Genomic DNA, 144,179 nt, shown 5'->3' on the forward strand with positions numbered 1-144,179 from the left:
AGGTGAGGCTCAGACAGTTAAGTAACTTGCCCAAGGTCAAACAGCTGGTATGTGGCTATGGTGGCTAATACCAGCGGTCGCCAAGATTTCTGATTCTCTTCCCCTTCCCGGATATATGGAAAAATATATTCACCATCTCTCTTTGCAATCGGGCAGGGTCTTGTGGATAGGGTTGCCAATGGATTGTGACTTCAAGTGACAAGGTGCTCCTGCGCTGACACATTTTAGAGCTGGCATGCGGTGTTCAGTGCCCGATTCCTCTGCCACTTCAGTCACAGGAGCACGTGTTGAGATGGGGGTGCCAGGAGACTAAAGCAGCCTAGACTGCTGAGCCCCTACATGAAGGCAGCTGCCCTGCAGAGTCACTAGGGCTGGTACTGACTTGGAGAAAAGGTCAAATAAACGTTCAGTGTGTTAAGAAACGGAAAAAGTGGTGCTGTTTGTTATTGCAGCATAACCTAATCATTCCAAAAATGGAAGCAGAGTCTTGGATTTTATAAACAGCTTGGCCACTAATCAGCTAGATGACTTCAGAGACTGGTTACAATCTGGACCTCAGTTTCCCAGTCTGTAAAATGTTTGCTTGGGATCGGAAGAGCAACGTGGTTCATTCTGGTTTGCCATTCTATGAAATACTCTGTGGTTGCCTGAATTTGAGCCAGGTTTTTATGTGTGAGTGGAAAATAAGTCTCTGGTTTCCCTCTCACTGCATATGCCCTGGTCACTTGATGGTTTCCCTCTCACTGCATATGCCCCGGTCACTTGATACTAACTCAGCACTTCCTCCTCCTTTCCAAGGCTCCTGACTGGTGCCTGACACCACCCACATGGCCTCTCCTCTCTGCCACATCCTCAATCCAGAGCCATCTGTCGGGGTGTTCAATTTGGGGATGCTCCTGGAGGGGAATGAATAGCCAGCCTGCTCCGTGTCAGCCACAGCCTTGCTGCCCACTGCTGGTACCCATGACTGCACAGGCTTCTCCGAGCTCTTTTTCTAGGAAGGCAAAGGGTATTATTAAATATTCAAGAAGCCTGCAGTGAGGCAGTGGATGTGATAGACGGAATCTTCTTCTCAGTTGTCCTGAGAGGGCAGTTGCCGGCTCAGAGTCAGGCTGAGACAAAGGGAGAGGTGGTCTCAGCCGAAGATTCCCCAGGATCCTCTGGACCTGCCTCTGATGTGTCCACCCCACATCTGGCTCCAGAACATGAGGGCTTTTGTTCTTCATGCGGACAAAGTCCTCCACTGACCCATCCTCTAGGTAACATATCATCTCGTTCGAGTGACATGTGATTATGCATGGAACTATGGGCATCTGAGACGTACAGATACATACACAGTCCAAATAGAAAAATAATCTATATTTATACCACAAACTCTCCCAGTTTATAGTGTACAGTGATACCCACACCCTGTAACCTTTAGCCATGTACATACATGTAACCTGTTTTAACAGAGAGCCCACTTAATGCAATGTGGCTTTCAAAAAGCCCGTTTTAAATGGCTACTCAATGTGCACACGTAGATCGATAGCTAAACAGATAGAAATATTGATTTTTAGTTACATATGTAGCAATAATAAAACCTTGAATTTATATACCTTCTTTCTCCTGGGGAATTCACAGGACGTGTCAAGTCTCCCCTATGTGGATAGCACAAAAGTTTATCTGTAATATCGTGTGAAGTGGAATTAATATAAACACATAGAAAGCCCCCCATGGCGTCCTGGTTTATGTCACCTTGTACCTCATATACCTTGAACATCTGGATTCACATACCTTCCAAAATAAGGGAGACTTGAGGTCTATAAATCATAACAAGAAGATGTCATGTAAAACCATCCATGTGCCTGCTACAATATTATGTTCTAAATAATGTCATCTGGAGTTAAAAAAAATTGTATCTGCACATCCTGCAATATTTATCATTGCTGCATTTTCAGATCAGATGTGTTCACTGACATAGAACGTTGTTACATGGGTATCTAACTGTGTCAAACTCCCTTAAGCTATCTGCGATATTGTGATTTATAGGAAAAATATACGTTTGGTCATTCAGATGAGATATGAAATATGAGATATTTCTCACAGATATTTGGTCATCATCTACATTTCCTGGCTCACAGCTTCCCCAAACCCTTGGAATTTCCTGAGTGATAAGAGCAACAGGATAGTATTTGGTCTCTTGTCCGCAGTTCCTGAAATCACTTCAGAAAACGTGACTTTTGGATCCCATCCAAGTGTGGGAGCTGGTTGCCTGGAGAACAAACCAAGTGATTAGAGGGTTGGAACTTTTAGTCCCACCCCCTGATTTCTGGGGAGGGGAGAGGACCTTGAGGTTGAATCGATTGCCATTGGCCAATGATTTAATCAATCATGATTTTGTTATGAAGCCTCCATTAAGACCCAAAAAAGGGTTTGGAGAGCTTCCAGGCTGGTGAACAGATGGAGATATTGGGGGAGTGGTGCTCTTGAAGAGGGCATGGGAGCCGCATGTCCCTTCCCACATACCTCACTCTGTGCATCTTGGGCCGTTGATTCGTATCCTTTAATATCCTTTTACAATAAACTGGTAATCTAGTGAGTAAATGGGTTTTCCTGAGCTCTGTGAACAACACTGGCAAATTAATTGAACCTGAGGAGGGGATTGTGGGAACCTCTGATTTATTGCCAGTTGGTCAAAAGTACAGGTAACAACCTGGACTTGTGACTGGCGTCTGAAGGCTGTCTTGTGGGACTGAGCCCTTTACCTGCGACATCTGATGCCATCTTTGGGTAGATAATGTTAAAATTGAGTTGTATTCTCAGACACCCTATTGGTGTCAGAGAATCGCTTGTTGGTGTGGGGAAACCTAGACACACACACACACACAAACTCACACACACACGTTGGAATTGGGTTCAGGAACCGTATTTACTATCCACTTAAGATTTGTGCACTTGAGTGTGTATAAGTAAATACCTCAGTATAAAAAAGTAAGAAAACACGAAGTGGCCTCTTGAAATCCAGCATGCATTCTCATAAACTGGGGCCAGAGCGATGGAAGATATGTAGTGCATTGGCGTGTCTAAGAATTCTGTTGGTCCAGATAGCGGTGGGACACTGAGTCCTGATTCTGAAAGTCGTGTGATCATGGCCACTTAACCTCTCTGTGCCTGTTTCCTCATCTGCAAACAAAAATAGAACAAACCTTGAGAAGTGGTATAAAGGTTAAATGAGAAAATGAAGGTAAAGCACTTCACATGGTGTCTCCACAGAATCAACTCTCAGCAACAGTTGACTATTCCCATTATGATTGCAATGATCCCAACACCTTGTGCTGACACAGCCAGAGGCCACTCAGTGCAAAGCATCAACTCTGTCCCTCCCCAAGCATCTGCAAAAGTAAAAAGGATTAAATGTAATCAAAGACCTAATTAATGTCCTGGTTGTCCAACCCTCATCCACAACAGCCAGACAAATGAAGTTTGGTCTTCCAAATTCCCAGCTACTCATTGTGTTTTCTAACTTCCTCAGCAAACAATACAACCTCTTCCCAACACCAGCTCCCCTGCCTTAACATGCTGTCATACCTCTCCTTTTCTAGTTTCAAGACTACCTGCTGGTCCTGGTCCTGTCATCCAGCAATTCCTTTTATATACACCCCTGCAGTTATGTACCCCAGAAAAACTCACCTAGTCCACATGAGTGGTAGGTGTGTGTGGAGAATGAACAAAACATGGACTTTGTAGAAAGAAAGGCCTGGATACGGATCTTAGGCATGCCCCTCAGTGCAAGTTACCTGACCTCTCCGAGTCTTAGTTTCCTTATCTAGAAAATGGGACGACTGATCCCTACGTTAGAGGCTTGTGGTAAGAATGGAGTAAGAACACACATATCAAGTAAGTGCCTAACATTGTTGAAGAGATGAACGGATTAGTGTCAAGTAAGAAGGCGCTTGCTGCAAATTCCTTGCTTAGGGGAATGTTTGCAGTTCTGTTGGGCAAGATAACTCCTTATTAGCTGAAATAAAATCCTGTGCCTCCTTGAGAATTATCTTCTCTGAGCATTTTCATTGAGAGTGAGTCCTAGCTAGGGCTGGCGAGATTTGTACAATTCACACATACTTGTGAAATTCAGGAACATTATCTCTTACTGACAGACTATAATGACTGCAATAAACAGGGAAGCCACTGTTCTAATAAACAAGTAATTATAGTTGACCAAAAATGTGTAAACATGAGGCTAATTAGCAAATCCTCTCATAGCTGTTCCCAGTTTGTAGACATGTTTGGGAATGTGGCTAAGACCGGACACTCTGTGTTCTCATCCATAGGTATATGAATATGTGGGTAATAGCTGCCATTTTCTTGGTCAATCCTTTTTTCTTTTCCTTTTTTTTTCTGATAGAAAGTATTATATTTTTAAGTCAAGAAAATGGGGTCATTTTAGCATCTTGGTTACCAATGTAATCCCTTTAAACTCAGGTTTCCTAGTAACCGTGGGAGACTATAATTTATTACACAATCGCCTTTAGATATGGGGACACCGGCCTCATTACCTGGGTTCTTTCCAAACTTAGACACAGAGACTGTCAATCCTTGGGATTTGAGAATGATGGGTGATGGAAAGCTGAAAGGGAAGGTGGTTTAGATTAATAAACAGTCTCAAACTAACAAATGGTCTTTACTGAAGCAAGAAAGAGGCCACACAGGGGACAGTGACACAAATGGAGATTCCGTCCTGCTTGCAAGTAGAAGGGCCATAGCTTGGAGGCTTTATTCCAAAGTAGAGAGCATTTCCATTTATGCTTCCCTAGAGATGGGCTGCAAAATTATTTTCAATGAGGAGTAGCCACAATTAATTCCTTGGTCATGAGCAAAAAACCTGGATACCCTAACTATAAATATTTTTCTAAGAAATTCTCCTTTTTATTTTCTTTATTTTTTTAAATTGACATGGTAAGAAAAGGAAAGACAGGCATGATTTTCTACTAATCTCTTTCTTCTTTTATTCCTCTAGTAATTGTCCTCATAAGGATTACATTTTTTTCTTAGATCCTCTTTCTCTCATCTTTTCAAGGTCATAACTTTATCTAAGAGGTCTTCATGGATAATGAGGTAGGGAGAAGCAGTATTGCCCAGTAGTTAAGGATACTGACTTGTGGTTCAGAAAGACTTGGTTCTGATCCCTCAGTCAGGAGAATCAGAAATCTTGGTGACCACTGGTATTAGTCACCATAGCCACATACTAGCTGTTTGATCTTGGGCAAGTTACTTAACTGTCTGAGCCTCAGTTCCCTCTTCTATAAAATAAGAAAACAGTAGTATCTAACGCATAAGTTTGTTGTGCAGATCAAATGAGATAAAGTCTATAAAATTTTTGCCACAGTGTCTGGCCTATTGTAAGTGTTCAAGAAATGGTAGACCTCCAATCCACTCCCTACTCAGCAACCAGAGTGACCTTTTAAAAAATAGAAATCCATTACTTAAAATCCTTCAGTGGTGTCCCAAGTCACTTAGAATTAAATGCAGTCTCTTTCACCATTGTTACAGGACTCTACATGCTACGATTCTTGTCCTCCTCTCCGATTTCATTTTCCATCACCCCTCCCCGCATTCCCTAGTCTCCGGTCACACTGGCCTTCTCTCTGCTCCCCTAACACGTTACATCATTTCCACCTGAAGCTCTCTGCTTGCTGACTTCTCTGATTGGAATATTCTACCGCAGATCTTTACATCATTAGTTCCTTTTCACCTCTTTGGTCTAAATTCAGGAAGTCTTTCCTGCCCTCACCATCTATTTCTCTCCAGTCAATACACGTGCTAGTGCATCATTCCCTGTCACATTAACCTGTTTAGTTTCGTTATAGCACTTATCACCATATGAAATTGCCTGTTTTATTTATTTGCCTACTTATCTGTTTTCCACACTAGGATGTGGACATTGTGAGAGCAAAACCTTCATCTGTCTTGCTTCCTACTGAATTCCTGTCACCAGGAATGGTCCAGACTCCAGGAGTAAATGGGCAAATCTCTTCTCAGCACCTTTTCCATATCACTGTGTTGCCTCTTTCTGATATTGATTTGGAACTTGCTCTTTACTCACTCCTGTCTGGAGAAGAATATCAACTCAGAGCAGGGGAATGGCCAGCTCTGCTCATGTGACGGCTGATGGTGGGAGGGTGAGGTCCTGGCTCTGAGCTTTGTCTTCTAAGCTGGTATTCTCCGCAATGGAGCTCAAGAGGAGCTAGACAAAAAGGCATATCCCAACTGCCATACTAGACATACTAAGTTAGAATCTTTGGAAATGAGCGTCTACCCAGGAAATCTGCACTTTAAACAACCACCCAAGCTGATCTTTAAGGCACACTAAGGCTTGAGAGGAACTCTCCTAGGTCTTAAGTTCAGCCCACAAATTAAGCACACCAAAGTACTTCTTTTGCCTGGTGATCTCTCACATGTACACTTGCATTGTCCTGTGAATGATCAAACTCTTCATCTGAGGTCAGAGTAGAGTGCCTCGGGGCACAGAAACACAGACACAGTGACTGATGTTCTCAGTGCCCTATGTATGAGTTACCAATTGCTGTGTAACAAATTACTCCAAAACTTAATCTGTTTCTCACATTTGGGGACACTTTTCTGCTCACTAGAAACTCCTTGAGAGGAATAGGGTAAAGTGACATGAGTCAGGAGCAGAAATAGGAGAGGAAATTAAAATCCATTTCGAATTATTCCTTAATAGTGTCTCAGTGAAAGTTTGGATAAGGAGGCTGGGATATTGGTTAAGATGGGGTTGTAATATTGCTCTAGATTCTTACAGTCCACAACTGAAAGAGGTCTATAGCTTGCAGTAACAGTGACTATGTTGATGGTGGGGGTGGTCATAATTCATTTGGCAAATATGTACTGAGCACCTACTACGTGCCGTCACATGGGATCAAAATGGACCAAAACCAAACAACCAAAACTAAACAAAGCAAAAAACCCCTGCCCCACGGAGCTTAAATTCTAGAAGAGGAAATGGAAGGACATGATGCTAACATGTTACTCCCTGTTTGAAGCATTTCCTTCACCTGAGTTCTTAGTCATGAGAGATTTAGTCTCCTCCAAGTCCCCAGGTTCAATGAGAGATTCCCCAAACTTTATCGTTCCCAAGGCTTGAAGGTGACAATTGACTCAAAATGCTTACATGCAGAGAAATGGACTCTGGTTGAGAGGTAGATGTCTCTATATATGTGTTGGGAGTGAGGGTTGTGATAACATACGGAGGGCTTAAAACAACTACATTTATCTCACAGTTCCATAGGTCAGAAATCCAGGCACAGCTTAGTAGGGTCCTCTGGCTCAGGTTCTTTCATGAGGCTGCAAATAAGATGTCAGCCAAGCTCAAGGCTCAACTGGGGAAGGATTTGATTCCAAGCCCACTCATGTGATTGTTGGCAATCAGTTCCTCGTGGGCTGTTGGACTAAGGGCCTTGGTTCCTTGCTGGCCGTTGGCTGGAGGCCGTCTGTCCTCAGTTCCTTGCCACGTGGGCCTCTCCATAGTGCAGCTCACAACACAGCATCTGATTTCCATCAGAGTGAGCAGGTGAGAAGAGCCAGAGGGAGAATGAGAGCAAGATGGAAGTCACAGTCGTTTGTAACCTGATCTCTGCAGTGACATCCCATCACTTTGACTGTATTCTATTTATTAGAAACAAGTCACTAAGTCCAGCCCACACTCCAAAGGAGGCATTTATACAAGGGCATGAAGACCAGAAGGTGGGGAGCATTAGAACCCCTTTTAGAAGGTGCCTACCACACCTTAGCCTGAGTTTTGAACTATTTTTGACGTGGGACACAGTATGACAGACAGATAATAACTGTGTGGGAATTCTGTGTGGCACCCGGGAATTTAATTTAAAAGGCAGAGTTCCAGCATAAGAAGAGCATACACTTTGGGTTGAGAGAGGCCTCTGTTAGAATCTCAGCTTTGGTGTTCACCAACTGTATTTAACTTTAGACTTAATTTCACTGAGCCTCGATTTTCTCGTCCAAAAAATGTGGAAAATACCTACCACTTAAGGAGTTTTGAGGATCAAAAAAATCACTCGGGCAAGATGCTTGTTAAAATGAAGATTCTTGGGTTGCTCCCTAAGAAATTCATATTCAGTAGACTTGGAGTGGCACATAAGAATTGTTATTTTTAATAAGTACGTATGCAAATGTGTGTGGCTCAGTATATGGTAGCTATTAGTAATCTGCATGACAACAGTAATTCTGCAAGTATTCTTGAGGAACTATATGCTTAAACAGAGTCAACTGTGGGGCTTCCCTGGTGGCACAGTGGTTGAGAGTCCGCCTGCCGATGCAGGGGACACGGGTTCGTGCCCCGGTATCCGGTCTGGGAAGATCCCACATGCCGTGGAGCGGCTGGGCCCGTGAGCCATGGCTGCTGAGCCTGTGCATCCAGAGCCTGTGCTCCGCAACGGGAGAGACCACAACAGTGAGAGGCCCGCGTACCGCAAAAAAAAAAAAAAAGAGTCAACTGTGAATTAGTGGAAAGCAAACTGTATTGAGGATTAGAAGATGTATAAGTTCTGTAGCCCTTGTCTGACAATTACTTTGCTATGGAATCTTAGGCACAGAGTCACCTAATCTTTCTGGACTTCTCTTTTCCCCCCAGCCTCTGTAAAATGCCTTCTACCCTGAGTACTCTCTGTCTAGGAAAAGGAACAATAACTACTAGATGGGATCCGTTTAGGGCTCCCCTGGTTGGTGAAACAAGTGCAATGGCCTCCATGATAAGTCTTTTCTGAAACTCCGCGTCTCCTAGTATTTCTTCCTGAAGACGATTCTTTGGAGCCTCTGATTCTTCCACTCTTCTAATTCATATGACCCCAGCATCTCTATGTAATGAAATATATCTGAAAACAACCTCATTTAAAAGAATAAATCTGTTAAGGAGCTGAGAACTTTCTGGCGTGAAATGAAAAATATTGATTGCTTCTCACCTGTTAGCAGTGAAATCCCATCCAGTTAATTAACCTGCTCAGAGATAAAGTTTATTTCTGCCATTCACCTTCAGCTCCAAATCTTTAAAACCATTAAAACAAGTACCTGGGCAATGAATAAATCTTCTCCCAGAGTAGTTCAGCGCCTTCTGTAATCTGGTTTCAGCCTACCTTTCTGACCCTACTTCCAGCTACTTACCTTCAAGCACCTTCCACTCCAGACAAAAGGAAGAACTAAAGTATTCAGCACTCCCATTGCCAGAAATATACTTCCCTCCTCTGAATGCTACATATTAACTCAGTTCAAATGTCACTTCTTCTTATTTTATTTTATTTATTTTATGTTTTGGCTGCGTTGGGTCTTTGCTGCTGCGCGCAGGCTTTCTCTAGTTGCGGTGAGCGGGGGCTACTCTTCGTTGCGGTGCGCGGGCTTCTCATTGTGGTGGCTTCTCTTGTGGAGCACCGGCTCTAGGCGCGAGGGCTTCAGTAGTTGTGGCGTACAGGCTCAGTAGTTGTGGAGGACAGGCTTAGTTGCTCTGCGGCATGTGGGATCTTACTGGACCAGGGATCAAACCCGTGTCCCCTGCATTGGCAGGCAGGCAGACTCTTAACCACTGCACCACCGGGGAAGTCCCAAATGTCACTTCTTAGAAAAGGCTTTCCTGGAGCTCTGGCATCTCCACCTCCTCCCACATTTCCTAATTGCTGCCAAGGTGTAAGCATTAATTATCTCCTTATTCTAAACACTCCAAAACTTTTACTACCTTTGTAGCATTTATTATTTTATAACTTATATTATGATTGTGTACATATTTATAGTACTAGATCCTACAGGATGCAATTCCAACCAATTCGTTTTTGTGTTCCCCACATCTTCCAATACAACTCCTTGCCTATGATTGGGGTCTAGTAAATATTTTTTGAATGCTTAAATGGAGACCCATTGATCTCTGACTTTTATTCTTGGGGGCTCCCAACAACTGTTTGATCGTCAGGATAAGAGGAATCCAACTCAGTGAGGCGCTTTTCAAGATTTACATTATATTCAAAACAGAAATTTCAAGCTTTCCAGGTTTTCTGAAGACAGTCCTGTTGTTGCTTCCCATCCTTAGCAACTTTCTATTTCTAGAAATCTTTTTGCTCTCAGTGGAAGGGTTGGAAAAAAATAGTCTTCTTATGGATATCACCCCTTTCAGTGACTCTGAATACAAGCTTCATATGGCTTTTCTATCTCCTGCCCCAATTTGCTTGCATGACACACTTGGAACTAGTATTTTATTGGCATAAAACCCTGAAACTCAATTTTAGGTAAAGCAGATATTCAGTCATATATGAGAGCATTCACATGTGTGTGTCTAAGACGAAGAGGAGAAATACAGTAGCTTCACTGAAATAAAAAGGCCATTCATTCATTCAGTGTTCATTTCCTTGATCATCCACCAGACTTCAGGCGCTATATTATGTGCTGATGATTCAAATATAAATACTGATTCTTGCCTTCAAGGAGCTCTGAGTCATGTGAAGGGAGATGAATATATAATGAGATCATCATTATAGAGTGTAATTCACACAATTCCCTTGGCAAGCACAGGGTAATGTGGAGCACAGAGAATTTTCTTTGAGAGCAGATGGACTATTTTTAAGCAAAGAAAAAAGTTTGCAGCACAGTGGTCATACTCATATCAATAAAATACATATTATTTTGTAGTTATTAACAGCATCACCATCCTTTTCCAACCACTCACCTTGGGCCAGGTGTCAGCATCCATGGCGGGTGCTGAGGCATGATTCAAACAAGCAACCACCCTGGGTTAACCAAGACCCACACTTAAGTCCTTACTCCTTAGATCTTGTAGGAACGAATCATCGAAGGAGATGGCGGCAAAGGGGTAGTGACCTTATGATTCATAGGGCTGAACTTCATGCCAACGATATTCTGGAGCAGACATTTTTGCAGGCTACTCTGTCTATGGCTCCAACATTTTTAAAGGAGTGTAGATAACTCATTGGGATAGCTTATCCAAGTCTATGACCTTGGAGGTGTGTGTGTGTGTCGGGGGTGTTAGGGGAGCAGTTATGAGGAAAGGCAAGAAAGAAATCCTAAGTTTTAAATGGTCAGTCTACAGCTGGTCTACAGCTGCAAATACTGAGTATTTTGTACAGACCGCTTTAAATTTTCTTTTTCTTCACATTTAGGGACACTTTTCTATTCACTAGCAACTCACTGAGAAGGATGGAGTAGGATGACATGAGTCAGAAGTAGAAATAAGAGAGGAAATTAACATCTATTTCAAATTACCTCTTATCAGTGGCTCAGTGAAAGTCTCAAAGAGAGGGGAGGTTGGAGATGTTGGTTAAGATGAGCCTGTAATATTGCTCTGGATTCTTATGACTACAATTGAAAGAGGTCTATGGCTTGGAGTAATGATGACTTTGGTGATGGTGATCATAATCCATTCAAAAAATATGTATTAAGTACCTGCCACATGCTACCTCTGACCGAGGCACATAAGATTTAAATAGACAAAAAAAAAAAAAAAATCCCGTCCTTTGGAGCTTAAATTCTAGAAGAAACTGGCAAAAACGTGTTAGCATCCCTCTCCCTGTTAGAAATATTTTCTTCTCATGAGTTCCTAGTCATGAGGGACTTAGTCTTCATCAACTTCCAGCATCAGTGCAAGAGTCACAAAAATGTATCTCTTTCAAAGCTCGCAGACTGATATCTGCTTAAACTGTGTCTATGAGCAGGGAAACAGACTCCGGTTGAGACGTAGACGTCTCTGTGTATGTGCGTTGAGGGGGCCCGTGCAAGTGTACAGAGGGAAGAAATTCTACAGCGGTCCCGTCCACACGGAGACTCTCCAGCGGGGGGAAATGCACGAGTTCGTACACGAACGCTCCTCTCTACCCCGCTTGCCTTTCTCGCTCTTTCACCACTTTGCTCCCTCCTCCCTTCCTTCCTAAATCCCTCCTTCTCCTTCCTTCCCTCTCGCTTGATCCCTCCCCATCTCCTTGCCTCGAACAGTTTTTCCCTCCTCCTCTATAGCCCTCTCCCTCTCGCCTCTTTCCCTCAATCCCTCCCCGGCGTCTGCGTCAGGCCCCCACTTGCGTGACGCTCAGGGTCTGGGTGGGAGCTGTCCACTCGCCCGGGGTGCTGAATGCACGGCGGCGGCTGCGGCGGCGGAGGTAGCTGAGAGCCTTCTCTGCTCCAGGAACCCTGTTTCCAGACCTCGGACGGTCAGCCCACCGCCTGCCACCTCCCTTCCAGCACCACCCCTTTGGGAACTGAGCCGGGGTGTGTGTAGGGGGGCAGCAGTCGCGGCGGGCGGGTGCTGAGCAACGGCGGAAGACAACACCTGGCAGCAGCCTGGAATCTGATTTGCTTCCTCTCGCCTTTTATAAGAGATATATTTATATATGGTTTTGGGGGGTCGCGAGGACCAAGCCGGAGCCAAGTGCTGGCTGCCTCCCGCCTCGGCCACGCCGCTTCGGTTCCCCCTCCCCACCCTCAGCCGGCACCGCAAACAAGCCTCACCTCGCTGCTTCTAGGAAGAGAGGTAGCAACAGCGAGCCCAGCCAGCCAAAGGCGACGGAGAGGAGGGCGGGGCGGGGGGGAGAGAGCCGACCGAGGCCGCCCTGGGTAGGGGCCGCGGAGGCAGAGCTGCCCTGAAGACCCGACAGCCGCCCTCCTCCGCCCCCGCCCACCCAGCAGCACTCTGCTCTGATTATTTGAGAAGCGAATTATGCTTATTCCACTAGTGTGATTTCGTCTTCTCTTTCCCCTACTGCTGACTCCTGAGCCGCCCCCGCCCCTACGCCTGCCTCGCCTCCGGCTGCATGGCAGCGCTGCCCGGGCGCGGGGGCGCAGGGCCGGCCCCCCGGGAAGGGGGAGGAGGGGGAGGAGGATCATGAGGCCGGGAGTCTTGGCCGCGTCGGACGGCGAGCGGCAGCCAGAGGACGAGCCCGAGCAGCCCCCGCCCCGGAGACACCCGCACGCCGACAAGCGGTCGCCGCCGCAGCAGCATCGGCGGCCTCGGGCGGACCCGGAGCCAGAGAAGCAGGGCGACAGCGGCCCCGAGGAGGCCCCCGAGGAGAAGGCGAGGCCACCCACCCGCCCGGACCTGCCCTTATCCCGGCCCTTGCCCCTCGCCCAGAGGGACATTTGCTGGCGCCACGGGAAGGGGGCCGAGGATTTACAGACTGCCGCAGGGGCGGGCGGGGGGCTGAGACCATGTAATTACTCCTTCCTCTAGTCCCCTCCCACAAGCCCCTATTCTCTACCCCGTATCTCTACTCCGCTCTCTGCCTCCCACCCCCCAAGCACACACCCTTCTAGCCAGGATCTTAAAGCTCAGGAAGGAGGTAGCTCTGCAAGGGTTAAACGGCCTTTTCGGTTTTTCCCTTTCTTTCCCCGCCCCCCGCCCCCCGCCCTCCAGTCCCTGATTTTCCCACCTCTGTTCTCCTAATTGGCTTTCCCCTCTTCTGTGCAGCCCTTTGGCTGCAGAGGCAAAGCACAAGCCCCTTGCCCAGTTGCACCTGAATCCCTTCCCTACCCCCACCGCTGCTCTCTTAAAAGTAACTCTGGTGCTTCTGGGGGTCAATTGCCCCAGTTTTCTGCCCAGGAGAATTAAAAGTTCTCCCAACCTCCTCTCTTCCCCACCTTACCTCCCTCAGCCCCTCACCGCCAACCTCCCATTACACCTGAGGAAAACTACCTTTTCTCTCTAGCACATGCAGTCTTCAATTCTTCACTGAGCTAGCTTGCCCTAAGCCCAGCTTAGTCCACTCCAAATTTTATTGCTAACCTTCCCCACCCTTTTATGTGAAAGAAAAGATTTCCCACTGCCTAGGCATTTGAGAAAAACCCAATAAGCCTCTCCTGGGGAACTTTCTAACAATTAGACCTTGATCTCAAGGCCCTGACAGCCCACCCCCAACATTTTTTTTTCTACCCCCCCTGCCCCTACCAGTGCCACCAGGTCAAAAGCAAAAAGGAGATACTCTGAGCAAAGCTTAAGGTTGGGGTAGAGGTGGAGGGGCAAGAAAACTTTTGCTGTTGTTGGGCTTTCCAGGTAGAGTTCAGAGGCAGTGGCTCGCAGTCGTCAGTCCTGGGGGCAATTTATTTGCTACGTGGAAGGGAGGTAACAGGAGCCAGTGCGAACGAAGCCTCCCCCCATCACACAGACACACCGTGGACCCCCTCAAACGATCCCATCCTCTGCAAAGACTCCGCCTGCCCCTACCAGTCTCTCTGCTTCCACCGGGCACATGCTGATGCCCCAGAGCGGGCTGCCCTGGTGGTGGTGGTGGTACTGCTGTGCCTGGTACCGCTGTGGACTGTGCCTCCCAGCCCCCCAGATGCTGCGCCACCAGGGTCTCCTCAAGTGCCGCTGCCGTATGCTCTTCAATGACCTGAAGGTTCTCCTCCTGCGGCGCCCCCCTCCAGCGCCCCTGCCCATGCACGGCGAACCCCAGCCCCCCGGCGTGGCAGCCAACAACACCCTTCCGGCTCTGGGTGCCGGGGGGCGGGCAGGCTGGAGGGGGCCTCGAGAAGGCGTGGGCAGGGAGACCCCTCCCCTGCCACCTTCAGCGGAAGATGACTGCGGTGGCCCAGCCGCAGAGCCACCTGCCTTGCTGCTCAGCAGTGCCTCTTCAGATGACTTCTGTAAGGGGAAGGCTGAGGATCGCTACTCACTGGGCAGCAGCCTGGACAGTGGCATGAGAACCCCGCTCTGCCGCATCTGCTTCCAGGGGCCGGAACAGGTGAGACCCTTTTTCCCTTTCCCTGCTTCCTTCTGGGATCTCCAGGTCTGGCAGGTTGCTACTCGCCTACTTGCCCTGGGGCACCACTGTGCTGTTTCTAGTGTGAGGACTGTAAGTTTTAAGGGCTCCTCAATGATGTCTCATGTGGTTAAGTTTGCCCAAGAGGTGTCTGGTGCCTGGCGGAGCCTGTTTGGTGGCTCAGTTGTCCCCCATGTTTGCATTTTCCTTCCAGTGCTCAATTGGAATATGTTCAATTCCATCCAAAAATTCCATAAGCATCCTCAGAGTAGAAGATTCAGAAGTTGGAAGGGGTGAAGTGAAGAAACTTGGTGGTACATTCATGCTCGTTGCCGAGGTATCCTTGTATCTGATTTGTGGTTAGTGACATTTCCCCAGCCCATCTTCAGTTCCAGATTCAGACTTCTTCCCTCTCTGATGGTGTGTGGAGACCTTGTCCTCAGCAAGCCTATGCCTGTTCCTTCACTTTGATACTAACCCCTCCCATATTATACTGACATCCACAATCACTGAGGAGGAAATGGAGGGGATTGTAAGTTCATGAAGACTATACAGTTTGTTATAAGACTTCTTGGCAGACTCAAGTTTTCCTAGGTTGAAAGCAGGTAGGTAAGTAGGGTGAGAGTGAGTGTAAGGAATATGGAGAAGGAAGTAGGGAGTCTTGTCATAACTATTTCCCTTCTCAGCCCTGAAGCACACAAACTTAGAAAGTCCCTTAAACTCTCCCCATCCAGGATAGGAGATGCTTAGCACCTTATGGACCAGAGTCTTCCCAAGGCCGAGGGTTCTCCCTACCACATGCATTCAGATTTTCACAGACATACTCACCCCACCCCCTCTAGCTCCACTTTCAGTCTAGTTTCTGCAGTGCTGGAGAGTATGTGCACATTCTTCTAGAATCATGAATTGTGGCAACACTTTCCACAGAATCCCAGATCAGAAAGGTTCATCTGATCTAGTTAGTGATGCTGGTGAAAGAACATGCAGTCGCACCCCGGGCAGGGTTATGTGGTCACATCAGCCACTTCTTCACTAGTTTCCCGGAAGTGGGGTAAGACTGCTCGGTGCTCCTTGGACAAGTGATGGTGAAACAGGATGCCATGCTGGTGCTCCTGAGTGGCTCTGGTTCTTGTTGAAGGCTTTCTCTGTGAGAGTCAGGCTTCACTGACATTTTCATTCGTTTTGTCTTTGCCCAGAATGGGCAGGGCGCTTCAGGGACAGATGATGACTGGGGCCGTGGCCTGGGCATTATGAGAGGAGATGTTGATCTCAGTGTGAGTAAATGTCTCTGAGAGGCTGAGGGCTGGGTTCCTCCTTCTTGTGACTAGGATTGCCTGAAGTCCCAATTGGACTGCAGCCCAGAGCCAAGGACTCTTGTTAGGCAAGAAGGCCCAGGGTGCCTGCACTGTGCCCCTCTCCCAGTGCTGGCGATCCAGCACAGACACAAGGAGGAGTGGCGGGGCTGAGAACAAGAATTGTGCTTCACCTTAGGACGCTCCTGGTCAGCATCTGCCCCAATCAGAAGCCCCATCTTCTCAAAAAAAAAAAAAAAAAAAAAAAAAGGATTTGTTTAGCTTCCTAACTTCTTAAGCTATTTCTTTCTTCTTCCATGTGCCCTGGTTCAGCTCTGCATGTCACAGGGGCCACTGGGAGTGTGGCTTCTGGCAAGAACACCCTTGTCTCTAGAATACGGCAGGACTTGGAGCCTATTCTGGAGGATATTTACCTGTTGTGTGAACTTCTTCAGATTTCTTTATACCCTTGAGCCCCTTTTCCAACTTCTGTGATTTAGAGGAACCGTTTTCTGTTCCCCTCATTTGCTTATAAATGTGTTGAGAGGATCCGGCAGATAATGAGCCTGAAAATGACTTGAAAGTGATTAATATATAATGGCATGCATTTTGCTCATGGAAAAGCAGTATTTTGCTAAATAAAAAGGATTATTAGGAATATTGTGAAATACCCTCACGTGATACAGGGTCTGGTTGGAGGTTAGGAGCTTTCTTTTCTTGTTAGTTATTTTTACAATGTGTCATAAATAAAGCGTGGAATAAAGAAAAAAGCTAACACCAATAAAGGAATGGGCTCTGTTATTATGTGGGAGGGATAGGGGGCCACGCTGATACTCAGACTGGATCAAATCAAGCACTCCCCGCATATTATTATACTTTGGGGGTTTGCTTTATTTGCACAGCAGCCAGGAGATTTTAATGGAATTGTGCTATTAGTAATAAGAGTAAAATGTGTTAGATGTGAACACATTTTCCCACTTTTTGCTTGTGTTTCTTCACAGGATTTCCATGAGGAAGGGAGACAAAGAGGAGGAGGTGGGGAAAACTCTCTAGAGTAGGAAGAGAGGGAGAGAGACAGTCAGACACAGAAAGTGAAAAGCTGAGATTTCAGTATTTTGTTTTCTGTTCAAGGAGGGAGTGTCCAGCAATTGTCCACACGTGGCCCTGAATGGAGTGTAGACAGTCTGCAGTCCCAGTAGCTGAATGTCTTGGTCTTTTCTCTGCCCAGACAAAGGAATTGAACAGCTCCCCAGTCTTTTGCCACTGCTCCAGGGGCTAAAAGGCTGCCCAAACCGAAAATTTGGTGTCTTCCTGCCAATAACTTGAAATGTATGTGGTGAGGGGCAGGAAACTGAAGGATCCAGCTAGTTCCATATTTGTACATATCTATAAAGGACTTACTACTTATTCATTCACACATGCATTTATTTAGCAAATGTTTGTTGTGTACCTACAGCATGCCAGATGTTGTTTCAGACCCTGAGTATCCAGGAGTGAACAAAACAGATGAGGTCTCTGCTCTCTTGAACCTAAAGTTGTAGTGAAGATGCAGAAATAAACAAGTAAACTAGTAGACAAATAAAGTGATTTCAGATGGCGTTGAGTGCTGTGATGAAGACAAAAGGAGTTAGACAAGAATGAAAGGGAGGTCTTGGGAGCTACATTACACAGAGTGACCATGAAGAGCCTCCCTAAGGATGTACCATCTGAGCTGATACCTAAGTGATGAGAATGACCCAACGATGCATACATAGGTCTAGAGGAAGAGTTTTCCAGGTGGAGGAGACCCAAGTGTGAACAAGCTTGGCATGTTTGAGAAATAGAAAAGATAGGAGGAGGGAGAGGGATGGGGTGTGAACAAATGCCTTGAGGGCCAACTTGGCTCCAGGCTGGACAGCTGACTGACACTCTCCTTCCTTCAGCCAGTCACTCAGGTGGGACAGGGGTCAGTCGATCAAGGATCTGCGAGAGTGTGGGACAGGAGCCTGGTCGGCAACACTTCACTCTCCATTTCTGCTTGAAGCTCCACTAGTTCACGTCAAGGGACCATGTGCCGTGGTGGGCAAGCTAAGGTCTCCGAAGCCAGATGGCCCCAGTCTGAGGCCTGAACAATTTACACAACTTCTCTGTGCCTCAGTTTTCTCATTTGAAAACTGGGATAATAATGATAGTCCCCAAATTCATAAGGTTATTCTGAGCATCAGATCAGTCCACACAATTAGAGCCATGCTGTCACAGTGTTTGTTGTTGCTGTTATCTCAGAGGCAAGAGACAGTGCCCCTCCCACACACCTTGTTTAAAAGGAAAAAGTGTGCCCCAGCTCCCAGTCTGGCAGGAGGGCTGCTGTGACGTGGTCTGTCTGTGGTAGTAGATTGCTTCTTGCCCCCTCACAATGCTCTAGACAGGATGCTGTTCTTCTGTTTCCATCATCAAAAGTCTATATTAAGTGCCTACCTATGTGGGCTGCTCCGCTGAGCAGGGTCTGGAGACACAGGGCAGATGTGGCCCTGCCCCCTCAGGGAGTTTCACAATCTAACCCAGACATCACAGAGGCTTAGAGAGATCAAGGGCACACAGACAGTGAGTCGCAGGTGAATTACAGTAATATCGGGGACGAGAAAGAGATGCATGCTTAAAAGCGGCTAGTGTGTGGGGTGCCTATTCAGAGAGACAAGTGGATGAATTTGCTACCTTTTCCCCAATTAGTCAGAGAAGGTTTCTCTCCTGCTGCTGCAGACCAAGTGAGAAGAAATAGATTTAGGCTGAGTTTAGACAGCTGGAAGCGGAAGAGATGTGAGACACACGGATACCTTAACAAAGAGGTGAAACCACCTCCCAGGCTGGGTCAGCTGTGGAGCCCCTGGAGTGGGTACAGAGATGGAATCTACCATGGCAGTGTGGTGATGGGGCATCTGTTTTGGACCTAATGAAAAGGAGGAAATGAGTCTGTAAGAGATTAACAATCTTGGTCTGCCTCCCTTATGCTTCCTAGGGTTCATTTCCCTGAAGCTCTGAGTTCAGAAGGGGCAAGAGTATGTGGAATATTTTAGTCAGTGTTTTGGGATCTCAGAAAATAAAAGAAGGGCTTTGCAGGGCTGAAGGGAACCTGGAGACCCCAAGATGCAAGGAGAACCCTGGGAATGGAGATCAAGCAGAACATTTTAGGAGAGACCCAAATGGTATATTATTTTTCTTAGAAATATGGTTCAATTTTACATTTCTTTCTGTGATTAATTAACTAATATCTGTATCCACAAAGAATAGACCCATCCCTAACATTTATGGACCCCAGGGTAAGAGTATGGATGGAGGCCCACATATCATAGACCAAAATATTTAAAAGTAATAAATCCAGCTAACAAACTGTTAAACAAAGTGCATTTTATCCTTCTATCCTGACAAATATACCTTCAAAACAACCTGGAAGACAGATTTGAATTTAAAACTCTTCGAGTCCTCTGAATTCTGTACTAGCCAAATGAGGATATCTGGCCCTTGGTCAACAGGCCACTCTGATCTGATTCTCTTTCCACTGCTGGCTCCATCCTGCACCATAATAAGCCTTGGACACACATGTGTGGGCACACCCACTGGCTTGTCCAGGCTCTATCTATACCACCTCCAAAGAGCTTCCTCTTGCCCCTCTCCCTTTGATTCTGAAGAAAGAGAACCATGAAGGTTTTGGGAGCAGGCTCATGGCTGAATAGGCAGGCATTCCAGGGTTCCAGGTAACTGAAGCATGTTCTAGAAGGAGGATGTGTGTCCTTGACCCTGTAGGCGCCTCACCCCATGGGAAGCATGCAGCTGAAGAAGGGTCAGAGTGGAGCCTTCTATAGCAAGGGGCCCTCTTGCCTGGGTCTAAGGGAGGTACTGCGAAGGGACTGTAAGATCCCTGGAAGCAATGACTTGGTTGTGTTTGCTCATCAATCCAGTTCCTGGCACTTGCTTCACGTTCTATAATTATTTGTTGAATGAATGAGCCTTTAGAGTTCATCCAGTGGGCAGCCCCGCAGGTAGGGGAACTGGGGAGAAGAGACTGCAAGGGAGAAGCATATTCACTGGCATCAAATGCTGACCGTGTGTTGTGCGCAAGAAGGGGCAGACCTGTTCTGTGGAATCACAAAGGGCAGTGCCTTGGCCAGTGACGGAATCTCCAGGGAAGCCAACTTGGGTTTTGATATCAGAAAGAACCTTCTATCAAAGCTGTCCCAAGATAGTATAGGCCGCCTTAGAAAGAGGGCTCAAGTGGGCAACTGGAACTAGTGACCCTCAAGATCCCTTTTGAGCTTGAGACTTGGGGTTCGTTATGAGACTTCTTGGGGTCCAGAGAGATTTTTAATCTAAGCACAAAGAGATGGGTCTGCATCCCTTCCAATTCAAGGGGTCATCTAGTCCCAGAATATCTATTTCCCGTGTATATAATACATGGCGTGTATTACGCCATGGCATCTTCTGCAAAGATCACAAAGAATATTCTCTGTCCTGTGTTCATAGAAATCCTAAGTTGTTGGCAAGCATGTGATCGCTGCAATCCTGAATTTACACCATGCACATACAATAGGAGAGCAAGCATTTCATGAATGGCAGGGAACAGATACCATCATGGACCTAGAATGCAAAACCATCCCAGGAAAGGGGAAGCACACTTGCCACACCTTCCCCAAAGTCATGAGTGAGCTGTTTTCATTTTCCCATCTGAGATTTTTTTTTCCCACTGTAGTTTTTCAGTTGCTACATCTGCCAGTCCTGGTCCTACTTAAACTGGAAGGTCCAAGGACCACTTCCTTAGGGTTCTCACCAGTGCTCTAATACTTATTGGGAGATGATGTAAGGATGTTCAAACCTCACCATTGGGTCCCTGGCTATTTTCCATATTTAGCTATCTATTCTTTACATGCACGTGCATACATGTGAGTAAAGTGTTGAGTGAAGCTCTCTGTCATTCACAGACAGAATTAGGGACTGGAGGAGGGGAGACATCTGGTGTCTTGACAGTGGTGGAGTGATTCTCACCTCAACTGTCTGTAGATCCTCTGCACGGTGTTCACTTTGGAGTAATCCTTCTTCACTTGCCAGACTGCATCTGTTTGTGGTGGTTGGCTAATTTATTGGGTGTGGCTTCTAGCTGAGGCCTCCATACAGAGAATTACTTAATAAAGCCAGTAGAGCAGGAGTGAAATAAGCATTTCAAAAGAGCCTGGAAGAAGAAAGGAGAGATACTGGGAATCAATCTCTCTCTCTCTCTCTCTCTGCTCTTTTTTCCAGCTGGTACGTTGGAGAAGCCCAGTTGTGGCTTGTGAGTTGGGAGAGGCGGGTAGGTTTGACGGGGAGGGGATACTCAAAGGAGTGTGGGAATGAGCTAGCTGCTTCTTGTTTGATGAGAAGGAAGCCAAGTTGGAAGTGAGCCCGGATGTGAAGGAGCTGGCAAGTGAATACTGTGCGGGCTGAACTGTATACCATCCCCCCTCAAGAAGTATCGTATGTAAGATAGAGTCACTTAGACTCTGTGAGTATTACATATAGTACACATTTGATACCTCCCTCTGTGTATGTTAAAAGCAAAAATGGGACGCACATGGGAATGACCGACGCATGACAAGATAGGTGAAATTGAATAAGTTATAATTTGAGTTCTAGGTAGATGCAAACTGTCCGCAAAGAAGGGGATCTGTGAATAGAAGCTCTGTCCAACTCTGTGATCCAAGCCCACAAAGGGGACACACAAGCCCCAGTCTGGCACCCAGAGCAATTCTCATTGCTCTGATGAGAATATCTCCAGGGCCTGTGCTCAGAGGTGTTACTCTGGATGTGGTTGAAGAGAATCAACATCAATTTCTCCAGAAGAAGCCTCTTGAAACCACCCCGGTGGCTAGCATAGGGCTCTGCATACAGTAGGAATTCAGTACTTGTTGATCCTTTCCCCTCCATCCTGGTACATGTTCATTCCAGACTGATAGAGTTATCTTTGGTTCCTAGTGTACACGTAGTAGAAGGCATATTTGCTTGTGTGTACATGGGCACATATGTGTATGTATGTGTCTATATAAATTAAAATGCCAAGCAAGGGGGATATGGACAATCCCTTGAGATACTTCTCACCCCATCCAACCTCCTTTTCTGATTCTATAACGACAAATAGCAACGATTCTTGTTCTAGTAATCACAGTGATCATCATCCTGGCTTGCGACCACTTGACCAGGAGCAGATCTTTTCTCGTACAATTTCAGAAGGATGGGAAGCACATGGGATTTCAAGTCAGAAAGACATGGATTTAAGTCACAATTTGGGCCCTTCCCAGCTGGGTGATCCTGTGTGACTTATTTAACCTCCCTGCACCTAGGTTTCATTGTTTATAAAACAGGAATAAAATACTGAGCTTGAACACTTGTCATAAGGAGTGGGCAGGATTAAAGTTCTAGGCACACAGCAGCTGTTCATTAAATGGGAACAACATTTGTCCCATTCTGTTCGTGTAACTCAGAGACCTGGAGTGGGGCCCCCAGATTACACTGCTGCCTTTTCTACCACACTGTCTCACGACAACCTTAAAAAATCAGATACTCTGATTAAGGCTGTGCTTTGACCACAGTAGACGCCAGCTGTTTTGTGTCTGACCCTCAGGGATGCACGTTTAGATCCAGTGTCTCTGTTTGGCTGACTTTCTGTCTTCCATTGCCTGACTCTGCTGGACCTCTGTCCTCTCCTGCCTGTGTCCCTCACTCCTAACATATTTGTCTTTACCATCTCCATCACCACCATGTCCCTGACAGATCTTTGTTAAGCAACACTGTCTGCTTGGCAGGAACTGTGCAGAAAGACACTTTTCTGGACTCTGAGTCCCTAGAGGCCAGGAGCAGACCATGCACATGGAGGAGCATGTTGAGGAAGTGGCAGCGGAAAAACCTGCTCAACGTGTGACAGCGAGGTGTTTGCATTCAGGGTCATGCCTAGACTAGTGTTTCTGGAAGCTGGCATAGGATGGATACCCCAGACAGACACGACGTTAAATAACATAGATCCTCAAGTGAGAATGTTGTTCTCTTCTCATTTTGCTCTCATGCCTTATGATTATGTCCATGAGAAAATCTCATTGAAGAGATGATACGTCTTTAACACCCTTCTAACACTTGTCATTCTCCTCTGCAAACAAAGAGAGAAGGCACCAGGCTCAGAGCCTTTGGACATACAGCAATATCTAGCTAGAATCTGTTAATCTTGTTTTGCTTGCATTTGTTTGTGTCTATTCTTTTTTATTAACAGACTTTATTTTTTAAAGCAATTTAATGTTCAAAGAAACACTGAGTGAGTTCCCATATACTCACCCTCACCCCTCCTCCCTACTTCCCCCACCATCAACATCCTGCATCAGAGTGGTGCTTTTTTTCCAATTGATGAACCAACGCTGACACATTGTTATTACCTAAAGTCCATAATTTGCACTGCAGTTCACTCATGGTGTTGTACATTCTAAGGACTTTGACAAAAGCATGATGACATGTATCTACCATTATAGTATCACACAGAATAGTTTCACTGCCTGAAAAATCCCCTGTGCTCCACCCATTCATCCCTCTGCCCCCACCCCTGAACACCTGCAATATAGTCTGGCCTTTTCCAGAATGTCATATCGTTGAAATCATGCAGTATGTAGCCTTTCTAGATTGGCTTCTTTCATTTATTGGTATGCATTTACGGTTACGTCTTTTCATGGCTTGATAGCACATTCCTTTTTAGTGCTGAATAATATTCTATTGTATTAGCACAACTTGTCTCTTCTTTTTATGGTTAATGATACCGGTTTTTCACTTATGGTAGTGGCAAAAAGTCTCCTTTAGAAATAAATTTACTGAAGTAAAAATATGAGACATTTACAGAAAAATGTTACGTACGAAGAAAACAATAGTATGAATATGTCGAACAGTGTAAGCGACTGAAGTTTGGATAACACTGACCTGGGCTGCACACATTACAATAGTTCTGAGACATCTGTGGGCACCAAGAAGTGCGTCAGGAAGGGGAAAATGCAGAGGTGGTGCCCTGGAATCTGCATTTCTAACCATTAGCTTTGACAATTCCGAAGTAGGTGACTACTTCACAGTAATATTGTTTATTAGGGAGCAGTTTGAGGAGGAAGCCAAATAGGAAGGAGAAATGCTTCCACCAGACCTGAGGTTCCCACACATATAAGAAACAGAGGTGTGGGCACTGGTAGAGGAGAGGGCGGTAGTTGGGTGGGCACAGGACCATGTGACTGAGAAGGAAGGGACATGTGTCACTCAGGGCAGAGGCAGGAAGGGATGCCTCTTGCATCCCCCTCCATCCCTGCCTCCGTGATCTGAGAGCTACAAGTTTCACATGGGGCAGCCACAAGATGGAAAAGTCTAACCACCGTGGGAGCGTGACATGACGGAGCGATGCAGACTTTGACTGTGTTAAGACATTGCCCAGCTAATGTTAATTTCCCTGATGAATACAACCATCAATTCCCTCTCCTGAATTATGTTCAGAGGGCGATCTTGAGCAAAGTCCAAGCAGGGGCCTCTCTGGGGAAGCCCCAGAGTCCCAGAGTAAGGCAACAGATGGTGCACAGCCCGCTTCCTCACAGCTCACTGAATACCAACAATGAAGTGCTTCAGCTCTGGAATGGCACATCACACTCGCCTACAACTTGGCTGGATCTAGAAACATGGCTCTGCCTAACGGCAGCAGTGGTGGAGAGTGTCATCCTCCTAGGTACCTGGAAAGAGAGGAAATCCAGATGTGGGTGAGCTCTAGAAGTCTCCCCCTCCACAGTATTAGTACCTCCCTCTTAGGGTTGCTGTGGGATTTCAATGAGATGACACATGCCAAACATTTAGAACACTGCTGACCCACAGAAAGCATGCAATAAACAGTAGTAGTTATTGTTATTATATAAGGAAGAGGTTGTACTCAGGAATATCCAAGCCCCTTCTAATTCTGTTGTCCTCTTTTATGCCGTATCAGGTGGAGGTGCTGTACCTGGGGTTTGTATAAATCCAGTTTCTCTTTCCACCAGAAGAAATCTCCCTAGAAGAACGCCCTTAGCACTAGGCCTTAAAGACTGAACCAGGGAAAGAATTTGGAAAATAGGACATGAAGGCTTTTCCAGACATAGGAACAATGGAAGCAAAAAATCAGAGATGTTTTTGGAGAAAATTAGCATGGTGGATAAGAATATGGGGCTTTCAGAGCCAAGCAGAACTGTGTTCAAATCCCAGTGTTGCTGTGCAGTAGATGTGTGACCTTGAGCAAGTCACTTACAGACTCGAAATCTTAATTTCTTCCACTGTAGAATGGGAATGCTAATAATAGTACTTGTCTTAGAGGTACTATTGTGAGGCTCAAATGATATAATGCATGCAAAACTCTTGGCAAAGAATAGAGTACAAACACACAATAAATTCTCAAAGATGCAGTGAACATTAGCTCTTGATGTTATCTGATCTACCAACTCTCAATGGTCTTCTCCAAACTTTCTTTGAGAACCTCTGCCTTGATGTGTGTATGATTGTGGGCTGCTGACCTCAGGAGGAGCTTCCAAAATATCACAGGGGTAGATGAAACTAAATATACCTAAGCATTGCCAGTATAGTAAATAAAAATTATCTCACAGATACACATACAATTTTTCAGATGTATGTGGAAGGCATCGTGATGAGCAAAATCAAAAGCATCCTTCACTTTAGTGCAGCTTCTTGTCAATAAATATATTCTCAATGAGCAGATACTCAAAGTACAACTACAGTCATTTGAGAGTTTGTGAAACTCTTTTAGCATTAAAAGGGATCCAAATTAAGGGACATTCTACAAAACAACCAGCCAAAATGTCAAGGTCGTGAAAGATGAAGAATGAAGGGGGAACTTTCCTAGATTGGAGGTGTCCGAAGAGATATGATAACGAAATACAATGCGTGATTTGGATTGGCTTCTGGACCAGAGAAAGGGCATTAGTGAGACAGTTGGTGACGTTCGAATAAGGTGCATAGATTACTTAATAGTATTGTATCAATGCTAAGTTCCTGGTTTTGGTCATTGTATTGTGGTTCTATAAGATGTTAACATTTGGAAAAGAAAGGTGAAGGGTTTATGGGAAGCTATGTTTATAAGTTTTTTTAATGAATCTTAAATTATTTCAAAATGAAAAGTTAAAAACTAAAAATAATTTAAATGGGGGGTAGTTTCTCATACTTGGAAAAAAAAGAATACAGAAAAAAGAAAAAAAGTATAGAAAAAAGAGCATGGGTTTGGTGGTTAGAAAAATTGGGTTAGAATCCAGGCTCTAGCACTTAGCAGCTAAAAGCAACTTTGGGAAAATCAATTCAATCCCCTGAGATTCAAGGTTTTCTTTCTGCAACATGGAGCCAATAAAAGAAATGCATCATAGAATTATTGTGAGAATTTGAGGAGACAACACCTGCCATAGTACATGAAGGGGACTCCCGAAAAACATTCATTCTCTTTCTGGTCTCTCTTTAGCCCTCTGTCTGAAGAGGATGATAAATATTCCTCACACATTTCCCTGGGTATAAGTACTGTGTGCTAAGTGCTCTGAGATTGACAGGGTGACACCTGAGCAGTGAAAAGTATTGAGTGGGCAGGAATGTTTTCCCAGTACGGGATCTTAAGCATATAAACAGAGTTCATAATCATCAGCATAAATAGCATTGACCATTATGCAGAGTTCTTTAACACTGCTTAACCTGACAACCCAAAAGGAGCATTTTGGCATACTGAGTGAGTGTGGGTTGTATATCTGATTCCTCCTGTGGCAATGCCTCAAGGAGCCACAGACTTAAGCCTCCATGAAGCAGTGTGCTACGTTAGAAAGAAAGCTTTCTAGTGCTGAGGCTCTGAGTTCTCCAGTGTGTTCAGAAAGCAACTGCCCAAACCAGACAGCTGCAGGTGAACGAGGGCAGGCGTGAGTGGGAGTGAAGAGATGTCCACTCCTGTTGTGTGTGTGTGTCTGTGGGTGACAGCGAGCGAGTGGGTATGTGTCTGCACATGACTACAACTGTTTTAACACAGAAGAAAAAGGTGCTTGAGGGGGTTGGTCCATTAAGCTGCTCCTGCCTTTCTGTCATCTTTGTTCCAGAGAGATCACACGGGGTCTGGTCCTTGCAAAGTCAGTACTGACATTCTATACAATAATCGCTTGTTTCTTACTTCTGACATCCATTAAGTGTTTGTCTGCAAAAAAAAATCAGTTTGAGGCTTTTGGAGATGTATGTGATATGATTTCAAAAGTTCTATGCCTCCTCCCTCCCAAAACACATAGAGAGAGGTTCCTCATGATTTAAATAAATTTTCATCATTTCTACGAATGCAATGCAAGTTTCAAAGAAGTGTTTATTTGACATGATGGCTGGAATTTGCTTCACAATAATCCAGTGACTAGAGGGGAAACAAGGCTGGTCATGAGTTGATAGATGCTGAGGTCGGGTGACTGGGTACATGCTTTCTTCTACTATTCTCTCTATTTTTATGTCTGTTTGAAATTTTTTGTAATAGAAAGGTATGGCCTATTGTCTGGTTAATTAAATGTTATGAAAAGACAGTTATTAAACCGGTTTTACAAAAGGGGAGGTGGAGCTAGCTGAGGGCTGACAAAATAGCCTGGGGCACAGTGATGATGAGGGCCAGAGCCAAAGACAGGACCAGAGCGCATCCCAGGGGGCACTTCATCAGTCTTGCTCAATGAGGGGAATGAATTTGATGACCTCTTAAGGGATGTTCTGTCCCCAAAGGTCATGATTTAAGGATGAAATTGTCCTGTTGTCCATTTCGTTTCTGGTCCACCTGGTTTGGTGGCAGCAAAAGGATCAGTGTGACCATTCACTCAACAGACATTGAGTGAACGCACCCAGTGCTAGGCCCTGGGAATGTGGAGATAAGATGGGGAGCTCAGAGTCCAGTGCAAGAGCCCAGCAGGCTAAGAAGCAACCCTAAGATGACATTATGATGAGTGCCTTGGACCAGGGTTGCATTCATTGTGCTGAAGGACCTCACAGAAGGGGTGACTAGTAATGTCTGGGAAAGCTAGAGAAGGATCGTCAGAGAAGCTAATCCTTGAGTGGCCACATAGGGATGAGTAGGGGGAATTCTCCAGGTGGAAGTGCGTGTAAGGTAAGGCTATCCGAGACCTACCCTCACTCTCCACGCCAGGAACATTTTCCACTCAGCCTAATCCTCTCTGCCTTTCACTGCTTTTCAAATCACCCTTCTCTGCTCTAAGACCCAGAATTGCTCTCCTCAGAGAGCTGGGTGGATTAAAGCGTGGGCTCCGTGCAGACGGGGGAGGGGTGCATTAGCTCCTCTCTAGAAGCTATTCCGCTCAATGGCAGCCTTTCTGGGTTTGGTCCTACTGGACTTTCTGTAATTGCATCCCAGTGGTCTGACTGTTCTTGGGGGCCACCTACCTGGTAATAGTAACTCCACAAAAACTCTCTTGGCTGACTGAATTGAGTTTGTATCTGAAAGCTTCACTTGTGGGTCCAGAAGCTTCCTTACCCTCCAATGCGTGCAGAGGCACTGGATCATATTCCTGTGCTAGGGAGGAAAGAGCAAACTTTATTTTCCTAATTTTTAGAGGTAAGAAACCAGGTTCTACAGAAGTGAATGGAAGGCAAAATGCTAAGATGGGAAATACCAGGAGGAAGACATTTGCCCCTCACAGGAGGAAGACATTTCCTTCTCCACCCTTTTACCAGCTACAGAAGTATTCATTCATTCACTTCCTAACAGATGAACATATTGTAGTGAAGTGGTAATTTATCAGGATGTTTGGAGAATGAGATTAGGGAGGGAAAATGGGGAGGAATGGGACACATTTGTGGTTAATTTAATTTTCCAGTGAATTTGGGGATAACCCTATAATTTATATTTCAACTTTTATTGCTGACAATCTTTATAAAACATAAGTCCACTTTGCAGTGTATTTGAACACCACCCCAAATTCCCTTTATGTTGAAGTGTTGTTGCTTAAAGTTAGGTTCTGTTACAGAAGGCAAAGGAGGGACTTCCCTGGTGGTCCAGTGATTAAGAATCCGCCTTGCAATGCAGGGAACGCCGGTTTGATCCCTGGTCAGGGAACTAAGATCCCACATACTGCGGGGCAACTGAGCCCACATGCCACAGCTAGAGAGAAGCCCACGTGCCGCAGCTAGAGAGAAACCTGCACACTGCAACGAGGAGCCTGTGCGCTGCAACAAAAGATCCCATGTGCCACAACGTAGCCAAAAACTAAATTAAAAAAAAAAAAAGAAGGCAAAGGAATGTCTTTTTAGCTTCACAGACCACAGGATATCTTGTAAAAATCAGTAGGTGGATTTTATTGAAACTGTGATATCAACTTGTTTTATCTTTCTCCCGCAAGAGTGGTGTAAAATTTCCAGTTCATTCATCCAGCACATATTTATTGAGCAGCTGCTTTCTGCCAGAACTGTGCTGAGGATTCTGGCTATCCATAGGATCCTCAGCAGAGTCGAGCTAGACCACAGCTCCTGTCTCCTAGGAGCTTTGCTGTCTTGTAACTGCAGATGGGGCCATTATAATGCAGGATGCAAAGGACTAAGAATTGTGCAAAGTGCTCTGCGTGCACAGACTTGAGGATCAGGGAGGGCTTCTCACAAGAGGAGACAGCTATGGGAGCCCTGAAGCTGACCCAGATGAGAGAGTGGAAGGGCATTCCGGGCAGAAGGAGAAGCTTTTCCAAAAGCCCAGTTTGCTTCAATACACAAGCGTTCCCTCATCTTCCGTTCTCTGTACTCTGGTCCGTAGAGTCATGTCTGCCACCCTAGGGCATCAGCTACAGCAGCTGTGAGCCTCACTCAACTTGGGGCTTCCCCTGTGCAGGTCCTGGCCTAACCTAGTCCTGCTTCCGCCAAGAGGCTGCCTTGCTGAGCCCAGTTAAGGAGCGAGGACACAGGGGTCCATCCGTCGTGGGTGATCACCTTGGTAACAACCACCTCAGGTTGCCGGGGGTAGGGGTGCAAGAGGTTGACAAAGGAGAGTGCAGAGGCACAGGAGCTCTAAACCCGGCAGGGTCCCTCCAACGTGCGTGGCAAACAACATCTCATTTAAGACCCAGGAACACTTTCATTTCAGGTCCCTCACCTGGAGGTCACTGTCTGGCCAGAGCTGAAAGAAAATGTTATCAACATGGTACAGCTTCCATAATCTTCCCTGACCTTCAGCTTTCCCAGTTCTCCCAGTCCTCTGTGCTTGCTCATCCCTGTGGAGCTCTGGTAGACACAGCACCAACGTACTATGTTTGCCTTTTGATTCCTTTGGAAATGATCGTTCCAAAATCGCCATAAGCATTATTCCTACCTACTGTCGGGCTAGAAAATGTTAACAGCATAGAACAGTACACTGAGAAAGGGACCTTCCTTCTTCTATGAGATAAAGAAACCGAAGCCCAAAGAGAGTAAGTGATGCGTCAGTGTTACTGTCAGATGCACAGACACCGGGCAAGGTGTAGGTAACAGAGCCATGAACAAAACAGACAAGGCCTCAACCCTCATGGAGCTCACAGTCTAGAGGGGAAGTCTAGCCGGATCATGGCCCGCAAGTCATGATGGTGGTCCTGTTGCTCCTTGGCCACCTGGGCAGCTGCTCTGACCTCCTGGCACAATCCTGTTTGTAGCTCTTGCCTCCCCTCCACTGACAAGCCTCCACCCCCTCCTGGATAATGTTAACAATTTCTTGATCAGCTTTCTAGTCCCTTCTCCACTGCATTTCTGCTTCATACATGCACAGGACATCCTTTCCCTTGCACTTGGTGATGTCGGGCAGGCAGCGGGACCCCCAGCAGCAGTAGCAACATCCAATCTTTTCATATTGCCCCTCTATGATCTCACCAGACTCTGAACAAGTAGCTATGGGTGAGGTAAGTGTGATGGCCAGAAGTACAGCTATCACACTCCAGGAATATAATAGAGTCTTTCAGGATAAAATTACGAAATAGAAAGTATCATTCCTTATGGTTGAGGAGACAGACTCAGAAAAGGCAGGTACTTTTGTTGGTTTGCAGGGCTGGGTTTGGACTCTGGGCTCCTGACTCCAGGTCCAGGGCTCTTTCTACTCTTTAATTAAACATAATTCAATTCAGCAGCTATTTTTCAAGCACCTATGATGTGCCAAGCATGGTGCCAGCCCTACGAATACAGATAAATAAATGTGGTTCCTTCTCTCAGTGGTCTTTCAGTCAAACAGGAGAGAAGTAAGTATGCGAGCAAATTGTTGCGAAAATCACAATGGAGAGATGGTCTAGTTACAACATGTGCAGAAAAGAGGGAAGGGCCAGCTCTGAGGGAGTCAGAGGTGGGCAGCTTCATAGACAAGAACCTCCAGCTGCTGCTAAGAGGACGGGCAGGAGTTCACCAGAGACCTGTGGCAAAGGGGCACCAGGCACTTGCCAAGGTGAGGGGGTGTGGCATAGCGTGGTGGTCTGACATGTGAAAGGAGGACTTGTGAGGAGCGTCAGGAGAGGGGAGGCTGAGGACCAGAGGCCCCTGAGCATGTCCAGCTTGCTGCCTCCCTACATCTACTCCTATCACTAAGGAAGCTGGGGAAACATCCAGGCTACCCCCTGACTCTACATAATAAGGAGTTCTGAGCAATTCACTCTCCTGCTTCTTATTGTCATGAGAAAAAAAAAAAAAAAGTTAAATGCCCTCCGTACAGTAACAGTCAAGGACTCCTCAGATTTGGACTTGACTTTCCATCCAGCCTCCAGCCTCATGGCCTCTACTTCCCATCAGATGCTCCAGCCAATCCCCACTGCCTGCCATTCCCCAAATACACCCCATGGCTCTCTGACTTTTGATTTCCATACAAAGGCTTTCTTTCGCCTGGGACATCCTTTTCCCTCTTCCTTTATCAGCCCAAACCCTAACCTCCTCCAAGCCCTACCTCATACGTCACCTCCTCCATCCTATACCTCATCTCTTTCCGGCTGTGCCACCATAGCATTTACTCACCACGGACTGCCTGCCCTCCCCTCCCGCCATTTCCTTCTCTCCGGGCAAAGGCAAGCTCAAAGGAGCTTGTCCCGTGGGTCCCGTTCACCTTTGTATCACCCACCATGCCTGGCAGTTGTAGGGGCTCAAAAGGGTAATGTAATTAATGCAACCCAGGCCAATTAGGTATTTGAATACTTTCACAGATTCACTCAAGAAAAGAATCTCTTTTTTTTCTGACCAACATTTCCCCCTTTCTGCTAAAGTGGGTGATATGCACTGAATGGTTTTCCCCCAAATTCTTATGTTGAAGCCCTATCCCCCAACATGGCGGTATTTGGGGATGGGGCTTTTGTGAAGTAATCAGATTTAGCTGAGGTCAAGAGTTGGGGGTTGGCTCACGGTGGGATTAGTGTCCTTGTAGGAAGAGATATCAGAGAAATTACTGGCTCTCTCTCTGCCATGTAACAATACAATGAGAAAGTGGCATCTGCAAGCTAGGAAGTGAGCTCTGATCAAAACGTAACCATTGGGCTTCCCTGGTGGCGCAGTGGTTGACAGTCCACCTGCCGATGCAGGGGACACGAGTTCGTGCCCTGGTCTGGGAAGATCCCACATGCCGTGGAGCGGCTGGGCCCGTGAGCCATGGCCGCTGAGCCTGCGCGTTCGGAGCCTGTGCTCCGCAACGGGAGAGGCCACAACAGTGAGAGGCCCGCGTACTGCAAAAAAACAACAACAACAACAAAAAAACCTAACCATCCTGATCTTGGACTTCTAGCTCTCAGAGCTGTGAGCAGTAAATGTCTGCTGTTTAAGACACCCAGCCTATGATATTTTGTTATAGCAGCCTGAGCAGACTAATACAGTGGGCGAGGGGAGACTTATGAAACGTATCATTTTTAACCATCTCAGTAGCTGACATGTCACCCTCCCAGTCACTCCTTCAAAACATCGAGCACCTACAGTGAGTCCATCCTTTTCCGAACCCTGGGAATTTGTCAGTGAGAGTCAGACAATGTCCCTGCCCTCTAGGACTTACCTTCTCGATACCAGAGGCAGAAACCTGTAGACATCAGACAGGCCAGAATTGAGGGGCATCCAGCAAACAATTAGGCAATAGTTTTCAGGGGTTCTAAATGTTACTCAGTGTTACTTAACGTAGGGGGTGGGCATCATTCCAGTTTCCCTGGGGATTGATAAGTTTCCCAAGATGTGGAGCTTATAGTGCTAAAACTTGGACAGTACCAGACCCACCTGGACAGTCGATCACCCTGTAAGAATGTTCCAGCTAACTACACTGTAGACTAATACACCCCAGGACAATAACTCTGGTGCTCAGTGCCTACCTGCCGTAAGTTGGGTAGCACTTGTTGATTGATTGGCTGATGAGTGACTGTTTTCACACTCTAGGAGAAAGCGGCCATTAGCTGTTTGCCGGGCTGCTTAGAGTCAAGGAGGCGTGATCTCTGAGACCCTCCTTTTTGATCTCATACAGGGCAGGAGGGAGGGCTTAAGAAGTTAGAACTCCAGTACAAAGCTTCTCAGATTTTAATGTGCGTATGAATCACCTGGAGCCCTTGTTGAACTGCAGCATCTGATTCTATGCATCTGGAGTAGAGCCTGAGGATCTGCATCCCGACAGGTACCCAGATCAATGCAGATACTTTTTGTCCACAGACCACAATTTGAGTATCAAGGGGCTCAGTAGTTCTCATCCTTAGAATTATCTGAGGGGGGGCTGGGGGCGGATTCTACAGATCTGCAGCCACAAACCCAGACCAATTAAGTCAGTCACTAGGGGCGAGACCAGACGTCAGTATTTTTAACTCTCCCCAGGTGATTCCAATGTGCACACAGGGCTGCAAATCCCAGGGAGGGGAAGGAGAGAAAAGTTCTGCCTGATGATAAGGGCTGATTGATTGGTCCAGGTGGGCTAGGCTGTGATGTCAAGAGATTTATTGGAAGTGGAATCAGAAATCTAAAAGAAGGAGATTATTTTGGAGAGTCTAGAGGCAAAATTGTTTTAAAAAATTGGGGGCATAATGGTTTGTGTTCTTTGGCCTTTTAGCAGGGCATCAACAATGTTTCCCTTGCCCTCAGGATGATGGAGCCCAGTGTGCGACCTTGGGGAGAAGCAGGGGGTCCCGCTCTGAAAGTATCTGATAGGAGAGAACAGAGGTCGCGAAATCAGCAAATCACAGGTTTCACAGACTGAGTCATCTAAACGGTCCTCCAACTATTCAGAATTTCTTTCATTTCCTTGCTTGTGGATGCTTTCTAGCATCTGTTTCCAACATTTCCCATTCTCATCAAGCTGCCAACCTCCTTCCAGCAGATGACCTTGCCTCCTACTTTACCGAGAAAATCGGGGTCAGCCATTCACATGCCATCATCTCTCCCCTCCCGCCGGCCATTGCTCCCTCTTCACTTCCGCAAATGTCTGTCTTTACCTAGGCTCTCCCCTTCCCTCCTAGCTGCCTCCTTCCCAAAGTGGCCACACCAGTGCCCTTTGCCCCAGCATCCTCCATCTCCGCTGGGACTTCACTTCATCCATTGCCACCGCCAGACTCTTTCCATCACGTGCTCTCCGCTGGCTCCCTCTCCTCTGGATACAGGGTGTTCAGGTCTTTAATATCCCTTAAAGGGGCAGCACTTCCGCTTTCATCTCCTCACGCCCACTCCAGTTGTGCATTCCGGTTTCCACCTCCACCACCTACTGAAAATGTTCCTTGGAAGGTCCTTGGTGATCTAATTCGAAAAACATGTGGCCTTTCAGAAAGCTCTCCTCCCTAGATTCCTCTGTACATTAGGCACTCTGGAGTTCCCACTCCTCGCCTCTATGTTTCCGCTTTCGTTTTTGCTAACATCGTGTGCAGTGAAAATGAAGACTTGCGGCTCAGCCCCCATCCCCTTGCTGCTTGTGAAGTCCTGTCCAGATTTCAGGCCGCTCATTTGTGGGTCCTCAAGTCAGTTGCATGATTGAGTTGCAACCAGCATTCCCTTTCTCCGCCCACTGTCCTACCGTGAAATAGACAAGAATAGGATAGGAAAACATTTGCATGCATTACATGTGGGAAGGCGAGTATTGTTGAGAAGCTCCTATTCTAGTTTGTCTTTCTGTACTGCCAAGCTGGGAAGTAAAAACAACATTTCCCACACCTCTGCAACATTTCTAAAATCACAGTAAGACTGTCTTCTGAAAACTGAGCCCTTCTCCCAAACTCCCTCTTCTGCTGATGGTTTCTCCAGGGTAATATCCTCCCATCTGTGACTTTTCCCTCTCGTTCCGTCCACACCGACTGTCACTAGGTCCTGCTCCGAGGAGTTGAGCATTCATCCTCCCCCACACATCTCTCCTGGCTTCAGTGGCAGTTACAGATATCGCTATTCATACCCCAACTATGACAATAGCCTTCAAACTACTCTCCCAACCTCCAGTCTCACAAAGCCCCCCAGTCCGTTACAATCCTGAACTGTCATTTACAAGCTAACCTTACCTGCAAAGTGGAAATATTTAATACTTTTCTCTTAGGGCTGTTCTTAGGATTAGTTGAAAGATACATAAGGAATATGTATAAACCTGGATAAAGGCTATGTCAAGAGGCTGGCACACGTTAGGAACTCAGATATTACTCTCCAGCCTCCTAATTCATCAGACATTCTGCTGCTGAACCTTCTATGGCTCCCTATTGCCTACTGAAAAAAAAAAATCTCAATATCCTGGTCTTAGTCTCTTAAGGGTCCTTCAGTTTAGCCACAGCCTTCCGTCTAAGCCTTCTCCTTCTGCTGGTTCCTGTGCTTCTGGACAGTGGGACGACTCACCATTCCTCCCACAGACATGCACATTCTCGTCTCTGTCCTCTTTTCCTGGGCAGTGCCTTCTGCCTAACTGGTCCTTGCCCTCAATGCCATGCCACCTCTCTCCGACCTCGTTATCACAGTACAGTCTTGCAGAAGGGGACACAGGAGCCCCTCACACACACACACACCAGCTGGTGACTCCACTGGAGACCTGTGGAAGCAGACTGGGTTTCAGCCCAGGCACTGCAGGCATCTTCAAGGGCAGGGTGTACTGCTGCACATGGTAATCAGTTCCCTGGGACCCAGTGCAAAGAAGAAGGTGGCATGTGGACCTTTCTGCAGGCTTGTGGAAAATAAAACCTCACCCCTGACTCTCTTTGCAGGGTCCCTACCTCTCCCACCATGACCCAGATTTGCTCATTCCTCTGGCTAGAATAAAGTCCAGAATCTTTCTAACATACGTACTCCATTCCCACTTCTACATATAGATTGTACCCATGCACCCCTATGTCCCGACCTCTCCCATAGCCATCCTGCCACTCACAGCCACCCCAGCTCCCTTGCTGGGCCCTCTGCAGGTCTGCCCCCAGCACCAGCCCATCCATCAAAAGGACACGTGCCTACTGGAGCACCAGAACATTTTTGCACCCAAAGGCGTCCTTTCTTCTTTTGGAGACAGGAAATCCTGGATTCAAATAGCCGCCCTCTCTTGTACCAGTGACCTTGTGGACTCCTGCCGCCCCATAGAAAACACCTTCAGTTCCTCTTATCTGTCAACTGGAGGGAACAGTATGAACGTGATAGGTGGTTGTGAGAATTAACTTCAGTTTAACCTGTAAAGTGCAGCACAGTTCCTGGTATCCTAAGGCCACAGGGTTCAAAGTGGGTGCTCTTGGGGGTGTGTGTGGGCAAAGATGCATTTTCTTTGATCTGGGCTGGGCATATAGTTAGTTTTAATCAAAAGAGTCCACACATATATGTGTTAGCATACGGTATTTGTTTTTCTCTTTCTGACTTACTTCACTCTGTATAACAGACTCTAGGTCCATCCACCTCACTGCAAATACTGTATGCTAACACATATATATGGAATCTAAAAAAAAAAAAAAAGGTTATGAAGAACCTGTGGCAGGACGGGAATAAAGACGTAGACCTACTAGAGAGGACACGGGGAGGGGGAAGGGTAAGCTGGGACGAAGTGAGAGAGTGGCATGGACATATAGACACTACCAAATGTAAAACAGATAGCTAGTGGGAAGCAGCCGCATAGCACAGGGAGATCAGCTTGGTGCTTTGTGACCACCTAGAGGGGTGGGATAGGGAAGGTGGGAGGGAGGGAGACGCAAGAGGGAAGAGATATGGGGACATATGTATATGTTTAGCTGATTCACTTTGTTATAAAGCAGAAACTAACACACCATTGTAAAGCAATTATACTCCAATAAAGATGTTAAAAAATATATAGAGTCCCCCCCCGCCTCGCCCACACACACACTCCAGAACTGACTCTTGAAAAACTGGAAGATCCAGAATCATTGGGCCCTTCCTTCCCTTGAGACGCTGTGGGCTGTTGCTAAGTAGTGGTTGTCCCTAACTGTAGGCTGTTTGCTACAGTCCCTCCTCAACCCCCTGATCTGATGCTCCGTGTACATGGCTAAAATTCAGTATTGCTGTAATATCCCAAAACTTCCATGCCGGTTGGTGAGCAGCTGCTGTCTGGGGCTCTACCATCCTGGCTATCCCAGTTCCTCCCTTGGGACTCTGCTTCCCTGGTCTCATCAAGATCCAGCAATTAAAGGGTTAATGCCAAGTACAGCAGGGGGTCTTTGGGACCCTTGGGCTACCCGGCAGATGAGTGGTTGATGTCTGTGCAGGTCCTGTTGCCAAATATTTTGAACAACATCACAGCCCAGACATATGGGAGCTTGCCCCGCTGTGTTCACCTCCGAGTCCCCAGCCTTGAGAACAGGCCCTGGCACACAGTAGGTGTTGTTTGTTGACTGACTAACTGACTCTGCCTTATACTTTCAAAAATGTTAGCTTCCTCTCCTTTGCCTCATCCTCCCCTTCCTTTGATGCTAACAGGAAGGAAACCAGTCCACCCTGGATCCTGTCTGTTCACTCAGCCCTCCCTCAATCCCCCTCAATCCACACTGGCTGCTGTGGGTGGGGTTGGGTTGGGTCTGGTGGTGACCCTGGCGGAAGCCCTGCAGCAGCAAGCAGGCCTTCTCCAGAAGCCAGAGGCAGAGGAATACAGACAGTGCCTTCTGCCTTGTGGGCAGCCAAAGGTAGTCATGCATGGGAGACCGCGAGTGTAATCGAAACCATTTTATTTCTCAGACAATATAAAGAAACAGAACAGCGATCTCAGGACAGAGAAGGAGCTGCAAAATGGTATAAATTAATGAAAATGATTCCGCTGGTGCTTCTCACTGCTTGCCTGCCTCCTTGCAACGGTTCTAGCAGCTGCTGCCCTGGGCGCCCGGCACTCGGGGGTCTGGCACTCGGGGAGGGCAAAAACTTGTGAATCTGAAAGCGGAAGGGAGTGTCACTAGTTCTGCAAGAAGCTGAATGACTCAGAGGAGAATGAGGGGGAGGGAGAGGGAGTTGATGCACAACTGTGGCGCTGTCCACAGCCTGGACAGGAACGCGTGGACATCCAGTTTGAGAAGCCAGGAAGCTTCGATGGGAGTCCTGCGCTGCTCCTGGCTGGGTAACTTTGGGCAAGCTGCCTCACCTCTCTGGGCCCCAGTGTTTGCATCACTGAGTAGACTGGGCTAGTGGAGCTTCCAAGACCCTACAAGCCCTGATACTCAAATACTCGTCATGAATGCCCCCAACTCCATTTCCTCTGTTGCAATTATTTGGCTTGTCTCTCTCTCTCTCTTTCAGCCTGGAGCTCCTCCTCAATGCCAGGAATTATTTCCTTTCTGTTTTTGGTCATGAGGTCCTAGGAGCCTGGGAGGTTCTGTGTCTGTGCTGGAATGACAGAACGATGGACAGAGGGATGGCCAAGCCCATTGCAGGCAGCAGCCAGGCGGGCTACTTACAGTGGAAGACGTGGTGGAGGATTAGTTCAAATCACTGGCTTTGACCGGATTCGCGTGGGCTTCATTAGTTCACACTGAGACTCGGGCCTGGAAGCCCCCCCCGTTTCCCCTCTCCCTCCCCCTCCCCCAAGGATACCGTCAGGGGGAAGGCTGTGGAGGACAATGTGTGTCAGTTCCTGGCTTGAAAATGACGGCCAGCCCAGCAAAATCCTGGGGGTTTATATTCATGTGTCACCCTAGATTTAAAAAAACTGCAACAACGCAGATGGGAAAGTTTCCCCCCAGCCCACCCAGAGGTCCCTCATTTTGGCCATTAACACTAAGCATGGCTCCCAGAGCCCAGGCTGCAACACCAAGCAGGCAGCAGGCTTTGCGAAGATGCTCCAGGGAGCGGTGATAGGTCTGAAGAGCCGGGTCCACCCCCTCGACTTCCTGTTTCCTTTGTCTGGGGCGAGGGCTGCTGGCGAGGTGTGGGAAGGAGGCTTCTGCGTCCAGGCGGGCTCCGAGGGAAAGGGGGCCGGGCTGGGGGCGGAGCCCAGCGGGGGAGAGCCGGCGGCTGCTTGATGTAAGGAGTTGGTTTCGAGTCACGCCAGCAGGAGGCCTAGAGAGATGGTGGAAATTAAGTGCACGACTCCCCGAGGCTCCCTCGTCCCCTGTCACCCGGGCAGAGTCCCAGGTGATAATGGGGTCTCCTGGAGGGTCTCCGTGGGATCCCTCATGATGCCTGTTTTATATTCGAGGGACCCCAGTAAAACCCAGAGCCCCAAGTCGGTGCCTGCCCCACGGTGGGCAAATGAATGACCAGGAGGGCAGGGGAGGGTTTGCAAAGAACTGTACAACTGCCAGGCTCCTTGAGTTAATGCCGCTTTAGCTCTTGCTGAAGAAAAACACTTCTCAGTTGACCAGCTAAGAGAGAAAAGTGTGTCTCAAGGAAGGAGGGGGGATGAAGGAATGAATGGATTTTGTGTTTTGACATATTTACTAAGAAACGTGGAAACTGCTTAGCACCTACTAATTTGAGTCAGAGCAACCTGAATTCCCTGCGATGTGCAAATGCCAAGGGAGCCGGAGCTGGAAGGAGGGGGTGGATTTTCCAAAGGGAATCATGGCCTTTTATCAATTGAGGATGGAGGAACTGAGGGAGGTGCTGAGGAAGGCGGGGTCATTAACTGCACCTAGGATTTCTTGGCATCTTCTGTCAGAGGCCAAGCACTTTCTTCTCTCATGATGTGGCTGCCGCTGGGGGGGGGGATCTGGGGATGGGATCTTGGTGACCAAGGTCTATCCTCTCAAACTATAGCTCAGGAATTATAATACTGAAGGTCAAAGACTGGTCCAAGGTCACCCTCTCTTTTAATTGGAGATGATAATAGCACCCACTTCAGAGGGTTGTTGTGAGGATTAAAGGTCTTGCCACGTAGTAGGTGCTCAATGGACGTGGATGATCAGTTTAACTCTAGAGTCTCGGAGCCATGAGTGTCCTGGCTCAGCCAGTGCGTAGCTGTGAGACGAGATGGATCAGGGGCTGTTCAGGAAAACAGAGCCCCCGCTAGGTACTTCAAGGAGGGAACTAATTACGGAGGTGTTGGTGGAGCTGTAAGTCCAGGTAGATGTTGAGGCAAGTCAGAGAAGCCATGGAGTAAGGTGGTACCATCCTTAAGGTGGAGGGACAGAGGGAGGAGCCTGCAAGGTTACCGGAGCCTGGGAATCCAGGCTTCCTGGTGGGATCTGGGAACACTGAGGAAGGGTTATCGGGGATGGGGTGGGGGTTAGAACTGAGGAGGCTACATAGCTACTGCTGAAGTTGTTACCTGAAGCTGGGAGGAAATGAGCTTCTCCCCAACTCCCACCTTCCAACCTCCCACTTGGCTGGACCAGTTGGCAAGGAAGCCTAAGAAGTGTAGTCTCCAGGGGTCTATGCCCTCCAACATAGAGCAGAACAGGGCAAAGCAAGGAGGGAGCTGCACAGGGACCTGGGGCACACTACTTACCCTCTGAAGCTTTAATATTCTAAACTGCCCAAGAAAAAGTGGGGAAAGGGAGAGAATGATGACTGACCTGGTGTGACTGTGATGAGGCTTACACGAGGTAAGGTGAACAAAGCCCACAGCACAGTGCCTGGTTGTAGTAAGTATTCAATAACTGTGGTTCATGCCAGTCCTCCTTTCAGGGTCCAATTCGTATGTCACCTCTTCTGGAAGTCACTGCTGACCTCTGTGATCTGACACCACCTTGCTCATATCTTCAGTAGAGTGTTGATCATACTGCAGTGCTGTTTGGGATCAAATGTCTGTCTCTTCCACCGGAGGATGAGCTCCTGGGGGTGGCTTCCTCCTTTGGCATTCCTTGCTCTCGGAGCGCCTGTCACTCAATAGTTATTGGACGAAAGCCCAGTAGGCCAACGTACAACATGTAACTCTTGAAAACCGTCTCCAGGGTTCATGGGCTATGGAGTTCTAGAAGTTTAGTGAAGGGAAAGGACAAACAAGGCGAGAAACATAAAGTTCAAGGAAGATGAGAAGTATGAAGGTTTGGAGAAAGATGTAGGGGCTTGTTCACAGACACACACATAGTGAGGACTGTCAGATCTCCTGGCTTCTAAGCTAGTGGGTGATTAGAATTTTTTTTCTCTTTATTAAAAAAACAGATATTCATTGGGGTTGACATATATACACTAATATGTATAAAATAGATAACTAATGAAAACCTGCTGTATAGCACAGGGAACTCTACTTCGCTGTACAGTAGAAACTAACACAGCATTGTAAAATAACTATACCCACCCCCCCCCAAAAAATAAACACATATTCAGTGTGGAAAATTTAGAAAATTCATGTAAACAAAAGAAGAAAATAAAAGTTATCCATAATGCCAATCACCCAAAATAACCACAGTAAATATTTTGGAGTTTATCCACTCAGTCATACACATATGGCATTTTTTTCCTTGCTAGAATAGTTTCAGTCTGTTCTGCAACCTATTTTTTTTTAAACTTAACAATAATGCTTAAGCAACTTTCCAAGACATTAAATACTCTCTTACAGCACAAATTACAAAGCTTTATACTAGTTCACTGTACACATTCACTTTTATTTAACCAACCCCCACTTACTGAAATTTTTAGCTTGTCTGTAATATTTAACTGTACTAGAAAATTCTATAATGAAATCTGTGTAGCTTAATCTTTTTGCACATTGTCATTATTTCTTTAGGATAATTTCCTAGAAGTAGAATTACTGATCAAAGAACATGCTCATTTTTATAGCTTTTAACAAGGATTGCTAAATTGCTTTCAAGAAAGAGTTTTTTAAAAAAATTATTTGCATTCCCCATTTGCTATAGAGGAAATGGTTCTGGGTAAACTTACCAGCACTGAATTGATCTAATACTGTTTTGCCAAAAATCAATTCATCAATTTGCAAAATGGCCAGTTGGGAAAGAAGGGGATAGATAGATAGATAGAGCAAGGCAAAGCCAATTCATTAAATGACCAATTAACAGAACAAATAATTTAACACATGTACTGATTAACAGTGTTGTAAAGCAATTTCTATTGCATGGGAAAATTTTCATGTGGCTTTGGAGATCACCATTTAGAGTGAGTGGACTAGATTTCATTTTGTCTGTATAGTAGCAGTTTAAGGATTGCTCCCTTTGTTGAAACTATGGGGTTTTGTGTGTGAGAGTATCTTTAATAATCAAAAAATTATATTTCCTCATTAGAAGCCAGAATGTTGGCATTTTAAATGGGAATCTTTCCATTTTTACTGATTTCTTTCTTTTGAATTCTTTTTTTTTTTTTTTTTTTGGTGCAGGGTCTGCATTGGGTCTTTGTTGCTGCGCGTGGGCTTTCTCTAGTTGCGGCAAACGGGCTACTCTTGGTTGTGGTGCACGGGCTTCTCATTGCGGTGGCTTCTCTTGTTGCGGAGTACGGACTCTAGGCACGCGGGCTCAGTAGTTGTGGCACGTGGGCTCTAGAACACAGGCTCCGTAGTTGTGGTGTGCAGGCTTAGTTGCTCCACCACATGTAGGATCTTCCCAGACTAGGGATCGAACCCGTGTGCCCTGCATTGGCAGGCGGATTCTTAACCACTCCGCCACCAGGGAAGTCCCTGAATTCTTTTTAACATCATTTTCTGTTGCCACACTTTTAACATTTTTATGAGACTTCCACTCATTTCTCAATAGTCCCTTGATTTATTTCTAGCAATTAGTAAATAAAATATGATATGGGATATGCATACTACTGTTACTTCTTAGTTCCCCTCTTAGCTGAAAATTCTCTAGCATTTTTAGGATTAGTAAACAGTTTGCTTTTTATCCTTCCTCAATGATTTAATATTGATGGTTAGCGTCTGTCATGTTTGAGACACTCGTCATACTGTTGATTATAGTAATCTCTCCTGGATTCTTGTGCTCTTTTTTCTGCTGCTTATTACTCTCTCATGTCAAGTCTTCTGCAAACTTTTGACAAGTCATCATATTCCAATTACTCCTTGTTAGAAACCAAAATGCCAAGATTTCATATCCGATGGAACTGTTTCCTCTGATTTCTTTAGTGTGCTAGTGAATTTCTTTAATTTTTTTCAATTATATGTATTTTTAGCATTAATTTGCCAATTCCCCAAATTGCATATCATGTACTTCCAGCAGTTAAATTTCAGCATTTCTTCCGTGTGATAGGATTGTTTTGGGCATTTTTGCATGTCATTTTCTGTTTATCCAATCTTTAGTCATTGGGAGCATTCTTTTATCAGTTCCTCAAATGGCATATCAGCTTTAATTTAGAATTTCTGGAATGAATTGATGTGATAGTTTCTGCCTTTTTCTTGCTTTGCTCGTCTTTTGGTATTTATAAGATTAGGGGCCAATTAACGTTTGGCTCCTTTGTAGGTTTATGGTTATGGTGAATGTATAACAAATTTTGTGATTCTGTTTTGCATTGATATCTTCACTTTGACCAGTTTTGTCCTGAATTGTAAACTATATAAAGTTTCTACAGATTCCTACCAAATTGATCTTACTGTTTATTTTTTTCTGACATACAAATCGTACCTCATCACTAGCCATTTGAACAGTGGGAATAGTCCTGAAGGTTCCATCCCCACACCAATCCTCACAGTAGTCCAGATTCCATGGGTTATTTTCAGGGTGAATTTGGTCAATTTGCCCACTTATTGGACTAACCGGCTATTTGGGAAAATCCATGTTTTATCAAATTCTTTTCTGATAAGGCAGTCTGCTTCCTTGTGGAGGTGCTATCTCCTTGCATCCTTGCCACTATATTAGTTTTTTATTGTTGCTGGAATTGCTACAATCTTAGTAGCTCTAAGTAGCACAGATTAATTTTCTTACAGTTCTGTAGGTGTGGAGCCCAATATGGGTCTCACTGGGCTAAAGTCAAGATGTTAGCACACCATATGCTCCTTTCTGGAGGCCTTAAGGGAGATCTCGTTTAATCTCATTCAGACTGTTGGCAGTAGTCAATTCCTTGTGCTTATAGGACCGATGTCCCTGTTTTGTTGCTGGTTGTAAACTGAGGGACTTCTCAACTTCCAGAGGCTCATGGGCCCCTTTTGCCATCTTCAAAGCCAGCAACAGCTGCCAGTCCTTTTGCAACTGACAGAGCACCATTTATGAGAAGTCTAGCCTTTCCCCCACTGCCTTGTGATTTCACATTTGTCATAAATCAAGTAACCGTGGATATATATATGTGGGCCTGTTGCTGGACATTCTGCTCTGTTCCACTAGTATTTTAAATTAGTTCAATACCACACTGAACTAATTTCTGTGGTTCTATTATTAGTCTTGCTATCTGGTAGTGCAAACAGCTTTGTTCTTCAAGATTGTGTTGGTTCTTCTTGGCCCTTTGCATTTCCACATAACTTTTAGAATTAATGTATCAATTTCCATAGAAAGATGGGATTTTGATTGGTATTGTATTGAATCCATAGATGTACTTAGGGAGAGGAGCATCCTCTTTATTTAATTTATTAAATAAATTTAATAAATCTACTTAATAATATTTGTTAAAGAAATTTGTTAAATTTCTCTCAGCAAAGTTTCATAGTTTTTGATATTAAGTTCTTGCACATCCTTCATAAGATTTATTTTTCAGTATTTGAAATTCTTGGTGCTATTGTAAATGATATTATTAAAATATTTTTAACTTTCTGTTTGTCACTAATATATATATGGATGTTTTATAAGCCCTAAAATCAAGAAATTTTGCTGAACTTATTTTAATTATAATAATTTGTAGATTAATTTTTCCAAGGTACCTAATAATATTGACTACAAGCAACGTAATTTTATTTCTTTATTTCTAATTCTTATAAAGAGCTGTACTTTTTTCTTGATAGATGAAGAGACTAAGACTTCCAGGATAGTTTGAATACAAATGGTGATAGTGAGTTTCTTTGTCTCATTTTTTATTTCAGGGGGAAATCTTTCAGTATTTCTCCATTAAGTATTATTTTTGCTTTAGAAGTTTGGTAGGTGTTTTATAAAAGATTTAGAAATTCTCCTCCAGTCCTAGTTCACTAAGAACTTTTATCATGAATGGGTGTTAAGTTTTAGTAAATCTTTTTTTCTTTATCTAGTGATATGGTCATATGATTTTTCTCCCTTATAAATAAATAAATAAACATATTTATTATGTTTCTAAGGTGAACTACATTGATTGGTTTTCATTTGTTAAGCAATCCTTGCATTTCTGTATAAACCCACTGGATCCTGGTGTGCCGTCTCTTTGTGTATCACTGGATTTAAGTTGCTAATGTCGTTTAGGATTTTTGTGTCGTGTTCATGGAAGAGATTGGCCAGTAATTTTCTTTCTTTTAATGACAGATTTTAGTATCAAAGTTATACTGGCTTCATAGAATGTAATTTCTCTTTTTTTTTTAGTTTGTATAACATTGATATTATTTATTTTTAAAATATTTGGAATAATTCATCAGTGAAGACATTTGGGCCTACAGCATTCTTTGTGTGAAGATTTTTAGTTACGAATTTAATTTATTTAGGAGATATAGTGTTGTTAGATTTTCTATTTCTTTTATGTTGGTTCATATGTTGCACTTTTCTAGAAAGTGTCCATTTCACCTACATTTTCCAAAACTTTTGGCACAGGGAGTTATAATATTCTGTTATTAGCTTTTTAATGTCTTAAAGGTCTGTGACGAACTTAATTCCTGATATAGGTAATTTGTGCTTTTCCTCTTTCTGTCTTATGAGTCTTATTAGAGATCTATCCGTTTTATTATTCTTTTCAAAGACTCAGTTTTTGGCTTTGTTGGGTTTCTCTGTTGTGAATTGTTTTCTACTTCATTAATTTCTGAGCTTATTTTTATTTTTTATTTTTTTTGTGGTACGCGGGCCTCTCACTGTTGTGGCCTCTCCCGTTGCGGAGCACAGGCTCTGGACGCGTAGGCTCAGCGGCCATGGCTCACGGGCCCAGCCGCTCCGCGGCATGTGAGATCTTCCCGGACCGGGGCACGAACCTGTGTCCCCTGCATGGGCAGGCGGACTCTCAACCACTGTGCCACCAGGGAAGCCCTCTGATCTTATTTTTATGATTCCCTTCCTTCTACTTACTTTGGGTTTAATTTGCTGTTCTGTTTCTAAATTATTCAGATGAATGCCTAAATTACTGATTTTTTAGCCTTTCTCTTTTCTAATACAAATGTATAAGGCTCTCAGTAAATCTTTAGTTGCATCACCCATTTTGATATATCATATTTTTATTACTAAGAATGGAAATTTCCATTGTGATTTCTTCTTTGACCCGTAGATTATTTAGAAGCTTATTACTTAACCTCCAAACATTTGGTGATATTCTAGTCATTTTTTGTTATTGATTCCTAGTTTAATTTGACATAGAGAATATTCTGAGTGATTTCAGTTCTTGAATTTTCTTAGAACTTGCATAATATATATTCAAATTTGGGAAATGTTTCATGTGCACTTAGAAAGAATGTACATTTTGTCATCAGTATTAGCAGTGTTTTGCCTATATCTGTAGGTCAACTTGGTCATTCAGTTTTGTTTTTCAGACCTTCCGTATCCTTACTTTTTTCTTTTCCTTGTCTGCTTATTCTATCGGTTATTAAGGGAGATGTGTTAAGTTTTCCTCTGTGATGGCAGCTTTGTTTGCTTCTCCCTTTAGTTCCGTCCATTTTTGCTCTCTATATTTTGATTTTTATGTAAGTTATACACAAATTAAGAATTGTTATAAATTCCTGATAGATCGACCGTATTATCATGCCTTCCTACATTTTCCATAAACAGATGACAAACTGTGGGAGACAGCCTCATCCGCTGAGATGCTAACAACAGCTCTAACAGCCCCTGGAGGGCAAAACTGGGATTTAACAGGAGACACAGTGAAGCAGAACCATAAGTCCTGGGATCTGCCAGCTGGGAAGCTTGAACAACTCATTTAATACTTGTGAGCCTCAGTTTCTTCGGCTCTAAACAGCTGGGTTGTATACCTGCTTGCCTTACCTGTTGTACAGGTATATTCAAGGTTAAATGAGATAGCAAGTGTGAAAACACTGCATAAATTCTAGAGCAGAGATTGTGAACTAATACATGGGCTGCACTCAGGCAGCAGGCTTTTTTTTTTTTTTTTAACCAAGACAACATTAAAAAGTCATATTTCACATAAAGATACAGACTTCTGCCTTTCCCTCTGGGAAGAAAAACCTGACAGCTGTAGGCCTGGCATCAGACACATGGCCAGTGGGCTGCGCTGAACATGCTCACTCTCAGCTCACTCTCACAACACAATCTCAGTTGTGTCACACCCTCCCCTGCTTAACACGTGCACACATGCACTTACACTGCCAGGCTTACACATCTCTACCCGCCTCTTCCTTTTTTTTTTTTTCTTTGCCGTACGCGGGCCTCTCACTGTTGTGGCCTCTCCCGTTGCGGAGCACAGGCTCCGGACGCGCAGGCTCAGCGGCCATGGCTCATGGGCCCAGCCGCTCCGCGGCATGTGGGATCTTCCCGGACCGGGGCACGAACCCGCGTCCCCTTCATCGGCAGGCGGACTCTCAACCACTGCGCCACCAGGGAAACCCTACCCGCCTCTTCTTGATCTGTGGCTCTTGCTAAAGCATTATGTCATTATTAATTGTTTTTACTCATTTAGAAGTCAGACACCACAGGGACAGAGAATTTTAGTGTTTAGGGTTGCTAAGTGCTGAAACAGGTAGCTGAGGGAGGTTGTAGAAACACTTTCCCTGGAGACCAAAAAATAAAACTGGTGCGCAGCCTCTCCTGGATGCAAGGGAAAAGCAGAATGACTGTACCAAGTTCCTCCTAGGTTTTAGATTGGGCTGGGTGTGGGCAGGAGCTAGTTCAGACTCTGTATGTTGGAGGAGGTGAAGGTGGAGATTTTTTCATAGATAAATTATATATTGTAGTATAACTCAACATTTGGGAAACAAAAAGATTTTACAATATAGACAACAGAATCTTTTATCAAAAAGATTCATGGCGTTTTCAAAACTTATTGAACTGAGCACTTAAAACCTGTGAATTTCACTGTATGTAAATTATATCTCAAATTTTTTTTTTTTTTTTAGATGTTGGGTGCAGGAGTTTATTAATTGATTAATTTATTTTTGCTGTGTTGGGTCTTCGTTTCTGTGCGAGGGCTTTCTCTAGTTGTGGCAAGTGGGAGCCACTCTTCATCGCGGTGCGCGGGCCTCTCACTATCGCGGCCTTTCTTGTTGCGGAGCACAGGCTCCAGACGCGCAGACTCAGTAGTTGTGGCTCACGGGCCTAGTTGCTCCGCGGCATGTGAGATCCTCCCAGACCAGGGCTCGAACCCGTGTCCCCTGCATTAGCAGGCAGATTCTCAACCACTGCGCCATCAGGGAAGCCCATATCTCAATTTTTAAAAGCACAAAGTGAAAACAAATATTTTTGTTTGGGAGGCATGGGGTAAATTATAATTCTAACCTGTATCAGGCACTTACACTATACTAAGTACCTTACATGGATTAATTTAATTATTTTATTCTCACAATACCTTCTAAGGTGGGTACAGTTATTATCCCCATTTTGCCAGATGTTGAAACTGAAGTTCAGGGTGATGAAATAACCTATCGATTTCTCCAGATGTTAAGTGGAAGAGCCAAGTCTTAAACTCCAGGTTGAAGAACTCCAGTGCCCAGATTCTCATCCATTCTATTCCATGTTCTAATCATTTGAATGATTGCAAAGAAGAAGAAAATTAATGATGGTAATCTGGAGGAGTGCCAACTTAAACACCTGATGATAAACACACTTTGCTTATTCAGTTTTAGGTCCACTGATTCAGAAAAGCCAAGCCTCCCAAAGAGGTATCATTGGGCTCTTATGGGCAGGGTAGTCCAATTCCAATTCCACAAGAAAGCAAGGATACTTGGAAGCATTGGTAGCTCCTCTTCAAGGAAAATTGTGACCTCTTTGGCCTTAATAGTAACTGGCTTTGTTTTCTTCAGGACATCTCATGACAAGATGTTTCTGTCTGTACAGAATACACACTGACCCAGGCAGAGAGGTCATCTGAATAACCTGAAACCAGTGGTTCTTAATTTGAGCATTTGATTCTCAAATCTAAATGCTAAGAACCCTGCCCACAAAAATAGTGTTCATGGTTCAGAGATCGCCTGAAGCTCATTCGCGGACCGCGAGTTAAACACCTTTGCTCCAAACCAGGATGGGGCCATGTTCCAGGGACCTCAGCCTTCAGCTTCTCTGATGATTCCAGGCATCTCGTCACCAGTTGCCAATCGTGTGGTTTTAGTTTTCTTCTCTCCTAGTGGCTTGGTGTCCATCTCTTGCTTTCTCCTTGTCTCCTGGAAAGTTGGTCCGGTAACACATTGCAGGAGAAGCTGGCTTTGCTGATTCTCGTTCCTGTTACTCCTCTTGGCCACCTCTAGTCATCTTCGGTAATTTACATTTATTCACCAGTACACACACACACCTAGTTATGCATCATTGTGCACAACAGGTTTTTGTTTGTTTGTTTGTTTGTTTTGCGGTACGCGGGCCTCTCACTGCTGTGGCCTCTCCCGCTGCGGAGCACAGGCCCCGGACACGCAGGCTCAGCGGCCATGGCTCACGGGCCCAGCCGCTCCGCGGCATGTGGGATCTTCCCGGACCGGGGCACGAACCCGTGTCCCCTGCATCGGCAGGCGGACTCCCAACCACTGCGCCACCAGAGAAGCCCCTGCACAACAGTTTTGATCAGTCTAGTCCTCGTTTCACAGCTATCTCAGTTACAGAGACTTGTATAACAGAGGTTTGTCCACAGGTTCACCATGTATGGATGTGATGATTTTTCACTGGAAAGAGTATCTGTTTGGGTTGGAGGGGGGGTGCTGGTCAGTAGGGGTAGAAATCTAGCCCATTCTTTACTCTTCAAGCCAGCTGCCCTGGCCCAAGGTTGGGTTTTTCTAGAGGAACAGGCATCTGTTTCTAGATCAAACAAAAGCAGGGTATGGGACAGTTGCAGTCCTGTCTCTGATTAGCAGTGTCACCAGGGAGTCCAGAAGACTGATATATCAGAGGATAAAATAACAATGTCTCTATTCTGGTTTTGTATCACCAGTTACCTTGTCTCTTCTTTCTCCTCAGTGAATACAACATTCAGTGTTCCCAGGGCTACATTTGCTTGGAGGAATGAGACCTGAAGGATCCATTTCCTATACTGCCCCATCTCCATTTCACAGGATTCAGGTTTCTGCTATGGCAAGATGAGAGGGAAAGAGGGCAGGAATGGCTGGATAATTTTATTAGCATTTCCCCTCCTCTCTCTGCCTACTTAATTCCTAGCCATCATTCATATCTTGGCTCAAACATTGCTTCTTCAAGGACAGACCAATCCCCTTTTTACATGTCTCTTATAGCACCACACAGCTCTCTTGCCTTGGACTTACCAGCTTTGCAATTTAATATTTATTTTGGATAATGCTACAGATATGAAAATAGATAGATAGATAGATAGGTTTCAAGTATAAATACAAATGGGGAACACTGTATTTATCATTTTATCCAAGTTGTCTGGCACATGGAAGGTGTTCAATTATATATTTGCTTGAATGAATGAGTGAATGAATGAATGGATGAGTGGGAAGTAGTTAGTACAGATTGTGGGAAGCCTCAGAGTTTTGACTGAGGAGGTAAGACCCTCCTACAAAAGATAGGAAGCCTATTTCCTAGGCTAAATGAACCCTCTTGTCTCTCCCCTACCTTCTAGTTTTGAACTGTGTATTACAGCTCTGGCTTTCCAATGTAGCCATTCCTCTCTACTCTTACCTAACTTCAGAGAAATGTTTCAAAATCTTACTTAAAGGAAAAGAGGCTACACTATACATTCTTATCTGTGGTGATAAAAATCATGGGCTTTGGACTTAGGTAGACCTAGATTTTAAACCTGGGTTGCCCACTTGCTGGCTGTGTAGTTCTGAGCAAATGGTTTAATGTCTCCTCGCCTCAGTTACTTCAATCTCTAAAATGGGTGTGATAATATCTTCCTCATAGGATTAAATGAGTTAAGCTATGTGCAGTGTTAATCAGAGAACCTGACCCATAGTAGGTGCTCAATCAGTAGATGCTTTTATTATTAACTAAACTGAACGCTCATAAAAGAGGTGGAGAATTAAGAACCCATAAAAGTTGGGCCAAAAAGAGCTACTATGTGACGTCTGCCTTTCTTGTTGATTTCCCAGAAAATATGGAAAAAGGAAAACCTTAACAGCTTGTATAATTTACAGATTTGTTTACGTTCAGTTCTTGTGTTCCCTGAATCTACCTTTGTGTCATATAATGGTCCTAAATTCTAAGCAGATTTTTTCAACATTTCACTGACACCACCCAGCACACTGGAGAGATGAAGAAGAAATCAACCAAGGCATTGATTGGTGATACAGCTGATACACTCATATGAGATTCCAGATTGGATGAGCATGTCAGGGGGCAGCCATGCAGCAAGCTTGTTGTGTTTCCCGAAAGGCCAGTAGAAGGTCTGTAATCTCTTTGCTCAAAATTATTGTACTTCTCTAGACATTAAACTCCCCACAGGCGTGGCTAATTTGAAAATAGCAAAACTCTGGATGAAGTGCAGAAGCCAGGATTATATTGACCTGATTCAGGTAGGGCCTGGAGAGTTTCTTATTCTCCTGCTCCAAACAGAATGTGTAACTCATCTCCAGAGGTTCAGTTCATTGAGTCCACGAGCATTGATGAGTGTCTGACATGCACTGGGTGCAACTCCGAGTACTGGGGATACAGAAGCACCACCTGCCCTTGAGGTAGTAGATTTGTTTCTAGGGAAACATATTTTATATTCTGGAAGCATTGCAGCAATCGCAAATTTAGTTTTTGGAAAAAAAAAGGAGAAGAAATTCCATAATCCCATCTCCCTAACATGATTACTTTTATTTTTGCGTGTTCTTTTGTTATGTCTTTGTTTTGAACAATCTCTAAAGAAGTAGCTGTGATGATTCTTCTTAGTCACATCATTAAAGTTTGGGGAGGAAATTTCTTAAGTTGTAAGTGCTTCCCGTTAACTAATTCAAAATCCGGTCCTGAGTAATGGAGCCCCTGGCTGCCTCTCTGATTTCATTTCCTGTCATTCTCCTCATTCATGGCAGCTTTCATGTAGTTCTTTGCTCAACCATTCTGCTTCTACCTCAGGGTCTGTGAATTTGCACTCTTCTGTCTGGAACAGTGCCCCTTCTGGTCGTCACCCGGCTCATTCCTTCACTTCCTTCCTGTCACTAGAGAGGCCTCCCTGGACCTCCTCTAGTAGATTCTATCACTCTGTATCCCCTTATCCAGATTTAACCATCTTCACAGCACCTATGACCCTCTGACGTATGGTTGGTTTTTTTTTCACATCTTTATTGGAGTATACGACCCAGCAATCCCACTACTGGGCGTATACCCTGAGAAAACCATAATTCAAAAAGAGTCATGTACTGAAATGTTCATGACATATGTATTTTAAATTACTTGGGTGTGGTCTATCTCCTCCCATTGGACGGAATCACCTGAGAGCAAGGGTACTGTCTGCTTTTTTCACTCCTGTATCCCCAGCGCCTAGAGCAGTGGCTGGCCTGAGAGAGACACACATCTGACCCTTGAAAGATGCTTCTGCTTTGGCTCCCTTCCCCCTTACATTTTGCTCAGTGGAGGTTCTGAGGAGCTGCCCGCCTTCCTTGGTATAACATTCTTCTAGGGACGAGCTGCTCGACGGTAAGCACTAACTTGCAGAGCCTGGAGCCTAAAACCACGGAGACTCCCCTGCTTTCTGTGGGTGACTCGTGAGCTTCCTGATGCAAGAAGGGGAGATGCTCCAATGAGCAGCCTCCTGTCGTTTCCACAGCTTGCAACTAAAGTCAGCGAGGAAGGGCTAGTGGCATTTGCTTGCCAAAAAACCCTTCGTTTTCCTGGTAATCCTTTTTAAAAATTGTAGTAAGAACACTTATCATGAGACTTATTCTCTTAAGTGCACAATACAGCATTGTTAGCTATAGACACTATGTTGTACAGTAGATCACTATGTGTTAGTCTTGAATAACTGAAACTTTATACCCATTGAACAGCAGCTACCTGTTCCCTCTTCCCTCTAACCCCTAGCAACCAACATTCTACTCTCTGCTTCTCTGAGTTGGACTATTTTGGGTATCTCATGTAAGTGGAATCATGCAATATTTGTCTTGTGACTGACTTATTTCACTTAGCATAATGTTCTCCAAGTTCATCCACGTTGTCACATATGGCAGGATTTACTTCTTTCTAAAGGCTGAATAATATTCCATTTTATGTATATACCACATCTTCTTTATCCATTTATCCATCATTGGACATTTAAGTTGCTTCCATTTCTTGGCTATTGTGAATAATGCTGCAATGAATATGTGAGTGCAGATATCACGTTAAGAGCCAGATTTCAATTCTTTTGGGTATATATCAGAAGTGGGATTCCTGGATCATATAGTAGTTCTACTTTTAATTTTTTGAGGAACTTCCATACTGTTTTCTATAGGGGTTGCACCATTTTACATTCCCACCAACAATGCACAAAGATTTCAAATTTTCCACATCCTCGATAACACTAGTTATCTTTTGTTTTTATAATAGCCACCCTAACAGGTGTAGGTGATATCTCATTGTGGTTTTTATTTGCATTTTCCTGATGATTAATGATAATGAGCATCTTTTTATATACCTGTCAGCCATTTGTATGTCCTCTTTGGAAAAATGTCTGTCCAAGTCCTTTGCCCGTTTTTAAAATTAAGGGTTTTTTTGCTACTGAGTTGTAGGAGTTCCTTATATATTTTGGGTATTAATCTCTTCTCCAGCACTTTGGTTTGCAAATATTTTTTCCCATTTTGTAGGTTGCATTTTCACTCTGTTGATTATTTCCTTTGCTGTGCAGAAGCTTTTTAGTTTGACGTAGACCCATTTGCCTAATTTTTCTTTTGTTGACTGTGCTTTTGGTTTCATATCCAAGAAATCATTGCTATGCCCAATGTTGTAAAGCTTTTCCCTTATGTTTTCTTCTAGAAGTTTTATAGTTTCAAGCCTGATGTTTAAATCTTTAATCCATTTTGAGTTGATTTTTGTGTATAATGTCCATTTTGAGTTGATTTGTGTGTATAATGTAAGATGAGTCCAATTTCAATTTCTTTTTTTTGCATGTAGATATCCAGTTTTTACAACACTCTTTGTTGTAGAGGCTATCTTTTCCCCATGTGTATTCTTGGCACCCTTGTCAACCATCAGTTGGCCATATATGTATGAGTTTATTTCTGGGCTCTCTGATCAGTTCCATCAGTCTATATATCTGTTTTCATGCCAGTACCACACTGTTTAACTTTAGCTCTTCAATATACTTTGAAATTGTGATACGATGCCTCTAGCTTTGTTCTTCTTTCTCAAGATTGGTTTAAATATTTAGGGTCTTTTGTGGTTCCATACGAATTGTAAGATCATCTCTCCTATTTCTGCAAAAAAAATGCCATTGGGGTTTTGATAGATTGCATCGAACCTGTAGATTTCTTTGGATAGTATGGACATTTTAACAATATTAAGCATTCCAATCTATGAACATAGAATGTTTTTTCATTTATTTGTGCCTTCTTTAATTTCTCTCATCAATGACTTATAGTTTTATTTCTGGTAATTTTAACTTGTGCTTTCTTTATGTACTCAGTGTCAGACAGCTGGAGCAATGGTTGATGGGTTTCCCTCGTCTTCCAGCACCACAAACTACTGTGGAATTGCAACATTCTCTGGAAAGGCAACGTGTCCATTGTTCACTCTTCTATTCATATCCTTCACACCATCCCCACGCGACTTGGTCATATTCTTTCTTTCCTTACCTGCCCATGGAGAAGTGTAAAAAGAAAAGAGTTTGCTTTAAAAGAAACAGGAAGCTGATGTACATCAGAGCCCCAACAGTTCCTCATGGGAGGAGAAGGGGTTTAGTGAACACAGGAATTGGATTTAATGCTTTAGAGCCCAACCTCCCTGCTGCACTTCCTTGACAAGACCTGATGAAAGCTAAACGCACACATAATATTCCCATTACCTTAGAAACGCCTACAAAGATGAGAAAATAACACTGCCAACCAAGGGGGCAAAAATAGAGATACTAAAACCCACAGACAATCCCTAAAGCCTCATTTTAGCTGGTGGTGTCACATTTTCCACTTGCCCAAACCCCCATATATTTCACAAAAGCCTTTGACAAAGTGCAGCATGGTCCCCTCTGCCTTGCCCACACTCCGGCGGCAATTAAGGAAAAACGTCCTCCATAAATCAAGGCATCATATTAACATGGATAATTTAGATCTAATCAACCAGAAATAAAAATGTTGTCTACTCCCTAAAATAACAATTTAATATTGATGTTACTTCTCCCCCACAGATATAAGGTAATGGTTCTCAGCTTAAATGTAAGAACCACACGGGGAGCCAGATGCAGATTCCTGATTCAGGAAGTTTGAAGTGGGGCCCAGGAACCTGCCTGTCTCACAAGCACAGCCAGTGATTTTCATAGCAGTGGTTTTCTTTTTTCTTTTTTTTTTTTTGGACTGTAAAAATCTTCCAAAGGCTACAAAGAATCTGGAAAAATACAGAATATATTTCTTTCTTTATTTGTTTTTAATTAAGATTTGTGTATTGTGTAGTTTTAAAAAATTTATTTATTTACTTATTTTTATTTTTGGATGCATTGTGTCTTCGCTGCGCGCGGGCTCTCTCTAGTCGCGGTGCATGGGCTTCTCATTGTGGTGGCTTCTCTTGTTGCAGAGCACAGGCTGTAGATGCGGGCTTCAGTAGTTGTGGCTCGCGGGCTCTAGAGTGCAGGCTCAGTAGTTGTGGTGCACGGGCTTAGCTGCTCCATGGCATGTGGAATCTTCCCAGACCAGGGCTCGAACCCGCGTCCCCTGCACTGGCAGGCGGATTCTAACCACTGTGCCACCAGGGAAGTCCCTGGAAGTGGTTTTCCACATCCACATTTTGCCAAAGACTGAACTAAATGCTCTCAAACATATTTTTTAGTTCAGACCTCATCCCAAGACTCTCTAATAATAATTAGATAGTATTCACAAGAGCTAAGACTGCATTTTTTTAAAAGACCCTCAGGTGACCCAAGAACCTTTGCTTTAATCCTCCAGGTGTCAGCTGGGGATTGGAGGCAGGTGGTGTGCAGTGTTACTCAGACATTACTGTGCACATGAATCGTCTGCAGATCCTGTTAAAATGCAGATTCTGACTCAGGCAGGTGTGAGGTGGAGCTTGACACCCAACTCTCAGTATTAAAGCTAATCCTCAGTTTTCCCTTCTTTAAAACGTGTGTTATATCTGTCTCACCTCACAGAGATGTAATGAAGATCAAGTGTTATAATGTATGGGAAAGAACTTTGTAAACTTGAAAAAGCTATTTACAACATTATTATAATAATTATAATTATTATTCTCAGGTGTAAAATATAATTGAAGCCATATTTAAGCCCATGGGTCTGAGTCTATGTCTGAACTTTCTAATGTACATCCCGAGTTTCCATATTTATCTGTCTATTAGCAATTACTGAAGAAGAGGGAATACTACCTGGCTGCCCCCTCCAGACCCCTGCCTGGCTCCACAACCCTCCTTGGATGCCCTCCCTGAGTAGTGGATGTCAGCCTCGGTGGGAAGCTTTAAACGTCCAGGTGCCTCACACCAATTCCATCCTAACTCTGGAGGTGGGGCTTGGACACAGCTGTTTCCCAAAACTCTTCAGGTGATTACACTGGGAAGCCCGGATTGTGAGCCACTGCCTTGGAGGGACTTGCTACCCAGGGTGGACCACAAGTGACCTGGTAGCTTACTGGAAATCAGAGTCTCAGGTCCCACCCCGGAACTACAGAATCAGAACCTGCATTTGAACAGGATCCTGCATCGAGTAGTGTGCACATGTAAGCGCTGCTCTAGGGCAATTGTCCAGCCAACGTTTCACTGGCATGCAGGTCCTCTATAAAGACACCGACTAGAGCTTATAGCTTTGGGGGGCACTCACATCAGCCATGTACCTGATGGGGTCAGAAGCCACTTCTGGCCAAGCTCAGGCTCAAGAAACCAGAGGGTTATATAACTACATCCCTTGCCTTTCCTTACAGACAATTCTTCCTCTCTCCACCCCATCACATCCTTCACTTTCTACCCCTTGGATTCCTCTGATGTGTCCAGCTACTAGTCCCTCAAACGTGTTCACCCTTATCCTTTAGACTGGGATTATCAAAGCAGGGGGCACAGACAGCCTGCTCCAAATGCCCTGGGTGCTTTTATAATGCAGATTCCTGGGCAGCACCCCTGACTGGCAGAATCAGCATTTCTGGGGGTGGGGCCGGGAGCACAGAGCTCTTTGAGAGCTTCTGCCTCAGTCTTCAGAGTTTGTACTTTGTAGTATCGTGCACTGCTTTAGTTCTACTAATAAGACTTTGGCGGGTGTTCTTTTCTCCTCTGTTCCTCTGACCCTTCTCCTCCCTGGCTTCCACACACTCCCCAAGGCTGCATATTTCTTTTCTCCAAAAATGCAGTTTCCTTCTTCCACCATGCGACCCTTTTCCTATAAATTCACTTTTCTCTCTCTTCTTGAATTGGAGAGCTGCTCTGTTTTTGCAAGGTTTTGCCATCACTGGCATTTTTTTTCACGTTCAAGGACCGTGGGGGGAGGCTAGGGTCTGCTTTACTGTAAGGGAGGGAGGGAGTGAGCAGGCAGGGACCCGCAACAGGAAGCACAATTAAGAACGTTCCCAGCAGGAAGGCTGCTCTCCGGGAAGTACAGAGAGCTGTCAGGACAAGTGACCTTTCTAATCACGCCTGACAGTTCACAGCCTCGAAGGTGGAAGGGCTGCCCTTATCCTGGAGGTGTTGTGTCGTGCTGTGTCACCCCAGACACCTGCGTCTGAGGCTCCGGTGACTTGGCTTCTAACTGGAGGATGAATCAGAGCACGCGAAGGGCTTTGTTTCCCAGGAAAAGAGAAAACATTGAGCAGGGGGCTTATGTGGATGGGGCGACTGTGTCAAAACCAAGGATAGAAAGGGATTGGAGGTGGATATTGCCTCCCCAGGGATTAGCCCTCTTCCTGAGGGCTCAGGTGATGCTGATCAAACAGGCCTGCTTGAGGACGCGAAACAGACAGGCTCATCTTCCAGTCCCTTCTGGCCCAGGGGAACCATAATGACTCCCCTTTAACCCACCCCAATAGGAAAACAGCTTTATTTTTTCTTATTGTAAAAAGTAATGCATGTTCATTCTAAAAAGGTCATACAACATATAAAGGTATAAAGAAGAAAGTAAAACTTACATGTCCCATCATTCAGAGATAACCGTTATTAACATTTTAAGGACATTTCTATGCATAGATATGATATTTTGAAACAAAATGCAATCGTATCATAGGTACTGTTTTTAAGCTGCATTTTTCACTTAACATCTTGAACATATTTCCATGTCAATAAATATACATTTAATAGACTCATTCTTAATGACTTTGCTGTATTCCATTGTACGAATGACCCTCTTGAGGTTGCCTCTGATTTTTAATCATGATAGAATATATTATAATGAACAGTCTCATAGTTTAACCTTTCTGCAGAACTGAGTGTTTCCTAATGATAAATTCCTAGAAGTGGAATTGCTGAGTGTGAAGAGTAGTCATTTTATTTTAACGTCTTTATTGGAGTATAATTGCTTTACAATGGTGTGTTAGTTTCTGCTGTATAACAAAGTGGACCAGCTATACATATACATATATCCCCATATCCCCTCCCTCTTGCGTCTCCCTCCCACCCTCCCTATCCCACCCCTCTAGGTGGACACAAAGCACCTAGCTGATCTCCCTGTGCTACCCGGCTGCTTCCCACTAGCTATCTATTTTACGTTTGGTAGTGTATATATGTCAATGCCACTCTCTCATTTCGTCCCAGCTTACCCTTCCCCCTCCCCGTGTCCTCAAGTCCATTCTCTACGTCTGCATCTTTATTCCTGTCCTGCCCCTAGATTTGTCAGGACCATTTTTTTTTTTTTTAGATTCCATATATATGTGTTAGCATGGCATATTTTTAAGACTTGTTCTCTGTCCTCTAGGAAAGTTCTACCAATGTACACTCCCACCAGCAGGAAATAGAGTACCTGTTTCTCTTTACCTTCCTCAGTTCTGGGGATTAAAGTCTTTTCAATCTTTGCCAATTTCATGAGTGAAAAATGGTACCTTACAATCATTTTTATGTGCATTTCTCTATTTATGAGGAGTTTAACATTTCTTCCTATGTTTATTGGCCAATTGTGTTTCTTGTTTTGTGAATATTCTTGACCTTCTCCCTCCCCTTTGGGGGGTTAACCTTTCTTATATTTGTTTTACGTACTTTCTATACAGTAAAGATAATAACTTATTGTTGTACAAGTTATAACTATTTTGCCTTGTTTACTATGTGTCTTTATGAGGTTCCTGCCACGAAGTGGTTAAAAATTTTGATGTTATCTAACTTCTGTGGTTCCAGCATTTTTGGAACCACATTTAGAAACGCCTTCTCTATCCCATGGTTATAAAATTATGGATTTGTATTTTCTTCTTGTGTATTCTAGTTCCCGTGGTCTTTTGACTGCTGTCCCCTCAGCCTGGAAGAAATGATCTCTCTCTGCACTGCCGCTGGGTGGTGTCTTCTCGCTCCTCAAGTCTCAGATTAAATATTATCTCAGGGAGCCTCTCCTGGTTATATAACCCAAAACCCAGTTCTTCTTTCTTTTAGCACCCTATGGTTTTCCTTCATGAGTTTTATCCAGAATTGCAGTTACATATTTTGTCTACTTATGCAATATTTGCAACTAGACCGTAAACTCTATGAAGGATGGAAATCATGGATCTGTTTTGTTTTCCCAGCACCTCCCCTAGGGGCTGGCACATAGTGGATATACAAAAGATATTTGTGAAAACTCATGAAATGTTAAATTCATCTAGAATTTATTTTGGTATAAGGTGTGAACTAGAGATCTAATTTAAGTATTTCCAAATAGTATCTTGTGATTACAACACACAACTATGATACAGACTAGTTCTCTTTTTTAAATTTATTTTTTATTGAAGTAAAGTTGAATTACAATGTTGTGTTAATTACTGCTGTACAGCAAAGTGACTCAGTTATATACATATATATATATATACATTCTTTTTCATATTCTTTTCCGTTGTGGTTTATCACAGGATGTTGGATATAGCTCCCTATGCAGACTAGTTCTCTTTTAATCCCTATTTCACTTGCAACTGATAAATGAAGCCTGGGATATGGGAGGGGGTAGAATCAGTGACTCTCCTAATTGTGGTTTTCCAGCCCCACTGTCTCCTCCCTCTACGATAACTTCCCTTTCTCCATTATTGCCTTAGCCTTAAGTGCTTACCATAATGCTATTTCAAGGCTCAGCCTAGAGAGGATTCTTAACTAATGGTATTTACTGGCTGATGCAAATCATTTAAATGGCAGGGGAATCAGATATCTTTGACGTGTTTCATACAGTTTCACATCAGCCTTCGGAAGCCCTGAAAGGTCTATGCTCCCTCCACGGCTCTGAAAAACTGTATTTCTCTACATCCTTTCCGTATCTAGGGATCACGTGTAACAGTTGTGAATGAAGATGAGAGAAATGGAGAGTTAGAGACAGAAGGAGGAAGATGGCAACACCCACTTACATGTGCTCTTAAAGTCTTCAAGTGCCACCTCGTGTCCCCTGCCATTGCTCCTTCACAACTACCTGTGGAGTAGCTGTGGCAGCTTAAAATCAGGCCTGTGGAGGCTGTAACTTCTAGTGTTTAAAATTGGATACCAGTAAATTTTTTCCAATTTATAAAAGTAATACACTAGGCATAAAATAATGGAAGAAGTCACAAAGGAATTGATTTGACTCCATTTAAAAACCATTTTGATGCATCTAAAAATGTTCAACTTTATTAATAATCAAGGGAATGCAACTTTAAAAAGCAATTAGATACCACTTACCTCTAAAAACAATGGAAAAGCCACAAAAGAGGAACAAATTTTACTCCATTTAAAAATTATTTTATTAAACCTAAAAAAGTCAACTATATGAATAATCAAAGGATGCAACTTAAAACCACAGTTAGATACTATTTACTCCTAATAAATTCATTGCAATGTGAGAAATTACAATAAGTAATGTTGAGCAGAATGTGGTAAGGCAAGTGCTTCATACACTATGGATGGAAGAATAAATGGAGAGGATATATCTGGAATGGAATTTCCCAGGAAGAAGCAAGAATCCTACAAATGTCCATACTCTACTGTCCCCTAATCTTACTTCTAGGAAACTCTACTGAAAACGCTCATCATGGGCTTCCCTAGTGACCCAGTGGTTAAGAATCTGCCTACCAATGCAGGGGACATGGGTTTGAGCCCTGGTCGGGGAAGATCCCACATGCTGCAGAGCAACTAAGCCTGTGCACCACAACTACTGAGCCCACGTGCCACAACTACTGAAGCCCATGAGGCTAGGGCCCGTGCTCTGCAACAAGAGAGGCCACCATAATGAGAAGCACGCTCCCCGCAACGAAGAGCAGCCCCCGCTCGCCGCAACTAGAGAAAGCCCGTGTGCAGCAACAAAGATGCAATGCAGCCAAAAATAAATAAATAAAATAAATAAATTTATTTTAAAATTAATTAATTAATTAAAATGTTCATCATGTAGTTGTTTATTAAAATAAAAATGTGAGAAAAATCATGTTTGACAATAAGGACATGAAAAACTTGGAAGCTCAGTCACAGTATGGATTATTATGAAATCATTACCAATAATATTTCTGTGGATAAATTAATGACATGGGATATATTCCTGAATCTAATAAGTATCCAGGGTTTGATTTCAAATTTTATTTTTAAAGTATATTTATATTTTTATAGGAAAAGGATTAGAAGAGAGATAATAAAGTGTTAGCAGTGTTTATCTCCAGGTGATAGGGGTAAAGGAAATATTCTGTTTCCTTCTTAATATTTTCCAAATTCCTTGTAATCGACTATATTATTTTTTTATTTTATTTTATTTTTTTGCGGTACATGGGCCTCTCACTGTTGTGGCCTCTCCCATTGTGGAGCACAGGCTTCGGACGCGCAGGCTCAGCGGCCATGGCTCACTGGCCCAGCCGCTCTGTGGCATGTGGGATCTTCTTGGACCGGGGTACGAACCCGTGTGCCCTGCATCAGGCAGGCGGACTCTCAACAACTGCGCCACCAGGGAAGCCCTTATTTTTTTATTTTTAAAAAGACTTCCCGGGGCTTCCCTGGTGGCGCAGTGGTTGAGAATCTGCCTGCCGATGCAGGGCACACGGGTTCGAGCCCTGGTTTGGGAAGATCCCAGATGCCCCGGAGCAACTGGCCCCGTGAGCCACAATTACTAAGCCTGCGCGTTTGGAGTCTGTGCTCCGCAAGAAGAGAGGCCGCGATAGTGAGAGGCCCGCGCACCGTGATGAGGGGTGGCCCCCACTTGCAGCAACTATAGAAAGCCCTCGCACAGAAATGAAGAGCCAACACAGCCATAAATAAATAAAATTTTTTTTTAAAGTATGCAATAGAAAAGGAAAGCAAGATTAATTTTAAAAAAAGCCTTCCCCACTCTTCTCCCTTCCTATTCCTTGGTGATGCTAACTTGATCTTGGGCTACATTCACTGAAGTGTGAAATCCAGAAAGGGGAAGTAAGAGCCCTCCTATATATCTCTCTTGTCAGCTTAATACCTGTTAGGTGCAAGATGAAGCTTTTAAGAGCATATACTTCCAGATGGGGGGTAATAAAAGGGTGACATGAAGAAGGCACTTAAAATCATGGGACATGAAAAATGTCTAGGATACATAGGCGGGGTTAGGAAGCTAGATTGCCTGCCCATAAGTACCTGAAAGTTATCATGAAGCAAAGGGAGAAAATTACTCTGTGTCACCCCAGAAAGCAAGACCAATGGCTGGAAATAACAGACAAATAGATTTGGGTTCACCATAAGAGAGAACTGTCTAATGATTGGAACTGCCCCAAAGTGAAAAGGGCAGTCTCAGCGAGGAGGGATATTCACTGCTGGGATCATGGCTAAGTGACCACCTGGTGGCAAAGTTGAGAGGGGTCTGGCATTACTTGAGTGGTCATGCTGGTTAAATGCTTTCTATGGTCTCATCTAGGCCAATGATGCTATGCTTTTCCCATCATAAAATGGGAAGGAGAGTCCTGGAGATATCACTTAGTAGTTCTCCCCTCTCTCTGCTATTTCCTCAATTCCAAGCAGAAAGTCACCAAAGCCTTTTGAGACAAGTGGTTTATGTCTGTGGATGGGATGGAATGGGATGGGGCTTGGAAATGAGGGAAATGGAGCTATATAGCACTCTTGGTTGTAAGTGACAAAAAGCCAACTAAAACTGTATCAAGCAAAATAAGAGGTATATTAGCCCCCAAAACAGGGAAACCAAAGTGAATGGAACTGGGTGCAGTGTGGTTGGAACCAAGGATACTTAACTATAGCAATTTCAATTTCAATGAATCTTTAAAATGAAATACCAGTAAAAATTTTCCAATTTCCATGGTATTCATGGGCTGATTCAAATCATTTAAATGGCAGGTATAATCCAATTTCAAATTCCATCCTTGATCCATGTAGCAGAGTCTGGCGATATCATAACAAAGGCCTCTTCATGTGGAAGCAAGATGGTGTCCAACAGCTTTGAGTTTATGTTGTACTTACAGTTCATGAATTCAGACTGAGACCGTGTCTTCCTCCAAAACTTAAGTAAAATCCTTAAGAAGACCATCTTAGATGATTTGGGTCGTGTGACCTATTCCTAAACAAATCACTGTGTCCAAGGTAGTCCACTGATTCGTTAGGCTGGGTTACATGTACACACCTGAATTTAGGTGTGGTGGAGGCAAGTAAGCCTTACATGGACCTTCTGGGTTGAGCAGGATATGTAAAGTGTCCTATGTCCAGTATAAGGAGCTCTCTCCTATTTTAAAAATATTTTGGAAAAAGAGATGTATCAGCTGCCACAGAAATCTATTTTATGTCCATACCATCTGGTAATTCTACCTCTCTTCTAGCATGAATTCCTTCCGCTATAATTTCCACCCTTCTTGTTCTGTGCCATCTTCAGGGTAGATTCAGATCAAAACCTCTTCTTTCACAGACACGCTGTGAGGATTAATTAGGTTTTCCAGAAACCATCTGTAAAGTGCCATGGGATCTTCAAAACCAGATGCTTTGTAAAGATATGTTGCCATTAGAATCAACCCTTCTTTTTTTTTTAATGTTTTATTTATTTTATTTTATTTATTTATTTTTGGCTGTGTTGGGTCTTTGTTGCTGCGTGCGCTTCCTTCTAGTTGCAGCGAGCAGGGGCTACTCTTCGTTGCGGTGCACGGGCTTCTCATTGCGGTGGCTTCTCTTGTTGCGGAGCATGGGCTCTAGGCACGTGGGCTTCAGTAGTTGTGGCTTGCAGCTCTAGAGCACAGGCTCAGTAGTTGTGGCACATCGGCTTAGTTGCTCCACGGCATGAGGGATCTTCCCAGACCAGGGCTCAGACCCGTGTCCCCTGCATTGGCAGGCGGATTCTTAACCACTGCGCCACCAGGGAAGCCCAACCTTTCATTTTTTATGCTTATGGAGATGGGAGGAGGATGGATCAAAAGACAGGAAATGGAAGTCTGCAAATAATCTTGAGACTTTTATTTTGACCATGATTATTGTCCTCTTCCCTCTCCAAATACTTTTGCCTCTGCCATTCACAAGGAGCAAGCATGAAGAACAACCATGATAGGTTTGCGTGTCCACACCCTTCTCTAAGAAGGGAGTAGGAGAAGTTGGGAACAGGAGACTGGGAGTGGCAAAGCAGGTTGTATAACCTGAACCAAGTCAGAACCAGTGCCCTGAGGATTAGGAGCTGACAATGCTGAGTGCTTTCTTTTTTTAGCTCGGGTTAATGAACTATGAATGATGTATAACTGTCTGGGCAGTATGCAAACGTCATAGTCTGGGCTCCTCTGTCAACCTGCAAGATCCTTTTCTGTGGACGGTCAGGGACAAATGCTGAGAAGCACAGTGCTTAGTGCGAAGGTGGAATGCAGGTTCAGCACAGGCCTGGCTCATAAGCCACACCTTAGGCAGGACCGGGTACACTGGAGAGCTCTCCTGTCCAGTCTGCTTACCTAGCTTACGTGGGCCCATCATCAGCCTTCAGGAAACCAGTTTCCGTGGCTGTTCCAGGGAGCAAGACCTAGAGTCCAGGACAGCAGCTCCATGGGCCTGACTTTTTTTCCTTTAAAATTTTTTTCCCAACTTCATGTTTAAAAACATTCAAACATATACAAAAGTTGAAAGAATAGTACAATGAACACCCATATACTCTTCACCCAGATTCACCGTTTTGTCACATTGTGTATTCTCTCTCTCTCTCTTTAGATAGAGAGATAGGTGGATAGATAGATAAATAGCTAGCTAGCTAGCTAGCTAGATAGATAGATGGATGAATAGATAGATGTAGATATGGCAGAAAGGTAGATAGACACACACCTATATATACACACAATATATCTCTCTAGATATATCTACCTCTACATCTATCTATCTACCTATCTAGCTAGCTATTGCCAGCAAGCTAGCTATCAAAAAATTTTCTCTAAACCATTTGAGAGTGGGACTTCCCTGGTGGTCTGGTGGGTAAGATTCTGTGCTCCCAGTGCAGGGGTCCCGTGTTCGATCCTTGGTTGGGGAACTAGATCCTGCATTCATGCCGCAACTAAGAGTTCGCACACCACAACTAAGAAGTTTGCATGCTGTAACTAAAGATCTCTCATGATGCAACTAAGACCCAGCTCAGCCAAAATAAAGAAATAAATAATAAATATTTTAAAAACCAAAACAAAAAATAAACCATTTGAGAGTAAGTTGCAGACTTCATGATACTTTATTCCTAAATATTTCTTTATGAACCTAAGTACAAGCATATTCTCCTATGTAAGCACAACACAATTACCACACCCACGAAATTATAATTGATAACAGTGCTGAAAGCTAATACCTCGACTGTCCCCATAATGTTCTTTAAGCTGATCTTTTTCTATCCAGCTCCCCAACCTTTGTCTATCATTTAGGATATTGACATTTTTGAAGAGTGAAGAGTCCAGGCCAGTTGTTTACTTGTAGACTTAATTTTTTTACTTGTATCCCTTAATTTGGATAGGTTTAATCACTTTTTCATGATCAGATTCAAGTTCAACGCATAAACTCTTAGCAGCATCACCTTTAGCAAGTTACTCACTGACGCAGAACCTTAACTTACTGATAATATTACATGCCTCATATGGTCATTGTGAGAACCAAGAGAGAGAATATCTAAAGTTCTTAGCACAGTAACTGACAAAAGTCAGCACCTAAAAATTGCTTGCTCTCTGATTAGCACCATCACTGACATCACCAGCCTGAGTCTGACAGACCCTGTTCCCAAGCAGGATTTCATTTCCCTGAGAAAATTCTAGAGCCCCTAACTCCAATCTCTTCACCTGCAAATGAGAAATAAGTCTTTCTCTGAATAGCTTGTTGATCTATTGTGAGACTCAAATAAGAAACATGATCAATGGCACAGAGCAAACTGGTACGTGATATGAAAATACAAGGAAGCATCATTACTGTTTTTTGTGTTTGTGTACTTTTTTGTTTGCGGTATGCGGGGCTCTCACTGTTGTGGCCTCTCCCGCTGTGGAGCACAGGCTCCGGACGCGCAGGCTCAGCGGCCATGGGTCACGGGCCCAGCCGCTCTGCGGCATGTGGGATCTTCCCGGACTGGGACTTGAACCCTGCATCGGCAGGCGGACTCCCAACCACTGCGCCTCCAGGGAAGCCCTGTTTGTGTACTTTTAAATTACTCTCTTATGTAATAGAAAAACCCAAAGTGGGAGATAAAACGAAATTAACATCTAACAAAAACCTAATTCCTGTATTTAACTTTTTATTTTTTATCAGCAGAACTTAATTTTCAAATGAAATTTGCGGAACCTAATATATAAAGCAGATTAAAGTAGAGCCACTCTGAATGAAGTTTGGGTGGAGATGGAGTACCCAGGGGCCTTGGGTCACACCTGCAGAGACCCCAGGCTCTGAGGAGCCAGGCTGGGACACTGCAGAGAGGCCCCAGATGCTGTGATGGTTATAGACTTCTCAGGGTTGTCTCAATTTCCCCAGTGGTATCTGCTCACAGAGATATGCCATCAACTTCTCCTTCTTATTCCTGACCCATTTCCACTGAAGAGTTGTAGTATCTACAGACCCCAATGATGATTTACTCAGTTCACTATTAATCGTTACTAGTTGCTTATAAACATCCTTCCCTGGAAAGAGCGCTAAATGCCTTGCACTCAGAGACAGACACTGACAGATCATATAATGAGGCACCCGTGATGTCTCTGACAGAGCAGCTACTGCCAGGAGCCTCCCAGCCTAAGTGTCACCTGCACCTGAGTGCTTCACACCCTGGGCTGGAGGCTAAGTATTCCTGTAGCCCCACCTTGTCTGCAAACCAACAAACTCACGCTAAAGAACTCTGACAGCGGGCTCAGGCATTGCTTACACCAGAGCAGGGCCACGTGGTAGGACAGAAAACTGACACGAGCCCCGTTCCTATTTTGTGCCAGCCAGGTCACCTACTCCCCTTTAAACTTCACCTTTAATCCTACTAGGCAGACGACAAAACCCTCACTGAGGTAACTCGTTCAAGGTCACCCAGCCATGGAAGTGTGGGATTCAAATCAAGACCCTTTAGACTTCAAAGACTATGCACTCCTATCCTAAGGGTTATAGACCCACCTATTTTCTTAGGACTTCTAGAAACACTGTGTTAGTATCTATGGCTCACTGCCACCATCATCTCCTTTCATCCTTCCAACATCGTGTGAACCAAAGTATTGATAATATTAGCTAATGCTTATTTGTGACCTGCTATGTGCCAAGTGCTTTCCGTATATTAACTCATGTAATCCTCACCATGACCCAATGAGGCACATACTATTCACTATGCAGCTACAAACACTGAGGAACTGAAAGGCTCAGTCGCTTGTACAAAATAATCTTATTACAGCTGGTGCTATAGTCTGAATGTTTGTGTTCCCCCAAAGTTCATATTGAAATCCTAACCCCAATGTGCTGGTAATAGGAGGTGGGGCCGTTGGGAAGTGATTAGGTTGTTAGGGTAGAGGCTTCATGAATGGGATTAGTGCCCTTATAAAAGAGACCCCAGAGAGCTCCTTTGTCCTTTCTACCATGGGAGGACATAGGGAGAAGATGGCCATCTATGAACCAGGGAGCGGGCTCTCATCAGATACCTAATCTGCTGGTACCTCAGTCTTGGACTTGTCAGCTTCCTATAACTGTGAGAAATAAGTGTTGTTTATGAGCCAGCCAGTCTGTGATATTCTGTTATAGCAGCCCAAACAAGTTAAGACAGCTAGTAGTTGCCAGAGCTGGGATTTGAACCCAGGGAGTCTAGCTCTAGAAGCTAGGCTCTCAACAACTGCTGAAATTGGACCGGGGGATTACTAGCTCCAATTTACAGACAAGGAAACAGAGGTTCAGAGGGCTTGGTGACCTGCCCAAGATCCCATGGCATTCATTATAGGACAATATGCTGGGGTTTCAGGATAGTGTAGACAAGAGGCCAGAACTTGGTCTGTGAAATAAAAGTGTAATTCTCTTCCACTGGTCAGGTTCAGGGCTAGACTAGCACAACAGGGGCTGCCAAAATACAGCAAGTATGCTCAAGGCTTAAAGTCACAAGAAGTCAAGACTAGGAATAGTTGACAAGAAGACAAAGCACGGTAACCAGGGCCATGGTAACCAGATCCCAGGAAAATTCCTGGGGTGGGGAGAGGGTGAAATCCTAGTGGGGTCTCTTTCGAGGACCTGTGGTCCCATCTTGGTCAGTCCAAACTCAAGACTTGCAAGGTCCGGAACTGCAGTTAAGCATTAAGTGTTGGAGCCGTATTTGGAAAGCCATCTTCTGACTCTGATCAAGCCTGAAGCTACGTGAGAAGGGCTACATGTGGGACACCGGAGGGACTTCTGGAGAAGGAAGTTCAGATGGGCTGAGAGGACAGCTGCTGGGGGTCTGGAACTTCCATCAGGCCAGTGGGGAGACCCTGTGGCCTTTGACCCAGCTTCCTCAAGAGGCCATCCTTCTTATGGAGACGCATATGCAAATGTTCACAGTAACCCCAAACTAGAAACAATCCAAATCTTCCGCAGCAGTAGAGTGGAGAATACGTTACGACATATTCATACAGCGTAGCATTCTACAGCAGTGAAAATGTTCAGATCTGTATGGAACAGTCCGAACCCACCGGTAACTGTGCTCTGCCACGTCTCCATCAAGGGGACTTGCCATGCGCTCCCCTGCCACAGGACCCAGATTGGCTGTCCCCTCCCCATCTAGTTAGTGCCTGTCTTCCAGCCCTCAGGCCACATGTAGCACCCTCAGGGCAGCCCCCTGTTGGGTCACTGAGTTCTCTTCAAAGCAGCAGTTTTACATTTGTTTGTGTGATTATTTCATAAATGTTTGTCTCCCCTGCTAGACCAGAAACAGGAACCAGTGTCTGTTTTATTTGCCACGATGTCTCCTAGCATCTTGTACAGCACTTGGCACATAATACGCATCAATAAGTATCTGAATGAATGAATGAATGAATGAATGAATACATGGAAATGTGGTCTTTTTCCTACACGCTGCTCGACAAATGGCTTAAACCTGTTTTCAATAGCGCTATCACAGGGGTCGCTGTGCACTGTGGTGCTCTGGAAACTCCCACTCTCATGTCAATGAACACAGCTCCCCTGTTATTTGTTTCAAATATTGGCATTCCTCATAGGATACATTTGAAGAAAAGTTTCCAGGTACTTTAAAAAAAAAGTATATTTAAAAACCACTCTTCTAGACCTTGCCCTTCCTGTCAGCTATCCCCTGCTCCCTCCCCTCTTCTCTTCCCTTCTTCCTTCCTCACAGAAACTTCCACAGAACTAATGCCTGGCAAAGGTTTAAAAATAGAAGCCCCTCTCCCTCCCCCTCTTCCTCCATTTCCTTTCCTTCCCATCCCCCCCATAATTTGTTGTAAAAAAGGAAACCGTCTGGATGTGCCCCACTGAAAAGACACGCTCTTCCTGACTAAATGAAACAACACACTGATGTATCCCTCCAGCCTGGTGGCCAAGCCCCCGTGAGTCACTATGCAGCAGCCTGCTCCTCTGCCCTGGGGGGCACGCACCCCCCCCCACCCCATGTGGCCACCTCATTCAGGTTTCCAGGTGGAACTCACGGGCACACATTGAAATGAACCTCTGAGGATACTTTAAGGTGCTACCAATAGAAGCTCCTCCCAAGGGGTCCCCTGGGACAGCTGTGGGACTCACCTACTCAAGAGGGGGGAGAAAGAGAGTCACACTGCCTGGGAGGGGCCGTGAGGCCTGAAGTCAGATGGCAGTCTGATGTGCTTTGTAAGCAGGGTGGGTGTATGAGAGAGAGAGAGAGATAGAGACAGAGACAGAGAGAGAAATAAGCAAGAGCCCAGAAGGTGTCATGGGGTATGTGTGCAGCCAGTGGACACTGTGCAATTATGAATGAAGAGTGAGACACTATGGCACAGAAGAAGAAAATAAATAAGAGCTTTTAACATTCAAAAGTTTAGTGTTCAATTCTCAGGTACATCACATAGCCTCTGCATGACATTGGACCAATGACCTCATGACTCCTAGCCTCTGTTCACTCATCTGGAAAGGGGATAATACTACTCACCTCTCGGCACTGTTGTAGGCTTAAAGGAGATCGTGTTTATTTGATGCCCACGTGCACTAGGCAGTTAATCAAGTACGCTTGTTCTTACGTGGCAGGATATCTTCACTCTGACGATATTTAGAAACAGTCAATAGAAGAAAAACGAGAGTGGCTAAAAAAACTGCCTTCAGTAAAATTTATAATTTATTACAAACTGGCAGAAGACTCACAGCTTCTTAACAAAATTCAGATCTGCAAACTTTGATCCAGAAAAAACAGTAAATTTGGAAGGATTGTAAAGGCCACAGAATAAAATTTTCAACAACAGAAGCTATAATTAGCTAATTTTAATATGGACCCAAACCAGATCAACGAATCAATGAGTTAACACATATTTTACTTATAAAATGATTTATCCCAGTGAAAAGTTTCAATAACATTAAATGAGAAATAGAAAAAAGTGGAAACAGTTTAACTGCTCTATTTTTAAAAAGATTGATCAAAAATTAAATTGGCTTAACGGAGTTCTCTTTGGAAAATACATTTTCAAAGAGGTTATAATGCATACATATCTCCCATTAAAACTTTGCATTTATAAATACAGAATCAGAATGTCCTTGGGCTGCAAATGGTGAAATGAAAACAATCTTTACCATGGTCATAATGATGATGATGTTGACTATCATGAAAAATATTTAGGTGAAAGAAGAGTGGGATTCGGTTGGGTAGATGTGTTGGGATGTCCTGATAAGAAAGGAGTGTTTAACTACAGGGGACGCCAGCATAAGAGGTATGTGGTCCCTCTGCCTCTTTATTCCTTAGGGTTTATACTGTGGCATTCCTCTGAGGGACTTAGACAAAAGGAAAAGGGAAGAGCGTAGGGAGATGCTTGGCGATGGCAAGCCCTTGATTCCTTCCACATGACTGGACCACCTATGACAGCCCCCAGAACAAGTTGCTCAATTTCCATACGGGTCTATGATAACTCTGGGTTGAGAGGTAATAGGCCAAAGATTCATGGGATGGAGCCCTTTCCCACAGAGTTTGAGTCTGTATGTGGATATTTGCTGTCTTGGCTGGAGCCAAAACGAGCCTGCCCATCCATTCCTCAGTGAGCCATTTATTTTATTTTATTTTTTTTTATTTTTGTCTGCGTTGGGTCTTCGTTGCTGCGTGCAGGTTTCCTTTAGTTGCGGCCAGTGGGGGCTACTCTTCGTTGCGGTGCGAGGGCTTCTCATTGCGGTGGCTTCTCTTATTGTGGAGCACGGGCTCTAAGCACGTGGACTTCAGTAGTTGTGGCGCACAGGCTTTGTGCTCCACGGCATGTGGGATCTTCCAGGACCAGGGGTGGAACCCGTGTCCCCTGCATTGGCAGGTGGATTCTTTTTTTTTTTTTATTATTTTTATTTTTGGCTGTGTTGGGTCTTCGTTTCTGTGCGAGGGCTTTCTCCAGTTGCGGTGAGCGGGGGCCACTCTTCATCACGGTGCGTGGGCCTCTCACTATCGCGGCCTCTCTTGTTGTGGAGCACAGGCTCCAGACGCGCAGGCTCAGTAGCTGTGGCTCACGGGCCCAGTTGCTCTGCGGCATGTGGGATCTTCCCAGACCAGGGCTCAAACCCGTGTCCCCTGCATTGGCAGGCAGATTCTCAACCACTGCGCCACCAGGGAAGTCCCCCTTGATGAGCCTTTTAGGAGCTCCTAAGCTTCCCAGTTTGGTTGTTTCAATCTATTCCCCCCTCTTTTTCTCTGCCTCTCCTCCATTCCTCTTGCCTCTGGCATTTTTGTCTGAGAGTTAGAGTCAGGGCAAGAAAGGTGATGCTCATGGTGAATAGGGATAGGGTTTTACTCCAGGAGAGGGAGGTGGGACAGGTCATGGGGGAAATTGTTGCAGAGGTGATGGAAAAGGCACCATGACCACATGAACATTCAGACAAACCCATAGTGTACAACCTTGAACTTATATCTGCCTACCCCTTCTCTGGCTCCACACACACTACCGCTCTTACCAACACAGATGTACATTGCCATATACCCTGATCATCCTCTGATCTTTTGTAATGCCTCTTCACCATGGCTTGCACACAGCCCTGCCCTCCTGCAGCTTGCAACTTAATATTTATCATTCTTCCAACAAGCATTCACTGATTGGAGCTATTAAAAATGCAATGGGTAGGGGCTTCCCTGTTGGTGCAGTGGTTGAGAGTCCGCCTGCCGATGCAGGGGACACGGGTTCGTGCCCCGGTCCGGGAAGATCCCACATGCCGCGGAGCGGCTGAGCCCGTGAGCCATGGCCGCTGAGCCTGTGTGTCCGGAGCCTGTGCTCCACAACAGGAGAGGCCACAACAGTGAGAGGCCCGCGTACCGCAAAAAAAAAAAAGCAATGGGTAGACATTATGGATGTGATAGTAAGCTCCTTGTAACTGAGAGGCTGGTGAACGATTAGAAGTGGCACATGTAGCATTCCTACTTGCTGAGTTGGATGGTTTCCATGGAGTCTGTGAATGTTTTCCACACTATCCTACAGTCTAGGACAGACTTAGCTGATGAGGATTTAAAAAGCAAAGACAAAAACAACAGAATAAAAACAAAAATAAATGATATTTACCTTACATAATATACATATCGGAGTAATTCATCCCTTTTGTCAGATGAGGGTTCAGGAAGAAAGAGGAAGGAAAGGGCAACCAACCATAAGAATAATTTTGCTCTCCCCGCTCCCCTCCCGCAAGGTTGGGCTGAGGGAAGTCTTGAGCCTTGATTTAATGACCTTTTGCTCTGGGTGATCATGTTCTGAAAAGACATAATTCAGGCCAAGAAAACTTGTAAAAACTCAAGATAGAGATCAGAAAGTTGATTTATAATTACAGTGTAAGACACTCCTTTTCAATACCTAGAGTGCTTATGTCCCCACGTCAAGGGGAGCTTGTTGTAGGATCTTATGTAGCTGAGAAGCTAAACAAAAGATAAGGAGCTTGCTTAGTGACATGGGGGCATGAAGAAGTGAATTAGATACTCTTTAAAAATAATTTGGGTCAAGCAATAGAAATCTACCCTTCTCCACTCTGAGGAGCAAATCTTTCCAGTGCCCTGAGGATTCCCATGGCTACATGTCTCTCCCTCTGCTGCGTTACAGATGCACAACCATAAATTGCTCTGTCTGGATCCTCTGCTTCAGAGCTCCGAGATGGGCATGGAGTTTCCAGTGGTTATTGTGCCACTTCCAGTAGCTCTCTTCATCTGTCCATGGAGTGTGCTCACTTCAGTTACAAAGAGCTCCTGTCCCTATGCCTTTGGCCTAGTTCACTTTCAAGCAATTCCTAGACTCGCGTTGAGTTGTTTTGCATATACAGAGCCTTTATAGAATCTTAAAAAGTCAGACACTGTCAGAGACTGGTAGAGATTATTTAATCCTGTGTCCTCCATTTAAACAATGAGAAAACAGAGACCCAGAAAGAGAAAGAGACTTGCCCAGTGGCAAGTAGAGGAGCCAGGACTCAAAGCCAGGCTTTCATCCCAGTGCTTCTTATTCACCTCTTACACCATTAGGGATGCACCCACTCTGGGCACTGGCACTCTCTGGGGCACTAGTGTTGCCCACCGTCTGTAAACTTACCCCCAGCCAAGTGGCCCCACCATGCTTTTCAGTACCTGGGACAGCGGAGAAAAAACAGGCTCTCTCTACAGGGACCCTGCCAATCTATTGCAGACTCAAGAAAAGTGAGAAAAATCATCCGTTGAAGGGGTGAGCTGATTTGTGCAACCAATTACTTCTTTAAATGGCTGTCCTGCTAATTTCCCAAATATAAATGGTCCAAGTTGGAAGAGATTAGGCACAGGAGACTGGACACCCAGTTGTGATCTGGGGACCAGGTTTGGTGGCAGAAAGGGCTGTTTCCAATAGCCTGTTCTGTCTTCTAAAATCATGCAAACATTCCATCTTCTTCTGGCTCTTTTTCCCAAAGGTCAAGGATTTTCATCTGCTTTATATATATATATATATATATATATATATATATATATATATATATATATATAAATTTACTTATTTATTTTAATTTATTTTTGGCTGCGTTGGGTCTTCGTTGCTGCACGCGTGCTTTCTCTGTTTGCAGCGAGCGGGGCCTACTCCTCATTGCAGTGTGAGGGCTTCTCATTGTGGTGGCTTCTCTTGTTGCGGAGCACAGGCTCTAGGCGTGCAGGCTCAGTAGTTGTGGCACGCGGGCTCTAGAGCTCAGGCTCAGTAGTTGTGGCACACGGGCTTAGTTGCTCCGCGGCATGTGGGATCTTCCCAGACCAGGGCTTGAACCCTTGTTCCCTGCATCGGCAGGCGGATTCCTAACCACTGCGCCACCAGGGAAGTCCCTAATCTGCTTTTTAAGGAGATGAAGTTCTCACCATTTCAGAGAGGATGCTGTGTATTTGTCACTTCCTTTATTCCATTTTCATTCCTATGTCCTGAGCTTAAACCAGAAAGATGTTTTATTTCCCAATGAAGAGATAGGAGGTATGAATAGGGGGAGAGGGCAGTGAGAGTAGAAACTGAGGGGTGTGTGTGTGTGTGTGTGTGTGTGTGTGTGTGTGTGTCTGCGTGTTGGTTAAAAATTAGAGGCTTGTCCTCATATCTTTATAAATTATAAAATTCCATTTTCAACAGTCTCCTTCAATGCATCCCTCCTCCCATAACTGAAATTGTGATAAACTTTCAAAAAATTTGATAATAAAAACCAAATATACAATAAAACTTTTTAGTAGCTATAAATGATTTTTTTCTTGCTTTACATTTTAAGGTATTAATGTAGCACAGTTTCCTTGAAAATTCTGAATATGTAACAAGCTTTTATCTCACAAAATAGTTTTCTGAAAGCATTGATTTTGCTTGTGTATTTTTTGTTTTTCTGCTTTGCTTTTCACCAACAAGTTCATTATACCACTAGGTCGACAGAGCACGGGTGGGTCAATGACCAGCTCCACTCCCCCTTCACTAAAAGTAATCATGAAAACACATTTATTGAGTCTCTACATTATTCTAAGCTTTTAAATCTGATTATTCTTTCCAACAGTCCTATTAGGTAAGTACTACTATTGCCCTCATTTTAGTGATGAAGAAAGTAAGGTACAGAGAGGTTAAATAACTTGCCCAGTAGTCCCCCAAAACCACACCATGCATCTTTGTGTATTTACACTAACAAACTCACACTGTTTTTTTTTCATAGTCAGGTCCACTGACCTACACACGTCACCCCATATGTGTGTTCTAGGAATTGCCATGGCAGAAAGAGCACACACATTGCCACCAGAACATGTCTTCCCCCACATTATCACATTAAGTTATTTAATTAAAAATTATTAACATTGCTCTGAAACTACAGTACAGGAATGTTGTGCCATTGCTTCAGACCACACGAATGGACACACGCACACACTCATACTGGGGGGATAAGCTTATATATGGAGGGCTCTCTGAGGTGGGTGATAGTGGTTTCTTGGTTATACAAGCGACAGTAACTATCTAGTGCTTCTCTCATGAAAGTCAGGGGAAGCACAGAGGTGAGGTCTGTGGGCTTGGTGCTCGTGTGCTGACCACCCCCAGTGCACTGTGTGAGAGAGTCCTTGACCCTGGCTGGAGTCCAGCCCTGGAACTGGAGCAGTGGTGCTGCAGCCAGGATGACCCCTGAATGTGGTGGGTCTTTACCGCCATGCACCTCCTCAGGGCCTTTCCCTTGAAGCTTCTCTCACCTGTTTTGGGGGAGAGGACCAACTCTTTTGCGCACCTCCTGCCATGATGCTTTCACAGCCAATTAAAATTCTATTCCATTCCCAGCGAGGGAGCTGGCAGCTTTGGGTCTCCCCAGCAGGATGGACTGGCTGCAATTAATGTCTCTTCTGGAGCCTGATTAGCTAAGGGGAGGCCAGGATACTTATCCTACCCGCAAGGCCACCTTTAAATTAGGAAATGGAGATTCCCCATCTTGTTGCCTCTACTCAGAGTCATCAGTTAATGCAAACGTGCTAACCCTTTCTCTTTCACTCTTGGGAGTGGAGTTGGATCAGAGAGCCAGAGATCATCTCTCAACGGCACAGTCCCAGGAATAAAGGGAAGGGGAGACTCCTTGATTCCTTTATACAAATTCCAAATCATTGGAATAAATTGAAAGCCTACTCTCTTAGGCACAGGCTAGGAGTTGGGGATTCAACAGAAGCCACAGGTATAACATTTAGTGTTTCTATGTTGAAGCTTTGAACGTGGATGGTAATGAATAAGAATAATGCATTTAAGAAAAAAGAGAAAGTCAAAATGGTGGAAAAGGAGAAGGAAATTAATACATATGGGAAGTTTGTTATGTGCCGGATATTTTACATTTATTACAGCACGGATCTTACAAAAACTGCATTTTTACAGATGACGGAAAGGCTCAGAGAGGTTAAGAAAATTATCCAAGGTCACAGAGCTAACATGATAAATTGATTGTACAAATAGCCCTAGATCTTTACGCTTCCCTGTAGACACTTCCTTTTGTAATGCCTACTCACACTGACTCTGAAATAGACAGATGACTTGCTTTGGCCAATGGAACATTAGTAAATTTGAGGTAAGCAGAGACTTTAAAAGTTCTTGTGCATCAGGGCTTGCCCTCTCTTGTTGGTGGGAACTCTTCCCCCATCATGTGAACAAGACTGAGCAATCCTACTGGATGCTAAGAAACACATGAGCAGAGGAGGACCAGCCCTCCTAGATCAGCCAGACTCTAGCCGACTCCAAGATGCATGGGCGAGCCCAGCCAAGGCTCAGCAAACCAGACTAGCAGGGCCCCTCAGCCAACTTACAGCCTCGTGAAAAATAATACATGGTGATATTTTAAGCCATTAATTTTGGGGTACATATGCAAGAGCAGCTTGAACTAACTGATACAGCTAATAAATGGCAGAGTCAGAAGTTGTTTGATCTTAAAGCGTGTGCGTCATCCTTGTCATGAAACTTGTCATGAAAAAATAGGAAAAGGCTGAAATCGTAGCAGGGAAAATACAGGTTCGATTATGATACGTTTTTAACAACCAAGTTGCCCAGTCATACAAGGGTGTGGCATTCTCATATGTAGGAATCTCAAAGAGGAGGGGTGGGCAATCATCCAGGTGCAGGGTCTTAAGAGCGGGGCCCTTCAGACCCAAGAGCCTTAGCCTCGTAGATTGCCATCTCAGAGACTGGGCCACGCTGAGACTCTTGACAAGAATACTCTGAGTCATCCCTATCATCTACCAGCTCCTTGGAGAAGGAATACCCCACAGCACCCAGGCTAAGATTCTGCAGCCTCCAGCTGGCTCGGTGCCCCCTGGTTCTCTTTCATGGCTGAGACTCTCCCCCAAGATTGCCTTGGTTGCAATGCTGCAAATTCCTGACTCAGCCCCAGTCCTGAAGCCACCTCCTGTGCTTTCCCTACAGTGGAAAGAAAGGTAGAGAGGAAGAGACTGCCTGCATTTCTGTGCCTTCCTTCTCAGGGTCATAGTCATGGCACTACTGACAGTTGTTCATGAGAATGTGGAAAAAGGACAAGACCTTAAATAGGGGCCAATAGCAACAGGTACAGACACATTGGAAGAATATGGATGGAAACTGGCTTGTCTTTCTGAAGACCAGTTTGGACTTCAGAATGTATTAAGAGCCTTAACCATGTCCATGCACTCTGAATTAGCAATTCCATTCATTCCTGTCTTCTAAGGAAATAATCATGGATATGATGCACAAAATCATAGATCACCATGAGAAATTTTTCATGACATAGTGTGAAAGGAAAAATACAAGTTAGGGACTTCCCTAGTGGTCCAGTGGTTAAGACTCTGCACTCCCAATGCAGGGGGCCTGGGTCCGATCACTGGTCAGGGAACTAGATCCCGCATGCCACAACTAAAGATCCCCCATGCTGCAACTAAAGATCCCACATGCTGCGGCGAGGATCCTGCATGTGGCGACAAGGATCCTGCGTGCCGCAGCTAAGACCCAGTGCAGCCAAATAAATGAACGAATAAATATTTTTTTAAAAAGTATTAAAAAAAAGAAAGAAAAAATACAAGTTAAATACTGGCTGTAAATTATGATCCTGATTTGGGGGAAATTATGTGTGCATGGGGGGGCTATAGTTAAGAGGAAAATTTTGATTTATTATAAATCTCTATATATTTTTAAGATATAGCCTTTTCTGTCTCAGCCTCCAGACATGTGGATCCTTGGCTGTCTTGGACGTAGCAGGGAAACTTACCTTAAAAACCTACAAGGGGGGGGGCTTCCCTGGTGGCGCAGTGGTTGAGAGTCCGCCTGCCGATGCAGGGGACGCAGGTTCGTGCCGCGGTCCAAGAAGATCCCACATGCCGCGGAGCGGCTGGGCCCGTGAGCCATGGCCGCTGAGCCTGTGCGTCCAGAACCGGTGATCCACAACGGGAGAGGCCGCAACAGTGAGAGTTCCGCGTACCTCAAAAAAAAAAAAAAAACCTACGAGACTGGTTAAGGTCTAGAAAAAAAGTGGCTGAAATGATGCATGACATGAGAATAGGATTTAAAACTAGAATTTTTCAGTTGAAGGGACCACTGCTGAGGGGAAGATGAATAAAGTTTTAAACAATCATGAAGTATAAGGAGAGAGAGAACATGGACTGGGTTGCCAAATCCCAGAAAAAAAATTGTTTTGAAACAAGTCTTGATTTCTTGCTTAACCACCTTGTCACCTGAAAGAGGTTAAAGGCAAATAAAAGGAAGTAATGTTTTACATACCGCCACTAATTAAATGAAATCAGGCCTAAACACCATGGTGAAGGCTGAGAATCTGGGTAGGTTTGAGGAAGTGTTTCCTAGCGTGTGTGTCTCCTGGGCAGGTGCCGGAGAGCCAGAGCTCGACCAAGGATGCTAAACAGCTCCTAAAGGGAGACGGTGGGCTACAGTCAGCATCCTTTGGAGGGAAGCACTGCTGGTCCATAAATATCCCCCCGTCTTTAAGTGTAGAGGCTTAGGCTGTTCTGTAAGCTTTGGCCTTGTCCTGCATTGGTTTTCATGATATGGATCTGAAAGGGCAGACTGGAAGCACTGGTAAGCACGGGAGACTCTGGGGTCCCCCTCCCCAGCGTTATCTCAAACTGGAGCACCCCATCTGTCAAGGATGGTCCTTGACAGGCAGTCTGACCAGAGGCTGGAGGATGGATGGAGAGAAAGGTCTTTGAAGGCCACGCCCCTTCCCAGCTCCAGAAGTAAGAGATACAGAATTCTTCCAAAGAAAAAGTAAAATTGCCAAGATGACAGAAGCTACAACCACTTGGAGCAGCTTAGCAGAAGCTTGGAGTCAACAGACTGGCATCTATTCACACGCCGCCGTAGTAATTCCAATTCTCCTTAGCAGGCTTATTCCTGACGGGGAACTGGGGCCAAGGCTTCAGGAATAGTACACTTCCTTGAGAGGTGTGAAAAGAACTGGGCTGAACTTTCAGCAGACTCTGGAATGGGTATCGCCTGGGGAGAGGCATCAGTATCGAGGGATGTGGGACCAACTCTTTGAAGCTCTGAACCCAGAGAGGGAGATGTCTGTCCTTTTTTCCTGTTTCAGTGTTGCCCCACTGCACCACCCTAGAAAAGGCCACTGCCCTCTCTGGGCTTCAGTCTAAATGGAATATAATCTGAACAAAGTTCGTCATGAAGTAGAAATACAAGTCTTATACAGAGAAAGAATTGAAAAGCATTTCAACGTTTACTGCAGCCTCTTTAAAAAACAGGCAGAGGAAATTATAGGGCAAAAATCTCCTTTCCCCCCTCATACTTCCCTTTCCTTGCTAAGCTGTCTATTACACAGATCATATTAGCCACTCTGCCCTCCTTCCCTGCAGTACCAAGGGCACCGCAAAGCTCTCAGTTGGGCTATGAACACACAAATTCACAACCTTACCTGAAAGAGGAGTGGTAGTTGTAAACACTCACAGCTTAAGACCTTTTCTTTACCCCGTATCAGGGGGTAGAGACACATGCGCGTGAGGGAGGAAGATTTGGGGAGGGAGGGGTCTTACGAAACACTGAGACACCTGGGTGGATGGAGAGCTGGGGTAGCTGTTTTATCCTTCCCTCTCCCTGTAATAAGGAGGCAGTTAGCAGGAGGTGATTGAGTAATTGCCCTCACCTTGCCATTGACTTGTACCCTTGGCTTGGCCTGACTTGTGGGAAAGAAAGAGAACACGGTGACCTGGAATCTCTGAAATTTCAGCCTGGTGGCCTGGAAGCTTGGAAACAGGCCCAGCCCACTGCTGTACGCAAATAGTCCAATTCTGGCCAGCAAGGTTTATCAAAGTTATGTTTGCCTATTAAGTCAGGCAAAGGACTGAGGGCAAATCAGCCTTTAATTTTACCTCTTTGGTAATAATGGCAATGGTAATGGTAAGTTGTACAGAAAGATACATGGACAGTATATGGTACATTTAGGTCATTAGAAATACGGATATGATTATGAATGGCCACAGAACATATGACCTTCTCTCTTTCTGCCAGCCCTTGGGGCACTTGGTTTGTTTATTATGCTGATCATGCTTGACTTTACGGAACTGGATGTTATTTAAATTCAATTATTGTAAGGTTAAGTCCTCCTTCCTAGTACCAGTTGAGTAAATTTAGAGGCAGTTCGAGGGAATAGGTACATTTGTCTTATACCAGACATAAGGGAGAAAAGCACTGCAGGAATAAAATAATTATCATGAAAATAGAAAAACGTGGTTCAGAGGGTTTGGTTTGGGTTTTTGTGTTTGTTTTCCATGTCTCTTTTTGTATCCCTTTTTTAGAACTGATGAACAGGAAAGCTGGAAAATTTTCTATGAAGAGGGCGGCAGATAATGTGTGTGTGTGTGTGTGTGTGTGTGTGTGTGTGTGTGTTTGTGAAAGTAAGCTGCTGGTATGAGAGAACTAGAAATAATTATGCAGTTAATTGAATTCAGTGTAGATAACTAGAGCTCATTAAGACCTTAAATCTTTTTTTTTTTCTACTTAGTAATAGAGTCTTTCATTTTTTAAATCGAATTATCTTGCAACAATTCTCTATTTATTCTACCAGTATTGACACACTGTGGGTCTCCTAAAGCCAGGCTGTGGCCTTGGTGCCATTGAGAGGGGAAGTGAGAAGCTTGGGCCTGGCCTGGCTGGAAATGGACCATGGCTCCATCCAGAAAACAACTTGCTGCCTGTACACGGCCTGACACAACACGCAGAGAATTCAGAACGGCTTGTCTGTATGTAATAGTGGATTCTAGGGCCATGGGGATCTTTGAAGGTCATCATGTCAATCAACCTGCCTCCCAGAGAGAAGCGGGAAGCTTGCTTTATCACCCTCCTGGACAGCAGGAGCCACACCCCCTCCTGTTTATCTACCACAACCTTTGCTGGTAAGAACATCCTCACGTCCTCATGATAGGTCATCTTTCTTTTTTATTTTCTTTATTTTTTTTGGCGGGGGGGGGTTCGCGGACCTCTCACTGCCGTGGCCTCTCCCGTTGCAGAGCACAGGCTCCGGACGCGCAGGCTCAGTGGCCATGGCTCACGGGCACAGCCACTCCGCGGCACGTGGGATCTTCCCGGACCGGGGCACGAACCCGTGTCCCCTGCATCGGCAGGCGGACTCTCAACCACTGCGCCACCAGGGAAGCCCGATAGGTCACCTTTCTTGATCCCGATTCCAGGGTACATTGACCTCTGTCCCGTCTGTGGAATCAAGAAATCACTGCCTGGTGTCCTGCAGGAAGAAGACACTGAAAGCTTCTAGGTTTTCCTTCTGTTCACTGACCCCATCTGTGTTCCCCGTTTGTCTCCTCCCTCCCAGCTTTGTTCCCCCAACCCAGATCACAGCTACACAAATAGTTGGTCGATATCATGGACCAGTTTGGTGGTGCCCATGAAGTTGGGAGGATGTGTTATTGAGAAGCCTTCCTGTTAGCTGGTCCCCCGGAATATGTGGAGTCCCGGGAGTGGTACCAGACAGTTCTCTGCTTTCCTTGTCAACCATCTTTCCTTATAGAGACTACCTAGCATGGGCACTGAGGAGTCTCGACTCTCCTTGGCGTTCCTCCTAAGGCTCCTCCACAATCTCAGTGAACTTTCCTATTCCTGTGCCCATTCCTCCCACTCCAATATGCACAGGTTCCACTCCACTCAAGAGGGGAAATTCTAGGGGCTTCCCTGGTGGTGCAGTGGTTGAGAGTCCGCCTGCCGATGCAGGGGACACGGGGTCGTGCCCCGGTCCGGGAGGATCCCACATGCCGCGGAGCGGCTGGTCCCGTGAGCCATGGCCGCTGGGCCTGCGCGTCTGGAGCCTGTGCTCTGCAACGGGAGGGGCCACAACAGTGAGAGGCCCGCGTACCGTAAAAAAAAAAAAAAAGAGGGGAAATTCTGATTTTAAGGCGTTAGGTCCTCTGAGTCTTCACAGTGGAGCATCTACAAGGCAAGTGAAACTTTCCTTATTAATACAGACCACATCTCAGAGAAAACTTTAATGCATTCCTATGCTTATAAAAATCTGTCTCCTTTTTTTTTTTTTTTTTAATTTGGCTACGCCACGCTGCTGGCAGGATCTTAGTTCTCTAACCAGGGATTGAACCTGAGCCCTTGGCAGTGAAAGCACTGAGTCCTAACCACTGGACCGCCAGGGAACTCCCCCAAATCACTGACTCTTAATTTTGACTTAACAAGTGTCTCCCCCCAGCCAAGGGTGGGAGTGAGAGGGGGAGTTAGAACCACTCTGTCCCCACCGTAGCCACCACATCAGTTAATACCCGGTGAACACTGCCTGGAATTGGGTTCGGAGGAGAGGGGCAAAGGGGAACAGCGTTTCTGCCGTTGCGTTCATACATGAGCAGGGATTCAGCAAGGCCATCTCTCTTTGTCAGGGCTGGAAAGGTAAGGATCTGATGAACAAGGCTGCTGGGGATGGGAGAAGGGATGGGAGGCAGGGGTCACGGGGGTGGGCAGAGATGCTGTGGGTGTGGGCAGCCCGATGGACAGAACTGGTTTCAGAGCCTCACCCTGCCTTTCTCTTGAGCAGGTAACAAGCTCTCTGAGTGGGTGCGCTCATAGAGTAAAGCAGAAGTAATTGTTAGCCTCATTCAGTTATTGAGGTAGTAGATGATATAACGTCTATAAAAGCACTTTGTTAGAACCGTGAGATGTTTATAACATTAGGATTATTAATAAGAAGGGAATCTTATTCAAAGGAGAGAGAAAGGAAGGAAAGAAATTGATCAGTGTTTGAAGTAGGTGAGAAGGTGGCCTTAGAGACAAGGAGATCAGCCATAACCTCTGTCATAACCCTTTCCATGTTCGTCTGGCATCTACTGAGACCTTATTGCGTGCCAGGCAGGGTGGCACACCCTCATAATATAAGCTTTCATATTATAGAATTTCTTACAGACTAGCTTATGTAACCGTTACTTTGCTTATCTGTCCTAACCTGTGTTGTACCAGCGCCTTTCTATGATGTACTTAAACAGGTGAATTCTCCTTGCACAAGGGTAAGAAAGCTGAAGCTCCAACCCAGGAATATAAAATTCTTTTGTTTCAGCAGACCCAGTACCAGAAATAGCATTCCTCGTATTAAAACTCTCCCAGATGACTGTTTTATGCCAGTTCTCAGACCCCCAACACCCCCTCCATCACCTTCACTCTCAGTCCATGGCTTTGCTTAGTCTAGAAAATGGAAGAAAGAGAAAGAAAACTTGCCAAATCCACGGTCAATTCTCAGTTCTTATCCAGCTGGACCCAACAGCAGCTTCTGACAGGGCTCCCTGTTTCCTGAAAGGCTTTGTCTTCTTCCTCGGCTTTTGGAACATCACATTCTCTTCTCAGCCCACTGACCTTCCCTGTCAGGTTCTTCTGGTTCTTTCCCATCTCCTAAGCTCCGACATCTTGGCATCCTCCAGGAAACATCCCTCGTATCCCTCCCTTTTCCCACCTGGGCTCATGGCTTGAAACACCATTTGTATGCCAGTGACTCTCAAATGTATATCTTGAGCCTGGAACTCTCCCCTAAAGCCCAGACAAATATATATTGCCATCCCAATTTCATGTCTTCACTTGGACATTTAACAGGCATCTCAAAATTTACACATCTCCAAATGAGCTCCCAATCTACCCTCCAAAACCTGCCCCCCGCCTCAGTCTTCCCCATCTCAACTGAAGGCAACACTCCAGGCTTCTCACTGCTCAGACCTTCATCATCCTTGACTTTTCTCCTCTCATCCACCACACCCAATCCATCAGCAAATCTTAATATCTGTATCTTCAAAAATATACCCAGAAACTTCCTCAGAACTTCCATTGCTATCTTCAAAAGTATATCCAGAAGTTTCTCAGAACTTCCATTGCTACCCTACTCGTCCAAAACACCATCACCGCTCACCTGGATTACAGCCTCCTGGCTCCCTACTTGGATCGTAGTTCCTCCTGGTCTATTTTCAATACAGTAGCCAGAAGCATCCTGTCACACGTGGTCAGATCATGTCACTCTCCTCTGCTCAAAACAAGCTCATGATTTCCCATTTCCTTCACAAAAAATGCCAAGTCATTAAAATGGCCCACAAGCCTTGTCTGACTTGTCCCCCATTCTTGATCCCCATTATATCTCTGACCTCATGTCCTAATCGCTGTCCTTCCATTCACTCTAGCCCAGACGCACCAGCCTCTTTGGTGCTAGGTATGCTTCTGCCTCAGGACATTTGCACTTGATGTTCTCTCTGCCCAGAGCCCCATAGACCTGCATGGCTTGCTCCTTATCATCCTCAGGTCTTCACTCAAATGTCCCCATTTTTAGAATTTCAACTTGTCCCCTCCCTGGTATTCCATTTTCCTTTTCCCTGCTTTTTTTTTTGGCTGTGTTGGGCCTTCGTTTCTGTGCGAGGGCTTTCTCTAGTTGTGGCAAGCAGGGGCCACTCTTCGTCGCGGTGCGCGGGCCTCTCACTATTGCGGCCTTTCTGGTTGCGGAGCACAGGCTCCAGATGCGCAGGTTCAGTAGTTGTGGCTCACAGGCCTAGTTGCTCTGCAGCATGTGGGATCTTCCCAGACCAGGGCTCGAACCCATGTCCCCTGCATTGGCAGGCAGATTCTCAACCACTGCGCCACCAGGGAAGCCCTTCCCTGCTTATTTTTCTCCATAGCACATAACAACATCTCAGGTACTTATAGTTTACTTGTTTATCGTCTTAAAACGTCTGTCCCTCTTGACTAGAGAATTTTGATTAGTAGCATTCACTGCTGTAGCCCTGTCACCTAGAAGAGAACTTGGAACATACTAGATGTATATTTGATGAATAAACGAATGATTGAATGAGGCCCAGAGAGGTTAAGCAACTTGCCCAGGATCACACAGATTATAAGAGCCTGGGTATACCCGAATCTGTGTGGGATTAGGGTCCAAGCTCTTAACCACCATGTTAGTCTCAATAAAGGGAAATGTCCCTAAACTGCACCCCAAGGCTACTGTTTCCTTTGTTCTGAACTCCCAGAGCTGCAAACTACAGCAGGACTGGGACTGTCTTTTCTTCACTAGACTATTTTTTTCTTTCTGCTCAGTGGCAAGGATGCCTGGTGCCCATGTGGGTGGAAGGCGAAGTCTTTGGCTTACCTGACACTGCCATGGCAACTAGGTAACCTAAGGACTCCAGAAGCAAGTCCTTTCAGACTGAGGGGAGAAGAATTGAAGCAAGGCAGAAATACACAGAAAGAAATCTGTGAATGGAGACATGACTGGAGTCTCGCGCCTGCAGCTTGCTGTGTTACTTGGCAGCAAGGAAAATCCATCCTGTTCTCTTCCCCACACACCAGCTCAGCCACAGCCACGGGCTATGGATAACCTCGTCCTGGCATGACCCCACTTAACCCATCCAAGCGGCCTCCTGTTCAGCCTCCCCAGGGAAAGAGGGCCCCCAAACACTCTCAGTGATCCCTGGTAACACAGAGGACAGTCCTGGGCCAGAAGGGAGACCTGTGTTCCGACCCCTTACCCACCTCACCAGGGTGGACTCTCTTAGGCATTTCTTTTATCTCAACCTCCCTCTAGGCTTAGTTGACCCTTTACTTAAGGCATGGCTCCCGTCTTACCTATTTGATCATCGGAGCATAGGTTAGAGTTGTAGTAGAAAAAACTGTGAAACTAAAGTCCTTATGGAAAGGCGAGTTAGAATTGGAATATTTTCACAAGAGGACTTACTTGGGCCAGGCTCTGTGTCCAGCACTTTGCATGCATGATCTCACTCCATTCTTACAGACAGGCTTTGAGGAGGTAAGAGTTGCCTGCAACGGAAAGATGAAGAAACAGAGCCTCACAGAGGTTAAGAGACTTGCCCAAGTTCGCACAGCCAGTAAGAGCTGAAGAGGCATTTAAACCTAAGGACTTGGTCTCCCCAAACCATGCTCTTCACCCGTCCCTTACACTGTGTCCCATGGGGGCCCGGTGATAAGAGAAGATCCTTCTTTCTTGCCTTAGTCATTCCCAGGGTCGTCTCCGGGCCCCAAAGCTCCAAGCTGTTCATTGAGGAAGTGTCTGGTGCCCTTGGCATTTAATGAGCTGTTCTGTGCTGTGGAGTTTACTGAACACTGCAGACAAGTCCGTAATAATCCTCCAGCGCAAAGGCTGGACCCTCAGGAGCTGGGCCACAGGGCCTGTCCTCTGCCTTACCCTGGTGCCTGTCCAGCCAGTAAGTGCACCTTTATTGTGCAGCTATGACGTGCCCAGTCCTGTGGGTTATGCAGGAGCACCCCAAATCCCAGAGGAAACAGCTGAAGACTGATTAAGGGCCAAACTGTGGGTGATGACGCAGGGAGAGAAGATGGGTCTGTAGCTGGCAGTCATGGGAGACTTGGCGGAAGGGCTGGAGCTGGACCACAGAAGAGACCCATGGGCACAGGTGTGGGTTCAGAGTCTGATGTCAGAAAGACCCAGCTTTACATTCGGGCCATGCCACTGGTTGGCTGAGTGACCACTTTTTTTAAAAAATAAATTTATTTTATTTACTTATTTTTGGCTGTGTTGGCTCTTTTCTGCTGTGTGCAGGCTTTCTCTAGTTGCAGCGGGCGGGGGCTACTCTTCTTTGCGGTGTGCAGGCTTCTCATTGTGGTTGGCTTCTCTTGTTGCGGAGCACGGGCTCTAGGCGCGCGGGCTTCAGTAGTTGTGGCGCATGGGCTTAGTTGCTCCGCGGCATGTGGCATCTTCCCGGACCAGGACTCCAACCCGTGTCCCCTGCATCGGCAGGCAGATTCTTAACCACTGTGCCATCAGGGAAGCCCCTGGCTGAGTAACCTTGAGTTGGTCATTTAACCTTTTCAATAGGCGTCTCTGTTATACTGAGAGATGTTTATCACCTCAATTTCCACGTTCCACCATTTTAACTTTTAATAGAGTTTACTGCAAAGAACACCTTCCTTCAGTCTAACCTGAACCTGTCTGGCTATTGGCTCATTTCCATTTTTCCTTTCTTGAAGAAGCACAGGTTGACCAGTCAAAGATGGTACAGTGTCCAGGTTCAGACCTCTTAGAAGTCCTAAACACAAAAGAGATTATGGCCCTCCACCCCAATGTACATAAAAATATGCTAAACATAGGTAAAAAGCTTACGTGAATGCCAAGGTTAAAACAGCTTCTCTGCAGGTTCTTCTTTCTAAAATCCTGCATTGCTTCCTTCATCGAAGTTAAACTTTTCTAACAGCTTTGGTGTCCTTGCTTTCTAATATTTGTGGCACCAAGAAAGCAAGTCCCCGTCCTGCCTTTTGGGTTGACTGGTGCCAAGGGAGAGCGTGGGGGACCGGGAGCTCCAGGGGAGACAGCATACCTTTGGCCTCTCGGCCTGTGGCCAGGCACTGGGACCAGGCCAGGTCATGCTGCCTCCTTCTCTAGATAACTCGGGGGCTCCAGTGATGGTCCCACATCCACAGCCACGATGGAGAGCCCAGGTCTTGTCATCAGTTATGCCTGGCCAGCGGCTCTTCCTCCCTTGTCTCGTGGCTGCCGTTTGGAAAGCAAGGAGAACGGCCTTTGCTATTGTCTGGCACTGTTGCCAGGGACCGGACGTAATGTCTCTTACTTGACTGGCAACTTGACATGGCTGCTTAACAACCCGATTAATCAAACCCAGCTCATCATTTAGAATGAACGAGCCTAAGAAATACTTCCATGAATAATGAGGGCTTTTGCCTCTCCCTCAGCACCTCTCCCCAACCTCCCCCTCCTATTTTTTTCTCAGAACCACACAGCAGCTTCTCAATACCAAGGGCCTCAATGGCTGTGGTGAGTGCCCAGCAATGTGGGCATCTCCTGCCTGTTCTACTTCTCTCCCTGGAGCCACCGCTGCCCACCTGGAGCCAGAGGCTGGCCATGTCCTAGAGGAGCAAAACCTCTTATTCATCAAACAGCTGTGTGTGCACTGCACTGTTAAAGTTGGATGGAGTGTGGGATTTCCCTGGCGGTCCAGTGGTTAAGACTCTGTGCTTCCACTGCAGGGGGCGCAGGTTCGATCTCTGGTCGGGGAATTCGGACCCCACATGCCATGGGGCATGGCCACAAAAAAAAAAAGTGGGATGGATTGTCTAATTGTTTCAGGCACTGTACTAGGTGCTAAGGGTGCAAAGATGGATATAAGATACAAATGCTTCTGTGAAGGGTCACACTGTAGTGACCCAGAGACACACGGGGGAAGTGCTCTCACAGTGGGTATAGGCAGGCTCCAGGCTTTCAGCCACAGTGAGGGGGCCTGTCAACACTGGAGGATCAGAGTGGGGAACCAGGGAGGACTTTATGGGGATGAGGCACCCTGAGCATATCTGCCACCATGTTCCTTCATTGTACATATATACAGGGAGTGCTGGGCACTGAGTGGGGTGCTGGGGTCCCAAGGTCAACAACATGGACATGGTTCCCATTCTTATGGAGTGGGCAGTCTCATCCCCGCTCCTCAGGGCCAGGCAGGAAACCTGAGCAGACACCTGACTTATGTTTTCACTCACTCAAACACAAAGGTTGTTGAGGACCTGCTGAGAGTAAGCTAGGCGCTGGGGGAATGGGGTGCAAAGATGAATGACCCCCACCATACCTGCCTTCCAGGCCTCCTCTGGGAGGTAGACAGGCATATGCAGAGAGCCTCATAAGGTTGTGCTGATAAGGCCCTCAGCGATCAAGGCATTGCACTCAACCTAGAGAAATCAGGGATGACTCCCTGTAGGAGGTGGCTTTGGAACCATCATGAAGACAGAGAAGCAGTTTGACAGGTATACCAGGTGCCAAAGGACACTCTAGAACACATCCAGCCCAAGGGGCAGTCTTTGAATGATAGAAATTGAAGTGAAAGATGATTCCAAGCATCTTGGGAGAAAATGGCTGGTTCTACAGTTTACAGCCAAGAGCATGATTAAATATACAAATGAAGCCCTGTAAGCACAGGTCAGGAGCTCCTGTGCCTGTTTATTCAAAGTTGGGAACAAGATGTGGTTTCCTGAATAGTGAAATCCCCAAACTAACAGAGACATGGCTTAAATGGCCGTATCTCAAATACATCAGCGTGGGGAGTAGGGAACGGGGCTGTGCATGGCAGCTCCTGGGTCCTTTGATAGGAGTGAGGCAGAAGACATTTTCCCAAAATAGATGAGTTGGGGGAGGGAGGGCATAGGAAGTAAGGAAGGGGGAGGCCATGGGATAGGTCAGAAGGGAGCACAGGGCGGGGAGTTGGGTGGGCCCCACTTCTGAAGTCCCTGAGAAGGTATATGAAGGCATTGGGTGGACAGGAGTCAGCAAGAAGAAATGATAGACCCTGAGTGAGGAGGGAGAAAACGAACACACAGGGGGAGAGAGGGGAAAGGGAGGAGAGAGGAGAGAAGAGGAGTCAGCGAGGGAGGCTCAGGGAGGTCCTCTGGGGCTGTAGCATCAGGCCCAGCAGGAAGCAGACGCAGGCTTCAGTCATGGTCATGTGACGTATGGTCGCGGGGTGCTCTGGGGACTGAACTCAGCTCTGCGGTCCACTCACAAGGGGCTTCAAATCCAGCCACCGCCTTTGCCTCCCTGCCTGAAGGCCTGAGCCAGGCTGGGCTTCCCAGTCACTCCCAACCAGGCCCGAGGGACGTGCCCAGAGGGCCCCAGGCCTTCCGAGAGGGCACCTGCCCAGCCTCCTAGGTCCCCAGGATTCAGGCCTGCCTCCTATGTTTTTGTCACTCTGGGACCAGGGGCAAGAGGCTTCACAGAGCGGACCTGGGTCTCTACGGGCCGTCCTTCAGAAGAGTGCGAAAGCTCAGGACCGGAGCTCCGGACTCAGGCAAAATGATCCTCACGATACACCGTATTCAAAACGCGGATTCGCTGTTGACATTTGACTGTGGGGATGTTTTACGTTGAAAAGTGCCACCTAGATTCCCACATGTGCAGCCGGTAATGGCTGTCCCTGCAACTGGGGTCTGCGCCCTCCGATCCGTCCTAATCTCCACCAGCTGGCTTCTGTCACTTGTGTCGCCTGTCTGGCCCTGAGAGCATTTGAGTTTGAGACCCCTGGCTGAGCCTTTAAAGAGAAGCCTGTCTAGGCTGACACCCCCTTTGGATGGCAGAGGGCTTCCACAGAAAGCCCCCGACTCATTTCCGCAGAAATCCTGGGACTTGGGCAGTACCGAGTAGGAGCCGGGGGCTCAGAATCGTTAGCTGACTTCACGGAAGCTGGGGATCTGGAGGCCAGGCCTCCGCGCTAGTGTCTGGGGCCTCCCAACTAAGCCTGTGGTCTGGCCTGCCCCGAGACGGGGAGGGCTGGGGGGCAAACCAGCACTCACGAGGCCAGACCCCCAACGCCACCCCCAGACGGCGGGGCTCAGGCCTCACCACCCTCCGCCTCTCTCCCTGCAGGGGGAGCTGCTGAGCCCGTGCCGCTGCGACGGCTCGGTCAAGTGCACGCACCAGCCTTGCCTCATCAAGTGGATCAGCGAGCGGGGCTGCTGGAGCTGCGAGCTGTGCTACTACAAGTACCACGTCATCGCCATCAGCACAAAGAACCCTCTGCAGGTACAACCGGGGGCTGCCCGCTGGGACGCTGGGGCTCCGGCCCGGGCTTTCCCACACCCCCTGCTTTTCGGCGGGAGGACGACTTCACCTTAGAGTCTGGGCGGTTTGGAGAAAAAGAACGAGATGGGCCAGGTGGGCGAGACGGCAGATGGCAACCGGGCAGGAGGGGTGAAAGAATTTTTGTGTTTTCTCTTAAGGCTCAGCCAGAAGAGGAGAAAGGGATTGGGGCCAAGAGAGAGAAATAGATATAGAGGGAAAGAAATGTGGAGAATCAGATGGGAGAGAGAGAATAAGTGAGCTAATGGATGACTGAATGAATGGATGAAATCAGAAAGATAAGGAAAAGGAATAGGAAGAAAAGAGGGGAGGAAGGGAAGGAGGGAGGAAAAAACAAGGAAGAGCAGAGGACAGACGAGTGCAGGAGGGGAAAAAGGTAGGGTGGGAGGGTAAGGAGAAAGACAGTGGTAAAGCTACGGGCGGAAAAGAAGAAACAGAGAGAGAGGAGACTCAGTGGTACTTCCCAAACTTGAATGTGTCCTTCACCTGGAACCTGGTCAAAACACAGACTGTGATTCAGGCACGTGGGGTGGGGCCTGAGATCCCGTGTTTCTAACAAGCTATCAAATGATGCGGATGTGGCTGGCCCACAGACCATCCTTCCTGTGATAAGGGACTAGAGAAAAATGGAGACGAGACAGGAGAGGGAAGCAGAGGAAAAGAGAAGAGGGGGCAAGGAAGAAAGAAATGGGAGAGACTCTGAAGAGTTGTCTGTGAAGGGCCAGGGCAGGGAGGGCAGGGCTCGGGTGGGCTCTGCGAAACAGATTCACACAGGGCTGGACCCATCAGAACTAAGGGCTCCCCCACCGTCCTCCCCGAACCCTCCCGCCCTGCCCGGATACATCCATCACCCCCAAGCAGCTGGCAGGCCCTGCACCATGTCGTAAATCCTCCGAATCACACAGCTCCCCCCGCGAGGCACAGAGAGAGAGAGAGCGCTTTGCTTCTGAAAATACCTCCACAAACGCACGGTCAGCCAGTTAAGCTGCACATAATCAATGAACCGGCGCGCTAGTGAGGGCGGGAACTCAGCAGCTTGGCAGCCGTTGTCTCTCTCCTCCTCTCCGAGGGGGTGGGAGGGAGTCAATTCTGCAGCCCCAGGAGGGCGAGCGCTCTGGGGGTGATGGTGGCATGGGATCTTTGCATGAAGGGCAGCTGGAAACACCTGGCGTTGCAGTGTCCGCACGTGCGGGCCAGCGGGGAGGCTTATTTCCGAAAGGAGGCATTAGAGCCCCCAGGCACCTCGGCCATCCTGACAGTGTACCAAGGGGTCAGAATAAGAAGTGCTTCTCCCTGCGCTGGTTCCATCTTTAGCCGTTCATTCCAAAATCTTGAAGTGTCTTAAAATAGCAGTGCCGTGAGGCAGCTGACTCCACGCCCTGGAGTGCGTTAACTCTTCCCTTCCTTCTCAGCTGATTCAAACCTTGGAAAAGGGTCAGAGTCCAAACCCACAAACTCACCCCCAAGTGCCCCCTTGGCCCCGCCCTTGGCTCATAAACAGGAATCAGCCCTCGACACAAAAAATGAAGAACCATTTAGGGATAACTTTTTCCTGGGGGTAAAGAAAAGATAAGAAAAGGTCATTCTAATCTCATAAGTGCGGTAAGCAGATGGCAGTATTGACAAATTTGATCTATGGCTTTATTCTTAAGTTACTACCGTGTCTTTAACTATGAGTTTTTAGTCACTGGAGACTCTCTGATTCTGTTACTTCTGGATTGGGAGCGGACCATTGCATTCAATGGTGTGTGCTCAGTAAATGCCATTTCACTTTTCCAGATAGTACCGGAAGAAGGATGTAGTCCGGACTGGCAGCAGTGTTGTGTGATTGTGGCCCAGATTGTCCCAATTGCATGTCCTGGGCTCGGGCTCAGCCAGGTGTGAGACGGCTGCTTGCTCAGCCGTGGCGGGGCAACTTCTGCTCTCCCAGGCGAGCCCGACCATCTGTGGTACAGGATGGAGCAGGCAGGCCCTACCACGAGCGAGCAGAGCAATGGATGGGGTGCCGGAGCGACCTCTGCCGTCAGAGTAGGAACGTTTCTTCCAGGTCTCAGATCTCTCACCTCTTGGTTCATGCCCCATACGATGCTGTGAGAAACCGTGGACAAGACAGCACGTTATCTCGGTGACCCTCCGCAAGCTCTGTTTCTAGAAAGAGCCCCTGAGAAAGGAGGCGTTTCAGGGCAGCCTTGTGGCCTCAAGGCTCTGTGGCTGCTTCTCATCCTCTTTGCTACGCCTGAACTGCCATCATATTAATGAACATTTAGTTAGTGCTAACTGGGGACCAGTCAATGTTCTAGGTATTCCCATACATTATCACATTTAATACTGAAAACAACCCAATGCACTATTATTATTCCCAGTTTACAGATGAGACAGTAGAGGCACAGAGGGGTCAGCAGTTTGTCCAAGGTCACCCTGGTGGAGCAGGGTTACATCCAAGGGGTCTGACTTCTGAGTCTGGCCCTTAACCTCTACCCTGCAGTGCCCAGCACGGAGTTTGCTAAGTACAGTTATAAGTAGGCCCACCCTGACATGCATAGCTGTACTTTTGCTGAAACATAATGAAGAACAGAAATGATGGCAGCGTGTACCCTTCAGAGCACTGATTAATTTCACTTAACCATCACAATACTCTAGGAAGCAGGAGGTACCAACTATCTCCACTTTTTGGAAGTCTTGATGATTTTTTTTTAAATATATATTTTTTTGTAAATGTATTTATTTATTTATTTACTTTTGGCTGTGTTGGGTCTTCGTTGCCGCGCGGGCTTTCTCTACTTGTGGTGAGCCGGGGCCCCTCCTCATTGTGGTACATGGGCTTCTCATTGTGGTGGCTTCTCTTGGTGCAGAGCACAGGGCCTAGGTGCACGGGCTTCAGCCGTTGCAGCACACGGGCTCAGCAGTTGTGGCTTGCGGGCTCCAGAACACAGGCTCAGTAGTTGTGGTGCATGGGCTTAGTTGCTCCGTGGCCTGTAGGATCTTCCCGGACCAGGGCTCGAACCCGTGTCCCCTGCATTGGCAGGTGGATTCCCAACCACTGCACCACCAGGGAAGTCCCCTTGATGATTTATTGACTTCTCCCAGGTCACAGTCCACAAGCTGGAGAAGAGCTGGGTTAGGATTGGGTCGCCTGGCCCTTGCTCACTTCCCCGTCCTGTTATAAGGAAGGAATCATCCCGTCTTCATGCGCTTTCCTCTTTGTCTCTCCATTTGCTGCACAGCAGGGCACGGAGAAATCTCAGGACACTGCGATCGGGATCTCTCTGGGGACGAAGCTCTGGGTGTCTGGCGGTGGCACAGCCTGGTGCCTCTGGAGCCCTTCTCCCCTTCCCAGCCTCCCTGGGAGATTGCAGAGCTCTCCTGTCCTCTGCTTTCTCCTTGCAGCTCTGTGGAGCCTCCCATCGGACAGACAGGAGGAGAGCCTTGTGCATATCACCCCGTCCTGTTCTTTCTTCTTCCTGCTTCAAATTGTAGTCGGGAGCGCTGTTTCGTTTCCTCAGGTGGCTTAGGGGCTGGTAGGAAGGGGCTTTAGGGATTAAGGGGAGCTTCCTGTGCCTCTCCTTTTGGGGTTTGTGAAATCTGGAGCAGAAAGGGAGGGTATTGATGTCACAGTGGTGGAAACAAAAAGCTCAGTCAGGAGGCAGGCTCTGGAAGAAGCATTTGTCCTCTAAGAGAGGAGCCTGTCGGATCAGGCCATCTTCTGGAAAATGCCTTTGTTATGTGTAACCCTAGGCTGGAGAGTGGAAAATGTAAAGGCCCAATTACCTGTGATGGGATGCGATCTGTATAATTAAGTGCAAAGGCTAATGTCCTACATCTAGACTAGCAAGCAAAATGTTTTCCAGTAGTTACAGTTCCTTAGGGGCGTCTGGTCAGTCCTGGCTGGAGCCAGAATCAGTGCTTCCATCCAGGCCATTTAATGTGCAGGGAAGGCTCACTGTTGGCAGAAGGAAGGTTGTCTGCCTTTCCTTGAGAGTTCTGAAATGCCTCCTGAAATGTCTCCTGAAATGCCTTCTGGGGATGCTCTCTGCAGGGCATTATGCAAACTGCTACAGTCAGGAGATAGTCCTTCCCTCCACCTTCCCAAACCAGATCCTGTCACTTCCCTTCTTAAAACTGTTCAAGAGGGCTTCCTTGGTGGCGCAGTGGTTAAGAGTCCGTCTGCAAATGCAGAGGACACGGGTCCGTGCCCCGGTCCGGGAAGATCCCACATGCCGCGGAGCGGCTGGGCCCGTGGGCCATGGCCGCTGAGCCTGCGCGTCTGGAGCCTGTGCTCCGCAATGGGAGAGGCCACAACAGTGTGAGGCCCACTTACCGCAAAAAAAAAACTGTTCAAGAGCATCATGTTTACTCTTATGATAAAGTCAAAAATCTGTGCATGTTCTTCAAGCTCCCACGTGGTCTTCCCTTCTTACTCTCCCAGTCGTCTCACCCCATACTCCCTGCTCTCTGCTCCCCGCCTCTCTGGTCTTCTTCCAGGTTTTCATGTTCACCATGCTTTCTGCTGTCACAGGGCCTTTGCACATGCTCTTCCCTCTGCGGAGCATGCCTCCCTCCTCTCTTTGCCCAGTAAATTCCCAGTCAACTCATTGCTTCCTGTGGGAAGTGAAACCCCCTATTGTAGGCTCTCACATGCCATGTACCTCCCTTTCTTACTCCAGATGAATTGCTGTAGTAAATAACTCTTTGGTTGTCTGTGTTCCCTAGATGAAAAGCCCTGTGAAGGCAGAAGTCTTGTATGTTTTTGCTTACTGCCTTGTCTTCAGCACCTAGCAGGATGCCTGGCACAGAGAGAATACCCAGTACATATTTGCTGAGCAACAGTATGAATAAATTCCAAACCAAAATCCAACTCATGGCTCATCTAGGCCTATGCTACCTGGGCCAGCCATTGACTCATAGAATTTTGGAGTAGAAACCCACCCACACCCTAGCCTTCAACCCATCCATCAATACTGCTATTAGCATAGTGCTTTTTTCTGTTTAAAAAAACCCCTGAAATCTCAGTGTTCATATACGGTCAGTAAATTATACTGTTTTTCTTACCTCTCCCCCACATCCTGTGTCCTGTCTTTGTCTGTTGAATTGGGACTCTCTAGCATGTATATTAAATGACATGCCAAGTGGTGTTGTAGAAAACAAGTGAAAAAAATAATAACAATAAAAATGTCCTGTGCCCTCTCAGCACCTGTTAGTGAGAAAATAATGTGCTGCTCAGAAAAGAATATCCTGGGGACCCGGAACACCACCCACACTCTGCATTTCCACTTTTTCTTCCCATTTTTCTGTCTGTATCCTCATCAACCACAAAGGCCTTCCTTCCCAGCCATGCCCGCCCAGAACCCCCTCCCTGTAAAGGCTTCCGATCATCTAGTGTGATACAGGTTTCCTCCACATCAAAAGCAGTGTCAGCCTCAGGAACTTGCAAATATAGCCATCGCATTACAAGTTGGAAAGCCCAGGTTTAAATCCAGAGGCGAGAGGTTGGGGCAGCAGAAGGAGGACGGATGGGAATGGGATGGACGTGGGGTGAGGGCATCCAAGCAACCACTAACCCGCCGTTCTCTTCTCTGCAGTGGCAGGCCATCTCTCTGACAGTCATTGAGAAGGTTCAGATCGCAGCTGCCATCCTGGGTTCCCTCTTCCTCATTGCCAGTATCTCTTGGCTCATATGGTCGACCTTCAGCCCCTCAGCAAAATGGCAGCGCCAAGACCTCCTCTTCCAGATCTGCTACGGGATGTATGGATTCATGGATGTGGTGTGCATAGGTGGGTCTGGGGCTGGTCTCTACCGGAAATGGGGAACTGCATACTGATAAGTTACACATATCCCTCAGGGTCCCTCCCCCTTGAAGGTCAAAGCAGAGAGGGCACCAGGCTTGAGACCTGTGAGCTCGGGAGGGGCCAGAGGCTTAGATTTGAGGGGTGAGTAGAGAGTAGGAGGAAGCAGAGCAAAGGAGGAAGATCTAAGTGATTCCCAAGCAAATCTGCCCTTCCCAGTTGAAGATAAGAATAAGGAACCTTGTCCTAAAAATATCTGAGAAAGGTAGGTTGGTCAGTCTACCTGCCTCAAGCAAGTTGTGGAAGGCCTCTTATCTGTTGTGTGCACCACCGTTGCCAAGTCATGACAAAGGATGCCTGTACATTTAATTCCGTTCTCTTCACAGCAAAACGCCCAGAAACAGCCATGACGATACCTGCTCCCTTCATTTCCCAGCTTTCTTTAAGCCTATTAATGCCCAAGCTTTCTCTAGCCTAGTGGTTTGCAAAGTGTATATAGTCCTGGGGTTCCACACACAACTTCAGGAGCCACTGTTAGGACTGGAGAATGAAATGCTATACAGACAGGCTCTGAAACTTCACCCCTGCCTCACCCTGAGCTTCTGCACTTTCATCTGTTTATATATGTGTCTGTTCCAGGTAAGGTTTTGTTTTAAAACCTTCAGTGTTTTAGCAAAAGGTTGGAAACCCACCACTGCCGTTCCTGCTTGTTTCCTTACGCCTTTCCCAAATGTACGTTCCCTCCTCTTCCATTATGTCAGGTTGGTTGGTGGAGGGCTCTCTGTTTTTCCCAACAGATGACTGTGGCTGTCAACTCTGAAGTCTTCATCCAAGTGACTGAGGAGGTGGGGAATGACCCCGGTTTTCTCTGAGTGAATGAAGCATGCTCAAGCCCTGGTCATACACCCCAACCTGGACCTCTCAGGTTAGCCCCCAGGCTGCAGCGCTGAGAGTACCAGAGCTCCACAGTTGTCCTCGCCGCACATCAGTCTGTGTATGATGTCAAATATGCTACACTACTCTGTTTGGCAAGAAAACATCTATTAGCTAGAATTGGGCTGAGAGGGTGTTCATTTTCTTTGGGGTCCTTTAATACTGGGAATCAGAGAGGCCTGGAGAATTGCATACCGATTACAGCAGCCAGAGACCAGTGATGCTGGAACTTGTAAACTTGTCTAAGCGTCTTGCTGCCTCTCCCTGCTGGCTAAACTCCACCCTAAGTACCTCCCCCCTAAGTTCAAGAGCCTTTTAAACACGGCCCGTAGGCAGTGAAAGCAACAGACCGCCCAGGCTTGGAGGCCTGTGCAAGAGAGAGGACTGTGGAGGGGGAGGAATTTGACTTTGAGGCGTTCTAATTCAGTTCCCTCTCCTACCAGACTCCTTTCCTACTCCTGCTGGGGCACAGGCTGTAGATGCCAAAAACCAGGTGCGTCTCCATATGGAGGTGTGTGGCTCCGGCATGGAGGTGGAAGCAGTGGAAGCCTTCCTGTAGGGGCCCTTCCAGCTGCCCTTCGTTCTCCTTCAGGCAGGCTTTTGATCAGTCCCTGGTGTGCGCATCTGTGAGACATGCTTTCCTGTCACGTGGTGTATGGATAAGCTTTGGCTGCAGTAACAAACAGCTCCAAAATCGCACTGCCTCCCAAGAAGCATCTATGTCCCATTCATGGGTCTGCAAGGTGGTTTGGTTCTGCTGGGCTTGGCTGGACTTAGCTTCTGACTGTGTATTGGGTTCAGGCCTTCTCCTCATGTTGGGGCCCAGGCTAAAGGAGCAGGGACTACTGGGGTGTGTTCTTCTAGCCAAGCACAGGAGCACAGGAGTATGGGTGGAAACTTGCAGCGCTTCTCAAAGCTTCTGCTCAGTACTGGCACCCTGTCCCTTCTGCCCACAGCCCATGGGCCAGTGAAGTCACCAGTAAGCTCCTCCCCTGGAGGGAGCGTGGGTGAGAGAGAGAAACATAAATACCACCTCCCAGTCAGGGCTCCATAGATTTGAAAGTGGAGAGAACAGGACATAGGAGAGAATTGGTCATGTGATCGACCAGTGCAACTCCCTTGTTTTGAAGTTGAGAGAACAGGGGCCCAGGGAAGGGAAGTAATCTTCTCAAGATTGCTCAGCTGGGATTAGCAGCAAGGTCTCCCAGCTGGCGGTCTAATACTCTTTCCATTATCCTTGCATCAGATACCAGGAATCCTGCAGAGTCACTTGTGGAGTACCTACAGATGCCACCTATGACTTTGAAGGCACCTGGGCCCACTTACAGGAGGGGCCTTCACCGCAGGCCTGCTCCCTGGGGCTCTGAGCTACCCAGCACCCCTACTCGGACCTGCCTAGTGCTCATGGGGTCTCCCCTGAGGAGGGGTCCTCAGCTCCATCTCCTCTGTCTCTTCCTGGCCCCGATATCTACCTGCCTGCCCCCGGCCCACTTTTCTCTCTCTTCTTGTATACACGTGGCACTCAGTCACTCCGTTTATGGGAGATGCAGAGGGAGCCATGTACTGAGAGTGTTCACATTGCTGTCCTTCCTTCCAAGCTCTCAGGAAAGCATCCTTTCCCAGGTGTACAGCCACACCATGAACTATCCACTCTGCTCAGGCAGCCAGCGACTGCTTGGAGACAGCCAGTGGATAGAAGGGGCATGCATAGGGACCCTAATCGCTTTCGGTGCCGTCCAAAAGTGGTCAGATATATTTAGATTTAGACTATCTCACCTTTAAAAAGTTCAGACTGCTCTATTATTTTATTGATTCTAACTGGAGGTAATTCTGTTTCAGAAGCGTGTCCCCAGGGGCAATGATTATTCCCCCCATTTTTCGGATGGTGAAACTCTGAGACTGAAGAATTTGTCTTAGGTTAATTCAGGCAGCACGGTAGGGCTCTCATTTCAGGGTTCAGGGTTTTTTTTTTTGTTTGTTTTTTGCAGTACACGGGCCTCTCACTGTTGTGGCCTCTCCCGTTGCGGAGCACAGGCTCCGGACGCGCAGGCTCAGCGGCCATGGCTCACGGGCCCAGCCGCTCCGCGGCATGTGGGATCTTCCCGGACCGGGGCACGAACCCATGTCCCCTGCATCGGCAGGCGGACTCTCAACCACTGAGCCACCAGGGAAGTCCTGTTTGTTTGTTTTTTTTAAGAGATGCTGTCCATAGGAGAAAATGCTGGGAGACAAAGTTAAAAAGGAAGTAATATGTGATCTAGTTAAGAGAGTGGGAGGTGATGGGCCGGAGCTGGAAGGCACACATTCTTGTGGTGGTTGCGATGATGATGATTTTGATGATGATGATGATCAAGAGTAATGATGGTGGTTGTAAGGGTGAAGTTCAAGCACGAGACACTTCTCCTCTACCATGTTCTGGTCAGTTGCAGTGGAGGCGGGGGGAACACACAGCACTGCAAAAGTGGGTGTAAGTCCCACGTACCGCAAAAAAAAAAAAAAAGTGGGTGTAAAAATGTCAGCTTTTAAGGGCTCTCTGGAAGGGAAAGTCAGGTGGAGCCTCTTTATTTTTAGGCTTAACTAGACATTCAGACTTACGGAGCTACAGGAGAGCATGAGATTCACCTAGAGGAATGCAGGACAGGACCCACAGCCTCCATAAGGCAGGTCCAGCTTACCTCTGCAGGCGAGTCCTCGCCACACTCCCGATCCTAGTGTAGGGCTAGTCTCTCAGCCCCCAAATGATAGTTCAGAAACGAGGAGATGAGATCCACAACAGTGGGTCCATCTTGGCCTAGTGTCCAGGGTCCCCGCAAAAGCCACACTTATTCACCAGAGTCACTGGACTCAGAAAGCCCAATGCTACAGCCTCCCAGCAGTCTTCACGGTAAAGCGCCCACCCGTCAGGGGTCACCTCCAACTTAGGCAATGTTATAACCCAGCTGACGCTCCACCCTCAGCAGGTTTTCAGGGGCGACAAACCAGAATGCCAACCCAGGGTCCAGTCTGTTCCTCTAGAAGGAGAGTGTGCCGCAATTTCTCTCCTACACCTCCTGCCTCCATTCACGAATCTGCACTTCTGGCCTGATTCACTGAACCAATGGGAGGCAGAGAAGCTAGAACAGGGACAGCGACCAGGCTGGGCCAGCCAGGAGGAGGCACGATGTGGTCCTTTTACTGCACAAAGATGGAAACCACAGAGAGCCACGGGGGGGCACCTACAGGCTTCTGAGGCAGTCACCAGCTTTAAAACTCAATCATTGAGCTCACTTCCATTGGAAAAGAAGAAACTTTCCTTCCAGAAGTTCTGGGAGAGTGGAAGAAGATGATATGAAAAGGTGGGCGGAGGAAGGGCGGGATCCTCACCAGAGAGTGGGTGGAAGTGGAAATGAGGGAGGTGGGTGTTTTCAAGAGATGTTGGGCAAATAAAAATGTTGACGGAAAGAACCCATGTCCATAGACCCAAGCTGCCTGGATAGATGGAGCAATTTAGTACCTGGATAGAAATTTTATCCTCGGGAGAAAGGAAAATGAGTCTAGCCCCGTGTGAACTCAAGAGGTGGAGTAAGAAAGGAATAAGACCGTTCGTTAAAATAATTCCTTGAACTTTCTCTACTCTTCAGACACCTTGGTCTATCCCCTAGACTGTTAAATGGCCTCAGATAGTATAAATCTGAGTTAACATAATATAGAGGTTTAATTAATCCTTAAAAATGTATTTCGCTTTTCTATCAGAGTGGTGTGCTAAGGGAAAGTTGGTGAGAGTGGGAGAGGCACATGAGGAGAAACTCCACTGAGCACCAACACCAGATCAGCAGATATTCTCTGCCATGAAGCTAAGAGGACGCAGAGTCTGGGACATGGTCAGCTTGCTGTTTGTGAAGCTACGTCAGCCCCATCCATGGCTGTGTCCACCTGGCTGGCCTCCAGGTCAATCAGTGAAGGCAGTGACTATCAGACAATGGCCTTTGGTTCTCACCAAAGGATTTTGCCTGAAATGGTTTCCAGGAAGGCCCGGATTCTCTGTTTGATGCAGCATGGGTCCAGGGTTGTGGACAATGTCTCTGGACTTGGTCCTATCAGAGGGTTGTATATTCTGGGCTATGGGCTGCCTCTACAGTTGGCTTACAGTCCTAACTCCCTAGACCAATCTGTGCCACTGTGAAAGTCAGATGTAAGTTGCTGTAGACAGAGCAAACCACCAAACCCCTGCAACAGAGAGGAACTGAGAAAGGGGCCAACAACTCTAAAAGATAAGCAAGGTAAGTATTATCCATATTTAACAGGTGAGAATAGGTTTAAAGCAGTTGGGCTCCAGGTAACATAACTAAGAGATGGCAGAGCTGAGGACCGGACCACGAACTCCTGGCTCCAATTCCTGGGCACTTTTTACCGCCTATTTCATCTCTGATTGTGCTGTGAAATTGCAGATGCAGGGATTGGATGAGGAGGCAGGTTGAGGGGAAATTGGTCCAGTAATACCTTGACCCATAGAGTAATGGCTGGTAACAATAAGAAATTCAGTGAGCCCCAGCTGCTCCTGGTTTTGGAGGTTAGCCGTTGTTGTACCTCCCTTTTAATCAGTGCTGTTCTGACACCAGCTGAGAGGGAGGCTTGAGAAGTTGAGATGAAATTTGGGTAGTTTGTCTCCCCATGACATTCTGGTGAAAGGTATTTGGGATGTGGGTGGCTAAATTTACTGGTTAGCATGGAATTAGGGAATCCACTCCTTCCTCAGAAATATTTATTGAAAGGGCATCTGCTCTCAAGGATCTTACACTTCACTGGGGATGCAGACAAGGTGATTACTGATGGCAATAATAAGAGCTGGGACACAGAGATGAGTGAGCACAGGAAATGACTGAATCAGAGTGGGCTTGGGATGGTCAGATCCATTCATTCATTATCATTTGTTGGATGTCTTGTTTTGTTCCTGAAACTAGGGAATATTAACACAGAGATGAATGAGACACAGTCCCTGCCCTCAAGGAGCTCACAGTCTACAAATAAATCACAACACAGCAGGAGTTTTACAAGATATACAGGAAGGTAGAACCGAGCAGAGAGCAATTAACTCTCTCTTAGAGGTGTCCAAGAAGGGTTTCTAAAGGAAGGAACCCTAACCTTGAGCTAATTTTAAAAGATATGTCAAAATTTATCCAGGGGCTTCCCTGGTGGCGCAGTGGTTGAGAGTCTGCCTGCCGATGCAGGGGACACAGGTTCGTGCCCCGGTCTGGGAAGATCCCACATGCTGCAGAGCGGCTGGGCCCGTGAGCCATGGCCGCTGAGACTGCGCGTCTGGAGTGCTCCGCAACGGGAGAGGCCACAACAGTGAGAGGCCCGTGTACCGCAAAAAAAAAAAAAAAATTTATCCAGAAAAGTGGAGAACTTTCCAGGCAGAACATGTGTAGAGACACAGAAACATGTGAGAAAAAGGTGTGCTTAGGAAACTTTGGGCAGATTTATATGGCTTGGTGCAAAGAGCCAGGGGTGGAGAGGTGGGTCATGGGGATGGGGAGGTTGGTAAGAACCAGATCTCACAGATCACGAATCACGTGCTAAGCAGCTCAGACTACCCTGTTGGTGATGGGGAGGGATTGATAAGATTTTATATGGAGAAGAATTATGACCAGATGTGTGTTTTAAAGAGACAGCTCTGGTAGCTGTGGGGAGGATGGATCAGAGCTGGACAGACTAGACATTGGGAGAGGCCAGCTGGAAACATGCTTGTAATAGTCTGAGCAAGAAGGAAAGAGATGCAAAACAGTGGCAATGGGGAAGAAGTGTATGGGATGACCTTGAGCAGCACATAGGATGTGGACTTGATAGGACTGTCTGAACTCCTTCAGGCAAGTGGGAGCCCCGGGGCTCTGGCTCAAGTGGGGACTAGGCGCCATTGCTGAGCATGAGAATGGGGTGGGCAATGGATGAAACAAATGGGAAACAAAGTATATGTCTTCAGCAAAGGCAGCAGAAAAAAAAAAAAGGACCATCCTAAACCTAAAATCTAGGCAGAGAGGCAAGAGGCAGTTGCTAAGTCAAGAGTTTGCAGTAGGAGAGATGCAAGGCACGTGGAGGACATTATCTGCAAAGAGGAGAATGCAAGGCCAGGAAGGTGTCTCTTTGCTGGGGTAGAAAGAGGGAAAGGCTTTCTTTCAGTGCACAGGTGGTCCCCTCCTGTGACATAGAGGAAGATGTAGAGGGCATTGAACCATTTCTGACTAGGGCTGGTAAATGATAGGAAGGGGGACAGGTAAGGAAAGTAGGCAGTTGAAGACAGATTTGGAAGGCAACAATCAGAGGTGTTTGAAGATGTGGATTTTGAATAGATAACTTAGGAGGAATGTTCAGAGAGTAGATGACTAAGGACAGAGACCTGGGCAACATTAAACACTTACGGGATGGAAGGAGACAGAAGATGAGAAAACAGCAGGAGAGACTGAGCCACAAAACCCAGAGAGCTGGGTCTCCGAAGTGGCAGGCGTGGTGCTACATAATGGTCTGGGACTGCATGTTGCTCAGTTTCTTACTAACCTTTTGACCTTAAGTGACTTGCATAACCTCTCTCTGCTTTTGTCTTCCCATCTGTGAAATGGGCTGATAATACTGTCTTCAGAGGTTTGTTGAGAGGATTGAATAAGATGGCACGTGTAAAGGAGCAGGCACTTATACGTATCAGTGACCAGGGTAGGAGGTACTTGGTCAGGGTAGATTTCCCTCGAGGTAGACACTCAATAAAGGTATGCCAAAACAGTTAAAACCTGAATCCAGCCACAGCCTGGAGAGGCTGACCCGGAGTCCTCCCATAATTGAGAACCAGCTGTTATTTGGAGCAGTGCCTCTTCTGGAAGGTTTAGGCTCCCTCACCCGTGTCCCCTCAATGAGAAGATCTGATTACATCGAGAGTCCTCGTTCCACCTGCCTACTCTTCCGTCATCTCTAATGACGCTGTCTTCCCCGGCAGAGAAGTTGACAGAGCCACCCAGGAAACAAATGGGACATTCTCTGCTCCAGTGGGTCAAGTTATTAGGATTTAACAAGAGCAAATTAATTAAGGTCTCTGGCACCAAAAACATTTTTTTTCACTCCACAGACCCAAGAGATTGGCCACCAAGAAGTCAACTCTGCAAAAATGAGGACCTCATCCTCATCATGTTTGTTTTTCGCTTGTGAGTGAAATAGGGTCAGGGTAAGGAAAGCGAGCAAGATTCTGAAGCAGCTCCAAATCTTTCAAACAGTGGCTTAGGGTAATTGATGAAGTTATAGAAAGGTTTTGTTAAAACTTCCTCTGTGTGCAGTATACTGAGTAACTTCCCTATGATTTAGAGGTACCTGATACCTGATAAAGGGATTCAAATCCCAGTTTACAGCAAGTGGGCAGGGGGTCGGGGCAGCAGGCTGTGAAAACACTGCTTTTCAAACTTAATTTTCACATTAACAAAAAAACACATATATGCCGCAAGGATTCCTTCCCTCCCTCCCTCCCTCCTTCTGGGTAGAAATGACCTCACCTGTCAAACCTCTTAATTCCCTGATTAGGAAACTGAAAATATGGAGGAGGCAGCCTGGTGCAGCAGAAGAGACTAGGCAGCAGAAGACCTAGATCTGATGAGCAGATAAGCTACCAGCTACCTCTGTGACCTGGGGCAAGTTACTGCCTCTCTCTACAACTCAGCTGACATACCTATAAACCGAGAGGGTTGAACCTGATAACCTACAAGGTCCTTTCAGGTCTGACATCCCAGGATTTTTGAATTACTTCCATCGCGAGAGGTCATGACTGTCGGAGGTTGACAATCGTGACTGCGGGGATGGCCAATACTGCTGGGCCAGGCCGAACCGCCCATAAGCATCCGCCACAGAAATGGGCCAGACGATGCTCAGTCCATGTTCCGTTACCTGCGTGTGGCTTATCCAACTTCCTGGATTAACTGTTAACACATGTCGCCCCACCCCCTTCCTTAAGCACCTCCCCTCCATCCCCCCACCCCCGCTTCCTGCGCGTGGTCACCCTTCTCCACACCTGAGCTGCTGGATGCTCGGAGGATGAAGGTGACCGATGTAGAAGTAGACACGCCAAGCACTCACTGTCCCCCTCCAAGGAGACCCCTTGGGAGGCAGTTCAGTTATTCCAGTTATGCTGACAAGGCTCAGATATTTCAGGAACAGCTCTTAGGAACTGCCTTGAGTGCCTGCAGCGCATTTTGGGATAGATTCAGAAGTGGCAAGTCTGTCCGTTGATGGTGGGTTTGTGGCTAGAAATAGCGGCAATCTGGTAAATAAAGTGGACGCTCCAGCCAGCTAATATATTTTGGGGACCACGTGAAATGTGCCATTGAGCCACAACTGCTTTTCTCTGTGGCCCCTGATCTAGCACTGAAGGTATTTCAGTTAGGGTAACTCCAGTAGATAGAAAAAAATGAAACCCCCAAATTCAGTGTTTTAACCCAGCAGAAGTTCCTGTCAGTGGGGGGTTCTCCTCCACACAGTGATTCAGGGACCGAAGACCCTAGCATCTTGTGGCTTCACAGTTCCTTAGGCTTTTGAATCTTTTATCTCCATCTAATAGAAAATACAAGAGGGCATGGATAAGGTGCGTGCGCGCGCACGAGCACACACCACACACACGCACACATACGCTTTTCCCCTCAGTACCCATTTCTTAAATCCTGGCTTCACTCATGCTTACATTCAGTGCCAGTCACCTAGCTCCACCCGAGTGCAGAGGGCTCTCTGAGCTCAGTTTCCTGTTCTGTAAGGTGGAGATAATATCACCTCCTTTATTGGGTTTGCGAGACAAGTTGACCATATTTGCAAAGCCCTTTTAGTGATAGGACATGGTAAACATTCAGTAAATATTGACTCTCATCACCAACACCGTCATCACCATCACCGTCACCATCACCATGACCTTCACCATCACCACCCAGCGTGGCTGAGAAATGCAGTTCTGTTAGTATCTGTTAGTATCTAAGCCTCATAAAAAACCCACAGGAAAAAAAATCTCCAGTATCTTAGGGCAGAGCTTCAGAAACACACTTCCAGGAACGGACCTCTCAATTACACCAATGCAAGGATATTTGGGACATGTGTAGAATCAGCTGGTTTCCAGAGCTCCTTTCAGGTCTAGCATGTTATTCATCTATAAACAATGAGTGAGGATTGGGAAGGACACTTAGGAGACAGAAGAACAGGTGCTTGTCGCTGGGAATGGGGTTGGCAATAAAGGAGGAGGAGATATGAGTGGACTTTTTCTGTCCTGTAATTTCCCTCAAACAATCAATCTCATGTGGCATTGAGTGTAACTGTATGCCCAGCACAGTGCAAGCATCAGCATACAGGATTCATTACCTCATTTAATCTCATAACTACCCTATAAGCAAGGGGATAGCAGCCCCCACTTTCTGATGAGGAAACCGAGGCTCAGAAAGAGGAATTAACTTACCTCAAGCCACAAGGCTAGTAAGTGGTAGGTACTCTGAATGTTCAATACGTGTTCATCAGTGAGTTGACCCTCAATGGTGGGACCCAAAAGTCTTTGGGTCTAGGAGAGGAAGTATCCATTTCTTCAGCTGCCTGAGCTTTTCTTGTCTGTCACATCTGGAAATAGAGTATTTTTTAAAATTACCTATAGCTCTTTGATCAAAATTCGGAGCCTTCCGTGAGGCAGTAGGTCCGGATAAGGACCATGTTCTCAGCAGTGCTGCTCAAGTGTGGTCCATACATCAGCATCACCTGAGAGCTTCTTAGAAATGCAAATTCTTAGTCCTCATCCCAGACCTACTGAGTCAGATTGTCTGGGGGTGGCGCCCAGGAATCTGTGTTTTCATAAACTCTCCGGTTTGAGAAGCGCTGTTGTAGAGTTAGTTGTCTGCAACCTTTATGCCACTTAAACTAGGATACTAGTAGGAGAAGAGGTGAGGGTGGGAAGCAGGATTTGGTGTCACTGAGGGGACCAGAGCTCTTCTCTGCATACTTCTCAGTCAGCCTTGGCCTATTAACTCCATACATTATGGGAATCTGTTTTTGTTCCATCACATGTGCTCATAGAAACACACAGTAGGTTCAGGAAATGCTAACTAAACAGAATTAAATTGTATCTCATCGCTATGCACACAGCAAGAACCAAAGGCCAAAATTCAGCAGCGGAGGATTGGGATACCACGTCAGGGAGAACTCCCTGACAGCACTGTGGTGAGTTAAGGGCAGGGGGGCTGTGCAGGCAGGACAACCTGCTCACAATGACCACCTTCCCTCCCATCCTCATGGGCCGAGCAAAGGGCCATTTCAGCTGGAGGCTCGGGGAAAGATACGATGACAAATGAAGGCTTCCAACATCCTATGGAGCCTACAGGAAGAGGGCCCCTGAAAGATGGAGACGTGAGAAAGAGGAATATTTGGGACATGTGTAGAATCAGCTGGTTTCCAGAGAAAAAAATGTTCTTCTAGAACTGTATCAGTGAATACAGCCCAGGGTTGGGCACCTTGTTAGGTGGGTACTAGATAAATTAAATAGAAAACCCCAGAAAGGGACTCAGTCAAAATGTGTTGAATTTCTGATATTGCCATGTATTCTAATTTTCTATTTTGTTTTTCTACTACTTCCCTGCCTCCATTCACCAATAGCCTTCTTTCCTCCTGTTCTAACTTTAGTCTCTCTTTCTCTCTATCCATTTTCCCATTCATCTTCTTTCTCTCCCATCTCTTCAACTTTGCCCACTTGACCTGTCCCTATCAAATGAGTGCCACCCATCTTCCCTCATTAAAAAAGATTCTGTGGGGCTTCCCCGGCGGCGCAGTGATTGAGAGTCTGCCTGCCGATGCAGGGGACACGGGTTCGTGCCCCGGTCCAGGAAGATCCCACATGCTTGCGTACCGCAAAAAAGAAAAAAAAAAAAAAAAAAAGATTCTGCAACTCAAGGAATGGATAAGTAATCTGTAGAGCAGGAAGCAGAGAGAGGGCTAGGGAGTGGATGCGAATGAGGTAGTTTGTGCTTTTCCAACTTTTGCCAAACAAGCATTATCTACAAAAACAGGTGCACCTTCCTTCCCTTCAGCCATCTATCCATTAAAATGGTTTAATTATTTCCTGAACACTAGACAGATAATTAGGAGGTAGCATTCAGACCAGAAATTTAAGCCACGCTCTTCAATCAGGGTAAAATTGTCTGATTAAGAAGCTAATTAAGAATCAAGTGTAGTGACTCTTATTGGAAACAGTGAGTTTGGGGCTTCAAAAAATCCTGATTCCCCCCAACCCCCGCAAAGACCCCTATGTCCTCCATCATCACCAAGGCTTCATTAAGCTCCCAATACTGTATTAACTGCCCAAGCCTCAACCATATCTGATCCCTGTCCTCGACGGGCTTACAATCTAGGGGAAAGGGCATAACAGTGTTCAAACAAGGCTTGTGAAATAAATGAACAAGTGAGCACTGCAGTGCCAAGGGTGCATAGGCATGTATTCAAAAGGTTGAAGGAAGCAATGAGAGTTGGCACATTGGGAGAGGGTGAGAAAGTGGGCAGAGAGGAAGTCTCCTTGTCCAGAGCCAGGCAGGAGATCAAGGGGTCCACAGGTGGTCCAAAGGAGATTTATGAACCCAGTAAAATCATAACGACAGTTCATGTGTCTGGGTTTTTTTCCAGGAATGTGGTCCTTAGCTTTCATCAGATCCTCAAAGGGGCACATGATCCAAAAGATTAGGAACAACTGGGCTACAGGGAGGCTGTCTCTCCTTCAGTGAACCCTCGAAGACCTGTTGTACAAAGTACAATTTTAGGAGCTGTCGGAGTCCCGGAGGAAAGAGTAGCAGTGGGTGGCTGTCTTGTCTCCTAGAATCACGGCGTGTTGGAGGTTGCAGAGGCTTTGAGATGTTCCCATCCAGTCTCTTTGCTTGACGTGGAGTTGGCTGGAGTGACTCATTGCTGTTCGCTCCTATGAATCAGCTCTTCCTCGCAGGGGACAGACCAGCCGCCCCTGGATTTACAGGGATGCAAGAGAATCCCACTGTACCTCATCCCCAGTCATCTCCCTCACCGTGAGTCCAGCCTCCCAAACCATCTTCACCATATGGACAATCACCCCTTTCCTATGTTTCTTATCCTTTTACTGGCCCTTTCTTCCCAGCCCTTCCACATGCCCTCTGGACCTCATCGTCCACCATTGGCAACCTCTCCTCCGAGCATTCCTTTCCTCATCCTTTAATTGAAATAAAGCTGTCTCCTGAGGACATTGTTTCTTGCATGGCTGTATTAAGTGGTGGCTGCCCTGTCTCCAGGACACTGTATCCTGGGGGCCTGGAGGTGGGCTGAGTCCTCCTTGCTCCCCATTACCATCTGCAAACTGCCTCTCTTCCTTTATCTTTCAGAAGCCCCAGCTCCTTTGAAGTGAATGTCATCATACTTCACCAGCCCTTTGACCTTCTTGATGCTGCTGGCTGATGACTGCCTACTCACTCCTCACATCCCCTGTGCACCTGGCTCACACACTCCCTCCCACCATACCTGTCTCAGCATCTCTGTAGATCAGTGGTCCTTGGAAGAGGTGTTCCCAGCCCCTAGGGGGCATTTTGCAAATGTATGAGGTTTTTGATTTCTTTTCTAAAGTGGCTGTGCCCCAGCATTTATATTGAAATTTATATTATCATGTTATAAAATGACGTCCCCTTTGTTCTTCTTTACAGAATCTGTTAGGGCATTATATTAATTAAAAAAAGAAACCATAGTAGCTTGGATTATTTTGTAAGTTTCATTTGGGAACAGAAAAGGGGATATTAAAATATATTTGTTATAATTTGTTATAAAAAGGGGGCATTTGGTCTGATAGAACTGAGGATACTCTATCAGAGGATGAGGATGGCTGATGCAAATAATCTATCCCACTCCCTGCCTTCCTCATTATTCCAGAACTTTCCCTCCAGCCCACCTCAGCCCCGTTCAAGTGGTCACTCCCTAGTGCTCATCATCACCAAGAACCCCATCCCTTCAAAATCTGGATTTAAACACCCCACTCTCTGATCATCACCCCCTATCCTTGTAGTTCACTGACTCTAGCAATTCTCCAAATCCATAGAAACCTCTTGGCATTGACCCTATCACTTTCCACTTCTCCATTTTCATTATTCCTTATCCCTTTGTGTTCTTACTTCCCTCCTTCCCGGTTTAGACTCCATGGGCCAACGTGATAACAGCTCCCTTTGCAAACATCCATAATTCTCATGTCCCACTCTCTCTCCTGCCATACTTACCTGGAAAGACAGTCTATGCTAATTAAAACCACCCAACCAATGACTAGACCCACTTTAAATTGTGGCCACAAATCTCAAATAGGTGCTCAACACTGTCAGATAATTCTACCTCCTCTCCCTTGTAAATTCATTCTCTCACTCTGCAAGATAATTATTTTCCACCTTCTCTTCTCCCCACAAATCTTCAACACTTTCCTGCCTTATCCCTTCCCACCTTAGCTGACGACTTCATGGAAGAAAAAGGTGCACTTGGATGAGAACTACCTGATTTTCCCACTATTGCATCTTTCCTCCTACCTCCTCTGTGCCCACCAAGCTAATTTCATCCTCATTGCACTTGAGCTGACCTCTCAACAGCATTTCAAGGAGTTATCACACTCTCTTTCATGAAACATGCCCTTCTCTAGACTTCTGGGTCTCCACACTTGCTGGTCTTGCTTCGACACTATTTATTGCTCCTTCAGAAACTCCCTTCCCGGCTCTGCCTCCACCAAACCTCCATATTACCAGAAGCTTCAGGCAAGACCTCTCCCTAAGCTTCAGACTCATATGTGCAACTGCCTACCTAGCCCTTCTATTGAGATTCCTATCAGGTGTCTTAAATTTACCATAACCAAAATATAACTATTAATGAATGTAGTAGGCTGAATAATGGTCCCCCAAGACACCCAGGTCCTAGTCCCTGTTAATGTTACCTTATATGGCAAAGGGGACTTTGCAGATGTGACTAATCTAAGAATCTTGTAACAGGTAGAGTTTCATGGATTATTCAGGTGTACCCAATGTAATCAAAGTGTTCTCATAAGAGAAAGGCAGAGGGAGACTCAATGACAGGAGAGGAGTAGGAGATGTGACATCAGAAGAAAAGGGCGGTGATGCCAGGAAGTGGCAAGGAACACAGGCAACTTCTAAAAGCTGAAAAAAGGCAAAGAAATAGATTCTCCCCTCAAAGCCACCAGAGAAAACACAGCCCTGCTGACACTTGCACTTTAGCCCAGTGACACTGATTTTCAGACTTCTGATCTTCAGAACTGCAGGAGAATACGTCTGTGTGGTTTCAAGCCACTGAATATGTGGTGATCTGTTACAGCAACAATTGGAAACTAATACAGTGGCTGCCACCACCACACAGATCCACACCCCTGACCCTCATGCCTACCATACCTCAGTCAATGACACCAATACTCATCTAGCTGCTGAGGCCAGAAGCTTCAGAGTTTTCTCTTGACTCACCTCACCTGCCAGCAAGTCTGTCAGCTCTGCCCCCAACATACATCCTGACTCCAGTGGCCTCTCACTTCCTCCGCCGCTACACCTTAGTCTAAGCGTCCGTCATTGCCGAGTCGCATCACTGCATCACTTCCTCGGTCTTCGGCATCTACTCTTGGTCCCTCTTCAGTCTATTGTTTCACAGGAACCAGGATGGCCTTTCTGAAGGGTATATCAGACCACATCGTCCTCCTATTACAGCCCTTCAATGGCTTCCCCTTATACTCAAGATAGAATATAAATCCCTTGCCATGGCCTATAAGGCCTTACCATAGACTGGCCTCTGACCCCCATCTCCCTGCACTGCCCACTCATTCACTCATTCCCTGCGCCCTGGCCACACCGACCTCCTTTCTGAGCCGGGTGCCTTCCATTCCCACTTCCTGGCCTTTGTGCCTACAGCTCTTACCACTAATGTGCTCTCTCTCCAGACTTTGCATGGATCCCTCCTTCTCATCATTTAACTCTCAACTCAAGGGAATTCCCTGGTGGTCCGGTGGTTAGGACTCAGCGCTTTCATGGCTGTGGCCCAGGTTCAATCCCTGGTCGGGGAACTAAGATCCCACAAGCTGCGTGGCCCGGCCGGAAAAAAAAAAGAAAGAAAACGGAAAAAAAAAGAAATTAAGTCTCAACTCAGATATCACCTCCCTCACATGCCCTTACTACCGTCTCCATCAAAGAGGACTCTCAGTGTCTGCAGGCAGTGGCTACTTCCCCCTGTTTTATCTTCCTCATAGCATGTGTCCGTGCCTGAAATAGTCTTATTGGTTTGTTTCCGTGTCTGTCGTGTGTCTCTCCACTAGAATGCCAGCTCTCTGAGGGCAGGCCTCTGCCTGTCCTGTTCACTGCGCTAGCCCTAGTGCTTAGCACAGAGTAGGCACACAATATTTCGTTTCCTGGTTGTCTGACACAGCTCGTTTCTGACTCTACACTGCCCCTGGCCAACAGCACCATGCCAGAGTTCGCTCTGCCAGCAATGTGTGTATATTAGCAGCACTGGGCTTTCTGTTAAATAGCCAAGAGGTAATCAGTGGAATTTCGGACATTCAGCAGGTATGGAATGACCATAGGGTTTCTTTTATGGTAAAGGCACAGGATTCAGTCAACATCTGCTAAGTGCCAGGTGCCACAGACACAGGACAGAGGGAGAAAAAGATATTTGTATTACGCCTTAATGGACAATGAATTTGGATTTTGTCAGGCCAAGGAGTAGGAGGGATAGAGCAGAGGCAGAGGAAAAAGCACTGCATGTAGGTGCCCGACTATTTCACGCCCTCGGTGTGGCGGCCTTCCACATACTTCCAAAGACTTGCTGAGCCTAGAAATGTAAGGATGTTGCCATGTGGCCCAGAGCTGAAAGGTAGGTTTGAAAAGAACAAATCAAACCAATATAAATCTGGCTTACCCAATGCCTATACTCACTTACAAACAGAGGGAGGCTCGTTTCTCCCGGCGGTGAGCTGCTGTCTCTTACTCGCCTTTGTTTTTCTCTTCTCCCTGCTGCCCAGGCCTCATCATCCACGAGGGGCCCTCCGTGTACCGCATCTTTAAACGGTGGCAGGCTGTCAACCAGCAATGGAAAGTGCTGAACTACGACAAGACGAAAGACCTGGAGGATCAAAAGGCAGGAGGCAGGACCAACGCCCGGATGTCCTCGTCCACCCAGGCCAACGCGCCCCCTGCCGGAGAGGAGGCTGCGGGCACCCCTGCCCCTGAGGAAGGCCCCGCCCGGGCGGCCGGCCACCCCTCAGGCCCTCTGTCCGATCACCACTGTGCTTACACCATCCTGCACATCTTGAGTCACTTAAGACCTCATGAACAGCGGACCCCCCAGGGCGGCAGCCGAGAGCTGGTCATGAGGGTCACGACGGTGTGAGAGGAGAGACCTGGGAGGGAGCTGTGACCACACACACACGCACAAGAGCGAGGAGAGCAGGGGCCGGGGAGGGCCGCCCCTGACAGGACGCCATCTGGGGAGCAGGTGTGGGGAGGCATGGAGGCACCCCAGGGGCCAGAGGGCAGGTGGTGGGGGGGGGGTGCCTTGAGGGGCCTGGGGGCAGGACTGGAGCTGGAAGGAGGCTGGCGCTGTGAGCGGTTTCCTGATTTCCAACCGGTCAATACCATTCTCCAACAAGCACGAGGAAAACCAATACAAACTCAGCAACGAAGTGCAACACATACTGGGCCTAACAAAACACAACAACAGAGGCACCCAGATGTGCCCCCCTGCGCAAAACACCTGGGAGAAGCGGCGGCTGGGGAGGGCGAAGCTGCGTGTCTGGTGGCGGTGGTGCCCACGTGTGCACGTGTGGGAAGGAAAAGCACTTGTAGCCGGCCTTGTTTTACCTTTCAGTTTGCTTTGGTTTCTCCCTGGGCTGTGTTCCAGGGACAGTTGGGGGGAGGGAGAGGGATGGGTGGGAGCTGGCAGAGATGAGATTCCTAGCATTTGTGGCCCCTGGGCTCACCTGGGTGGGCAGGATTCCTGACTCAGGCCTCGGGGGCAGTGCTGCAGGGAGGGAGGTGCTGACCTGAGCGGCCAGAGGGAGGGGCCCCTTCCAAACCTTCCAAACTGGGAACTCCCAATTTCAGATGGCTCAAAGAGGGCGTAGGTTTGGAGTAGGGTGTCTTTCTGTGCCCTTGTTACTTTATTTTATGGTGATTTGGCTCAAAGATGTTTACAGGAAACACACACACACACACACACACACACACACACACACACATAACAATAGTACAGATTTCCCATGGGTATCTTGAGCACAGTCCTGCTGCCATGGCTTCAGCCTTCAAAGCTGTCAATCCAGGAGTGATTTTCCCAACCACCCAATACTACCCATGGCCACGACATGCTCAGTGCCACGGCCCCTCCTGGTTTGGCACCTGCTGAGACCCAGGGCCCCCCATGGCAGGGCATCTCCTGCCCAGGGTCTCCCAGGAGAGCTGCTGCAGCGAACGGGAGGAAGTTGGCCGGATGTGCCCCAAGGAGTGGAGTGGAGACCAATCTAAGTATTCCTTGCTGCTCGGGACCCTCCCCCGAGGGCAGTTTGGCTAATCCCTCAGTGCTACCTGCTCCCTGGTCCCTCCCATACAGCAAGGCGGGCCCAGGGACCCTGGCAGGGAGCGCTGTCCCTTGAGCCCACCTGCTGGTTCTGGGACCCTGCCAGGGAAGGCCACGGGGGTGGTCACCTGCAGAGTTTCTTTTTGTCATTGCACAATGGCCGCGTCATCCGTGGGTATGAAAGGGACACTGTCAAGTACTTTTTTAAACTAGTTTTTAGGGTTTTTTAAAACTCTCTGTTGTTTATATTATTCTCTTAAAAGCTTGAAAATAAAATTTCTTTCCCTACCACTAGTGTCCTTTCCCATATGTGAGTTTTTCCTGTCTCTGTCCTGTTTTCCCTCTATGGTATAATTTGCTTTCCCTCTCCTGTGTCTGCTCCACCCCTAGAGTCTTCTCCCTCACAAGAAACGGTTTCTCCTTTGAGGGTACAGATGGGGCAGGGCCTGTGTCTCTGTGTGTGTGTGTGTGTGTGTGTGTGTGTACCTACAGTGAAGCCCTGGGACTCCTGGCCTCTTCTGGTCTTCCTAGCAGGTGAATTCCTTCAAGTCGAAAAGAGGACCAGCTCCCCAACTTTTCCCAGGTTTCGGCCCAGGACTCCTGGAAGCGGAGGCCACTAGTGCTGGGAGGAAATTTGGAGAGTTTTCTCCCCATCTGGTCATTTCAGAGAAGCTAAGAGAACCACAGGTGAGGGGCATGTTAGGACCTCATTCCCCTGACAGTTTTCCTTTGAACATCAGAAAACAGCCCCCAGAGCAGGGCCCCGAGAGGGGGCTCAGACATATCACTAGGCAGCAGGCAAGGCTTTCCCTCCCTCCAACCTGACCTGGCCCTCCTTCCTGGGGCCGGCAGTTGGTCAGGCAACGTCATCAGTGGGATGTGCACAGGCTTAGGAAGGTTCCTCCCCTGATGAAGCTCACATACAAGTGAAAACCAACAAAACCATACAAGTAGTTCATGTAGAGTGAAGGTATCTCTTTTTTCTTATAGTCTAAGAATGGGCCATTCAGTTTAATTAAATATTTACGTGGGAATTCCCTGGCGGTCCAGTGGTTAGGAGTCGGCATTTTCACTGCTGAGGGCCCAGGTTCAACCCATGGTCGGGGAACAAAGATCCCACAAGCCACATGGCACGGCCAAAATATATACATATATTTATGAAAAATATAGATGTGTCCAGACATGCATTATCTATTTTCAAAAAAGTGTCAGAATGCAACAAAATACGCACGTCATCAAAACTATAGTGGCCACTGTGTCATCTTTCTTTGGTGATTCTCAGGGAGCTTCAGAACATAGTGGTCATGCAGGGTCATCATTCAGAATATACTGTATTGAAGAAGAGGTGGTTAATGAAAAGCTCTAATAGGATTCTGGAGTTTGTTGGATCTTCATGATGTAAGCACCAAGAGATCAAGGACCATCTGTCTTGTTTACCACTATATATCCAGGACCTACAGGCCTACAGTAGTGCTTGGCATACAGTAGGTGCTCAATAAATATTTTTGAGTGAATAAGACACTCCTGGAAGAGAACGGAAGGACCTTCCAGCATGCAGGAGACATGCCTCCACTTCTATCAACTTACACTCCAGTTCTCAAGGTCAATCATAGAATAGAAAAGGTCAACCTTTGACCTCTCTACCCAACAGGATGGTAAATTCCCTGTGCTTGGAGAATGGTGCTTTGGGGTACAAAAATGAGCGAGCTGGGTTTTTATATTTTATATGCATCTCTGGGGTTCGAGGTAGAAGTGCACCCTGACAACCTGAGACCACTGTCCTTTTCCAAATGTGCAAATCATCCTTCATACCGCAAGAAAAGGCCTAGATTTCATGTGGATTTATCCAATGCAGAGCGGTGAGAAGTAGTCCAGAGAATTCACCTGCACATCATTCCCAAGTATTGCCCCATGCATGGGACAAGTTACCAGCTAACACCTAAAGCTCTTGCTATGTGTCAGCACCCAATTAAATATTTATATGCATCGACATACTTAGTATTCCAACAACTGATGACGTAGATACCATTATTATCTTCATTTTACAGGTGTGGGCACCGAGGCAAAGAGGTTAAGTCACTAGCTCATAATCGCCAGCCAGGATTCCATCCCAGGCAACCTGGCAGGACATGTGTCCACTCCTGCAGGACAACTGGCACCAAATAAAGGGAAATCTGGGACAGGACAATGCAGGGGGCTCATTATGGTAGAGATCTGTTGAAAACTTTTGGAGGTTGGAGAAATTGGGACTTAATAATTATAAACTATTTCTGTCCCCTACCAAAAATATTGAGGGTACCTAACAATTTTTGATATTGTTCAGTTAATACACTGGTTGAATGGAAGCCGCTATAGTAGAGAGTTGGCTTTATCTGGACAGTGGGGAATTCTCAAAGGACAAAAGACACAATTCAACCATATATATATATATATTTTAATAGTTTTTAAAAACTATTTTTTTTAAAAAAATTTATTTATTTTATTTTGGGCTGTGTTGGGTCTTCATAGCTGAACGTGGGCTTTCTCTAGTTGCAGCGAGCGGGAGATACTCTTCGTTGCAGTGCGCAGATATCTGATTGTGGTGGCTTCTCTTTGTTGTGGAGCATGGGCTCTAGGCGTGCGGGCTCAGTAGTTGTGGCTCTCAGGCTCTAGAGCACAGGCTCAGTAGTTGTGGCGCACGGGCTTAGTTGCTCCATGGCATGTGGGATCTTTCTGGACCAGGGCTTGAACCTGTGTCCCCTGCAATGGCAGGAGGATTCTTAACCACTGCACCACCAGGGAAATTCTCAATCGTATTTTTATGGGCAAAAGGTCAGTTTCCATAAGGAATCACAGAAGGCTTTTCTAGAAAAAAAAAAAGTAAAAATTATCCTATTTGGGGACTAGAATTTTGCCCCTGGTTCCAAGTGAGTGGTGTAGAATAGTGGGTTGGTGGCAGAGGTCTAAAAATAGCCCATAAAATTTAGGAGGACCCCACAATTATTACCCCACAAGAGGTCTTGTCCCTGTATACCAGGAGAATCAAATCTGTAACCATCTTAGAGCACAGAACCACCCGTGAGATTCAAAGATAACAGAGAGTAGAGGCATGGTTTGGATACAACAACAACCATTTTCTAAGAGAAATGATGTGCTTTGTAAGAAGAATGCATTATACTGTGGAGGTGAGAGAGCTGTGGGCAAGATGAGAAACACACTTTGCATTATCCCTTATCACCTTTTCTCAAATTATTCTGTTAAGTAACAAGCAAACAAGGACGATTTTCACCTGTAAGGGTCTGAGTTTATAGCAGTGATGCAGTGATCCTAAAACCTCCCCCGACACCTACATCTCCACCCACCCTTGTTGGCAGAAGGGCATGTGGGAACTGAGAAGTGCCCGGGGTGCCACAGATGATTAGGTAACACTCCAAGATGACTCTAAGTGGGGAGGATCTGGGACTGGCTTCACCCCAGATCTGAGTCCAGGGTCTGGGCTGCATTGGGTTGGGGCCTAAGCACCTTGTCCCACCATAGGGTCCTTCTTCTTGCTGCCTCTCCCCCTCCAGCATCCTATCTCCTCCTCACCCAGCCTCTCATGGAAATAAGAATCCACTGGGCGAAGGCTTTCTTCCTGCCCAAGCCCCAGTCTGATGAGAACTACAGCCCTCATGCCCTCCTGATCCCCGACAACTGGCCACTGAGGCGAGTCTCTCACCTTTAAATGAGTGACTCTAACTGTGTACCAAACACCTCCCCAGCACACTCAGTTTTGACCCAAGGGCTCAGTAGATGTTTAGGGAAGAGAAGAAGTTGTGGTTGAGGAGGGTTTAGGGAAGAAAAGAAAAGCAGGCTCACCCCGTGCCCGTGCCTTCTTAATTTTTGAGAGAGAAAAGTCCTGAAAACAGAGCATCCTCAGTGCCCGTGGTGCTGGTTGAAGTCTGGTGCTTTGCTGTCCACCTAAGGCCCTGCCAGCAAGGAAAGGCACGGTACCTGGGCCAGGTGGCAGCAGGGCACGGAGCACCTCCAGGGTATCCACGATCCCGAGGGGCCCTCTCACATGTGGAGGGGACAATCTGCTTCTGCCTCTGTTACATAAGAACGTGGATGCTCCATCTGGTAATACTGCCCTTTTCCCCAGTCACATTGGGGACATAATAAAAATAGCCAAACATATAGTACTCTCTATATGCCAAGACTCATCTCAAGCTTTTTATGTATATTAACTCGTTTAATGCCCCAAAACAACCCCACAAAGTTGGGAACTACTATTATTTTCATTTTTCTAGTGAGGACACTGAGGCACGGAGAGGTTAAACACGCCGCCCAAGGTCACGTAGCCGCACAAGGCAACGTGAGAATTTATATCTCCGCAGTCTGGTGTCGTATGTTGCGCTGTTAACCACTACATTATACTGCCTCGCAGAAAAGTGAAAATGCATTTAAAAGGTTTATCCGGATTCAAGAGATGTTGGAGAGGGCTTCCCTCGTGGCGCAGTGGTTGAGAGTCCGCCTGCCGATGCAGGGGACACGGGTTCGTGCCCCGGTCCGGGAAGATCCCACATGCCGTGGAGCGGCTGGGCCCGTGAGCCATGGCCGCTGAGCCTGTGCGTCTGGAGCCTGTGCTCCGCAGCGGGAGAGGCCACAACGGTGAGAGGCCTGCGTACTGCAAAAAAAAAAAAAAAAAAGAGATGTTGGAGAAAAGTGAATGGGCCCTACACCAGTTGGGTGTAACCCAGACACCATCTGTGTCACCTGCCCCTCAAAGTTAGCTGAAGTCTGCTGAAACCTCTCCATCCCTTATGCTATGGGAAGGTTGATGCCCTCATCAGGGTTTTTAATAATTCAGACACTAAAATTCTTTTCATTCACTTCCTACTTGAATTTCCAGAATCTCCTGAACACAGGGTTTCCATTCTCTATCTTACCGTCATCTCTTTATTTTGACTATAAGTTAAGCCCAAATGTTGGACGAAATTCCTCCACCTACGTCTCCCTCTAACCCAAAGTATTACCACTTACAGTTGTGTATAATATAATTTTACCAGAAATTTTGAAGTAATTTGAAGATTATTCATATAAAAACCTGCAATGAGAAACTGCTATGTGGAAGGTTCTCGCCAGGTAGGTGTCTCAAATATAAACCAGATATAACCATCTTCAAGGATCTCACTCTCTGGTTACTAGACTCCAGTAAGCGGCTCAGCATTTCTTATCAAAAGCTGTTCTCATGAAAGAGCCTGACAAGATTCCTCTTACTAACTGTAAATAAGTAAGTTAACACTATTCCCTCTCCTGTGGAATTTGCATTTTTAAGAGGAGACCATTCCTAAGCAAGAGGAGTAACCCTGTAAGGGGTGGAATTTTAATCATCATCAAACAGGTACAGGGTTGTCTTGAGTTCTTTTAGCCAAAAAGATCACAACTGTGTATGTGCATTTGACACACAGACACATACACAGAAACAGAGTGAATGACAAATGCATTCCCTAAAAAGTGACACTGCGTCCAGGCCTCTTGACTGAGCAGCTCTTCGGATTTCCTCAGGAGAACGAAGACACCCAGGTAACAGGTGGTGAGAGACAGGAAAATTTCATCAATCTCAGGCCCCCGGGCTCTGTCACGTCACTTGGTTTGAGCAGCCTCTTTGTCCAGAGGTTGGATATGGGATATCACCTTTTCTGCCCCAGCCAGTGGCCATTCCAAGGGGTGCTTTGTTGAGAAGGGGACCCTCCACACCCTCCAACACAGGCCACTGTGTCTCTTCAAAGAAGGGATGTCGAAATTCTGGAGTTGCCACCACCCTGAGCATGCTAAGCCCACACCTGCCTAGTGAATCGTGGTGACACTATTGTAAGCCCTAGTCCCTCTCGCAAAAGCCTCAAGGCTGAAGCATTATCTCATGCCATCCACAACTCCTCAAATCATTTTGGTGCACACTTGTTGCTTTTGTCTATCTAGTACACAGAGACACTCTTTCCCATGGGGAACACATACCATGTGGTTTTGGTAGGGTTGAATCCCTAAAACCACTCCAGCTAGGGGTGGTACTGTGACCAGGCCTGGATGGCCAAAGTATCTTATGTCTCTGTCCACAGGGATTGGTTCAGAAATGGACATGTGACCAAAACCCATCCAAGTCCTCCGTGGGATTTTCCTATCAGAGCTAGTGGGAAACGCTGTTTCCTTCCACCATGGTTCCGAGCTGGGAGTCAGCGAAAATGAAAGACCTCACTTTCTGCCATGTAGAAAGCATCTATCTATCAGAATAAGGTAAAGTAGAGACATGCAAAGAAAAAAGCGGGAGAGAGATGGTGCTGATTCTCTCCCAGATCCATGACTGAGCCAGTTTCTCGGCTAGATATCCCAGGACATCTGCCAATGAATTCTATTTTTGCTTTCTTTAGTCTAAGCTGGATATATGTTTCTTGCAACCAAAAGTATCCATCGTGAATACAAAGATTTCCATACACCCCGTGACAGAACTTCGGGTGAAATCCATTCTGCATTGGTTTCGGGCCAAAAGCACTGGGATGGGTTGCCCCCCTTTCCTGTTGGTTTGGGGCCCAAGTTGGCACAGTGGAAGCATCTGCACCTATTATTCTCCCCTAACTATCTTCATGAATCTGTTCAAGGTTATCAATGATTAAACAGGAAGGTAATATGCACAGCCTACATGAGAAGAGTGTTCTTTTAAACTATATCTTTTCAATTCTTTTCTCTTTTTTTTTGAGGTACGCGGCCCTCTCACTGCTGTGGCCTCTCCCATTGCGGAGCACAGGCTCCGGACGCGCAGGCTCAGCGGCCGTGGCTCACGGGCCCAGCCACTCCGCGGCATGTGGGATCTTCCCGGACCGGGGCACGAACCCGTGTCCCCTGCATCGGCAGGCAGACTCTCAACCACTGCGCCACCAGGGAAGCCCCTCAATTTTTTTCTTAAGATTGCATCAGGGGTGACAGTGACAGGACCTAAAATGACAGGTAGACAGACCTTAATCAGAACTCTGATTTAAAGTTATAGGAATGAGCAGGATCCAGTTATGAGGTCCCAGGACAGAAGCCAGGATACCAAGATTCAGAGCAGAAGGTAAGAGGCAAAGCTGAGAACAAGACCTTGACCCACCAGCCACAGCCAAAGGGTTTCCCGTTCTCCCTAGCACTGACGGTGTAAATGGCATGGCCCCATACACATGGGCCACCTTACTGCTACTGCTATTATTCTTATTGGATTAAGTAAACCACCCTGGGTTCCTGACTTTATGTATGGGGACCTATGGAAGCAGCCACAAGTCCTCTGGGGGCAAGTCACTTGCTTTTCTGGTCTCTGGATAATCAGTTTTCCTCTCAGGATCTTTGTAATATCAGAAGTAATGCATATAAAGTAGGCAGTGAATAAATTACTTCTGTTATCATTTTATTGCTCAACAGAGTAATAAGAAAGTTATACCATTACCATAGCATATAAAAAGGAAGGTTAAGTGAAAGCAAAACTGGGTACCTGGCACCAATACTCTGTCTTGTCTGGTTTTCATTCAGCTGCAAGTAACAGATACCCAACTAGGAGAAGCTGAAACAATTGAGGCTTTATTTTTCTTCTGCAATGAAACGTCCAGAATAAGTGGCTGTTGGCATCAATCCAGCTGCTCAATAATGCCACCAGTGACCCAGGCTCTGTCTTTCTGCTCAGGCATCCTTAGTCTGTTGACTTGTCACCTGTGGCTATGACCTCAGAGTCTCAAGTGGACTCTGATATCTCAAAGCAGGAAAGAAAGAAGGGGTGACCCTGTCACATCCTTCCTTTATATCGGGAAAAACAAAAGCTTTCCCAGAACAACATTTCTTTTTTTGCTGTACGCGGGCCTCTCACTGTTGTGGCCTCTCCTGTTGCTGAGCACAGGCTCTGGACGTGCAGGCTCAGCGGCCATGGCTCACAGGCCCAGCTGCTCCGCGGCATGTGGGATCCTCCCGGACCGGGGCACGAACCCGTGTCCCCTGAATCGGCAGGCGGAATCCCAACCACTGCGCCACCAGGGAAGCCCCTGAACAACATTTCTATTCCTAGATGCTTCCACGTGTGTTTTTTTTGTTTTTTTTTTTTTTCTTTTTGTTTTTTTTTTTTTTGCCAGAAATGTGTCACAGAGCCACCCTTAGCTGCTGGAGGGGCTGGGAAAGTGATTATTTATCTTCTCAGTGCCTCCTGTGGAATGCACCAAGGGAAAAGGAGATGAGAAGGGATGCCGGTTAGGCCAGCGAGGGGCCCCTGCCCCACCCTGTGTGTAGGCAGATAAATTACTGTGCTATTTTGGAGGGCCATCTCGTAGTATTCTATTAAGTGTAAACTGCACATATCTTTCAACCCAGGAGTTCTATTTCTTTGGAACTCTCCTAGAGCGACAGTGACAGATGTTGCCTTCTGAAAGAGCTTGGGAAATGGATCAGAGTGGTATCACTGTATTAATGAAGCAAATCGGAAAAAACAACTCAATGTCTGTCGACATGGGAGTGATGACATGTGAGATACAGAAACCATGGAATACCACTGGCATCAGAGAGAATGTCATGGACCTGAAGGACCGACAGGAACGGATCTCAGAGTCATGTTGTGAACTAAGACACACCATCTGTAGGGCAATATACACAATGATCGTATGTGTGTAGAAGAACCAGAAAAGAACCCCACCCACATTTCAGTTTTAAAACGCCATACTCCAAAGAATGCGGGGCGACATCACCAAACTGACCAGAGCTCTTTCTCTCTGGGAGAGGGTGAAGTTGGGGAATGTGAAGAGGAAATTTCTCTCTGTTTATGTTGTTTGCATTTTAATAAGAAGAATAAACTGATGTTATATTTGTGTAGTTTAAAAAATATGGTACATATATAGAGTGGAACATTTAAGTGACTATTGAAAACAATGATTAAAATCTTTTTAGAGGGCTTCCCTGGTGGCGCAGTGGTTGAGAGTCCGCCTGCCGATGAAGGGGACGCGTGTTCGTGCCCCGGTCCGGGAAGATCCCACATGCCGCGGAGCGGCTGGGCCCGTGAGCCGTGGCCGCTGAGCCTGCGCGTCCGGAGCCTGTGCTCCGCAACGGGAGAGGAAAAAAAAAAATCTTTTTAGAAAATAGGTACCTTGTAGTTGGAGGAAGCCCTACCTCATCTTTCCTGAGAACTTTGCTTTGAAGGAGGAGCTGCCCCACAGGGGTGTGGAGTAGAGGATTCCTGGGGCTTCCAAGGTTCTGTGTTTCTATGATAACGACAGTTTGAGAGCCAAGAAATTTGCGATTGAGCGTTTACTTGCTGTTCCAGGGAGGGCAATGGCACGGAGGAGGATCTCAAGTTGGATTCTAGGAGTCGCCTCCCCCAAGTTCACTTTGGCCATGGCCCTTCAGACCAGAGGTTTTCTAGGGAAAACTCATAATCTCCCAGAGATCACGAGTTTTTGCTGCCAACACACACTCGAGAGAAGCCTGGCTGAGAGGCACCGAGGGCCTCCTGCTGGTCCAGCTCTGCATGCACCGGAAGAGGCTGCAGGCGAAGCTGGCCAGCACAGAGCCAGCGTCATCCAGGTTGCAGGCAGCTGGTTCTTTCCCCTTCTCCCTCCTACTCTTCTTTTCCCACCTTCCAAGTCCTCCCTAGGAGAGGGTTTTCAAGCAGCAGCCAGATGATGCCTTCCAACAGCAGACGATGGTGGACGGGATGTGAGATGCCAGCGCGCCCCTCCCCATGCCCACTCGGGCTCCAGCCATCGGGAACCGCTGAGCTCTGATAATAGGAGCCAGTCAGTCCTGTGCCCAGGGATGCGCCAGCTGGGCTAGTCACTGCAGGTTCCTGTTTGTCCAGCCAAATGCCTGAAGCCTCCCGAGCGCCAGTCCTGGCCTTGGAGCCTGCCAGATGTGACTGGGGAAAGTCAGTCAAGGAGATTGACAACGTGGAGAATCTGAAAACAAACAAGGTGAGGGCTGCTTTCTGGGCTGTGAGGCAGATGGAGACCCTGGGGAATCAGGCAGAGTAAACAAACAAACATCAAATAAACAAAGCTTTCTTCAGTGGCAATGACACCAACAAAAGAGAAAGTAAAACGAGCGAGCTACGTTCTTTTTGGTGTGTATTTGAATATTTTCATAATAAAATTAACAAAATAGCCCTCATCACATCACCCTTCTGTGCCCTTGTTTATGCAGTCTCTCTGGCCTGGAAGTTTCCTCCTGTCACGCTCCAGGCATAAATCTTACAGATCCTACAGGGCCCGGTCCAGATCCTACAGGGCCCAGTCCAAATGCTACTTTCTCTCAGAAGCCTTTTCCCTGACGCCCCCTCCTCCACCACTAGTGGGAAGCAATCGTGCCTTCTTCTGGGTTCTTATGTCCTTTTCTTGCACCATGTTGACGGCAGCTATTCCATCCTCACCTCTAAAATAGTTATACGCATGCTAATTCCACCAACCGGCCTGAGAGTGCTTTAAAGGCGGGGATTCTGATTTGTTAACCTTTCTATCCTCAGTACCTAACGCGTGATCTAGGATGATGGGAACTAATAAATGAATAACTAGATCAATCATTCATTCATTTCATAGACATTATGGTGCATCTGAATATAACAGGCACTGTACTAGGCAGTGATGTTAACAAAACAAATAAGACAGTGAACCCATTGTCTTCATGCAGTTTACAGTCTGGGAGGCACAGGTAGCTGTACAGACAGAAAATTACAGTGAGGAGTCATTGGTGTCATCATGAAAAGTACATCCAAGGCAGAGGGAAGGATACGAAGGAGAGAGTGTTCAATTCTACCTGAGGGAAGTTAGGAAAGTCTTCACGAAAGAGGTGATGCTAACTTGGTACATTAGTTCAGGTCCATGCAAAGGGAAGACTAGACATGCAGGAGATCTGTTGGTGGAGGGAGCAGAGGAAGAGCCCTCAGACCACAGTGTGGCCTGACACCTGTGGGAAAGGAGGGAAGGGTAGTAAGAGGCTCAGACTTCAGGGCAGTTACAAGAAGTATTTTGCCAGACCAATGGGGAGTCCTTGAGCCAAAGCTGCCATTGCAGGAATCTCAGATCTTGTTGGATGGGGCTGCCTTAGTGACCCACTGTGCCCAGTTGCTGGCTGGGAGCAGCCCGCAAGAATCATGGCCTCAGCAGGAACGTGGTGGCGCGTCCAACAGGACAGCAGCTGGGGGCATCATCAATTATGCTCCCTGCAGCAGGAGATAGGAGGGCACATTTTCTTGGTCTTTATGCTTAAGTAAGTATCAGCAGGCATGTAGGTGAGGGGATGTGGGAGAAGACAAAAGGGAAGATGTTCCAGGATGAGGAACGTGCAAAAGCAAAGACACCAAAGCATGAAACAACGGGGCTCATTGGTGGCCTGTAATAGCTGGGCATGAACGGAGTGTAGGCTGGGGTGTGGGGAGGCATGACGCAGCAGGAGATGAGGGGCACTGGTCGCAGTGGCCCCATCCTGGGGGTATTACATGCGAGCATGGGGAGCTGTGGCAGATTGGAGGGGTATTAGAGCAGATTTGGGCTAGGAAAGAGGCTCTGGTGGTCACACAGAGGAGGGCTCAGCGGGAGGCGGGCCAGACAGGAGGCCCAGCAAGCACTGGGGAGCAACACACTGAGGACGGACGAAAGCAGCGGAGGTAGAAAAGGAGAGGAAGAGGGAGATGAATGAATGGAAGGATGGATGAAGGCAGGAACGGGCGAGTGAATGCAGGTGGTCAGACGCAACCCAGCTGTGCCCTCTCAAGGACAGCTCGCTGTACCCAAAGCCCCGGATTCTGCTCTGTGAGCAGATGGAAATAAAGCAGCTACTGTAACTCTTTCCTGCTGAAGAATTTCCATTAGGTGGAAATATGCCCTGATTCATTATCAAGGGACGAGTCTCTCTCCAGGGTCCTGCTCTGCAGAAACACACCATCGCTTGCCCCCCCAGCCCAGGCTCGTCTCAGGCAGGCATGCAGGCGACTCTGTGCCCAGTTGGCGCCCGGATCCCTGGGAGGCCAGGCTGTCCTTTTTCACTCCATTCATCTTCAGGGCCAGATGGTGTTTGCCTCATTGACTTTCACTGCTGATGGCATCTTGTTTGCTGGGTTTTCACAGGTTGCTTCCTTTCCTTTACTTCAATTCATTCTCCCACTTGCCCCACTTTTGCGTCCTGTGTCATGTTCATCACGATGGCAGGGAGACACCTGGAGTCCTCAGCAGGTGGACGTTTCCAGGGAGCCGGCCAAACCCAGTTCCTACGGCCCAGCGCCTACCCCCACCCGACTCCGGCTCTGCGAAAACATCGCGGTGGGAGCCCTGAGAACAGTAAACTCAGTTTTATTGAAAAACACATCTTGTTAAGCAAGAAGCCAAGGCCATCAACGACAGCCATGACCCAAAGGATGATTTCTGGTCCAATCTACTTCCGTCTTCCCAAGTTCTCTGTTACCATCTTGCATAAGCACTAAGCCTAAAAAGCAACTCCACGATGGTCCCCATCCAGGTGCTCTGCAGGGAAACCAGCAAGCACAGGCAGCTCGTCCACCTGCTCACGCCACGCCTCCTGGCCTCAGGGTCTACGCCCAAATCAAAGGCTCCATCCTTCCTTTCCAGTCAGACAACACCCTCTTTCACCTTTAAAATTCAGATTTACTTTCTGCTAGAAGCAATGTTTCCAGCAATCTCTGTTCCTTACGTCTGCAGCCTTGTCCAGTTGTAGCTACTTGTTGACTTGCTTCGGTCTGAGTCCCCTTGAACATTAGGTGTTTCTGTTCTATCTTCTTCACCTTCTCTGGTCCTCAAGAGTGAGAAGAAGCCTTGTTCCTCCTTTGGGGCCTCCAAGCATCTGGGCAATGGCTTGCTGTCAGCGTGCAGTTGAGCGATGTCAGTGTACGTGACTTGCAAGGCCCGGCTTCCAGGTCTGCTCTAGCTGTGTGGTGAGTCCTCAGGCCAGCACCTCCACTCAGTGGAAGGACCGGCTTCTGCTCACCTGTAAGCCTTAATCAGGGCCTGGGGACAGTGAGTGTAACCTGTAAAGTACTCTGAGGTCCTAGGAAGAAACAGGACAGAGAGACTCACAGCCATTATCAGCAAGTGATCAACACTGGGAAAAACATCCAGTTTTACGTTTGTCTTATGTTTTCATCACTCTCGTATACCCTGGTCCTTCCTTTTTTTTTTTGGTACAATGGCCTCTCACCGTTGCGGCCTCTCCCGCTGCGGAGCACAGGCTCCGGACGCGCAGGCTCAGCGGCCATGGCTCACGGGCCCAGCCGCTCCGCGGCATGTGGGATCTTCCCTGACCGGGGCATGAACCCGCGTCCCCTGCATCGGCAGGCGGACTCTCAACCACTGCGCCACCAGGGAAGCCCCCCCGGTCCTTCTTGTTTGGCTCCGCCACTTGCCTTCGGCCCTCCTCCCTGCAAGTATTGATGACATTATGTAACTACCTCATGTTTGGATTTAACTGACTCTAAGTGTATTGTCCACAATCTTTTACTGATGAACACATGGTTCCCTGGGCCCCGACTGCACTTTGGTGGTGGTGGGAGTGGTGTGTGTGTGTGTGTAACTGAGAAACAACTCAGCAAGTGCCAACTGGCAGCCTCCCTGGATCAATAATATCAACGATTTCAGAGACTTCCAGAGGTATTGCCAACTCATTTGGCTTTTTTCAATACTATTATCACTATTACAAGGACACCCCAAGGCCCTTTTAGTTAAAGACACGGCGCAATGCCCCAAATGAGAGTAATGTTGAGTGCTGTCTTCAAGGGCTGCAACCTCAACGTTAACTAGAGGGGTGGGTGCTTGGAGCTAAGCGTGACCTTAATTTTGCGGTTAAGGTTTCAGTGGGAGGGATGGCATGGTCTCCTGAGAGCTCATTTTTCGCTAGTTAGCCACGTGACCACTTACTCTGCATTACCCTGAGAATTTCCACCTGCCTGAACATGTCTTAAAAGAAGATATGTTTATAAAAATCTAGGGTTTCACCGGCAAAACAAGGTAGTGTTTAAGCACCTATGCCCAGGCACAGACATTTCGGTTCCACTCTTTGCTCTGTCATTTACTGGGTGTTTGTCCTTCACAAGGCCCTCCTCTCCTGGGGTCTTCATCCCCTGTTACGTGGGGTGCAAGGGCTAGAGGGTTGTCTAATGATGATTGTTAGCTGAGAGTCTGTGGTGGGCATTCAGTGTAGGGAGAGGGGATCCAGAGAGAGGGTATATGGCTCAGGCGAGAAGACAAAGGTCTGAGAAATCTATGGAAATCATTCATTCATTGTTCCATCCATTCATTCATTCACATTCATTCATTCAACATACATTTCTTTTTTTTTTTTAACATCTTTATTGGAGTATAATTGCTTTACAATGGTGTGTTAGTTTCTGCTTTATAACAAAGTGAATCAGTTATACATATACATATGTTCCCATATCTCTTCCCTCTTGCGTCTCCCTCCCTCCCACCCTCCCTATCCCACCCCTCTAGGTGGTCACAAAGCACCGAGCTGATCTCCCTGTGCTATGCGGCTGCTTCCCACTAGCTATCTATTTTACGTTTGGTAGTGTATATATGTCCATGCCACTCTCTCACTTTGTCACCAACATACATTTCTTGAGGGCCTGCTCCGGGTCAGGCATTATTCTAGGTTCCAATGCGGTCCAACAGAAATCTAACGTAAGCCATACATGGGATTTTAAACTTTCTAGTAGCCACATTAAAATGAGGAAATAAGTGAAATTAATTTTTCTGATACGTTTTAGTCAGCCCAACATATCCAAGGTATTACCATTACAACATGAGATCAATATATAAAGCACTAATGAGATACTGTATGTTCTTGTTTTCATCCTGAGACTTTGAAACCCTGTGTGTGTTACTCTTCTGGTACGTCTCAAGTACTGGCTACAGAGGCTGCGACATCTGGAGACTTGGGAACAGCAGTGACAGCTAACGTTTACTGGGTTCTCATTAGGAGAGAGGCATCGTGCTAAGCATTTCCATACATTAAATAAGTCCGTCCTGTGGCACAACTGATAGGTATTGCTTTACACTTACTTCACAGAGATGAGGAAATGGAGGCCCAGAAACTATTAGTTGACCAAACCATATGGCTGCTGAGTGGTGAGCCAAGCAACACGGTCTGTCCGACTCCGCGTACTTAGGCGTGTATGTACGATCCCAGTTACTGTGTCCCTTTGGGGCGGTTGGCCCGTGTGAATCTGTTAACACCATGCGGTTACTTCTTAGTTCTCAGGGCTGTGGTGAGGGATGCAATGAAGCTGTTGTGACCTGTATGAAATGCTTGCTGTGCCCCACCCAGGACACCGAGAAAGGTCACATCCTTTAGATTCCTCCAGTTTATTTTTATTTATTTATATTTTTCTATTATTATTTTATTATTATTTTTTGCGGTACGCGGGCCTCTCACTGCTGTGGCCTCTCCCGTTGCGGAGCACAGGCTCCGGACGCGCAGGCTCAGCGGCCATGGCTCACGGGTCCAGCTGCTCCGCGGCATGTGGGATCTTCCCGGACCAGGGCACGAACCCGTGTCCCCTGCATCGGCAGGTGGACCCTCAACCACTGCGCCGCCAGGGAAGCCCAGATTCCTCCAGTTTAGATAAAAGCCACCCATTAAGCTAATCAGTAGGAATTCAGTGTCACCCTTTTGGGATCCTCCCTGTCCCTGGGACTTACAGAGTCCTCAAAGGGGCTCCGCAGCCACCTGCCGCTGTCCCATGCGCCACGCAGGGCCATGTAGAGTGCTGGGTCTCTCCCAACTGGAGCTGTTGGTTCGCGATGAAGTTGACCTGAGGTAACGCCACAGGACTCCGCCCTCCACAGTGCATTCCTCAAGCCACAACCCAGGGGCAGCAAGTGAACCTAAAATCTCAGACTTTGGAGCCCACATTAAAAAATCAGGATATTTCACAGAAAAATATAGAGCTTCTCTCAAAACCCCCCACAAAACCCAAGTATGATGACCATCAGTTCATATACCCACATGGCTACTTCAGGGTGGGTTCCTTTAGGGGAGGCATTTGCTACCGTTGCCAACAGTCCTTACCATTCCCTACTGTCCCTGGCACAAAAGAAGATTAAAATTTTCATTTATCATCACACGTTTCCATTGTTTTCAACTGTGGAGACAATGATCTCTCTGTGCTCACGTCTCTACGAGACAGACCGCACACAGACAGGCTGTGTGTTGTCTAAGGGCAGCAGCTTAACTCTTCCTTACCTGGCACTTTGCAGCACCTGCCCAGCTCTCAGGGTCCCTCCTTCAGTCCTACACACAGCCATTCTCTTCTCTGGAAGCACTGCACTGGGGCAGAGTCAGGCATCCGGCCCTGTAGAACCTGCAAGCTCTAAGCTTCTTTCCAGTTCTGAAAAGCCTTTGAAACACTAAGCATTCATTTTGTTTTCCCAACAATAGAGTTTGAGCATGGGAACATGCTTCTGAGCAGGCTGAATTTAAAACCTCAGCTGTCCATCTCTCTTTTGCTAGGAGCTGGGGAAACATCAACCATGGCTCACTGGGCTGGCTTTCTCAGGAGAGCATGTAGTAAAGTGACTAACGGCCCAGATTTGGGAGCCAGACTACCTAAATCTAAACCTGGCTTTCACCACTCACTGCTTATGTGAACTTGGAAATGTTGCTTGGTCTCCCTAGGCCTCACCTTCCCAAATGGGAATATGTACTGAAGTATGTAGGGTGCTTGTCACAGCACCTGGCACAGCTAGTGCCATGGAAGTGATTGCTGTCATTCTGACAAAACACAAACCAAGGAAGTTCTCGGCAGGTCACCGTTAAATCTGACTGGCGCATAGTAGGCAGAGGAAAACTGTTACTGTTTCCTCTCTTAGTACCATGGCCACAGAGTGCCAACTCTGGGAGAGACTTAACTTTTTTCAGAGTTTCTGATTTCACAGCAGGGACTAAGTACACTTCATCTTTGCTCTGCACCAGGAAATAATCATGATGATATGCCCCAAGGAAACAAGCCCAATAGAACAGCCCTGTTTACTCTGTTCACCGCTCAACAAAGAGGGGGATGTGTACCACGGGGCACAGCAGACACCCCGACCCTTTTCACAGGTGGGGAGGCCCAGGCCTGTTCCCAAGTGTGGACACACACGGAGATGGGCGGCCTGGCTCCAGCCTAATCAGTCCCTCTGAGTTCAGGCTACAGCAGGAGGTGTGGGTACTGGGCAAAGTGTTGTCCCCCCGCCCCATACAAACTACAGAGAGAGAAGGGAGGGATTCTGCAGAAGAAAACAAAAATGCCTACACAAAGGGCAGGATAAGCACAGCAGGGGGCCAGGGTCAGCTGGACACAGGGCAGGCCGCTGTGAGTGACCCAGGCGAGCAGGTTGTAGAAGGAATTTCAGGTGGCCTGGAGGCACTGAGAGAAGAGGGGTAGGACTCAGGAGACTTGGGTTCCAGGCCCCGCTATGCCGCCAACTAGGCGAGTGACCTTCGAGTCCCCTCTGCTGGTCCTCGGCCAAGGAGGGGACGGACCAGGTATTCTTACTGTCCCTTCTGGCTGTGACACTGTCTGACCACTTTCTGGCCACCCTTGTTATGTGTTCTGTCTGTCCCAGTCCTGCCGGCGGTGTACTGTGACCCCCCAAAGCAAGAACCATGTCTATGATAAGATCCAGGCTCCTATGTCAGGTGCTGCCTAGAACCTCAGACCTCACTGGGCTCAAGAAACCTTTTTTTACAAAAATAGCGGTAGCTTCCATGCTGGGCACCCCACATTTATGTATTCATTTATCCATTTTTCCATTAATTCAACAGCATTTATTAAACACTGGTCATGGTGTGGGTACTGGGGAGAATGAACGAGACAGCCCAGGACGTAAAATGCAGCAACTCGCCCGTAGGGCATGAGCCTGGACCTCTGAGCACTGCTGTGTCAAAGCATCCTGGTGTGCCCCTGCTTAAGGATACCTGCCATGGTGTCACCCTCACTTCACGAGTCAGGTGCAGGGGGTACCAGAGGGCCAGGCCAGCCTCCGGCATCATCTGAAGTACCATGCTATCAAGGTCCCCTCCATGTTACACCTTCCCCGTCTTGTTAAGGGCCAGTGAATGGTCTGAAACCAAAGCATTTCCAGAGACTTTCCCCAAACTGAATGTATCCTGGGCTTTGGTGTCAGGAGCGTCTATTCTTTTCCCAGAAGCCTGGACGGCCTCCCACTGATGGAGCCTCATAATAAATGAGTTCATTACCCTGGCTGCTGGGGCCCATGACAGCCCATCTGCCGGCATGTGATTAATTAAAACTTTGACTGGCAATGGAGGTGCCATCTCGGGGCCGGAAGGCAGTTAATTGGAGCATCTTCCAGCCCATCATTTCTGATGGATCCTACAGAGACCGACGCCAGAGACAGAGAGCAGGGTCTTCGTGGGCTGGTCCCTTTGCCTTTCTCTCCTCTGTGTTCCCTGCAGAGTCTCCTTCCCTGTGAAGCCCAGTCTAATTAAGCAGAGGAAGCATGATGAACCAGAGCCTCAAATACCCCAAGTGGGGTTATCCCCTAAGTCAGATTTCCTTTCAGAAGGGTTTTTCTACTCCTCCCAGGAGCAGGGAGTGTTGGGGTTTGAGTTTCCCCCTCTCTTTTCTTGACCCCTGTGCTCAGGCACAGTGAACTCCTCCACTTCCATCTCCACGTGGAGATGGTTTCATCACTCCCTCTCTCTCTTTGTCCTGCCAGCTGTGTATGAAGCCAGGCTGCTAGGAAAGGCCTCAGGCCCAAGCAGAGCTCTTCCTCCTCTGGACAGTTTGTCACGTGAGACTCGCATACTATCAGGAAAGAAGAATGAAGAATGAAGACCCAGATGTCCTGGAATCAGGTATGACCTTGAATTAACCCATGTGTATACTTGGTTGCTTCTAGCAGGTGTTTGTGATTCTGGTACTGATGTCGAGATGGCTGGGAGACGAGTTGGGGGTGGGTGTCAGGCTGAGTACCTAACAAGTATGGCTAAGAGAGAGGACAGGCAGGAAATTGGGGTCACCTGGTGGGACGCTGACTAGTTGGCTTAAGAGTTCAATTTCTGCTTTCCCCACACATTCACCGTGGGACTGTAGGGAAAAGTCCCCACCTCTCTGCTCTGTTTCTTTTACAGGCCCATTTGGAGATTCGTACTTGACTTATTGTATGGAAATGTGACAACAATCAGGGAAATTTCCTGTCATAAAAGGTTTGAACTTCAACAGGGGAGCTTCTATTACCTTGTCTCAAAGCCCCAGTGCCTGCTCCCTGAGCATGTGGACAGGCCGTCTTGGACGTCTGTTTACTGACGTGTCTAGAACAGTGCCTGCCACACGGTAGGTACTCCATAAATGCTCGTGGAAAATATGAGTGAAAATAGACTAAGAAGTGTCCTTCAAGCCTTCACGTGGTCCAGTGTTTTTGAACTTTTTAAAGTCATGGAACCCTCTGATGAAACAGTATCTTACAGAGACTCCCAATAAGGAACACAGAGAAGGAGCCGCTCTGGTTCAAGTGTGTGTGAACAGAGCCAGGAAGCCCTCACCTGCCCACACTCCGAATTTACAAATAAGGAAACTGCAGACGTGTGGAGCCAGCCCCAGCCCAGGGCCGCCCTCCCAGCCCAGTGCTCTCCCCGCTAGAGGCTACCAGACCACCTGGGGATGGGCCTAAGCTACCCCGCCAGGCCACCGCCCAAGTCTTCTCCACCAGACCAGCCCTACCTTTGTCTGTCATACATGTTAAGCTTCTGTACAGGCTTTCATCTGAGGAAAGGGTTCTAATGTTTAAAAAACAAATAAGCAAATAAAAACCATTGTTGGGGGAATGGACGAAGGGAGTATTAACTGAGGCAGAGGCTAGTGCTGGCGGAGATTCAGCTTCCTTTTATCGGATGACCCTAAAGAAGTCAGAACAGAAGAGGCAGGGACGAGACGTGAACATTCTTCCCTGTGCTTCTTCGGGGGATTATTGTTTCGTTCTGTGCAGTAGGGAGGATACTCTTGCTTACTGACTAGGATTTGATTTGGGAGGAGAAAAGGCAGAAAAGAGAAAGGGGAGAGGTGAGGAGGGAAAGAGACAAAGAAGAATCCCTACTTTGTCCCTGGTAGACCTGAGATGCATGGAGACCAAATGCCTCCAAGCCAAACGGGAAGGAGTGACCAGACAGCCTTTCTGCCAGTGTCCCTAGCCCATGTCTAGAGCAAAATACTGCCAAGAGGAAGAGGGAGACACCAGGAGATGGTGCCCAAACTTGGCCACATGTGGAATCAGTGAGGGATCTTTAAACACTAGCGATGCCTGGTGCCTGCATTGTGATTCAATCGGCAGGGCCTGGGGCCCCGGTGGCAGGAGTTTTTAAAGCTCCTCTGGTGATTCTAAGGTAGAGCAAAGTTCGGAAGCACTGCACCAGGAGCAGGGGTGGGTAGCCCTGCCTGAAGCCTCCCAATGAGCAGCGTCTGTGATGCTTACCTCACTTCTCCCAAAGTGTGGGTCCCGGGGGACAGGAGCCTGGAGCCAGACAGGACAGAGGTGCAGGGGCATACTGGCATACCTGCATACCTGCTGGCATACCTGCATACCTGCTGGCATACCTGCATACCTGCTGGCATACCTACAGCCTATAGTTATTCTGTTCCACAGGGTTTCCTGCTCCATGGGGCACAGGCAAAGTGACACAGACAAGAGCTTTGCCAGAGGCTGCAGAAAACAGGAGGTGCCAAGTTGGAAGCACTTTTCTGAAAAGGGAGAAAAGGTCAGAGAGGGACAAGGCTGAGGCAGGAGGGAGAACAACAGGTGTGTCAAGGTGGGGCAGTGAGCAGCTGGTGGCTTGCTCTGAGAGGAGGAGAGGGAAGAGGCTGGGGGATGAGCTAACTCAGCCTGACAAGTGGGCCGAAATGGGCAGACAGACACATGCCCTTGACAGTGGGCTCCGATTTTCCAGGAATCTCAGGACCCCAGCGGGAGGGGAGACAGATTCCCACCACTAAATGGCTGTCAGTGGGGTCAGGCTCTGGGCCATCCCTCCTCTCCACTCCCTCGGGGAATGCCCTGGTTTCAATCCTCATTCTCTTTCAGACGCTATTCCACCAGCCTCCCAACGGCTGTCCCTGCATCCTCTCTGTCCTCTCTGCCAGAACAACCTTGAAGTGCCCATCCGATTGTATTTTTCCTTTGAAAAATACGGTTCTTCTCACAATAACTGCCCTGACCTATCTTTGCTGTCACTGCTCGCCATTTTCCATAATACGCCTCACCCTCCAGCCAAGCCAAACTCCTTACACTTTTTGGGGCCTGGTCTGAACTCTTGCTGTGTCCTCTATTTCAGCATCCTGCCCCTCTCCCATTAGATTCCTGTTCCATTCATGGTCCGTCTTAAATGCCACCAAGAAAGTGTCCCCAGTTACCAAGACTGAAATCAATCTCTCCTTCAGTGTCTGAAGCCCTTTTCTGGTCCCTTTTATAGCCTTTCTCACCTTGTGGATTCTGGCTATCTGTGAACTTCTGAAGGACCAGCAATGTGTTCTCCCATTCTAATCTTCTGGAGTGCCCAGCAGTGTTTTGGGTACAGCTGGCACTCAATGTATGCTTATTAAATTGAATTTTGTAAACAGGGAACCCAGGGCACATGTCAGGGAATGGGTGGGCAGTGGGACCTGCATGTGGGGTAGCTGGAAAGAGGCACCCCTTCCCACCAGCCTTGGAGTTGGATAAGAGCCCCGTGTCCCACATACGCCCATAAGGGCAAGCGTGTGGTAGGGTCACATGCCTGGGCCAAATAAGACACTGACCACGTGGTCTCTGTCCTTATAACAAAGAAGAATTCATGAATAAAAGGTTACAAAGACACATACTTATCAATAACAACAGCTAACACCTAGGGAACATTTTGCGGTTTGTTTCACATTTATATTATCAATCAATACAGACACACATACTCTTTCTTCACTGTTCACTCTGGCCCTTTACACTCACACAAGATGGACAAATGTTTATCACCTCTTCATCGAGTGAAGACACCACACACACACACACACACACACACTCTTTTTTACATTTATAGAAAGAAGGGGACTAAAATTATTGCATCCCTTCTATATTTCTGGTGCTGATCTAGGTACCTAAAGATATAAGAAGACACTCCCCAGAAGCCTGCTCACGTGCGTGTGTGTGTGTGTGTGTGTGTGTGTGTGTGTGTCCAACTCAACCCACCTCCTCTCTGTACCGCACCTCTCCTCTTCTAACTCTACACGTTTACTCTCTGCAGACATAATAATCTCAGTGGCCGCTATTGGTTGAATTGTGTCCCCATGAAAGCTATGTTGAAGTCCTCACCCCCAGAACGTGACCTCCTTTGGAAATAGGGTTGTTGCTGATGTAATTACTTCAGATGAGGTCCTACTGGGTAAGGTGGGCTCCTAACCCACAACTACTGGTTCCTTATGAACGCTGCCCTCAGAAGTGAATATGGTGGCCCAGCAAGGGAACGTGTGCATGTCCGGGTGCACTCTGGGTAAAGGATTATGCCCTGCGTGTGTAACATGTGAGTATACGTGTGTAGGTACGTGCTAGAGGGTTTGAATCTGTGTGCACACATATATTATGCATGTAAAGTCAAGGGATGATTTTTGCCTCTCTACCATCACACACACACACACACACACACACACACACACACACACACACACACTCTATAGCCTTCAGCCCTGAACCTTCCTGAGTCCTCTCAGCTATCGTGCACTCCCCTGCGTCCCTTTGCCGGTGGGTGCACGGCAGTTTATGAGTGGTGATTAAACCTCTCATCTCTACTGATCATCGTAGCCCATAAAAGGCATCTAATCCTGGTGCTGTTGGAGGATCAGGGCTCAGGGAGTTGGAAAAAGGGGAGGGAAGGCTTTTTTTTTTTTTCTTTAACATCTTTATTGGAGTATAATTGCTTTACAATGTTGTGTTAGTTTCTGCTGTATAACAAAGTGAGTCAGCTATGCATATACACATATCCCCATACCCCCTCCCTCTTGCGTCTCCCTCCCACCCTCCCTATCCCACCACTCTAGGTGGTCACAAAGCACGGAGCTGATCTCCCTGTGCTATGCAGCTGCTTCCCACTAGCTATCTATTTTACGTTTGGTAGTGTATATATGTCCATGCCACTCTCTCACTTCATCCCAGCTTACCCTTCCCCCTCCCCGTGTCCTCAAGTCCATTCTCTACGTCTGTGTCTTTATTCCTGTCCTGCCCCTAGGTTCATCAGAACCACTTTTTTTAGATTCCATATATATGTGTTAGCATACAATATTTTTCTCTGACTTACTTCACTCTGTATGGCAGATTCTAGGTCCATCCACCTCACTACAAACAACTCAATTTCGTTTCTCTTTATGGCTGAGTAATATTCCATTGTATCTATGTGCCACATCTTCTTTATCCATTCATCTGTCATTGGACATTTAGGTTGCTTCCATTCATCTGTCGATGGACACTTAGGTTGCTTCCATGTCCTGGCTATTGTAAATAGAGCTGCAGTGAACATTGGGGTGTACGTATCTTTTTGAATTATGGTTTTCTCAGGCTATATGCCCAGTAGTGGGATTGCTGGATCATATGGTAACTCTATTTTCAGTTTTTTAAGGAAACTTCGTACTGTTCTCCATAGTGGCTGTATCAATTTACATTCCCACCAACAGTGTAAGAGAGTTCCCTTTTCTCCACACCCTCTCCAGCATTTATTGTTTGTAGATTTTTTGGAGGGAGGGCTTTAAACAAAGGAGCCAGGTGAAGTGACGCCTTGCGATTTGACCTACCTGCTGAGGTTCCAAGACTCGGAAACGTGCCTATGCACGTGCACACACGTCTCCGCCCAGCCAGAACTCAAAATGCCCTCGAGTCCTTTTCTCTTAGAGAGCTTCCCATTCTTCATCTTCTGCTCCACCATCCCTCAGAGGCAGGTGTCCGTTTTGCAGGAGAAAACAGATGGCCTGTTGGAGTGATGCAATCCGGGACACAGAGCAAGTTAAGGGCGGAGATGGAGTTGTCCCTCCGAGCATTGTTCCTGTCAGCTAATCCACAGAGGGTTATGGGTGTCCATTCGAAGCAGGCAGAGCAGGGCATTTTAAAGCCAGACAGATGCTGGTGGGGAGGAGGAAGAAATACAGAAGTGGAGGGGCCGATAGTAATGGGAAGTATTACTGTGCACTTACTGCGTGCCAAGCATCTTATGTGGGTCGTCCTCATTCATCCTGACAACCCTGCAAGCTAGGCATGGTGGACGTACGCCTTGTCTGACAGCTGCATCAACAGGCGGAGACTGGTTAAGTGGGCCATGGTCACACAGCCAGGCAATGATTGAGGCAGGATTGGAAATGTAGGCAGTCTGATCCCAGGTTGGGCTCTTATTCATGATATGTGGTGGAAATTAAAAAGCAGCCTTCTGCGGAGACAGGAGGAATGAAAAAGGAGCTGTGGAATCACCAAGCGGCACAGACTCTGCAGACGACTGAAGCCCTGGATTCACGTCCGCACTCCTTCCTCCCTGGCCCCCAATTTCCCACAGCTGCCAAGCTCGGGCCAGTGGTCATGGTGCGCGAGGGGCTGCTCTCCTCAGAGCACTGCCCAAGGCTCCGGTGTAGAGAGTAAACAGGCGTGGGAGGGACACGGCATGCCTCCACAGTAGGCCCTGGACAGACGGCAGGAACCGTCCCGGCTCCACCCGGAGACTTCTGCAGAGTCTTGGGCTGTGACACAAGATGCAGGATGGCGAGCAGGAGGCCTGGGGGACTGGAATTTACCAACACTTACTGGTTTACTCTGTTGGAAGTGTTACTTCAATCAACTGATTTTAAATCTCAGACAAACCCACCAATTACCATACGTAGAGCAAAAGGGAAGTTTAGACGGGGAGGCAACTTCTCTGAGTGTACAGCCATTATGCGAAGGAACCAGTGACAGGCGGCCAGTTGGCAAACCCAACATCCATTTTCTGCCCCCTTCTCCCTGACCTGTCTCCAGTTAGGATGCCTGAAACGATACAGATGCTCTTATTTCCCAGGTGCCCTTGCAGCGAGAATTGGACATGTGACACAGTTTCACCCAAAGAAGTCGGCTGCCTCAGCACCACCCCCGTCTTTCCTTATAAAGAGGCAGCCACGGCTGGTGCTGCCTTGTCTACCTTTTTTGCTGCTTTGAATGGGAACAAGATGAGGAAAAGGCCCAAAGAACTGGTCTTCCCCACATTCCTGGGCCACAGAATCACCGGCAGCTGCCTATACTGCACTTCTTGCACGTGGAGAGAATAAAGGCTTGTTCTGTTTCAGCCAGCGTTAGCTGGTGTTCCCATTGTTCACAGCCTAAAGTTCTCCTGACTATTATGACTGCGAAGTTCGCATCCCTGCCGTGACACCAGTGAGGGGAGCAAGAGGTAGGTGCGTTATTTCATCACTCCTACGTATTTTGTAGCATTTTAACATTAAAAAGATTAGGATGCAAACTAAAATGGCCACTGGCTTTTCTCCATTTCTTAACATAATTAATGGCATTTAGATGTGAAGAAATACTACACTTGAAAAGGTTCCATGAAACGGACTGCTGGGCCCATCTGGTTTCTTGGGTTCTCCAGAGTTCACATTGCCCTTCCCACTGCCTCTCGTTTGCTGGTATCACATGGAGGGAAGGATGGGAGGCTGAGTCTTTATCTCCAGGGACAAGTCCATAGATCCCTTTAAATAATCACAAGCCCTAGCAAGCCTCCTGCTGCTTAGAGAACAAGGTTCCTTTGAAATGAATGCTTCAGCTGTTTATGCCAAAATATATGTATGCTGCTACTGAGTAAAACTTCTTCTCAAATTGTCTTTGGAGCCTATAATTCATCCCTTTGGATTTCTGCAGTGGTCTACAAATTTTGAGTACACTTGATGTTTGGAAACAGTGAAAAGTCACCTCTGGTCAAACCTCGTGAATAATGATCAAAACGATGCAGCTGGTTTGCTTTAAATGAATGACTGCAACAAGCATGCTGCTTCCCAAGATTACTCTGAAGAATTCCAAGAACTCCAGCCCCCTCTTCCTTTTTTGAGTCCCGTATCTCTCCCATTGCCTTTGCAAGTGTGGCATTTGGGATGGCCTGCCTTCTCCCACCGCTCATGCCCCGCAGCCCTCAGGCAGAGGCAGGTAGAGCTCGCATCTAAGTGCCTCAGTTCCATCCACTTGTGAAACACTCGAGCCACAGATATGTTAGTTTTGGACGATATTTCCCCTTTAGTAAAAAAAAAAGTTAGGAGGGGACTGGTATTTCCGTATTACTCTGCATAGGGCTCGTGCCTCAGCTTCATGTCTGGTCCAAGATAGACTCTAATCTTCTCAGAGGTGAGCACATTCTATTCTGTTCACCTCATCTGGCAAACACTGGGACGCAGGCCACAGGAACTCGGTGTTGACAAACCGGGTTCTTGGGTGCTGCTAAAGCTGCAGAAATGACACGTCAGCCTTAGGACAGCTTCTGCTGGATTCTGCCAACCCCTATCACACATTCCCAGGTGGGACTAGGGTATCATACCACCTGGCATCAGAAATGCCTTATAACTTCCTTTAACCCCCATCCTCTGCCAGCTTCTGTCAATGCAAACTAGTAAGAAACGGACGTATTTTTCAACCTTTTATTCTTGCTGGGGCAGGGACAGCGAAAAGCCACGCACACGTTACTTAAGGTTGGATTTGCCAGAGGTTCACCACGCCCTTCCTTCTGCCTCTCTGGGCAGGACTGTTTCTAATCCAAGTGGGTGGACCACCAGAATAGGGAGAGGAATCTCCTTCCTGTTTTCAAAATCGCTGAAGACCCCTCAGCAGGGCACAGTCTTAACACTATGGACAGACATAGCATCCTGTGAAATACACAACAAAGGCATGTGGCCACGTGGCATGCGTCTGCATCTTCGATGGTGTGTTGGATCTGGTCTCAGTTTCCCTCATTTGATCAAATTCAAGCCCAACAGCCGGGAATGCAATTTTTAAATTAGGAGCAATGACAAAGGTATCACAGACACTGCCTTCTGTGCTGTCCTGGTCAAGCTGTTATCTGCTTGCTGTTACTTTCAAGAACAGAGTTCATTTTCGTTCGTACTCCTGGAAGGGGAATTGTTACACAGATGTTTGGTTTTGGCCATGAAACCACAGCTTGGGGGCATGGGGGCCTATACTGTGACCTAAGGAATAGAGTTCGCTGTTACTCACATTTGACTAATTTCAGGTTTCAGCAGTAAGGAACGAACCCACGTAATTCAGAGATGACTGGACTCTCCGTGGGCAGCCTATGTCACCCTTGCCCTCCTTGATGCAGGTCAGAGTTCATCACAGTTATACGCATCCTCTAAAATAACCAACTCTAAACACACTAGTGAGAAATAGAGATTTCACTGAATATTTAGTGGGGATGTGAAGACTCACACCCCACACAGGAAAAAACTAAGAACAACGTGCCCCACAGATGCCTGTGCTTCCCTACTCCCAAATTTCCCCTCCCTGCCAGCCGCTGGACCACTCTTTTCTCCTCATCCTCCTCCATCTCTAAAACTCTGCCCTCATTTACAACACAACATTTATCCAAAGGGAGGCTGGTAATTACCCAG

General features: G+C 46.7%; 1 protein-coding gene across 1 annotated transcript; it reads left to right on the forward strand.

The window, feature by feature from the left end:
• Positions 1 to 14,196: 14,196 nt before the first annotated feature.
• MARCHF4 (membrane associated ring-CH-type finger 4) lies at positions 14,197 to 115,414 on the forward strand (the record flags this gene model as incomplete). The annotated part of the gene is made up of 4 exons (XM_082658608.1): positions 14,197 to 14,738; positions 92,096 to 92,251; positions 97,888 to 98,080; positions 115,047 to 115,414. Exons 1-4 carry the CDS (start codon positions 14,244 to 14,246, stop codon positions 115,412 to 115,414), a joined length of 1,212 nt encoding a protein of 403 aa, XP_082514734.1. The 5' UTR covers positions 14,197 to 14,243.
• Positions 115,415 to 144,179: the final 28,765 nt, after the last annotated feature.

This window comes from Grampus griseus, assembly GCF_964374135.1.
Source record: "Grampus griseus genome assembly, chromosome: 7".
Lineage (NCBI taxonomy): Eukaryota > Metazoa > Chordata > Mammalia > Artiodactyla > Delphinidae > Grampus > Grampus griseus.